The sequence below is a fragment of the Magnolia sinica genome, chromosome 12 (genome assembly GCF_029962835.1).
Source record: "Magnolia sinica isolate HGM2019 chromosome 12, MsV1, whole genome shotgun sequence".
Taxonomy (NCBI): Eukaryota; Viridiplantae; Streptophyta; class Magnoliopsida; order Magnoliales; family Magnoliaceae; genus Magnolia; species Magnolia sinica.
Window position 1 is genome coordinate 8,145,363 of NC_080584.1, and position 144,179 is coordinate 8,289,541.

The window sequence follows — 144,179 nt, forward strand, 5'->3', positions numbered from 1 at the left end:
CAAAACATATCTTTCCTACAAGTCCTTGAAGCCAAGTCACCTCCTTACAAGCTTCCGTTGCCACTATGTACTCAGCACGTCCATAGTTGACAATATTATTGTTCCTTGAAGATTTGACATCCAACTTATAAGACCATTTGCAAAACAAAATATGTATATTGTGGTTAATATTCACTTACCAAGATCACCAATAAAATTTACATTAACAGAACCATGCGTCACCTTTGCCCCTTTGTTAGATGTAACCACATGATTACTTGTGCATCTCAAGTATCGAAGTGTCCATTTTGCCACATTCCAATGTGGTTGTTGTATATTTACCATAAAATGACTAAGCACTCCAACCGCATAAGCTCTATTTAGCCTAGTACACACTATAGCAAACATCAAACTTTCACCACACTTGCATATAGAATCTTATCCATATATCATTTTTTCTCTTTTAACTTTGGACTTTGTTTGAAAGATAACATGAAATAAGCAGTCAATTGAACATTTACTGGCTTTGTCTTGCTCATGCCAAACTTGTCAAGCACCTTTTCAATGAACATTTTTTGAGAAAGTGACACGGTTCCACTTTGTCGACCCTATTTTATCTCCATCCTCGGGATTGGCGTGTCGCTCCTAAATCCCTCCTCTCAAATTTTTCATTTAATTGAGCCTTCAACTCATCAATTCTTCTCATATCTTTGCATACTAAAAGTATATCATCAACATACAAAACCAAGATTAAAAAAAAAAAATCATTACTAAAAAGTTTGAAATACAAGTGATGGCATAATTACTTTTTTTTTAATTCAAGACTTAACATAATTAAGGAGTCAAACTTTTTATACCATTGCTTTGATGTTTGATTGAGGCCTTATAATGATTTATTCAACTTGCATATAAGATTCTTCTTATCCTTCACAATAAACCCTTTCAATTGTCATATGTAGAATTCTTCTTCAAGATCCCCATGTACAAATGTTGTTTTTACATCCATTTACTCAAGTTTCAAGTCTAATGAAGCTATAAGTGCAAAAACAAACCAAATTGAAATAAGTTTCTCATTCGGTGCAAAAATTTTCATAAAATCAATACTTTCATTTTGTATAAAACACTTAGCAACTAGCATTCTCTTGTATCTTTCAAATTTTCCACCTACGCTCTCCTTGATTTTATGGAACCACTCACAACCAACCGCCTTATGACCCTTTGGCAATTCCACCAAAACCCATGTGTGATTATTTTTTTTCAAGCGCAGACATTTCTTCTTGCATGATCTTCTTTCAATTTTCTTAATCTTTATCTTACATAACTTCTTCAAGGGCGTTTGGTTCTTAATCTTCTGTGACTAGAGCCCTCAATGTCGTAAGATCCATATAATCTTTGAGATATGTCAGATAACGGATTTTACGAGATGAACAGTCTATCATAGGTAGTGTTTTTTGTTCACCATCTTCAATTCCTTCAGTTTTAACTTGATCATATTCTTGATCCATGGGATTTATAATATTTGAAATCGAACATTTCATTACATATTCAAAATGTTGAATATTATTTGTCGCGGACTTTCTTTCTCCTTATTTTGATATTTTGAACATCGCATAAGCACATAAGACTCATCAAAATAAATTTCATGACTAATGATAATTTTCTTAGCTATCGAATCCCACAAACGATAAGTCTTTTGCTTATTTGCATAACCAACAAAAATGTATTTTTTTTTATCTAGGTTCCAATTTGTTTCTTTGACAACTATGAATTAAAGTAAATGCAACATAACCAAATATCTCCAATTCATAATAATTACAATGAGTTCCAGACCATACCTCTTGATGTGTTTTCTCCTCTAGAGACATAAATGATGATCAATTAACGAGATAGTGAGCAATTAAAATAGCTTCCGCTGACATTTCTTATTCAAGCCCCATATTAGCTAACATACTTCTATCACACTCCCATTAGTGTGTGGTTCATTCTTTCAGCCACGTTATTTTATTGAGGAGTGTAAACAACTGTAAAGTGTCACTTGATTCCTTCATTCGTACAAAACTTGGAAAATTCATTTGAAGTAAATTTATTTTCGTAATCTGTCCTAAGAGTCTTGTAATATCATATTTGCTTCTCCACCTCAGCCTTAAAATGCTTGAAAGTTGTGAACATGTCACTCTTAGACCTTATGTTTTCACCCATACTTTTCTTAAGAAATCATCAATGAATGAAACGAAGTATAGAGCACCACCATATGAAGTAGCTGGTGGCAGGTCCCACACATATATGGGTATTTAATCAACCACACCTTTAGTTGTGTAACTACTTTTTGAAAACTTTTGCCTATATTATTTTCCATAGAGACAATGTTTACACGATTTCTTTTTACCAAACTTCATTGTGGGTATTAAAAATTATAAAAAAAAATAATAAAAAAAAAAAATTTGTCAATACTTCCATACCCTAGCCCTCTCACTCGTATGACCTAAGCTCTTAACCATGACTGCAATGGAAGTTCATCATTCTCCATAGTCGCATTTATCATGTCATTTGTCACTATACTTCTTAAAAGCTTGTATAATTTTTTAACTTGGATGCCTTTTATAATGACGTGTACTCCTTTGGAGATTTTGATTACTTCTGGTGGCCTTATAAATTTACAACAATACGAATCTAATTCTGAGTGTGTGTGTGTGTGTGTGTGTGTGTGTGTGTGAGAGAGAGAGAGAGAGAGAGAAGTTTTTTTCAATCCCGGCACATGCCTCATATTTTTAAGTCTAATAGTCATTTCATCAAATATTTTCAAAGCAACCAAACTACTCCTAACTGTTTTGCTAGTTGAGTAATTTCTCATCGAAACAATACCACCTTCTTGTGATTCATACGTGTTAAACCATAAATGATGAGTACACATATAATGATTGGCACTACTATCAAGTATCTAATTTCGATGTATAAAAAATGTCATATTAGAACCTGCCATTAACACCTAATCTTCAATTGATGCAGATGTTAACACTTCTACTTGATTAGATTCATTCTTGGATTCGAATAGTTTTTTATCATTGTTTGAATCAAATTCCTTCTTCTTCTTTTTTTTTCTTTTCCAACGATCTTTTTTCAAGTGATTAGTCTTGCCACATACGCAATAAGGGCCTTTATCACCCCTTGATTTTAAACGGCCCCAAGACTTGTTTCTTGAAGAATTCTTCAATTTGTTACCACGGTCATTCGACAATCCTCTTCTCAAAAGAGCTTTCACTTCTAAACAACTTGAACTTTCTAAATTTTGCCTTTTTTTAAGTTCATCGGCAAGAAATACACTACAAATTGTATTCTAATCGAGTGAGTCTTCATTGGTACAACTGAATGATGTAATTAAATTGTCATAAGACTCTAGTAACATACATAGAAATGTCACCACCTTGCCTTATGTTTCCATTCTCACGCCTATGCTTTCAAGCTTATAGATAATATTATTAAATATATTTAGATGGTCGGAAATTTTTGTACCATCCTTCATCCATAGGGTCTATAATTCTTTCTTAAAGAAAATCAGATTTATGTGGGAATTTATTTGATACAAGCTTTCTACCTTCTCCCATAAGCTCGCTGCGATCTTCTCATTAATTATTTGGTAATATAAAACATGATTCGCCAAACACAAGCAGATATTAGACAATGCCTTGAGATCCATTTTATCTCAATCATCATTGGTTATAGATTTTGATTTCTTTACCTTATCAAGCAATACCTTGTATTGCCCTTGTTGAACTAACAAATCTTAAACTTCTAATTCCTAAAGTTCAAAAAAAATAAAAATAAAAATTTTAAAAATTTTAAAAAAAAAAATTACTCATCAAATTTACTACTAGCCATCTCTTTCAATTTACTACACAAACTTAATGTAGAGTGGGTCGTGGACACTTTCATGTCCAAGATGGATTAGAGGAGGCCCGATCAAAGGTAAAAGTCATCAAGACCGTCAGAACTTTAAAACAAGCATATCTCGCAAACCGGAATGAGTTACTCGACGTACCATACATGATTTTTGGGGTATGACGAGCTAATTTATCTAACCAACCTGGCTATGCCAGGTTGCCCAAGCCGTATTTGCGAGATTCCATCATATCGACGGTCGAATTCCATGTTTATTTTCGTTTTACTATTTTTAGTAAGTTTTAGTTTGATTATAACTCTTCATCTGTTAGGCTTTAGGAGTTGTGTCCAACATGAAAAGTGTTTAGAAATATTAGGAGAATAACGTGGTTAAGCCATATAGGACATTTACTATAAATAGAAAATTTATAATTTATAGTAAGTTATGAATTTTAGGGAGTTTTAGTTATAGTTTAATTCATAAACTTATTCCAAGTTTTGATATCCTTATTTAAAAGATTATATACTCATTTATTGCATCTATCAACCATTCAAGAAGTTTCTTTCATATATCTTAAAATTATTTTTATTTCTTTTCATCATAGATTCGAAAAGTGTCTGTAAGGAATCCAGAGAAGCTCCATGGATTCGGAATAGTTATCCTTGAGGAAGACAATGATCGACTTCATCACGTTCATCCCTGCATCAAAACTTAAAAGTTCTGATACCACTTGAAGCAATTAAAATTACCGACCACTACTTTATGCAACTAGAACCACCACCTAAGTAACACACTACCAAAATTAAACACCAATTGATTCTAATGGCACACAGAATATGTAAGAATCATATGCAATAAATAGAAATGAGATAAAATCTTAACCATATAAGAACATAAGATATACGTGGTTTATAATTGAGTTACATTCATATACAATCCGGCAGAAAAAAAAAAAAAAAAAAAATCAACTATATCAAAGAGAGATTACAAAGAATATGAAATAGAATATATACCTTCTTCAAGAATACAACAAAACCTCCTTCAAACTAAGCTTAAAAAGAAAAACCCTCTACTATTTTAATGCTAGTAATATACTTTCTCATCTTGAATACCTTCATAAGAAATCCTTTAAATACCACTTGAAAAGTCTTGAAATCCTAAATATTGACTTCAAGAAAAGAAAAAAAAGAAAAAAAAAACCTCTCTTGAAACACTCCTTGTTCAAGAGAAAATTCATCTACTCTCTAAATTGTAACATCCATTTAGTCCCCACATCACCTGCCTAAAAGGCACTGTTTCACGTGTTAAAAATAATCTAAGTGTGCTATGTAAGGCATTGCGTGGAAATTAAAAATTCAAGATTTGCTACTTCACGAAGGTTGAGTTTGGGTTTGACATGACGTCACATGCAACGTCATTTGCCATAGATTCTCAAAATTCCCAGTGAAAAGAGGAGTTACTGGTTTTGTACATCACTGCAGAGTCCTGTGCATGCGGGGTCAATAGTTTTGAGATCCAAACCGTTGATTCGACTGATCTCAAAATAGATGGGCGTTTCTCCTAAAGTCTCTTACATTGGAAGATCCCCACCATCCAATTCATTGTTAAAAGATAAAAGACGGCATGGTCCATATTCAATGAAAGAAGAAACAAATATCCAATGTTTAAGATATACCAATCTGGGATAGTTACATGACATCCGTCATCCATTGTAGGGCCTGCCGTATGAGCGGTTTGGATTGCTGAACAACAGGGTCATGGGCAAGCCATGATCAAGTCCCTATGATTTATTAGGAGTAATGAGAGCGATTAAAATATTTATTTGGAATGAATAATGTGGTGTAATCAGTCGCAGCACATTTTCATGTGAGTTGTTCAAGAAACGCGTGATTCATGGATACTTGGTATGATTTTCATTTAATTTCTCAAGAATTGTGGGATTGATGGAATGGACAGTCAAGATTGTTTACTTGGACAGTGATTTGGACAAACAACAAACATAATGTTTGATTAGGTCCTATGATTTATCAGGAGGAATGAGAACCCTTAAAATAGTTATTTGGAGTGAATAATGTGATGTCATCAGTCGCAGCACATTTTGGTGTGAGTTGTTCAAGAAACACATGATTCAAAGATCCTTGGTACGAGTTTCATTTGGTTTCTCAAGAATTGTGTGATTGATGGAATGGACGGTAGAGATTGTTTAGTTGGACAGTGAATTGGACAAACAACAAACATAATGTTTGATCAGGTCCCTATGATTTATTAGAAGGAATGAGAGCCATTAAAATAGGTATTTGGAATGAATTATGCTATGTAATCAGTCGCAACACATTTTCGTGTGAGTTGTTCAAGAGGTGTGATTCATGGATCCTTGGTATTATTTTCACTTGGTTTCTCAAGAACTGTGTGATTAATGGAATGAACGGTGGAGATTGTTTAATTGGACTGTAAATGGGACAAACAACAAACATAATATTTGATCAGGTCTGTAAGATTTATTAGGAGGAATGAGAGTCATTAAAATAGGTATTTGGAATGAATATTGCGATGCAATCAGTCGCAAGACATTTTCGTGTGAGTTGCTCAAGGGACGTGTAATTCATGGATCCTTGATATGATTTTCACTTGGTTTCTTAAGAATTGTGTGATTGATGGAATGAACGGTGGAGATTGTTTAATTGGATAGTGAATTGGACAAACGACAAACATAATGTTTGATCAGGCCCGTATGATTTATTAGGAGGAATGAGGGCCATTAAAATAGGTATTTGGAATGAATAATGCGATTTAATCAGTCGCAGCACATTTTCATACATTTTCGTGTGAATTGTTCAAGAAACGTGTGATTCATGGATCCTTGGTATGATTTTCATTTGGTTTCTCAAGAATTGTGTCATTGACGGAATGGACGGTGGAGATTGTTTGATTAGACGGTGAATTGGACAAACAACAAACATAACGTTTGGTGAATAAGCCAAATAATCTCGGTAAAATGTGTAAATCAATTATTTAAATTGTACTCAAGGATACCTGTCGGAGGGAATGATGGCATACGTTGGAGCTGCATCGGGGCCCATTTGATGTGTGAGAGATATTCAACCCGTCCAGTGATGGGCCCCCATTTGTTTGGCCCAGATCCCAAAATCCTTTCTGATCAAGCTTTCCATGAGGTTGAGCTGTGTGGGCCCAACCGTGATCTATGTTGCACATCCACACTGTGCATTTGGTGGGTCCCCTTTAGGTTATGGAATATCTCAAAAATAAGCCGTATCCAAAACTCAAGTGGCTCGCACCATCTAAAACGGTGTGAAATCATGCCGGAAACATTTAAAAGAACTTGGTGGGACTCACTTGAGTTTTGGATATGACTGAAACTTGGTGTGATCCATCCTCTAAGTGAGATACACACAATGGTTGGGCTGGATGTATGTACCACATCTCAGTGGGCCCTATAAACAATCACGAAGGTTTCAAATGGTGGGTATCCACTCTCAACTGTTATCTGTGGTGTGCCCCACCTAATTCATGAATTGTCCTGATTTTTAGCCCATGGTAGGCCATGGAAGGGTGCATCTGATTGATTGGGGTGGATGTCCCTGTGATGTGTCCCAGATGAGCTATTGATAGAGATGATTCTTTTATATGGTGGCCATAAGGAGTACTATCACCCTATGGACGGTTTGGATTCTACATGCATATCACGGGTGGGCACCCACAGCTAGGACCTGTGGGAGGGATTTATTAGGAGAATTGTAGAGAACCCTTTTTACTTTTGGATATTTGAAGATACCTCCTCAATATTTTCATATTTGTATTTATCTTCGTTGAAGTTTTTTATTTTTTTGACAATTATAAATACAACCCTGCCGTCAATTCTTATCGTTAATGATAAGTAAAATGACCAGAATGCCCTCATTCAGCGAAAAAGACAAGATGCATCGTTGTTCCCTCTTCCGTGACTGTCGTGGGAGCGGATTAGGTGCCGCAATAACCGTGGGGCCCACCTTGATGTACGTACTCTACATCCACGCCGTCCATCCGTTTTTCCAGATCATTTTAGTATTAGGGCACGAAATCGAAGCAAATGCAAATCTCATGTGGATTATACTATAGGAAATAGTGATGATTGACCATTAAAAACTTACCATGGGCCACGAAATTTTTGAATCAAGCTGATATTTCGATTAATCTAGGTTTTTGTGACCTTACCAGTAGGTTGGATGGAAAATAAATATTATAAAAACATTACCAAGAGTGGGGCATTCAATCACCACTTTTTCCTATAATGGTATACCTGAGATTTGTATCTGCTTAATTTTTGGGTTTGTATCCTAAAATGATATGGAAAAACGGATGGACGGCGTGGATTTAGAATATATACATCAAGGTGGCCCCCAGGTAAGGGCCACCACCGGCTAGGGTGAGGCTGGGGCCGCACCTAAACGGCCATGGCACCCACGTCAGTCATCCGTCCATGTATACGGAGGACACGGATTGGGTCCTACCCAACCTGTCCCGAGATTTGCACAGGCACGGGGCTCTGAAGAGTCATCATGATGTATGGTTTTTATCCACACCGTTCATCCCGTTTGTCATATCATTTTAGTAATTAAGCCCAAAAATTAGGTAGATCCAAGGCTCAAGTCGACCACACAGTGGAGATTGAACACCCACACAGTTGAAAACTTAATAAGGCCATGGAAGTTCTCGATCAGGCTATTATCCGTGTTTTCACTTCTATGTGACCTTATGAACAAGTTAGATGGCAAATAAATATGGCAGTGGATGTGGGATCTGTATTGCGAAATTGACAGATCATCTATGCATCAGCAATGGAGATTTAAAACCATAAACTGAAAGCGTACCTGATTGGGAAGACATTCCGCTGATAGGAATCTTGATCTTCTGCACCTTATACCTTTAGAAGAACTTTCAATGGGACTAAGGTTTTCTCGCTTGTGTTGGTGAGGAGACCAAGACATCTATTTATAGAAAAAAGGTCAAAAGCTCACTCATCACACTTTTCCCTTTTAGGGTCTCCACACCATAGGTTTTCATATGTGGCTTAATAACCAAGTATAGGGACCGCAGTTCAAGTGTCCCACCCCAAACCTATATACAATTATCACAATTGTAGTGAGGCTCACTGAATCACTAAATCTGAATAATCCAACGGTTAGATTTGATGATCATGTATGGCCCACCTGATAGGAGTTTTACAGTAGACCCTAGAGAGGTTTCATGCTGGATGTCATTATCTCCGCTGCTTAGTATGGTGTGGTCCACTCGATTCTTAGATCCACCTCAATTTTAGGGCAATTTTGGTTTATAGACTACTAGTGTAAAACTCAGGTCATTACTTTTAATTTTGATTAGATATTGCCAACTATCAAATCATTGTTATCAATGAAAATCACACATGGCATAGACTGGCCAGGTGTATTAATGTGGCATAATTTCATATACCCCACTATAATGTATATGTTATATTCACATTGCCTAACCATCTTGTGTAATCATTTTATGAAATAAGACAAAAATAAGTAGATGTAAAAATGGACCACACCACAACTAGCAATGGAAATTGAACTCATACCACTGAAAACTTCGTGAGGTCCATGCATAAGTGTTGGATATTCCTCATTTTTGAGGAGACCCCAAATTGATGTTGCAAAATGGATAGATCATATGGATATAACACATATTGACTTTTTACATCCAAGTATATCTAACCAATGGGAGTACTTTACATGTTAGAAGTGGAGATGCAAGGAGAGAGTATCGTGACTAGTCACTCTTCTTACTACAATAATAATAGTAATTATTACTTTTTTACCACATATTACCACACATTTACTAATATAACCGTGCTAAACCAAACTGGCCATTAAGCTTATAAGCTAAAATGATATGGAAAAATGGATGGACGGTGTAGGCAAAACACATGCATCACTCCCTCGGGGCCCATACTTTGGCCGAGCTGTGGATTGGCAGGGTGATTCCCTATCTGCATATGAATATGAAACCTAGGTTAGGGGAGGTGAATTTCGTGCAGTACTTGTCTAAGTTCCTACAGTTAAAAGCTAAGTGAGGTCCACCATAATGTTTATGAGAAGTCCATCATGTCCATCCATTTTATCAACTCATGTTAGGACATATGCCAAAATTGAGGCAAATTCAAAACTACGTGGACCAAATGATAGGAAAAAGTGTTTGGAGAAATGACTATAATTGAAGCCTCCCTAGGTCCACCATGATGTTTATATGCCAACCAAATTGTTCATTAGGTCAATCTTAGTGAGATGAATTGAAAACACAAAAATGTTATCCTAAACTAATGTCTCCCCCACAAATGTTTCAATAGTGGACATCAATCCTCAATGTTTCCTTTTGTGCAGCCCACTTTTGAATCTATCTCATTTTTAGGCTCATAGCCTAACACGAATCCCTCCTAATCCCACCTAATCCCACATCCAACGCTCAGCCAAACACGCCCTAAGGATAGAAATTTAATGTGATATTGATAGGGTGTGGCGGGCAGTCCATTTACCGGATTTAGGTGTAACCGTACATCCAACCAAGTGGGTGCAACCCTCTCTGTGGAGCCCACCTTGATGTATGTGTTGTATTATCCACATCGTTCATCCATTTTCCCAGGTCCTTTTAGGGCATGGTTCCAAAAACGAAGCATATACAAATCTTAGGTGGCCCACACTATAGGAAACAATGATCATTGAACACCAATCATAAAAAACTTCCTAAGGTCCACCGTAATATTTATTTGTCATCCAACTTGTTGGTAAGGTCAAGGAAAACATAAATAGCAGCTTATTCCAAAGCTTTTGTGGCCCATAAGAAGTTTTTAATGGTGGGAGTTCAATCCTTACTAAATAGTCCATCTGCGATTTATATCTACTTCATTCTTTGAAAATGAGCTGATGAAACTGGCGAACGGTGTAGATATACAATGCATACATGGAGGTGGACCCCACGGTCAAGGTTGCATCCACTTAGTCAGATTTTGAGTCACTCCTCATCCACGTTTGTATATGCCGAAGGAAGCAATTGCATCGAGTAGGGCGTTGGACATACTCCATCTGGTACTAATGAAAACGCATCCCGTACATGCGTTCTGGCAAAAAACTTACACTAAAAAGTACAAAATGATCATGTGCACTTACTGTTTTCATCTATTTATGATACGTACATATGATACTTTTTCATTGGTGTCAGAGAATACATCTGTCTATTAAATGCTTTCTACATCCTATGTGAAACCGTATCCAAGATCTAGCCATCACATGGGGTCCACCACGAGCGTTCCTTGCATCAAAAGTAACATTCCTCATCTCATCGTACCAACAAAAGCAGTAATCGGTACGTGGGCAATTAAATAAAAAGGTCTAATAATCCATATTCAACTTACATGTGTGGCTCATTTGATATGCATAAAATCATCACCTTTAATATATGGCATGCTAAAAGTGGCCACTATTGATGAATGGCAAGGATCTCTAACACAGATGCCTTAAATCCTTTTAGTCCAAACATCTCTTGGAGGGGGGAAATGATTACAAAGGTTTTGAAAGCTGTGTGGAGCTTAGCAAGATGTTTGAGTGTCATCCAACCTGTCTATTAGATACATCTAAATAGGGAATAATTATTTATATAGTTTAATATTAGTTGCTTATATGATAAACGAAAATTTTAAGTAATTTCCAAGTGACTGTGTATCATCCACCACAATTTGCCAGAGTATCAAAGCTTTCCTTGAAAGAGAAAGAAGAACTACTTCTGACAAGTGTTAATCTGATACTCAGGCAGTGGGGAATGGTGCTTGATACACAGGCATTTAGGAATTGTATGAAAGGCATACAGTGGCTCAAATTAAACCATTAAAATTATTGGCCCATTATATCTAAGTTGCAATGTTAAAATTATATTACTTAAACAATCCTGAGCACTGATTTGTGGACATATATATGATTGTTGAAATGGGACCATTGAAAGTCTTTTCTTTTTTAACTGTCCATGAAATGTCCACCAATCTCATATTTAAATTATCAACTTATCATAAATTTTGGTCCATGATGCATTGAAAATAGTACCCATGGTTTGGACGACTAATTTGAATTTCGTATATGCAATTTCTAACTAACTTCTAAGCGCCTGTATATGATCAATCATACTCTGGCAGTGTATGAAGTTTTGGACTGATGTACTCGAAAACGCGGAGTTAATTGATGCTCTGGCTGGCATGATTCTTGGGACAGGCACTCTTAAATTGTATGTATGGCATGTAATACTCTGACTAAGCCAAACGTGGATTAGCTACAGTAGCTAAACTAGCTAATGAAATGATGTCACCACGATCTATGGGCCCTGCCATGATGTATGTGTTGCATCCACACCGTTCATTCATTCAGAGAGATCATTTTAAGGCATGATCCAAATAATGAGGTAGATCCAAATGCAAAGCTCAAGTAGGCTCACCACATAAAACTGTGGACAGTTAGGCCCATCATTGAAACCTTCCTAAGGCTCACCAAAATGTTTATTTGAGATCCAACCGGTTTATAAGTTAGCACTGGACATGAAATGAAGGAAAAGTACAAAAATATCAGCTTAATTGAAATCTTCTATGACCCTAAGAAGTTTTTTTGGTAGGCCTTTAAGACCCACTAATTTTTATGGTGGGGTCCACTTGAGCTTTGGATCTATTCATTCCTTAGCTCATGCCTTAAAATGATTTCTCTAAATGAATAAACGGTGTGGATACAACACATACATCATGGTGGAGCCCACAAAACATGGTAACATCACTTCAGGAGGGCGAGGCATAAAACGGAATTCATCTATTTTAATTAATAGTAACTTATGTATTAAAAATCTATCTTTTAGAGGGCCTTTTCCTATTGCATCACGAGTTAAATTACGTATGTATTAGATATCAAAATTTTTGTTATAAAGTTATTATTAGCTAAAATGAGATGAATTCATTTTTAAGCATCCACTAAACTGGCCTTAACTTTGTTTTAATAAAAGTAAAATTTTGATCATTAGGTTTTATTTTTTTTTTCAATCCCAACCTTTGGCCGGTGGTTGTTTATTTGGTGAAATTAATAAGAGTATTAGATCTTTTTAATATGAATATCCATTTAATGTCCCCCAATCCAGTAGGGTCACCTTAGATAAGACTATGCCCCATAAATTGGACAATTTAATTTAGACTAATAAGCGATTTCCGCAATTTCATAATATTTTTTAAGGAGCTGTTTGATTTTTTTTTAATTACACTGTAAATATTATATTTACAAATGATCCATCATTATTTTTTACCATTGTTTAATTGAGTGAGGAATCATCTATCCTGAGACAGGGAATTCAGAATATGAATAAAAATCACATGATCCAATCTGATGAATATTTCATATACATACCGTCCATTCTTTCCGTCAGTTCATTTTGGGGCATGAGCCCAAAAATAAGATAGATCCAAAGCTCAAGTGGACCACATCACATGCCATGGACCTCAACCATTGAAAGATAAAACCTTCATGGGCCCACATTGATATTTATTTGTCATCCAACCTATTCATAAGATCATAATGACATGGATAAAGATTATATGTACGGGCTATTACCATAAACATGCCATGTACAAAAAATGTAGGTGGCACAATCGTCCAAAGGGCTCCACATTTATTGTGATTTTGGACTATTGGATCTCCTTGATGGCACATCTCACCATCCAATTTTGACCTAGTTTATCAATGAGACCGACATTTTTTTGTTGGGGAGTTTTCTGTAGGCCGCCTATCTTTGGGTCTATGGACTAAAAAACTATTACTTTTAAATTATTTTTCTAAAACAGCCTTTTATTTACACCGTTAACCGTAGAACCGCTCTCCCTGAGTCCCTAGTGCACATGTGGTTCTCATGACCAGAGTATTATGGTATTGATGAAACTCCCCTTGTGAGCTTTTTTTAATTTCAGGTATTTCAAGAAATCCACAAAATGAGGTGGGGCCGACTTCCATCATACTTGTTGCGAATCTGAGCCATTCATCATTTTTACCTCCTCATTTAAGTATGTGGGCCCAAAATTCATGCAGATCTAGTGCACATGTGATTCTCATGACAAGAAAAAGTGAGTAGTGAATTGCTACCATTGAAACTATCAATGGTCTACTTTTAATCCTTTTAGGCCATTCAAACCGTTGAAAAGGCAATTCCAACGGTTCAAAAGGCCATTCCCAGTGACCTGAACATAACCACCGAATTCTACCCTGATTTAAAATTTTTGTGGCACCATGAAAGCTTGAAGAGCCTAGGTTCAACATGAACAGTTATCTTCTTTGTGGTCCACCTTAGCTTCGGATCTGTATAATTTTTTGGCCCAAATCATATATTCATATGAGGAAAATGATTGACGGCTCGGATTTTTTTGCAAAGAAACACAGTAAGGTATGACAATTTCACACCTACAACCGACATGTAAGTACTAACAGGTGAAATTTTCGTGCAACCACTATTAATTTTGATGGGCCCACCTTCATAATGCATGTCGTAAATCCAAACCATCCATCATTTTAGTCATTTCATTTTAGGGAGTGTGCCAAAACCCAGGCATATTCAATACAAAGGTGGGTCCAACAATAAGAAAATGATGGTCCAACAATTATACCACGTGTGCAACAATGACCCAAAGTTCAAAACCGCATGCAAACACATTGAAATGGCTTTTGGACATGAAAAATGAAACAGGATAAAGGCGTGATTAGTCACTTGTAAAGAGGACAAATTTGTCATTTTTTCACTTAATAGAACCCTCCTGTTAATCAAAAACTATCCAGGTAATAGAAAGTTTGCATATGAAAACAGTAGCTGTTATGGGAAAATAATTTAAAAGTAACATTTTTTCATTCCATAGAACAAAAGATAGGCAGCTTACCGGAAAAATCCCTTTTTTGTCCATGGCATTTTCCTAGTGGCCCCACCTGATGACTGGCATGAATTTAAAACATGTGTGGTTTCTGTAAGATTGATTCACAAGTGCTAGCAGTGCTAAGGGTATTTCCATCATTTTCCTTATAGAAAGAGATGGCATATAATTTAAACATCATAGCTGTTAATGAACTCACAGTGGTGTATTTCCAATTGTTAGAAAGGTGAGGGTATATTTAGATATATTCAAATTTTAAGGAGGTTAGATAGAAATTTCCCTATTTTTCTGAAGAAATCATCTGCTTAGCTGTAGGGGTACCAATGGGTGACCCAGCCCTGAAGGGCCAGGGTTAGGATCACTAAACCTGGCCAGGGCTTTATCTAGGCTCATTGTTTAGGACAAGCTAGGTCAAGGCCAATGATAGATATCTCCCTCTGTCCCAGCTGGTCCAGCCAGTTTCCTTACATGGTACATAAGAATTAGTAACGTAAGTTATAAATTTCATTTATAGTTAAAATATATAGTAATACGAAGAACTTTGGTATTATGGTAAAGTGCGATCAATGATATCTAGGCACTTACAAACCATCATATCATGAACTCCACTTTAAATAATGAATAATATCCATGATGCACTCATTTAAGTCCATGAATATAGCAAATAGCTAAATGAAACATATGTTTGGCTGAAAAATGATCTTATTTAACGTAGGTATGCCATAGAAAAACAATGATTCACGAGAGAGCATGACAATTCATAAGCACGCTTTCACCCTTCGCCCACCAATTTTATGCATAGCATACATTTAACTTGTAGGGTTGGCCCTGGTCCTAGCCCAGCCCAGCCCTAGGGCTAATTTGTTCACTAATTATACATGTGGCATATTTGTAACTTGTAGAGTTTGGTCCCAGTCCTGACCAATTTATCTACCAATTGTTCATCGTAGCATACATGTAACTTTTTATTATCTTGAGTCCTTACTCATGCCCTAGTAGTAGACACGAGAGTTTCAACACAAGGACATGGATTCAAGTACTCACTTTGGCGTGAGGGTGTAGGTGTGTGTAGAGCAAGTGCGTGTGTAAAAAAAAAAAACAACGTGTGTGTGTGTGTGTGTGTGTGTGTGTGTAGCCTATGTCCTGGCCCAGCCATAAGGCCAAGGCCCGGCTCTATTTTAGCCCATTATGGCTTGGGCGAGTGAGGCTCGAGGCTCAAGCCTTGAGCCTTGAGCCTTACTCACTGGATGGGGCTTAGGGCTATAGGGTTGGGTCAGGTCTAACTTTAAGAGCAACTTATATTAAAATTTTCCACGCACTTAGTTGCACGTAGACTTGTTGACATTCAAATCATATATCCAAACCATCCATTGGGTCAAAATTAATGTTCTATCCTTTACCATGAAAAGTAAAAGTAATCAAATGGTTCTAAACTTTCGTAGATGGGCCTATCTTCCTCAAAAGATCTCAGGCATCCATTTTTGGCAGGCCGGACTAGGTAAAAGTTTTGACCATCCGATTGGTATGATAATTTCAAAACAGCCTATGAAGAGTGGGTCGGGCAAAATTGATGGTTGAGATTGATGATATATATGTTTCATGTTTTCAAATAGAAGTAGGTGCATGGGAAGCTTTATGTGCAGTCTAACCAATGGATGATTTGTATTTGTCCCTAGTTATTAATGCAATGGAGTGTTTGGTAAGATATGGTGTGTGGACATGGGCATGACTGTTGTCGTAGAGTTTCAATAGAGTGACATAGCTTTCTATATAAAGTTCACAACACGCAGAGCAAAATAGGGAGAGACTCTGAGTGCATGTGTGTGTTTGTGAGAGAGGGAAAGGGAGAAAGATGGGAACAGGAAGAGCTCCATGCTGTGATAAGGCGGGCTTGAAGAAGGGGCCGTGGACGCCAGCAGAGGATATGAGGCTCGTGGCCTACATTCACAGGCATGGGCATGGGAATTGGCGTGCACTGCCCAAGCAAGCAGGTCTCTCTCTCTCTCTCTCTCTCTCTCTCTCTCTCTCTCTCTCTCTCTCTCATATGGATGCCCAACAACCATTTGTGAACTCTCCCTCTCTCTCTGATGCATGGATGCCCCCAATAACCATGCTCTCTCTCTCTCTCTCTCTCTCTCTCTCTCTCTCATGCATGGATACGCAAGAACCGTGTGTGATAATGTAACCATCACTTACATCTTACTCATCAACAACCTATCTCCGTACTTGTAGATCACGTGTGTGAGATCCGGACCGTTCATCTAGTGGGGCCTACCATGGATGGCCAAAAAAGATCTGATCAGAATGCATTCCATTTTTTTTCTCAGGTTTGTTGCGATGCGGAAAGAGCTGCCGATTGAGATGGATTAACTATCTCCGGCCAGACCTCAAGCGTGGGAACTTCACACGTGAGGAAGAGGAAACCATAATCAAGCTCCATGAATTGCTAGGAAACAAGTAAATATTATTTCTTTCTTTAGCTCCTCTGGGTTTACAAATGAACCTGGCCAAAACTTACATGGGCCCACCTTATATGGAAGGTGGTCCATCTACACTGCACCCTTGTTTTTTCTATCATCGTGGTAGATTGATTTCTTGTTTCATGTATTACGATGGGCCATGCAGATGGTCGAAGATCGCCGCTCGTCTGCCAGGGAGGACAGATAATGAAATTAAGAATGTGTGGAATACTCACTTAAAGAAGCGGGCCACACTGAAAGGGACCAATCCATCCATCGAATTTGATTGTGCCTCCGAAGCGAGTGATGTGGAATGTGGGGAGAGGAAGAAAGAGGTGTTGGAGGAGATGATAGAAACACCGATCGAACCTAATATGGATATATGGGACATGTTAGAAGACGACACTACGAAGTCACTAGATATGATCAATGGTAAAGATGAATCCACATGGCACGTGCATTTAAAGGAGCAGTTCGGATCAAAATATGATCTTAATGTGCCTACAGTTGAATTTAATGAATCACCAAGCTCCTCCATTTCAAATGGATCATGGCCCATTGATGTTGGTCGACTTGGGACCAAAGGAAAGGCACAACCACCGTTCAAATCAGAAAGTTTCAGTGATGAGATGGGACCCAAAGAGATGTCCCATGACCCCTATGAGGGACTTCCTGAAATCCCAAACTTGGATTTTTGGGACATTTTAGAGGATGGGCTGTCTTTCTTTCCTCCGATTGTGGGGCCCAACCATGCAGTGGAGGACTGTCACAGCATCAAGGACTCTGAGAAGGAAGAATCAAGAGGAGAAGGTGATGGAAAAAGGTGGATAGCAAACTTAGAGAAGGAATTGGAGCTGTGGACCCCAGATGGTGACCACCATTGGAGTTCGATGAATGGTGCGATCGAGCCATTGGCCCCATCTTGTCCCTACTATGATGCAAAACTGGCCGATGAAGTCGATCCGATCATGGCTTATTTTCAAATGCAGCCTCCATCACCACCAATCTTTAGTTCATGGATCTGATTATCAGATTACTACCTAATCCAAAAGTCAAAGAATTTTAAGTGTATGTTATACAAGTCGACCAATTTCGACCTTCGGTCCCACCTAACACTTAGAAAATCTCTCTCTCTCTCTCTCTCTCTCTCTCTCTCTCTCTCATATAGAAGATTAGGTAAAAATATAGAGACCAGGTGGACCACTGTTCAAAGTGTATCTACGATAAACATTACAAAAGTTTTTTTGTTTTTTTTTCCCTTTTTTTTTTTTCTACCAATAAGGTATGTTTTAACCAGATCTGGATTCGTCATTAATCCGGACCCTCTGCTTGCCAGGAATAGGAAAATTCTGTTTGTTGCACTATGATTGGGCAACATCATCACAGTCGGAATTTAATGTTGTAGTGCTGACAATGTTTCACAATACAAGAAAACAAGAAAAATCTGTTTGTAGCAGGCCGAGGACATGGATTCCTCATGTTTCTGACAGAGCAGATACGACCCCCAATGATGAAGGAACTAAGAATAGAAAATGCAAGTGGGGCCCACAATGATGTATTCATGACATCAGTCTGTCCATAAGACATGTTGTCTAACGTTACCCTCTGGTCCACAAAATAAAGTAGAAACAAAAACTTAAGTTTCCCATAGCACATCGAACAAGTTGAGAGGGGACATCCACCCTTGATTTTGCATGGGTCCCACAATGTTATGTATATGGAATCCATGCCATCCAGACCCTTCATCTATGGCAGATGATGGGTCAGAACAAAAGGCAGGCTGTTCTATGATTCAGGTGAGCCAGGAGAGAATGAACCATGGCCTCCCCTCAGACGTTTTAAATCTAGCTGATTTTCGGGCCCTGGGGGTAAAGTGAGGGGACACATCCAATGGATGGGTTAGATGTGAAACTTAGGTCTTTACCATCTGCATAGTATTACTGCAAGCTTAGGGGGTACCATACCAATGAATAGAGGTGTACATGAGTCAAACTGCGTCGAGCTTGGCATAGCTCGACTCGGATCAGCCACTAGCTGACCCCAGCTCAAACTCGGTTCCGCTTGGTCCTTGAGCCTGATTGGCCAGCTCGGCTCGGTTCAGTCAGCAGCTGGAGCCAGTTCGAGCCGAGTTCACCTGTGCCTCATTTTCATAAACACATGGACTGCACGTTCAAGATCCCACTGTATGTAAAACACTTGTGTGTGGAACAATAGGGATGGGATACTAATCATAGGTTTGTGTGTGGGGCCTCTATGGTATGTATCATTCATCAAACCCATTAATAAGTTGTAACTCATCAAGATGAAGTGAAAAAAAAAAAATTTCAACTTGATACAATATTAGGTGGGTCACACCATATTATAGACACTCTATCATAGGCTGATAAGCTAATTGAGTTTGAACCAACAAATAGCCAACCAAACTCTAATCCTAAACCCTAATCCTAGAAGCTTAAATCTTAGGAACTCCAATCATGAACCCTAAACTCGACCTAGTCAAATCACTAAGTCAACTCATCCGGCCAACGTACCCAGTCCAACAACCCAGTCAACTCACCTAATTAAGCCTAAAGTCAAGACCGAACCAAAGCCCAAAAGCAAGCCCAATCGGAGTACCATGCAAAACCTCACCGCAACGTCTCTCACAATGGAGCCTCCACACGAGTAACGGAAGCTACCTACCAAATCAGGGAGTTTAAGTGAAAACCGGCAGTAATCAGCTTGTTGATGGCTATGTAGCACTCTCCCTCTTTAGGGTGACGTTCCTTAAATATGTGGGATTTCTCTTTCCATACCCTAAGTGTGCAGCTAATATACGTTTACTCTAATGCCCATCTCATTGCCCAAAATAATTACTCTTTTACCACCTCATCCAACCCATGAAATAATACTACATGGTAATCTCCAATCCTACCCCTTCAACCATCTTTTGCCCTTGTACTTTGTGGAAATTATAAGAAAATTAGGGTTGGAAACTAAAAATAGCCACCTCCCTTTCTCATTTCAAACATCTAGAAAACATTAAACATCCAGAAAAGATCAAATATCCAGAAAAGATCAAGTATCTAGTAGATTCAGAAATCATCCCTCTACCAAGGAGAGAAAGAACGAGAGAGAAAGGGCGTCCAGATATGGTCTAGCCTAGCCTACCCAAAATTTAAGTCCCGTGAGATATTTAAGCCTAATCCGAGCTACTTGATCTAGCCTTTGTCATACTACCATTCATCTAATCATTCAAGTTTCAATCAGTTTTATCTAAACCTAAACATTAACGTCATTTAACACACATTCCTTTCTCAACCCCCCTGCTTCTCAAACACATCATCACTACATTGTATTTCATCGTTTTCTTGTATCTAACTGACAGACATATAATATGTGTCTTGCTAATATAATCAGATCATATCCATCAGAAATTTAAATCAATTAACCAGCATCATCATTGCATTACATTTCAATTATTTGTGTGTAAGAACTAACCATATTCCTCAAAATTTAGTTAAATCTTGTGAAGTAGCGACCGTACATCCGTACAGACAGAGTGTGTGCATAACACCTTCCTTCTTTATAATCAGTCCCTTACTCAGAAGCTCTAAAACGTAAATGCAAAAATTATCTTAAGGTTAGAGATTTTCGAGTTCTCAATCATAAATATTTCTATATAGTCTAATCAACTGTACAATTGAAATAATTACTTAGTGACGAATCCGGTCAAATATAACACCCTCTTAACTCCCATAAAAAACCTCGTGTAAGGCAATCCATGGAAAAGCAAGCTGAACCCGCCACCTAAGATTAGCGCAACGTCCGCACATGTGAACTTAGAGGTTTTAGAAACAGTTTCGGAGTGTTCCCATTCGTACGGCCCATCAGATTCATTATCAGGCAAATCTTTTGCATGTGCGGTTCAAAAGATGTTGATCACCTGATGAACGGAGTTGATTTATACACGAAACATAGTCGACCCCACACAGTTTTTTACACTGTTCAAAGGATTGCCCTCAAAATACCGGTCCGCCTCTATAAGCCTGTTTTTTGGTAGGGCCCCCAAACTCCGTGGGATCCACTATGTTGAAAATGTAAAATCCATTCATGCATCAGGTGCAAAACATTATCTGGACCGTACATACAGAAGATAATCCCCATTAACATCTCAAATGGTCCACAACAAAGAACAATGTAAAATTACTACTAAAACCACCAAGTTCATACGGTGTGGCCCACCTAAATTTTGTATCTTCTCTTCACCCTGGTGAGTTTCAATTGATTAACGGGTTTGATGAAAGATAAACATCATGCTAGCCCCACACAGAAACCTACGGCTGGCATTGAATCTCCATTGTTCCATATGTTGTGGCGCATCTGAGTAATGAATCTAGATGCCTTTTGGCTTTACATCTTAACATCGAGGATGAAACCTGATAGACGGAGTGGATTTCACGTGTACAACATGGTGGGCCACACATACTTGGTTATTTTACCCCATTTATAATAAAAAAATTAAATTAAAAAAAAAAATCAAATCCGTCCATCAGGTGTGTTTAGATTCCAAACTCAAGTGGGCCAGATCCATATCTTTTTAGAGTTTTCGGCATGATTTTACATCATGTGGCCAACCTGAGTTTTGGAATAGGCTAATTTTTTGGGGTGTCCATCTATCCCGGTCATTCTCTTTATCTTATCATGAATGAACAAGTGGCATACACATGCACAAAACTACGTTCACCCCACACAATATGCATAAGTTTTAATGATTGAACTACTCATCTAAAATGTGCCTTGTGGTGTGATCAAACTCTATTTTGGATTGAGATGATTTCTGCGTGAGGTTGAAAAGGTGCACCTTATGGACGGATTGGATCTGGTCCTGATGTCAAGGTGGGCCTTACACCGTGTCGTATGGACTCTAGATTAGGGCACTGCCTTCCCCTATCCAGCAAATACAAAGGCTATGTATTCAGATTATTTAATAAGATGTTGGGTTCGTGGCAGACATGTGACTATACAAAGTATGTTTTGAAAATATTACGTAATTACGTACCTTTCTCTACCAGTAGCATATGGGCTAATTAAATATTGTGTGTTGTGGCCCATCCATGCATGGAAAAAGAAAACAATCATGAAATAGGGCTATGTTACTTATGATGCTATGCGCATGGTTTCTCAAGGCACCAAACACAGTACTAAGTGTCCTTATAGTGGTATTTTTACACTATTACTATGGAAGTGGATTGCCTGGTGACCATATCCCCGATGACATGACTTGGCAGGATTTAATTGGGCCACATGCAAATATGAGCCACTTTCAAATATGCTTTCTATGGCTCATTTGTGACAACGGCACACGGGCCAATCAAATCCCGCCACATCAAATTAATAGAATATCCCAAGGATTCCATTCACTAAGGCAATCCATCGCCTATCACTAGGGGTGTACACGAGTCAATCCGAGTCAAGCTTGGCATAGCTCGACTCAGCTTGGCCACTAGCTGACCCCAGCTCAAACTCAGCTCGGCTCGGTCCTCAAGTATGACTGACTAGCTCAGCTCGGTTTGATCAGCAGCTCGGGCCAATTCGAGCCGAGATCGAGCCTCTACGGCATTTTCTCAAACACATGGAACGGACCTTCAATTTTTCACAGAATATAAAGCAGCAGGATTGGTTTACAAGTATTTCATCAAAACACTCAGCAGACAACATAAAAATCAAGATACAGGTATATTTGTTTCATATCCATACCTTCCTCACCATGTTGAGTCATTTCATCAAATACTTGTTGAGCAACATCAATATCAAAATAACCCAGTCATGCACTAAACTGGTTCAACCTGAGTTCAATTCAAGTTAGGGTTCACTTTGAGTCGAGTTGAGCTTGACCAAGCTCGAACTCAACTCGAAATTTTTTCGAGCTCAAAAAATCAGCTCGACTCGGCTCGAACTCAGTTTCAAACCGAGTTGAATCGAGCTTTTTCGAGTCAAGTCGAGTCGAGCAAGCTAACCGATGTAACTCGGTTCATGTACACCCCAACCTGTCACGGTCCTCGTAGTGCAATCGTTGATAGTGTTAAGATGTGCGCACTGCCCTTAAAAGAATTATCAATGGGCCAAGCTGGCCTGTTAGGCTTTTAGACAAACTTGAAATGTGATATTAGGCCAGGCCCGGGCTTAAAATTTAGGCATTGGACCGTGTATAAGACAACCAAAATCTGACTGGAACCCCCTTGTGACTAATTGTAAGGGAAATTTTGTAATACAAAAGAAACTGTCGAATACCTCGAGATTAGAAATTGGTGAGCGAAGGAAAAAAGTCTAAGTTCAGGTGGGGCCCACTGTGCCACTATGTTATTTATGTGAAATCTACCCTGAGTGCCAAGTGTGTCACCCTGTGTTAGGCTCAGGACCCAAAAATCAGCCCCATCGATTATTTGGGTGGACCACACAATTAGAATTAGCATAAAAGGCAACTTTCACCCTACCAGTTGTTTTCATTTTTTGGTCTATGATCTAAGTTTTGATGTGGCCTCTAATAGATGGAGTAGATTTTAAATCATTATCATGGTGAATTCTGTAAAAATCAAGGGTAGACATCTCTCATAACTATTTCTATTGTTGCGCCCCACCTTAATTAGACATCTAATGGTCGAAGTGGATCTCTCGTATACATCAGCGTAGCCCCGTAAAAAATGGAGGGTTGGTGGTGTCTGGTGAAATTACTTTTGAAGGTTTAAATGGAAGTTAGACCGCAGGTTAGTCCACCTAATGAATAACTTGTAATTTATTTCGTGCATTGGGACATCCGATCCGTTCAATAGATTGACCTCACCATGAATAACACGTTGTATAAAAATCATACCTATCCACTTATCAAGTGGCAACGTCCTTATTTTGTTATTTATCAATAGTTATACACTATTTTCTATGGTGTGGATTGGATTGGATTAAGTGACTTCAAAAACGAAAATGGATGGCTCAAAATGGCCAATCAAAGTTCAACTGACCATCCGTCCTCCCATAGAAGGATTAAATTGTCCAACCAGTATGACTTTAGGGCTGTGGCCTTCCCATGGGATAGCCCACCTTAGGCACCTCTAGTAAAGGTAGAGCTGGGCAGAATCTGACTCGATCCGGTGAATCCGACCTGATTTGGCTGATCCAACCTGATTCAAATCGAACCGAAGGCCTGGATCGGTGCAAATCGAGTAGGACAACTCAGATCCGATCGTACATTGGATCGAGTTTGGATCGTGGTCAATCTGAACCGATCCGATCCAAAATCCGATCCGAATGGATCTGATCCGAACCGATCTAACCCGATTCGATCTTATATATAAGTTTTTTACATATATTTTTTTATTTTTTACTACCCATCTCTCTATGCGTCCCGAACCAAACGAACCCTAACCCCACTTTCTCTACCAGAAGGAGGCACCACACCCACTCATCTCTCCTCCTTTCTCTTTTGATTTCCCTCCTCTCCTTCTTTCTCTCCTCCTTTCTCTCCTTCTTTCTCTCCCGGTTTCCCACATCTCTTTCTTTCTTTCCTCCTTTCTCTTCATCTCTCTCCCTATCTTTTTTCTTCTTCTTTTTTTTTCAAGCAAAGCCAATCTTCATTGAAAAGGAAAGGGGACTGTACAGCCATTCGGCGAGGGGCGACAAAAAGGAACGGCCCCGCCTATCATATGCGCAAAACGAAGATCAAAACAAAGACCCCCAACAAGCAAGCAGGAGGCTCAGGTTAGGGAGTTCTGATCGACCCTAGACCCACCTTGTCAAGGAAAGCTAACCCCCTAATCTCGTGGGGCAGAGACGAAAAGCCGGAAAAGAAATGGGAGGATTGGGAAGTGCTTCCTAGTTTTGCTAAGGCATCCACCGGCGCATTAGCTTCCCTAAACACGTGTTGAAAGTTGACTCTCCCCAGGTTCCCCAAATTACCAATCCTCGATCTCCAATAATGTCAGGACCAACCGTGGTATGACGTGGAGTGTAGAGTGTCCACCACGAGCTTGGAATCAGATTCCAGAATGATGTTGCGGAGACCCTTGGCAAAGCAGAGGAACGGGCCATCCCAGACCGCTCTGAACTCAGCAAGGAGCCTGACCCATAACCCGATGCAAATGCAAAAATCACATGCCCGGTCTCAGATTTGTAAATACCCCCACCACCCGAAGGGCCCGGATTGCCTCTCGAGGACCCATCTACATTTAGTTTGGCCCAACCAGACGGCGGCCGCACCCACTTGATAATTTGGGGCTGACGGCTTGGGGGGGAGGGGATTTCTAACCCCAACGTTTGGAGGGTCAGCCGGTCAGCGAGATTGGTGGGCGGGGGGATAGAGAGCGTGGCACCAATCTGAAGCAACCACCATCGAATTCTGCCCACCACAGCCACTATAGAAATGCTCCGGCCCTCAAATCTAGCATTATTTCTGGTCTTCCAAATTTCCCACAGTACTAAGCAGGGAGTAAAATTTTGTAAGGCCACGAGACCCCCACCAACTACATTCGAGAACCGCCACTGTTGCAATTTAACCTCAATCGACGAGGCCCGGAGCGAAGAAACGCCAAAGATTCTGCCAAAATGGGCCCAAATGCGATCCGCCAACACACTGTGTAAGAATAAATGGGACTGCGACTCCACTTGCGACTGGCATTACAGGTCAATGTCGCAGTAAAGGCATCTAGTGGCCAGCGTGACCCCCTTGGCCTGAATGCTCTCGTCGAGAGGAATGGCCCGCTGAAGGAGCCGCCATAGGAAAATAGAAATTTTAGGTGGCAGCTTACTGTGCCAGATCCTCTTCAGCCAGGGGCGCTGCATGGCGATAGCTCTGCACAAATCTCATGCCGACCTGACAAAGAAATGCCTCGAAGGGTCTAGAGGCCAGACAGGCGAATCCTCTCCCTCCGAGATGGCGAAGCCGCCTTGAAACACCGCGTCCACTACTTCGGGTGCAGAATCGAAAGGACCGAGGACGGCGGGAGGGGGCCTGCAGGCCCAAGAAAATCTTTGACCCGCAGCCCCTAAAGGTGGGTAGGGACGGGCTGAGAGATGAGCCGAGCCAGAGGACCGAGACCCGTCCAATTATCCTCCCAAAGGATGCATTTACTACGGCCCACCGCCCACTGAGTGTTGTCATCTAGAACTTGAAAAGAGCCCTTAATCTTCTTCTAAAAAGGGGAGGGAGGAGCGGCCGCACCGTGCCCACCAAGAGGAAAAATGTCGTTATCGTATTTAGCCCTCATTAAATCAACCCAAGGCGATTTATGATTACCATTTTTCACCAATCATGCGAGTTTCAGGTGGAAAGCACCCATCACCTCTCTTAGGGGCCGAATCCCTAGCCCCCCTTCCAACCGAGGTTTGGAGATCTTCAACCAACCGACCCAATGCAGCTTCTTGGCCCCATCAACCCACCCCCAAAGAAAATCAGCAAACAGCTTCTCAAGGGTCCCAATGACACTTTGCGGCACATGAGTCGCCGAGAGGACATGAATTGGAATGCTGGAGAGCACATGCCTAAGCAACATCACCCGGCCCACTTGGGCGAGCAGCCTCGATTTCCAACTGCTAATTCGACCCTTGACCTTGTTCAGGAGGAATCTGAAATCCGATGCCTTAATTCTGCCACTGTTAAGGGGAACTCTGAGGTAGGAAATCGGAAGGGAAGCCTTGGACATTCCCAGCCAGCGCTCAATGTTTCAAACCCTGTCGGGAGGGATTTTCTCCGAGCAAAGGAAGGAACTTTTAGATAAGTTGATTTTCAGCCCTAACCAAGATTGCAACAGAAGCAGGAAATTCTTGGTAGCCTGAAGCGATCCATGAGAGCCGTTGAGCAGCAAAAGGGTATCGTCCGCAAAAAGGAAGTGCGATGGGACCTGGCATCCCCTTTTAAGCTTGAAAGGATGATAAGACCCCGACAAGACGAGCACCCTGAATCCCCGACTAAGCACTTCAGCCGCAATCACAAAAAGCCCATGAGAGATCGGATCACCTTGCCGAAGGCCACTGGACGAAGGAAAATAGCCCACAGCCTCACCATTAATCAGAACAAAAAACCAATTGTTGGACTAACAGGATTCCAGAAGGGCGATGCTAGCTTCATCGAAGTCAAAGCACTTAAGCACCCCCTTAAGGAACGTCCAGTCAACACGATCATAAGCCTTTTCAAGGTCTAATTTCAGCATTAAGTTCCCGCCACGCACTTTCCTATTAAGGTTCCGAACCAATTCCTGGGCCAGCGCAATATTCTCGATAATAGGGCGCCCCGAAATGAAAGCCCCTTGTTCTAGTGATATGATGTTTGGAAGGAGCAGCCTGAGCCTTGTGGCAAGCATCTTAGAGAACAGCTTGTAGACAACATTACACAAACTGATTGGTCTAAAATCACCAAAAGACGCAGGAGCGGCCCCTTTGGGGATAAGGCAAATTAGGGATAAGCAGAAGGCCTTAGGCAGGGGCCCTCCTTGAAACCAGAAGGCGGCTGCCTTGACAAGATCCGGCCCCACAATTGTCCAACACGATGAAAAGAAGGCCGTCGTGAATCCATTCGGTCCCAGGGCCCCATCTTTTGGAATAGCCGAGAGAGCTTGCTGGACTTCCTGAATCGAAGGAGGGGCAACCAACGAAGCGTTATCATTGGCTGAGATAAGGCTCGGGATAATATGGGAGAGATCCGAGTGGCTGATAGACGGATCAGCCTGAAACGCTGATTGGAAGTGGGAAATAGCTGCTGATTTAATATCCAGGAGGTTCGTAATTTCCTGGCACTGATCATCCAAGATATGACTAATACCTGCTCTTCTGATTTTGTCCTTCGCCAGCACGTGGAAGAATTTTGTATTCCTATCTCCTTCCTGGAGCCAAGCGTTGCGAGATTTTTGCTTCTAAAACACTTCTTCCCGCAGCTCTACTTGGGCCAAATTGATGCGCGCCTGGTCCAGCTGGGGCCCCAGGTCGGCAGTTGGGTCGTTCTGCCATAGGACATCTAGAGCGTCAAGAGAAGAGGTCACTTGTTGAACTTTCTGAAAAACATTGCCGAATACATCCCAGTCCCAAGCTTTCAAGGCCTACTTAACTTGCCGGATTTTGAGCTGCGGACTGAGCATCGGCTGGTCCACAAAATTCTTCTCCCAAGAAAGCCTAACAACCTCCTAAAAGCCTTCATGGAGAGCCCACATTCTCTGGAATCTGAACGGTTTGGGACCCGTAGGATGGGAAGAAGGAAACAACAACTGCAGCGGAGCAATGTCGGAGCTCGCTCGAGGCAGGTGTTCCACATTAAAATGGCTGAATATGTCTAACCATTCAGAGTTGATGAGCCCCCTATCCAGCCTCGCCCATCTTCTAGCATTGCTGGCCTGGTTGTTGGACCAGGTGAACCTGTTCCCTGAAAAGCTCGCATCGGACAGGTTGGCCCGGTTGATAGCATCACTAAACTCGGAGGAACTTAGCTAATCTAGGAAACAGTACCCTCTCCGCTCCTGAGGGGATAACACTGCATTGAAGTCGCCGCAGACGGCCCACGGCCCACTGATACTACTGTTGGACTAGGCCAGCTCCTCCCAAAGCAATTTTCTAAGGATCCTGCTACATTTCGCATATACAACAGAAAAAACAATAGAAAAAGGGGGATTTTGGGAGCTGACCTGCATGGTAAACATCTGATAAGAAATGGAGAGGACCACGATGTTCAGCTGAGAATTGGCGAACACCCAGATTTTGTCACGTTCCCCTGAATTCGAGAATGAGGAATGGAAGCCTAGCTTGAGCCTAATTCCCGTTCTCCTAGAATCAGGTAACATTGGTTCTAAAATAGCCACTATCCAAGGATTTGAATTGTTGATCAGTCTGGAGAGGGTCCTGATCGCGGGATTTCTCACTCCCCGGCCATTCCACACAAGTATGTTATTCATCAGTTACACATCCCGAGTTAACGGCCCTCCGGTGAAGCTTCTGAAGTTTGTTAAACCTGCTGAACCATTCTCCCTCGTCCAAATACTTTTCTTTTCGAAAAATCTTCCTCTTGCGCCTCAGTTGGACCCAGTCTATTTTCTTGGAGGTGTTACTAAGCGGGATAGTAGGCTGCTGGCCAGGGGTGACTCTCGTAGGTATGTTTTCTTAATCTGCACTCAGCTGATCTTCAGGATGAGGACTGAGGGGTGACGGGTCGAAAAATTCTCCACCCCTCTTGTCTATAACACTGAGCACCGAGTCTCTGTCTGCAAAGGACAGCCTGTGTGGATTTACCGAACTGAGAGGGGCTGCATCCGTGATCTCTCTAATGTGGGCCACCTGCTCCGCTCTGGTTTCCTTACTCATGCATTAAGCGCCCCCAGCCAATGTGGATGGGTCATGAGATAGGGGTCCACTCTCCCTGGGCTAATCCTCCTCCTGAGGAACTGAGCAGACTTGTTCACCACAATTTGAGCTGAGGTTGAGGACCTTCCGTTCTTATCTGGCGAAACGAGACGATCGACGCTCCAGCTGGTCGTCTCACCCGCGCCATCTTGAGACCTCTGAAGAGGATGGGAGATCACATTGTTGGGGGCGCAGGCAAGACTGTTACACTAATCGACAATTTTGGACGTGTCGGGAGTTGAATGATCCCCTTGACTGGCCTCCCCAGAGAGCAGTAAATGGGGGGGATCACTATGGTGCACTTGGGTCGGAGGGCTTGGAGGAAAGATGATTATGGCATTTCGTCGAACAGGAGGTGGGCACGCCACTGTGGCTGGTGGCAGGGGCAATAGTAGGGCCTGATCCATCTGAACACCCGTATTAGGATCATGCGGAAAGGGCTGAGCCCCTGAATCAGATTCTTTGGCACAATTCTTCCCCCAATCTTCAGAAGGCTGATTTTGTTCTAGCTTAGCCGAGATCTCGTACACGTGGTCTTGGACATATAGTCTAATGGCCTTATTGATGTCCTGCTAGAGGTTTCTAATGATTTTAATTCGAGCAAACATCTGGAACAACCCAAGTTTGGCATTCGTATCAATCTGCAAGACGCTCCCGAAAGCATTCCCAAGAACCACTATGACGATTTCCAACCAAGCATGAGCGAGAATCCCATATAACCTTATCCAACAGCCTTTGCCACCTGCAGAGAAAGAGGGAGACCAGGGAGTTAGACTTACGAGACCCATCGCAGCAATCAGCTCCGCATCCGCTCAGAAGTTGGCAAGATCCTGTTTGGATTTAAACACTATTAGAAAATGCGCCCAAGACATCCTTGCAATGTCCACGGAAGAAGCAGCAAACTGCGATTTTCAGAGTTTCTCGGTAAGCTGGAGAATGGAGATTGAAGCGGATTTGACAGTGCCCACGAGCCTTAGCCGGAGATAATGATGTTTCTGAGCCACCACTCCATCATCCGCAATAGAGAGACGTGGGTCTGACGCTAGATAAACAGGGGGTCTGCAATGGCAATTAGGAGAAGGAGTCGCGGGTTTCTGCCATCCCCTAGGGCTAGGCCTCTCACCCCGACCCTGAGCAGACCCATCCACCCTCCTCTCTGCCTAGGGATGCGGACTATGAGCCGGGGTGGGTAGAGGGGTAGAATGCCACATAGGTCTAGGGTTAGCGATCTAGACCGAAGCGACTCTACCATTTATGCGCTGACCATCCAGAACCCCTATAGCCGCCCAGGCATCATCTTCATACCTATATCTTATAAACGCATAACCCCTGGACTTGCTGGTGCCTGGGAAATGGGAAAGAAAGACCTCTTCAATCCTGCAGTAGCGCTGGAAAATTTTGTAGAGATCCTCCATGGAGCAACTGAAGGGGAGATTCCCCACAAACAGAGTTTTACGGTTACCTGCTGCCGGCTGATGAGCCCTTCTCGAGGGGGCTCTACCCCTTGAGCGGCCTCTCATTGCTTCCCGAACTCGGAGAGGCATTTTCTCTATGGATGTTGCAGGCAAAATTTTTGTCTCTCTTCCTATCTTGATTTAGCCCTGTCTGAATCAACTGGACAGACTCAACTCGATCCGACTCGATTTGGTTTTCCAAACAGAGTCGGACTCGGTTTGGGTCAAGCCAGCAAGGATTCGGATTGGATCGATTCAGCCCTACTAGACTCGGTCCCGGGTCGAATCAAGTTTGGGTCAAGTTCTTGAAAAATCGGATCGAGTCGAGTTGGACCCAATCCGGTTCGACTTGACTCGATACCCACCTTTAAGTAGAGGTGGCAATGGGCAACATCTGCGCTAGGGAACATGGATTGAGTAGTGAGTAAACTTTGTGGGGCCCACTGTGTTGTATGTGTGTTATCCACACTATCCGTTCATCTGTTTTATCAGCTTATTTTAGGGTGTGGGTCCAAGATTGAAGCATATCCAAAACGCAAGTGGACTACACAATAGAAACAGTGGGGATAATGATGTCCACCGTTGAAACCTTCCTTGAACCTAGAGTAATGCTCATTTGTCATCCACCCCGTTGATAAGCTCAAAAAGACATGGATGAAGGGAAAATACAAATACCAGCTTGATCCAAAACTTCCGTGGCCCCCAAAAAGTTCTCAACGGTAGCCATTCAATTCCCATTGTTTCCTGTGGTGTGGTCCACTTGAAATTTGGATATGCTTCAATTCTAGGCTTATGCCCCTAAAATAAACGGGTAAAAAGGATGGACGAACTGAGTTAAGACACATACATCACAGTGGGCCCCACAGAATTTAACGAACTGAGTTACTCAACGAGCAATCCGCATCTATGGGCCGGGCCATGGTTGATCTAGGCTCGGCTCAATTTTTAATTGGTCCAAAACAGGCATAGCATGGACCCGACTGCTCTGTAATCGGGCCTTCAGTTTCATTATAAGCGGGCCTGATCTTGGGCTCCGACGGGCCTAATGGAAAAAAATTTCAGAACCTAAGTGTATTAGTCGGGCTTCGAATTCGGGCCCATACCCAATCCACAGGCCTTTCTTATAGACCCGAGTGTAAGGGGCATTGGGCTGGGCCTAAAATCCGAAGGTCGGCCCGCCCGACCGTTCCCACGCTTAAATGGTGCGAGCTAATCGGACTGGCACCGATGCCAACGTGCAAGATCCAGGCCACCCATCAGGTGGGTCCAATAGTGTTACATTCCCTGCTCCAACCCAATCCACTCATCAGGTGGGCCATGCTCGTGTGGGAAACTCGATGGTTTAACGTACACGTGTAGCCATCCTTTCTACTTGTGGATGGTTTAAAGTACACGTGGGCTGGGGCTACATGTCTAGTCCGTACACGTGTAGCACATCTGAAGGGTTGAAGATCCTGGATTTTGGAGTGGGGATGTTTATCAGATGGCCTGGATCTTGCACGAATGTTCGTGATTGGCACGTGTGTCCACCCTGGAATGGAGAGCGCAAACGTGGACTATAAACTCCCATGCTAGTTTAGCACCATTGACAAATGGTGCGAATCTCCAGCTGTGCAAGTGGCATTGTTCTGCATCCATCCAGACCGTCCAAATCGCTGTCACGGCTGAGGATGGAGCCTGCTTCACAAATCTTTTTTTTCGCTTCAACTTTAGACCACTCACTGTTTTACTTTTAACTATGCGTTTGATGGGCATCAATCGAATGGTTAGTATTGCTTGATCAGCGTTATTTTTGACATCTGGTCCATGCAATGTGTGACCAACAATTTGGATGGTCTGGATATATGTCAATCAGTGCCACGTGTGAGGAGGATCAATCACCACTATTTTCAATACGGTGGTAAACTATCACGAGAGTCTAGCGATTGCCGAGAGTAGAAAGGGACAGGTGCACCGTCAATTTCGGTGGGTGTAGAATTCAACTTGTGCTTATCCGATCAGAATCTTCTTTTCGGCCAGTGGCCCATCCATGGTAGGGCCCACCGGATGAGCGGCTCAGAAAGGTAAACGTAACAAACAACTTTAAGATTTTCTTTTAAAAAGGTACGGTGTCTATGTCACTGGTATATACCTAGGGGTGTACACGAACCGAGCTAGCTCGGTTATCTAGCTCAACTAGACTCAAAAAAGCTCAACTCAACTTAGCTCGAAGCTAAGTTCAATCCATGTTGAGCTGATTTTTTGAGCTCGAAAAAGAGTTCGAGCCGAGTTTGGTATGCCCCAGCTCGACTCGACTCGACTTGGATCGAACCCAGCTCGAATCAAACTCAAATCGAACCAGTTTAGTGACTCAGTTACTTTGATGGTTACTTTGATATTGATGTTACTTATCAAGGTTTGATGAAACGACTTAACAAAGTATGCCCGGTGGCAAGGAACGTATGTATATGGAACAAATACCGTTTTCATTGGAATCTTAAAAGTGCAATCTAAGTGTTTGTGAAAATGCCGCACAAGTGAACTCAGCTTGATCTTGGCTTGAACTGACCTAAGCTGCTGACCAAACTGAGCCGAGCTGGCCAGTCAGGCTCAAGGACCGAGCTGAGCCAAGTTTGAGCTGAGGCCAGCTAGTGGCCAAGCTGGGTTGAGCTGAGGCTAGCTTGACTCGTTTTGACTCGATGTACACCCCCGTGCATACCATCCGAGGCTCCGAGCTGTGCAAAAGGTGGGCCTCATCATAAAGAAAATCAGGATGGTCCATTTGTCAGGCAAGCTACACCCACGTTGTAATCAATGTACAGCCAATGGGCTGACTCAACCTATTTGTGTGGCCCACCGTATGAGTGGATAATTCCGGTCGCTCCACGATTTCTTTATGGTGCGTCCACCATTTTCACAGCTTAGATGTCCCCCGAGGTGAAACATATGCGGAAACTACAGTGGTCCATTACTTGTGTGTAACATCTGAGCAGTGAAAAAGGTGGGCCGCATCATAAAGATCGTTTGGGAAGAAAACCAGGATAATCCATCTGTCAGTAGGGCTACTCCATCGTTGAAAATTCAAACTGTTTGTGTGGCCCAGATTCAAAGTAGATTGTCCCATTTTCACTCCACATCATCTTCATGTTGTAGATCACGATTTTCGGAGCTCAGATGTCCAACCGAAATGATATATGAGAGGAAAATGGAATATGTTTTCATTTCTCAATGTTGGTTGCACCGTTTTATCACCAAAGGTCCAAAAGTGGTGTCATTATCAATTGGGTGGGTGTAGATATCAATTCGGAGAGAGAGAGAGAGAGAGAGAGAGAGAGAGTGCTCCTAATTATATTATTTCAATTTTATCATCCAATTAATTGATCTAAACCCATCCATTCATTCTTGAACACACTTGAAGGTTTACCTGTAAAAATTACACTATTGGATGTGTTGTGGTTCAATTTATAATTTCTATCATGTGACAAGTGTAGGCATATCGGAATTGAATTCGTGGCTCAATTGAAACCGAATAACTATGACTCCAAGCACCGAGATAGGCAGATACATAATATTTAATTGAGATTGAATGAGATCGATTGCCTATTTAACTACTCGCTCTATATGTAAAAAGTATCATTCATAAGGCATCATCTAATGATTGGTTATACATTTGACTGAGGTATAAAATGACTTTTCAATATAGGTAAAATAAATATGGGAAAGAAACCTTACTAATGGTCGCGAAGAGTAGTTGCAAAATATCTCCATGGATGGAGAACTATATCTAGCATATGAGCGCATATATAAATTATAGTTAAGATGATCAATTACTTGATTTATGCTACGGATTACGCTTTGAAATATAAATAACAGACAAAAAATAATTTATTACATTAAGAACTATAATTGATTGGAAAAAAAAAAAAAGTAAAGTGATTATACTAAATAATGTAAATGATAAGTAATTAAAAGGATAATTGACAAATATATTGAGTTTGATTAGGTTGGTATGAAACCGTTTTACTTTGTTAAAATCTTTTATTATTTATAGTTTTAATTTGGCCATTTAGATGCTTCTCACATTCTAATAGTTATAAATGTTTAGCATTGTTTGTCCTTTTGAATGTTTCACATATTTTGATAATTGCTATAATTGTTTTAGCACCACTAATCTTCTAAATGCTTTTTTCTAAACTCACCGTCTATCCTAGTAACCACTCCAGGATTTGTTACTGACTCTAATGCATTCGACTAGGCTGTTTAGTCGAGCTCCTCAATGACTATTGGCCGCTCAATCAACTTCCTACATGACTATCCGTGGCTGAAATTGTTTTTTTTAATTTCCTTTAACTATTCTATATCTTAATCAACCTCCTACATGACTATTTCATTTAAGTTGTTTTTTAATAACCGTTAGAGGCTTTCTTACTGATTCTACTGCATTCCACCAGGGTGTTCAATTGAGCTCCTAAATGACCATCGATCACTTGATTAACCTCCTATATAATTAAATTATTTTTTTAATTTCCTTTAATTATTATTGTCGTCCTATAAGATATGATTCTGTAAAAAGTAATTCAAGTGTATTTGAAAAATTTTAACATGCACATGTCCTTTTCAATTGAATTTTTAAAAAACGAACATAAATAAATTAAAAAGAAAATGATCCATTTAATCCTTGATTTTTCTTTATTATCTAAAGACATCCATTTTTCAATCCATGGAGAGAATGACTATGATTGTCTAACGAAAGTCATTTCTTAGAATCACAAGCAACCCAAGATGGAACCCAACAAATAGATTGGCCAAATTCCTGGCTGGACCTTATTTTAGGTGAATGATCTTGACCGTCTATATTAGAGGTCATTTCTCAAATGATTAATACTTGTAAGAACAGTGTGATTTTTGCATGGTTTCCCATGAAACAAGGGTGGGACATGATGAACATTCTAGATCAACCGTATCCCATTAAACAAGAGCACTGGATCATTTCTCAAAACAAAAAATCAAAAGAATCTTCTCTTTTTCAACAGCTACAGAAGCAGAACCTTTCCTCGCCACTTCTTTTCCTTTTTCTCCTCCTTTTTAACCAAATCAAAAGCAAAAAAATTTAAAAAATTAAAAAGAAAAAGAGAGAGAGAGAGAGAGAGAGAGAGAGGGGAATCACCTGATGCTCTGGCAGCGTATGATAGTTGATGCACTAGCACACGGAGACTGTACACGTGGCGTATAATAAACAGTCTAGATTGTGTAAGCCACTGTCGTTGAGTGGCTATCCCAAGACCAGATGGGTTGAACAATCCTAACCCTTGATCGGCGGACACTTGTCTGAGGAAACAGGGGCATTGGATTTATTTCGTTTTCAACCGTCCAGTAAGTTTTAACCAATCTAATGGTCAGATCATCAAATAAGCGTAATTTTTGGATCATGGTACATCTGAACTGAGAACCAGAGTTTGGACAGTTTAATTACTTGACTTACTTGTATGCCACGTATGCAAATCTAAGTGCCTGCGTATCATCCATCACACGCTGGTGTGGTTGTGGTATTAAAGTCTTTCTCAAGGAGGAATACCAAGCGCACTTGGAAAGTACACTGGCACGCTCACAATAGGAGAAAAGGATCACTTATGTAAAATCTGTACTGTTCATCCAGCAATTCTCTGTGGCTAGATGTCTTGTCTTAGAAATCAGGAAGAGAGGATAATTTCGAGCCACACATACAAAAAATAAATGAACGGTTAAAATAAATACATGAACGATCCAAATCCTATGTAAGTCCGCAGCCCATCCCGTTTCATATCAGCCTCAGTTTTCTAGCTAAGTAATTTGGTGACTTTTGATCAGCCAACGAGCGGGTCGGATTTTACGCACGTGTTTTCATTTGCACGTGTGAGGTGAGAGCACTTTCTGAGTGTGCACGTAGCATTTCTTGGTGGAAAAAGGTGGGAATCTCACTTTGAATGGCCCTCGTTCCTGCCCTCTTCCTTCCACCTTGCTCTCATTCTTTCTTATAGATTTCATACATCGTTTCCCAAAACACTCCTCTCTTCAAACCCATCCAATCCTCTGAATTCCTGCAATCCAATCTCCAATGTCGTTCCTCAGATCATCTGTAAGTGTCCATGATCTCATTTTGCATTGATTGAACTGACTTACGGTTTGGAAGGTTCTTTTCTTTTCATTGGCTGTTTATTTCAAGATTTGATGGTCTTGATTGCATCTGGACACTTGGACAGACCGATCGAGAAATCTGTACCGTCATTTGGATTCAGTGCATGTTTCATGGGATACCATCTAAAAATCACATCGATTAGGCAACTATATCCGTCTAATCAATTGGCTATAAAATGGATGGTTGAGATTGTCTATTGAGAAATAGGCTTAATTAACAATCTGCGCCATCCAATTGTTGGGACCCATCATTGGTTGCTATGCTTCTAAATGATCACATTTATCGGAGAATCCTGTCTCATCCATGAGTTGGAAACGGGTGTTTGAAGAAGACCAAGTGATGGATGGATCAGATTATCCGATCAGTGTGATTTTCACATGGTAGATCATGCAGTGTAGGATGAACCTAATAGACGGTCCGGATCCATCAAAAATTCCCCATGCAACTAGGAGCACTATTAGTTGTAGTGCTCTAAGAAATGGATCCTCTCCGTCGTTGATGCTAAAACTGGATTTTCTAGCATTTGGGTTTGATGAATTATGCCATATGATGGCAGCTTATGGAAGATCACACGTGTAGAATACATCCCGAGGTATCCGTTGGATCTGGGTCTTGTTCAATGATCCAAACCGTTTACAAGATGGGCCTCATCGTCGATGGAGGATTAAACGGGCCTCATTGTATTGAGTCAGATCAACAGTTTTGATCATTGAATATGACTTAGATCCAACGGCTATCATCATTCAAAGTATCCTCCAACAATACCTGGGGATGTGGTGCGGGCAAGCCTCTTTATTTTTCTGGGTTTGCTAAGTCCACACGTGTAGAACAATGCACGTCTACACGCAAGCACATGTGCCAATAGTACCTTTGATTTGGGTTTTCCATAAGGTTTGAAGTAATAATGCATGTATCTTCTTTCTTAGAAAATCAAATTATTTCACCGTTTGGGCGGGTGATCACAATCTACAAAATAAATTGATGATTAAAATTTTCCAACCATTCATTTGTTTTAATATGCTATGCTCCCTTAGGTGCGAAATAACTTGACTTTTATTCTAGAAAATTAAAAAACTAGCTCACATGGTGGAAAGTTTAGATCTCATATTTGTAGTGCTCGACCCGTTTCATTGGTTAGGAATATGAAAAGAATATTGATATTGCTGATAATATTGCTGATTATAAAAAAATGCAAAGAAACATTAAAAAATGGTAAAATTTTTCAGTAAAATTTTGAAACACTTTAAAATACACACACACACACACACACACACATATATATATTTAAGAATAAAAAAAATTACAAAAAGAGTGAATACATAATAAATTTTCATTTAATTGGGACCTAAAAACATATTTTGTTATAAGAAATCATTTCAACCATCTCATCAATCTTAACCATCCATCCAATCATCAATCTATCGATATTTCATAGCATCAACAATACAAAATTTCGCTGAAAAATTTTCAACACAACCGTGAAAGGAATAAAAAAAATATTGTGATCTTGATATCACCCGTGTTGCAATATTATCGTTATTGTCATCAACGATTCGAAAATTGCATACAATCATGTGCTAAAAAAATTGAAATGAATTTTTTTAATCAATAATTCTTTTGTGATATCAATACATTGACAACATTATTTGAATACCACTGATATATCATAATACAAGTGACATATGCAATTTATGCAATTCAAAAATATCAGCAATATCAATACATTAATAATGCTTAATGATACATTGCTAATATTTGAAAATTTTAATACCACCTTATCGATATCACTACCAATATTATTAGTATCAACTAGTTAAAAATATGAAAAATATTAAAGATATTTTAATCATATTAGGGATGGCCCAAACAATGCACACATGCAAAACATTATGAATGTGCGCCTTCAAATTAACAAACCTCTTGTTTAAGGCTTTGGGATATTAAAATTGTCACGAGAGTGTTGCGGGAGTAGAGCTAGCACTGTCTTTGGAGCTTTTTCTCCCTGGAGTGTTTGGGAGAGATTTTTAAAATCTTAATTTTTTTTCAACATGGTAGCAGAGCAAGAGAAATCTTATCTCCATCTTCTTTACTTGCTAAAGAGTCAGTGGAGTAACTGGCCTAGGTGGGCTCGGCCGAAGCCCAACTTTGGTCCACTTAGGGCTGAGCCCAAAGGCCCATGACTTAGATGTCTACCTAAGTTTTTGGCCATTGATTAATTCTTCTTACATCAAGTCAAGCAAAATTGAAATTTGAATAGGCCTGGCCGGAATAGTTGAAAATCCAGGCCAAAGCCAACCACAGCCTGACCGTTAACACTCCTACTAGACATGATCTAGCCTGGCCTGACCCAGTTGTAACTGTGCAACTCCACTTCTATATGCAATGTCCTTCTATGGTTTGTCTGAGTTGAACCTGACTCAACTGGAACCATACTAGCTCGACACCATGAGTTAGTCGGGTTGATTCACTTCTGACACGAGCTAGTCCCTTCTCGACTCGAGACTATATGAGTTGGTCTGAATTGCCAAGTTTGTTGACCACCGTCTGTTTGGATGCACTATCAAATTGGACTGATGGATTGGACTATATTGCAATTGCTTTCCATTCTTGAAATCACTGGCATGCAATCAGATGATACTTTCACATCAAGAATGAAAAATGGTTATTAGCTCTTGTTTAAATTGAATGTTTGCGATTTAGTTCACATGTGATCTAAACAAAGCCGAATGGAAAATCCTCTATTATTCTACTTGAATGGTTTTGTTTCTTTAAGAGTTCCATTTTCATCATGCTTAGTTTGATCCAAAACTAGTACGACTCGCTCTAACTGTCACTCCCCAAAATTTAGGTACTGAGTGTGCACCCTTAGACCTGAGTTACGGTCCATGACTCGTACACTTAGTGTACTTAAATCAGTGAGTCACATTATTTAATAGAGGCATAATATAATTTGAATTTTATGTTCTCATTAATATTCATCAATATATTCATATCAACTTAATACATTTACTAATATTCACCACCATACATCCATAATAATTAAGAATACAAGCTAAAATATTTTTGTTCACTAAATTGGAACTTTTATCAAGTCATTAGAATCATCAAGTTATTCAAAAATTATAAAAATTTTGATTTAAGTATACACTAAGTGTACAATTCATGGACCATAACTCAAGTCTGAGGGTGCACACTTGGTACTTGAATTTCGGAGTATGATACTAACTTGTCTGACTCGATTATAATTATTTTGACTCTATCTGAGTCATTAACATGAGCAATGCTACCGTTATTCACGTGTGGCCCTCTCCACTTTAATTGGATGGACCATTCCACTTTAATTGGATAGAGGCAATGCGTGCAACAAAAATCTTCATGGTGCCCACCATGATGCATGTAACATCTACTCTATTCATCATATGTGTGAGCTAATACTTACTCATATCATGTTAAAACCTTCGTGAGCCTGATAAAGTTTTGGATTTGGTTGAAATTTGGTTTTTCCATTCATTCATATTCCCACATTTTGCCTATGGTGTGGCCTGCTTGAGTTTTGTATCAACTTGATTTTTAGACTCATGTCCTAGTATAATCAACCGAGGCAAGGCATGGATCTTGACACACATACGATGGTCGGCCTCAAGGTGGTTTTTTTTGCACTCATCAATCGTGGTAGCATTACTCTATAAGCATTTCAGGCAAGTGACTCATTTCTTTCTTTGTCGGCACTAAGTTGACTCACTGAGTTGACTCAGTATCGAAGGATATTTTAAACCAAGAAGAAATTCTAAGCTCCCAAAAGTCTACAGGTGTACTTAATTTTAACTAATTCCTGATTATTTTCTACATTCTATGACTGGGTATTTTAGATATCTAACAAGGCTTTTGGATTTCAGTCGAATGCATCTTCGGGGATGGGTGTCGCCGACCAATGCAAGCATACATTTCTGGAGCTACAAAGGAAGAAGGTGCACCGCTATGTGATATTTAAGATCGACGAGAAGCGAAAAGAGGTCGTTGTGGAGAAGACAGGTGGCCCAGCCGAAAGCTACGATGACTTTGTGGCCTCTATGCCAGAAAACGATTGTCGATATGCCATCTACGATTTCGACTTTGTTACCCAAGAGAACTGCCAGAAGAGCAAGATTTTCTTCATTGCATGGTCAGTTCTTTCATACTTTATCACTACATGCATATGTGAGGATTTGCTAACCCTAGTTGGACATTTAACATCCAAGCCATGTATAAGATGGAGCCCACCATGAAGATAAAAATAATGTGGTCAAGTCGAGTTTTCTTGAGTTTTTCTTGAGTTTTCTCAAGTTCTTCCCTTCTACTATATTTTTTGGGCCAAGTCGAATTTTTCTTGAGTTTTGACCCAGTTATGACCAAATTGAGTTTTTCTCAAGCCTGGGCGAGTTTTGAAACTATAGTTAACATGTCTGAATTCAAAATTTCTCGAAGTTTGGGTGAAATCTCATTGTTAGATTGTTTTTTTTTTTTTTTTTTTTTGGAAATCACAATTAACATGATCAAATTGAGTTTTTGTCGAGTCTGGGTGAAATCACACCGTTCAAGTTTTTCTCAAGTTTTTAAACTATAGTTACCATGATCAAATTGAGTTTTTCTCAAATCTAGGTGAAATCACATCATTTGAGCTTTTTTGGAGTTTTGAAACTATAGTTAACATTATCAAATTTGAGTTTTTCTCAAGTTTGGGCGAAATCTCATTGTTGGAGTTTTTCTCAAGTTTTGAAACCAAAGTTAACATGAGCGAATTGAGTTTTTCTCAAGACTTGGTGAAATCACATTGTTTGAGTTTTTTGAGTTTTAAAACTATAGTTACCATTATCAAATTGAGTTTTTTCTTGAGTTTGGGTGAAATCACATCATTTGAGTTTTTCTGAAGTTTTGAAGCTATAGTTAACATGTTCAAATTGAGTTTTTCTCAAGTTTGGGTGAAATCTCATTGTTGGAGTTTTTCTCAAGTTTTGAAACCGTAGTTAACATGGCAAAATTGAGTTTTTCTCAAGTCCGAGTGAAATCACAACGTTCGAGTTTTTCTTGAGTTTTGAAACTATAGTTACCCTGATCAAATTGAGTTTTTCTCGAGTTTGGGTGAAATCACATCATTTGAGCTTTTCTAGAGTTTTGAAACTGTATAGTTAACATTATCAAATTGAGTTTTTCTCGAGGGTGGGCAAAATCTCATTGTTGGAGTTTTTCTCAAGTTTTAAAACCATAGTTAACATGACCAAATTGAGTTTTTCTCAAGTCTGGGTGAAATCACATCATTTGAGTTTTTCTTGAGTTTTGAGACTACAGTTACCATGATCAAATTGAATTTTTCTTGAGTTCGGGTGAAATCACATCGTTCAAGTTTTTCTTGAGTTTTGAAGCTATGGTTAACATGATCAAATGAGTTTTTCTCAAGTTTGGGTGAAATCTCATTGTTGGAGTTTTTCTTAAGTTTTGTAACCATAGTTTTCTTGACCAAATTGTGTCCGGGTGAAATTATACTGTTTGAGTTTTTCTCAAGTTTTGAAACTATAGTTACCATGATCAAATTAAGTTTTTCTCTAGTCTAGGTGAAATCACATCATTCGAATTATGAAACTCTCAGTGGGCCCCACCTAGCTTCCTACGAGAATCTGCATCCTGGGTCAGGTGAAGATTGAAAGTATACTATCTATGGCTTGGAAAACAAATTCCTATAAAAGATTAGGTCGACTTAGAGATGGATTGGATATTCTGGTTGGTGTCCTACTTTGTAGCCCATGAAATATATGCCGCATCTGATGGACGGTTCGGATTGAAAAATTGAGCTCTTCAACTAGTATAGTAATATAACTTACATTGCTCTTTAAAGTATTGAATCATCTCTCTAAGCTGTATGTATTTAAGGGGATGTGGAATGTTAAATACATGTACATATTTGAAGTTGATTTAACTGTGATTTTCTGCAACAGGTCACCGTCGGTGTCGCGAATCCGAGCCAAGATGCTGTATGCAACCTCAAAAGACCGTTTCAGGCGGGAGCTTGACGGAATTCACTATGAGATTCAGGCGACTGACCCATCTGAAATGGACCTTGAAGTGCTACGAGAACGTGCACATTAGAACTCGAAAATGAGGGGTGGGGCCCGTGAATCACATGGGCTGAAGCACGAAAGTGGCTTATTTAAGTAAATCTTATATTACTTTTATTGTAATAATCAAAATGCTTACTAATTCCTGCTTTTATATATATATATATATATATATATATATATATATATATATATATATATATATATATATATATATATATAAAAAGAGGAGAGATTGATTTCCTTGAGAAGGTGATGGAAATAGGTAAACTAATTGAATGTTTTAATGCATGAATCATACATGCATGGTTTGGTAGTATGTATTCACTTGTTTGGTAGGTTTTCTTCTCTTTTTCTTGTTTTGGCCCAAAAATCATGCAAGTTCACTCATAAGGTGGCCTAGTGGACATGGATTGCTTGTAAAACCCTTTCGCTTGAAGTTCTTGCATTCAGAAGGTAGGTGGGCCCCATCATCGTGATGAATGTGAGAAATCCATCATTATCATCCATTTTTCCGAATCATGTTAGGACATGAGCTCAAAAGTCTTAAGAAAAAAGTTGGTAAGAAAATGCCTACCATTGAAACTTCCCAAGGGTCCACCTGGTGTTTATATGTCATTTATATCATTCATTAGGTCATTCCTATCAAGATGAATGAAAAACACAAAAATATTAGCTTGATTCAAAACTTTTGTGGTCCCATGAATGTTTTAAAGGTGGAGGTTCAACCCTCACTTCTCTCTCTCTCTCTCTCTCTCTCTCTCTAATTTTTTTATTTTTTGTGCCGCCCATTTGAGTTTGGGATCCACTTTATTTTTGGGCTCATATCTTAACATGGCAAACCCCCACAATCAAAACTCAGGTCGGCCACGGCACATGGGCTTAGAGGGATAGATAAAATTCCCTCTGAAGTGGCTCACCTAAGCATTAAATCAGCCTGATTTTTGGAATCAATGACAGACAAAGGGTGTTATGCTTGATGGATGGGGTGGATCTTATACACGTAGTGGGGACACTGATTCAGTGGATCCAGAGAACCACTGGTGGTTGATGAATCCTAACAATGGGCCCACTACGATTTATTTTTATTTTTTATATCCATGCCGTCCATCCGTTCTTCCCCGCTCATTTTATGGCATGAGCCTAAAAATTTAGCAGATCCAAATCCCAGATGGACCACAATAAACAGTGGCGATTGAACGCCCACCGTTAAAAACTTCTTGGAGATAAAAGTTTTGAATCAAGCTGATATTTATGTTTTCCTTCATCTAGGTATGTGTGACCTTACTTACTGGTTGGATGGAAAATAAAATTATGGTGGGCCTTAAGAAATTTTTAACAGTGGGTGTTCAATCATCATTGTTTCCTGTGGTGTGGTCCACTTAAGATTTGAATCTGATTCATTTTTGGGCTTAACGCCCTAAAATGAGCTGGTAAAACGGATGGACGGAGTAGATATAAATAAAACACATCCATCATGGTGGGCCCCATATTCGTGGTTCAGATCCACCGAATCCGTGTCTCATGATAAGTCATTCATTTTCCTAACTGCTATGTGTGGCCCACCTAACGATTGGATCTGCTTAATTTTGGCTCGGGAATGTCTGAGCTTGTCCCCAACTGGTGACAGAACCGAACTTAATATCACACGCATGCACTGCTTTGGCACGTTTGATGAGGATCTTTCGGGCCGGGCCCACTATTTTTTGTTCTTGGTGCAGACCTAAGCCCAGACAATTGGCCCGAATAGGCCCGAGCCCAGATCATCAGAGCCTGGTGCCTGGGCATGAGCTTGGACTTTTCTTCGATTGAGGTTTGCTGACATGTCGTGACTAGAGCCATTGGATCTGCGGTGATCTTTGGTTAATCCAAACCGTCTACATGACGGGTCTCATGGTGGATGTGGGTACCCCGCAATCGAACTCGATTGGTATATTTTTACACTTTCATCGTTTTATGTGGACCGTCTATTAACTGTTCTTCCATGGGCCATCCATCGGAAGCTTAGGATCTTCCAATCTTGAACATTTTAAAGGCAGACACCCTCGGATGTGTATGTTGTCAAATCAACAGCTTGGATCATTGAGCATGACCCCAAATCCAACGGCTATGGTTGCGATGTATCCTAGAAATATCAATCGAACTTGGGGGTTCTGTTTAGGGATGATCAAGAAAATTCAGAGCAACGGTCAGAAAGAAAGTCGATAAGCCTATTACTGCAATTCTCTTATCACATGATCATCATCAAGGTGGCCTATTAATTAGACGGCCACGATAGATGATTGACAGATTGGAAGAACTTTTGAATGGTTGGGACTTGACCATTTAAATGGTACCCACAGTGCATTGAATCTTGTGTATTATACAGCAAGGCTGTTCACAGCCATTGATCTGGACCATCCAAACATTGATCTACCTCTTGGATGGTGGATTTGGTACAAGTGGATGGTAGAGATGGTATACAGAGCAGATATTGGTGGATAGATCATTTCTCAGGATCATCAGCATGTATGGTCTCATTGGGTCCCACATGAAAACATGGTCCAGTGATCAGAATAATCCACGTTCAGATGATCTTGACCATCGATAGGCAAGGGTCAGAAATTTACGCTGATCGTGACCATCGATGCCAAATGTCACGATGGGGAAATTTTTCAACGGCTTACATTCAGCTCCCCAAATAGATGATCAGGACCATCCTTCCTGTTCTACTTTTGGACCACGGCCCATCCAAGCTCAAGGTCAGTCTGAATGGTCCTGATCATTCAACCATCTCTCTCTGCAATCGGGCCCCATGGTGCAACGTATGCTGATGTGTATCCGAGTCGTGTGTCCAGAGATGCCATTAAATTGTTTATAGAACAAAGGCCAAAGAATGGATTCTAGGTCATGACCTATCCATGGTGGCCCTCATCAAACCAACGGCCCCGATCATTCAGTCATAGGCCCACTCCTTCAGACCCCACTATCCAGATCCAGGCCGTAGTTCGTATGGTACCCTTAGGCCCCGTTTTTCTATAAATGGGGCCCATGGTAGGTGGTCCACACCATTGAATTGACAAGCCCCACCTTAGATGAACGGTGTCTCATAATTCTACCCAGTGCAACAATCCTAATCCTTAGATCAATTGCCATCATATAGACATTCGAGAATGGCAAGACCAGGGTCTACACGAACCAAGCTAGCTCGGTTAGAATCCTAATCCTTAGATCAATTGCCATCATATAGACATTCGAGAATGGCAAGACTAGGGTCTACACGAACCAAGCTAGCTCGGTTAGCTCGCTAGACCCGGCTCGAAAGTGCTTAATTTGACACGGTTCAAGTTAAGTTGAATTGATTTTTTGAGCTCAAAAATGAGTTTGAGCAAGCCTACCTTGACTTGCCTCGGATCGAATCCAGCTCAAATCTGACTTGAATTGGACTAGAATCGAACCAATTCAATAACTCAATTATTTTACCATTGATGTTGCTCACCAAGTGTTTAATAAAATGATTGAATTGTAGTTGGTGGCAAGGTAGGTATATACATGAAATAAATATCATTTTTTTCTTGGTTTTTCTTGATGTTTTATATTGTCTAGGTGTTTGATAAAATACTTGTAAAATCATTGCTTCTGTTTTATATACAAAGGAATTTTAAAGGTGCAATTTAAGTACTCGTGAAAATGCCTCAATGGCAAACTTGGCTTGATCTTCATCTGAGCTGGCTCGAGTTGCTAACCAAGACGAGCTGAGTTGGCCAGCCAGGCTCACTTACTAAGCTGAGCCAAGTTCAAGTTGAGGTCAACTAGTGACCGAGCCGAGTCGCTCGGTTCGACTCGAAGTACACCCCTTCCGCAAGAGCACCGCAACGTTTCACTACCCTTTTCAAAATGGTGGTGACTCGTCCACCGTAGATTGAGGCAATGCATGTACGATAATCCAGACCGTTGAAATGGAAAGCTCTATTGGGGATGATTATTTTCTTAATATGACATTGATCTAACATGACTATCTGCCTGGATTTACTTACATGAATGCCACGCGCACAGCGGACTGCCATTCACGGAAAATGGTGTTGAACTATCACCGTGGTCTATCCTTCCTAAATTTCACCCTATCTCTGTGGGTCTCACCATGTTGCATGTATCAATCCAGTCCGTCCATCAGGTTAGAACGATTATTTTAACCGTAAACACGAGAATATAGGCACAGTATACAACTCTGATGGGCCACATTAATGTGAAAAATGTAAAATTGCTACTAAAATCACTAACTTCACACAGTGTGGCCCTCAAGAGTTTGAGATCAGTAGGATTTCTGTATATTCACTTCATCCTGGTGATTTACACCTGATTAAAGATACACACCATTGTAGCTCCACGCACAAACCGATGGTTGGCATCCCATCGCATTGTTCCTTGTGGTGTGACCCACATGAGTTTTAGATCTTGCTGATTTTTTCATATGGACCCTATAAACGAGGATAGAACCTGATGGACGGGGTGGATTTCAAATACACATGACACAGTCACACAGGAATACAGACCGTCCGAATCACTGAACCAGCTGTTGATGGAGAAGATAATATTAACCTTCTGAAATTCTCCATTGTATTTGGAACATTCATTTCTTAGATGTTGATTGGATGGTTAGGATTACTTGATCAGTAAATTTTAAAAATATCCTCCATCCACAGTGGGGCCCACACTTTAATTATGCTAAACTAACGTCGGAATCTAGACCCTCTTTCCAGGGAAGCGGATCAGGTGCGCTCGGCCTCACCGAAGACTATGCGGCCCTTAGCGCGTGACCTGCTTTGATCCATGTTCTCTATATCTAAGCCGTTCATCTGTTTTTTCAGATCATCTGATGGCATGATCCAAAAAATCAAGCACATCCAATTCTCAGGTGGGCCAAAAAAATGTTTTTAACGGTGGAGTGTTCAATCATCACTGTTTGCTATAGTTTGGTCCACCTGATATTTGGATGTGGTTATTTTTTGATTCATGCACTAAAACGATTGGCAAAACCGATGGACGGCATGGATGTAGAAAATATACGTGAAGGTGGGCCTCACGGTAAGGGCCGCACCTAATCCGCTACCATCTGGAACTGCCTGCGTATCAAGCGTCAGGCGCAGCCAGAGTATCTCCTTCCCTTAAACCCTAAAACCTCCTCCTCCTCCTCCTCCTCTCTCTCTCTCTCTCTCTCTCTCTCAGACAGAACCAAGGTATCTATTTCTCGCTTCTATTCCAATTTATTTTCTTCTCAAATATTTTAAGTCTCTCTTTTTGTGTGTGTGTAAAAACTCCAAGCTCTAAAATTCAGCTTCTGAATTACACATACTACACAACAAAATCTGATTTATTATTATTATTATTATTTTGCTTTATTTGATAACCCATGATTCAAAATTTTCTAAATTTATGCCATGAATTGTGTGTACTGCTTCTATAAATCTAGCGCATGTTTTCGAACTATCGATTGTGAAATCCGTGTAGCATTTTCCAAACCGAACGCGGTGGAGATTTATAATGTGAAGGAATTTGATTTGTGGGTTATAAAATTCATGAAAAAAATGAGTCCTTTTGTGGCCAATGATTCATTTTTTTTTTTTTTTTTGGTACTGTGTAGATTGTATTTGTTTGCTTCTGTGAATCAAATGCGGCTTTTCATACCATCGATCACAGTATTTGGGTTGTTGAGTTCAATTGGGATTTGGGTTTTGCGTATTTTTACAAACTGAATTTAGTGAATTTTATAAGAAGAATGAATCTATTACAAGGATTTTCAATAGGGAATTGCTAATCTATTGGGATTTTATCAACAGAAAATGAGTCTTTTTGTTGCTGATAATTCATTTGTTTTAAAATTTGTACAGTGTAGATTGTATGTGTTTGTTTCTGTACATCAAACCTGACTTCTCATACAGTTGATCCCAGTATGTTGAGTTCAATTAGGATTTGGATTTTGCATATTTTTACAAACTGAATTCTATGAGTTTTATAAGGAGAAGGAATCTATTAGAAGGATTTTCAATAGGGAACTGCTAATCTATTAGGATTTTATCGATAGAAAATGAGTCTTTTTGTGGCCAGTAATTAAAATTTTATAATTTTGTACAGTGTAGATTGTATGTGTTTGCTTCTGTAAATCAAACCTGACTTCTCACACTGTCGATCAAAGTATTTGGGTTGTTGAGTTCAATTGGGATTTGGGTTTGGTGTATTTTTACGAACTGAATTCTGTGAAATTTGTAAAGAGAAGGATCTGTAAGAAGAATTTTTGATAGGGAACTGCATGTGATGCACATTTGTGGGCATGTTAGCAACATCCCGAAAGCTTTTGATTGACATGTGGAATGGCCAATCGTCGATCCTGACAGTGCATTCATTCATACCACTAGGGGCAAGTCATGATGCAAAAATCATGCTGATTAGATAATCCTAATCCTTTGAATGTGGGCCATTTGGTTACAACCTTCCATTCCTTCTTGTGCAATAGATTAGATGGTTAGCATCATCAAACAATGTGCTTCTTTGGAATCATAAACAATCCATGGCAGGGGCCATTGAATTGATGTTTGAAGATGATAAATGGATGTATGTTGTCTCTCCATGCAATCTTGACTGTCTATTTTCATGCTATTTATTCGATGCTCAGAGTCATCCGATCGGCGTGATTGTCCCTTGTGGCGTCAATGAATGGACAATCCAGATCGGGCGATTAGCCACACCACTTGTCATTTAAAACCTTTGGTGACTTTCCTAACTGGTGAGACAACTTTTCAGTGGTCCACCCTAAATCTATTGGACTAGTTGGGTCTGGGCGTGCTCCAATCTCCTCCATTGGATGATCCTGTCTGATTGGTTGCTTGCTTATGTATGGTTCAAAAGGATACAGCTAGCTGTCTATATTTAACTGGGAAAAACCTAGCATCAGATGGCTAAGTTCATCTGATAGGGGAGATTTTTGGAGCATGGCCTATCTACAATGGACTCTCCAGACGAAAATCCCAGCTTTCCAAAAGGTGCACCCCTCCTGTGTGGTTCTTGGGCTTGAGCAAAAAAAGGTTTAGCTCAGTCAAGCATGGTATGTTCCCTCTTTAAACAAATTTGGATATTTCATCTCCAGACGAGAAGCCCATTTCAGTGCTAGTTTTGATCTTTGCTCACTGACAAGGGTGGAGTGTTTATAGTTGTGAAATGTAGTTTGATGCTACACACATAGAGAGACACAGACACATGCCTGCCCGCTCACCCACCCACCCTCACTTCATGTATATATTTTTGTGTATGAATAGGATTAATTTGTAGAGCTAGTTTTATTGATTATATGTCATACTGTCTGGACTGTTTGGAATATAAGTATTTCAACATGGGTGTTAGGTCTATTACTTCAATTTTCTCCTTTCCATAGATAAATTTGTAGGTGACATGTGAAATGACTATTCTGAGTCTACTTCTGAATTCAATGTTGAAAATTTCCTTGAAATATTTATGTTTTGATGTTTGCATCTTCTTGTGATTTTGGTTCAGATACCTAGAAATATCTAACATCTAACTTGAATACTGTTTCTTAGATCATTCTAGGAAATGGGGAAACTCGGGAAGAAGGCAAGGAAATTTGCCAAGAAGCATCTTCCATCTGTACTTAAGAATAGGCGCAAATTCAAATCTATTCGAGATTCTTTCAAAAGAAAAGGAGCTTCAAGTAAGGATTATTGTAAATGGGTTTTGATATTTTCTTAAAGTTGAATTCCATTAGATAGAAAAAGGCTTTTGGTCTGTGTCATGTCCAAACCATTTGCTGCTGAAATGGGTTCTTGTTCCCCACCATTTCATGGAGCCTAAATAGTGGAGGACAAAAGACGATGAAGCCCATTCTTGCTTAAACATTTTGTGTTCAAATCTGATACCGGTATAGAATGCGTTGCTCATTCCATCCCTAATTTCATATCTCAGATTGACTATTTGAGCTCTAAAAATGGCATTCCAAGAAGCTAAAAAAATAAATATCGTATTATATATGCATGCAGATGTACATGTGTATGTGATCGTTGCTTCAGTACTTTGAGCTTGTTAGCTCTAAGCCCTTTTTACGTACTCCTTAGCTTCTTGTGCAAACAACTCAGATTTTGGGTTTTATTCATATCAATTTCATACTGCTCCCCCTTGGTCGACTTCACTTGAGAGCAGAAAATAATAATAATTTCCATCACATATTGTTTGAATTCTTGTATGTTTGTTGGAGCTGGGCATGCTATTTTAGTATTATCCTGGGCCATGTTTGAGGTATATGGAGTTGTAGATATATTCTAGAAGTGGACACTGGACAGTTGCTTCTCTATAGTGTCGTATTCCCTCTCAAGCACTTGATCAATGTTACCTAGATCATGAGAACCCCCCTATGTTCTCTGTTCTGGATTCTGCAATCTGAGTTATGGGTCATTTGCAATCAGCATTGCTATTCTTACTGATGCAAAATTATGGTTCTACACTCCTAGTGTAGATTAACTTGTAATGTCAATGTTTATTCATAACGTCTATACTCTGATTCATGCAACAGCATGCATATATATAATATTATGCACACTGGACCTATAATAATATATTGGTCATTTCATATTTAAGTTGCAATATCAAATTGTATATAAAACTGTACTGTATACCTAATGTATGTACTGGACTGACCCACATGGTCCTACCCCCAGCATACCACATGTTGGAGGAAGTAGCATACTATGTACCATTGCCATACCATGTACTGACGCAATCCGATCTAGGCACCTTGTACTTGATACCTATTTAAAGATAGCTTCTATATGTTTGGTGCGAGAATTTTGTAATTGGTTAGAATTTGAAGAAATGTCACTTCTTCTATTGGAGAACTTATGGTCACCCTCTCCTGGACTTCTCTCTTCTAATGACCGACCCTCTTTATTTAAATACGTACTTTTGAATGACCCTCTTTATTTAAATACATACCTTTATATTGATATGTATACAAACACATGTATGTACAGTCCTGCTAAAATACCTTGTTCATTCATCTAAATGCTACTTGGTTGCAGCGTTTTTCCATGTGCGATGGTTGGTCTTTATTTATTTTGTTCAGCCTGGTAATTGTTCAGTAATAAGTGTATTGGATGAGAGTGCTTATCTCACTATGTATGGTATTCTGGGTTTGTGCCATTGACTTGCTTCTTTGGTAATATTTTTCGATTTACCTTTTTTTTTTTTTTTCCTGAACTTTTGTTTCTGAGTTTGGATTACTCTTCTAGCTTCATCATCATCATTGTTGCCATTCTCATCATCGTCATTGTTGTCATTGCCATCATCATCGTCATCATCATTTTTAGTTTTTTGATTGAATGTCATTTTCAAATGCTGCTATAGGAAATGAAGGGGACGCTGATGAAGACCATGTGAGTGCTGCGATGGATGCAGGGTAAGAATGTGCTCAAAGCATTGGTTTCCATGACATTGCCATGTGAAAATGATACTTGCTGATGTAGAGAGATGTGTTTATGTTTATGTATAGTCCTGCGGAGTACCTTACTATAGCATGTTAATAAGATAGCGTTAGTCATTTGAGACCAACACAACATTATGCCGTAATTCCTCTGTCTCTCCTTCTTCTCTCTTCCGTCTTCTTTCTCTACCCAAACTTTCTCATCCTTGCTTCTCTTTCTATTTGGTATCAGAGCAACGGTCTTTGCTGATTGCCATTACAATCAAGGGGGACCATTGCTGACATCAGTAACCTGTATGTCTGATGTCAGCACTGTATGGTCAGAAGTCCTCTTCATGGAAGACAATCACATGGCTTGGTAAATCTCAGTTTTAGATGAATTGCCATTTTGAGTTAAATGGATTTTTATTTTTTTATTTTTTATAAATAATGTGTGTGTGAGTTAAATGTCTTGCATCTATATTGTTTGTGTGGAAGATTACGAAACCCCAGAAGTGGAATTGTTGAGAACCAATGTGTCTTGAAGGTGCGGTGTGGATTCTTCTGGCATAGTTTTACCACCCACCCCTATGTTGGGTATTTTTGTATTCTTCCACAATCTGAATTTTAGATTTTCCATGCGAGCTTCTGTGGGAATTAATCTATGAGGTTTTTGGGATTTCTTTTAATTCATAGAAGTGCATGTTTATTTGTTTGAGAAGGGCTGTTTATTTTAAATTGAGATCGCCTTGGGGAGGTGATCTTGTATGCGTATTTGGTAATTTGGCGGGTTGATCATTGTGATTAAAGGAGCATCGTGTCTGTGTATTTCTGGGCATTGTTTGACTGGGATATTTTGATATTCTTATCAAATTGTGTGAGTACCATCTTATGGAATATATTTTTTAATAATATACGATACTTCATTACAAGTCTTCATAAGATATAACTAAGTGCAATGAGAGAAGTCATCTACTAAAAAAAAAATGAAATATCGATAACTATCTACGGATACAACGGGATCTAGTCCCCACACATATGAGTGAATCTGAAAGGAAATAGACTTTTATTTAAACTTAATGGAAAAGTTGATCTACAATATTCAGACAATTTACAAACTTAACGTAGCAGATTGTGACTCACAACCAACTTAAATGAGTATGCAAATAACAATTTTAGTGATTGAAAGACAAATGTCCTAAATGACTATGCCAGAATTTAATATGGGCAACACTATTTGCTTTACTAAGACTATTGAAGCGTAAAGCTAAATGAGAACTAGAGACATCTAGAAAGTAGAGACCATCCGCCTCATGACCACTCCCAATCGTTTTCCTCATCACCAAGTCCTGGAAAACTTAGTAGGTGGAAAAGAAAGTTACACAACAATTCAAACCTTTGGTAAGACTACTAACACACAGTAAATTTGTGGATAAATTTGGAACATGAAGCACAAAGGACGGAGATGAGTGATCGTTAAGATTGATATCACCATTTTCAAAAATGGAAGATAGGGATCTATCAACAACTCTCACATTATCCCTTTCATATGATAGACTATATGAAGAAAAAATTGATGACAAACCTATCATGTAATCGGATGCACCTGAATCAATGATCCAAGATGGATTGGATGAAGGGTGACTGGCAAGGTTAGTAAAGCATGTGTACCTAATCTTGCAAATGAAGTAGAAGCAGATAGATATTCTAGATTGGAGAGTAGATTGCGGAGGCATTCGAAGTCCATAAAGATAAAGTAAACTATCTAATGTTGATGAAGATTGTCTAGAGGGAGGTGCAAATATGGTAGAGTAAGCAGTATCCGAGGAATGAGAAACAGAAGTAGTAACAAAACCACTAGATGAAGACGTAGAGCAGTTGGACTTCATTGGTTGACCATGGAGATCCCAACAGGTCTCCCACGTATGCCAGATTTTTCCACAATGGTCACATTTCAACTTGTCCTTCTCATCAGGCGCCCATTCTTCCAATTGGGTCCTTTTCCAACCCTAGAGGGCCAAAAAAAGATTGCGAGAGCTAAATGGTCATTGTTAGAAGGAATTGATTGCATGGTCTTCTACCATCTTTCCTTACTTTGTATCAAAGAATAATCTTAGTCCTATGATGGAAGTTCGTCTTTCCTAAAAGACTACCCACGGTTCAATTCGGGTCAACTCATATTCAGAATTGAACCTAAGCCAAAATTCAAATGTTCGGTTTTTTTCGACCTTCAAAAAAAAATAAAAAATGTTTCTCCTTATCAACATTAGCATACATTGAAATGACTGATAGTGATCTAACTCTTCCCGTAGGCCTTGAAGAGCGGAGTAATATATAGCCAAAATTTTCTCTCTCCAACGAATAGTAACAATCTCCTGACACAACCGATAGACATAAGCAATAGTCTATCACTGAGAATAAATTCTGGTAACTTTATCCTAGATTTCTTTGGCTATTCGTAGGAACAGAAAACCTCTACTGATCTGTGGTTGCATAGAATTAAGTAACCGAGACATCGCCGTCAAAATTTATTGTTTCCACTTATTATACGAGGAATCATTCGTAGCTGGTTCTTTAATCTGACCATTCACATACCCTAGTTTTCCTTGCCTGCTGATATACGTCTTGACAGATTGAGACTATTCAAGGAAATTTGTGATATCCAACTTCACAGTTGTGATTTGCACACTAGGGTTGTCACCATAGATACCTATGTGTGGCCTACCTGATTAGCAGATTGGCTTGTTGTTTAGGCCAGGAAACATTGGTTGTCAGTTCCACTTGATGATTGGCCTCTTGTGCTTGTTTGCTATGAAGAGATTTCTCAGTAAGCTTCATCTGGATATCCTTAGCAGCAGTGCTCATGGATATAAACTGTGGACTTCCATGTGTTCATGCACTCTCAGTTTTCTTATTTATATTGATGTGGTTCTTAATATGCTCATCTTTGCTGTCAGAAATTCAGAAGGTTTGCTTGCAAATGGAGCTGTTGGTGATACTTCTCTCGATACTTTATTCTGTGATGATGACAATGATTCATTCGAGGATGCCTCAGACAGTGATGGGTTTCTTTCCGAGGTATGGAAGAAAGACCCATTTATCTAATTATATCCATTTATCAGTTTTCTGTATTTCCTCTATTAGGCATGCTGATTTTTTTTAATCATTATTAATTGATACTCAGGATTCAAACTGTCCGCAAACTGCTAACAATGCAAGCGATAATGATTCGGAAGGTTAGAATGACAATTTCAAAAAAAGAAAAAAAAAGGAAAAAAAGAAAAAGAAAAAGAAAAATATAGTGGATGCTTCAATGGTATGCTTGATTTTTGGAGTTTCATGAAGTTAGCACCAAAATGTCTATTTTACACATTGCGCTTATGTTTGGTTATTAAGTGTCCTGGTTTGTTGGGCTCTCATGTGGATAGCCCATGTCCCCAAAAGCAAGGTGGTTAGACTGCTATGGCCATCCTAACCAAGAATGTTAACTCACAAAATAAGAGTTGACATTCAAAGGTTAAGAGTCATCCAATCACTACCACTTTTGGCCTATAGCCTATTTGCATGGTGGTCCACCAAATTCACACCGATCACCATAAAAGTATCCACGTGTACAGTGGTAATGGAACTTCATAGAACTTTTATGAAGTGCTCATCAAAATGGCATTTCTCTTTTGTGGTATTTCAATTCTTTTATGACATAAATTGACGGGAGTGTTGCAGATGAGTTTGAAGGTGGCACTTTATCGGGACATAACAGGGAAATTCATTTAGAGCTTGCCAAGCAAAAGAGGAAATTGGACAAGCTGAAGGAAAAGGTGATGATTTCACTGTGTGGTTCTACAAAATTGTGGTTTCATATGTGAAGCATGTATTCCCATTTCTCATTAGCGCATGTATCGGTGTATGCGTATTATAGGTGTTTCGGTGCCCTTACCCAGATATTTTTTTTTTGGCTTTTGGGAAAAATGTCTCATGAATACACATTTCGGTACCCTTACCGATTGCGATATTTTTATTTTAAATAGTAGGAAAAATGTCTCAAGGATGAGCATTTCATTGCTCGTAAGGAGATTTTTAGCCTCCCAAGTGGGAAAAATCCTTCTAGGATATTGGCATTTCAGTGCTCGTGCTGAGATTTTTAACTATAAAAGTGCGCAAAATGACTCAAGGATAGGCATTTTGGTGCCCTTATCGAGATTTTTAGCTTGAGAAGTGGGCTGAAATGTCTATAGGATAGGCATTTTGATGTGCTTACGTAGATTTTCAACTTAAAAGGGGGGGAAATTGCCTTAAGAATGTGCATCTAGGTGCCCTTGCCAAGAATTTTAACCAAATGCAAAGCATAGGCATTTAGATGCCTTAACAGAGATTTTTAGCTTGTAAAATGTCCAAAATGCGCTGAAGATAAGTATTAAGGTGCCTTTAATGAGATTTTTTAAGCCTGAAAAGTGGGCAAAATGCGTCAGGGGTAGGTATTTACATGACCTCACTGAGATTTATTACTTGAAAAGTGAAAAAAAGTGCTTATTGATGTTTTTTGTTTTAAAAAATAGCTCTTCTCCCTAGTCCACTCCCTGGGCTAGGGAGGAGCCCACACCCAGGGCTAGGCAGAGCCCACGCCCTGGGCCAAGGACACATGCCCACACCCCAGGCTAGGGAGGAAAGTGGGAAGAAAAAGGAGGAATAGAGAGGGGAGCCCACACCTTGGGGTAGGATAGGAACCCACAAACTGGGCAAGAGTAAGAAAAGAGATGCTAGGTCACTTGAAGGGATTAAGCAACTTCCAGAGGAGCCCAAAGGAGCATCATTGGCTAGCTTTTGAAGGAGATCTTTGTGATACCTTGAAATGATACTGGATTGACATCCAAAGCTAGAGACAAAGGCATGAATCCTACCATCATAGAGGCGCATCTCTTACGAGGAAGAGTGATGGTCAGATATAGCAGCAAAGCTCCCTTCATTTTGGACTTCAATACTGACACCTGCAATATAGGCTGAATTAAGTCTAGAAGTGCCCTAAAAGAGGTTTGGAAGACTTTTATCCCCATGCCCATGCACCCCCCCAGATGGCTCTAGAGGAACTGAGAAAGTAAAGGAGGCCAACTTTCTGATCATTAATTTTCTGCACAGGCCAGAGTCCAACATGGCCCAGTGCCCTATGAGGGCTTTTCAAAAGAGTTGGAGGACGGACATATGAGTAAGAGGTTGGGAGGTCCCATGCCACAAAGAGAGAGGTTGGGTCTTTGGAAGCAATTGCCAACCCAAAAAGGAAGATGACTTTAGTTCTCAAGTAAAAAAAAAGGGCAAATTGCAAGTATAGGCATTTTATTGCATTTACCAAGATTTTTAGCTCAGGAAGTTGGAAAAATGCCTCAAGGATAGGCATGTATGTGCTCTTATCTAGATTGGTTGCTTGAAAGGTGGGCAAAATGCCTCAATTATAGGCATTTTGTCGCCCCTTCACAGATTTTTAGCATGATAAGTGGGTAAAATGCCTCACAGATGGCCATTTAGGTGCCTCTTCCAAGATTTTTATCTAGAAAAATGGACCATATGCCTCAAGCATGTGCATTTAGGTGCCTTTATTGAGATCTTATGGATAAACATTTAGGTGCCTGTATTGAATCTTTTTTTTTTTGCTTCGAAGGTTCGCAAAATGAATCCAGGATAGGCATTTTGGTGGAGATTTTTATCCTGAAAGGTGGACAAAATGCCTTAAGAATTGACATTTTTTGGAGCCCTCCCAGAGGTTTATAGCTTGAAAAGTTGGCAAAATGCCTCAAGGATAGGCATTGAGGTGTTTACTGAGATTGTAGCTTTTTTTTTTTTTTTTTGGGTTAGCTTGTTAGTACACACCCACGTCAGTACACACACTCCATGTTAGTCACCCCCACTGAGATTCTAGCTTGAAAAGTGGTAAAAAGCCTCAATGATTGGCATTTAGGTGCCTTTATCTAGTTTTTAACCTGAAAAGTGGGTGAATTGCTTTGAGGAGGGCATTTAGGTGCCGTTAGGTGTCTTTACCTAATTTTTAAATAAAAAAGTGTACATGTATCACGTGTTTAGGCATTTAGCTTCCTATATGTAGATATTCAACTTGAAAAGTGGGCAAAATGTCTCATGGATATGTATTGGGGTGCCTTTTACGGGTTTTTGTATTGGGGTGTCTCATTTTTTTTTTTCGCATTATACATAGCAAAATGCCTCGAGGATGGGCATTGATGTGCCTTTATTGAGATTTTTAGCTTGAAAAGTGGGCAAAATGCTTCAGTTATTGGCATTTAGGTGTCTTATCAAGGTCTTTAGCTTGGAAAGTGGGCAAAGTGCCTCAATGATGGGAATTTAGGTGCCTATAACCAGATTTTGGCTTGAAAAGTAGGCAAAATGCCTCAAGGATTGGCATGTAGGTGTCATTTCGAAGATTTTTAGCTTGAAAAGTGGGCATAATGTGTTGAGGATAAGTATTCGGGGCCCTTAGTAAGATTTTAACTTCAAAAGTTGGCAAAATGCCTCAAGGAGAGGCATTTTGGTGCTCATACAAAGTTTTTTAGCTTGAGATGTGGGTTAAAATGCCTATTGGAGAGGGATTTTGGTGCCCTGATGGATAATTGTAGATGTAATAGTGGTTAAAATGCCTCAAGGATAGGCACTTTTGTGTCCTTACTAGAGTTTGAAAAGTGGGCATAATGTGTTGAGGATAGGCATTTTGATGCCCTTGTCGAGATTCTTAGCATGAAAAGTGGACAAACTGTCTCAAGGATAGACATTTCAATGTCCTTACTACGGTCCTAATCTTCAAAATTGGGCAAAATGCCTCAAGTACAGGCATTTCAGTGGCCTGTACTAAGATTTTTAGCTTCAAAAGTCAGCAAAATTCTTTTAGGATAGGCATTTGCTTGTAATTACCCTATGTAATAGACTATTATATAGCGCTTGATTATAATAAACATCTATAATAGTCTATTACATTGCATCTGTTGGTGTTTTGTGTTCTCATTGTTGGTCCCCAACATAGATGGAGGGTTGCGTCAGGTTGGCGGCTGATGTCAAACTTATGCCGTAACTTCATCATAAATTCTAACACTATGACATTCCAAACTCAGTCTAGGGAGTTCCTTGTAAGTGATACACTGCAGTATTAGAATTGGGTGTAATGGGAAATGGACAAAGATTGGCTATGGAGTTCCCTAAAAGCGACGTCGTAATAATGCCCTTTGTTGTAAGTAGGCAAGGTTTCTGCGCCATTTTGGACGGGCGAGTAAAGAAGCTAGTCTAGGAGAATAGGATTCATATTGCTACATGGAATATAGAACATTGATAGATAAGAGTATGGGGCTCGTAGATACGATGAAACAAAGGAGAGTTAACATATCTTGCATTTAGTAGACCAAGTTGAAAGGGGCCAAAACTTAATAATGCCCTTTGCTGTAAGTAGGCAAGGTTTCTGCGCCATGTTGGACGGGCGAGTAAAGAAGCTAGGCCAGGAGAATAGGATTCATATTGCCACATGGAATATAGAACATTGATAGATAAGAGTATGGGGTTAGTAGATACGATGAAACAAAGGAGAGTTAATATATCTTGCATTTAGGAGACCAAGTTGAAAGGGGCCAAAACTTTTGGTAGATAGGAAAGAACAATAACATCCGCAGGGAATAGTATTGCCTTAAAGGGGGTGGGGACACCCTGTCGTCATAAAAAAAAACCAATAATATAAATGGGGTAGAGAGAGTTGCAGATAATGATTTAAAGGATAAAGTTGTAGATGTTAGGAGAGTAAGTTATTTATTAGTAAAACTTGTATTAGGAGGAAATAAGCAATGTTATTAGTGCATATGCACCATACGTAGGGTTAGAGGATAGAATCAAGAGACAATTCTGAGAAGATATGATTGACTAATTCAAGGGTTTTGAATGGAGAGAGGATATTTGTAGGAGGAGACTTGATGGTCATGTCGAAAAGGAAATAGAGGATATGAGAGCATATATGGAGGATATGATTTTGTAAGAAGAAATGAGATGGAGGATGCTATCCTTGATTTTGCTATGGCATACAATCTAATTTTAGCAAACACATACTTTAAAATAGAGATGAATATTTAATAACTTTCAAAAGTGGATCCATTGTTGTCAAATAGCAGAAGTGATTGTATGCAACCCAAGGGGCTATGTGCATATGTGATCGCACAACAGCATATGCCATTGCACATCCCTATATATATATATATATATATATAGAGAGAGAGAGAGAGAGAGAGAGAGAGAGAGAGAGAGACGCTCAGCTACGCACTGGTTCGTACGTCATAACATGTGAACCTTGCTATCAACCGTCAAATAAGGTAGAGGGTCTGGATGAAGGCGCTTTTAGCGCGAATTTAAAAGAGCGAGTTTCCTTCGCTGGCACGCCTCTTCATCCTATTCTCTAACTCTCCGAAGGATGTGGTGGAAGCCTTTCACATTAAGTTCTTTCACTGGAAACCTAAGTGAGACCCACCGTGATGTTTTTGATAAATCCAATCCGTCCATCGGTTTTGTGAGATCATTTTAGGATATGAGGCCAAAAATGAGTAGGATACAATACTCAAGTGGGCCGAAAACATAAGGAATGAACACACAGAGTTGAAATATTCCTGGGGCTCAGAAGCTTTGAATCAGGCTAATATTTGTGTTTTCAGTTCATCTTAGTGGTAATGACATTACGAACGGTATGGATGGCATGTAAACTTCACTGTTGACCCCACAGAGGTTTCAACGGTAGAAAATTCCCTACCCCCCTTTTACTTTAGTTTGGTCCACTTGAGTCTTGCATCCTGCTAATTTTTGGTCTCAGGTCCTAAAATGAGCTTAAAAAACGGATGGACGGGGTAGATTTCTCAAAAACATCATGGTGGGCCCTACCTAGGTTTCCAGCAAAAGGCTTTCATAGAAAATCCACATCCGAAAAAACCGCGCTATGGATTTTGCTGCGAAAGCCTTTTGGAGGAAGTTCCTACGCCGGAAACCTAAGTGGGACCCATCGTGATGTTTTTGAGAAATCCAATCTGTCCATCTGTTTTGTGAGATCATTTTAGGACATAAGGCCAAAAATGAGCAGGGTGCAATACTCAAGTAAACCGAAAACGTAAGGAATGAACACACACAGTTGAAATATTCCTGGGGCTAAGAAGCTTTGAATTAGGCTAATATTTGTGTTTTCAGTTCATCTCAATGGTAATGATATTACGAATGGTATGGATGGCATGTAAACATCACTGTCGACCCCAGGGAGGTTTCAACGGTAGAAAATTCCCTACCCACCTTTTCCTTTAGTTCGGCCCACTTGAGTCTTACATCGTGCTAATTTTTGGTCTCAGGTCCTAAAATGAGCACAAAAAACGGATGGACGGGGTAGATTTCTCAAAAAAATCATGGTGGGCCCCACTTAGGTTTCCGGTGCGTGAAAGGCTTTTGCGGGAAATCCGCGTCCGAAAAAACTGCGCTACGGATTTCCTGCGACAGCCTTTCACAGGAAGTTCTTGCGTTGGAAACCAAAGTGGGACCCACCGTGATGTTTTTGAGAAATCCAATCCGTCCCTCCGTTTTGTGAGATCATTTTAGGACATGAGACCAAAAATGAGCAGGATAAAAAAACTTAAGTAGGTTGTACTAAAGGAAAAGGTGGGTAGGGAATTTTCTACCGTTGAAACCTCCCTAGGGTCGACAATGATGTTTACATGCCATCCATACCGTTCGTAATGACATTACCATTGAGATGAACTAAAAATACAAATATCAGCCTGATTCAAAGCTTCTTAGCCCTAGGAATATTTCAACTATGTTTGTTCATTCCTTACGTTTTCGGCCCACTTGAGTATCATATCCTGCTCATTTTTGGCCTCATGTTCTAAAATGATCTCACAAAACGGATGGACGGATTGGATTTCTCAAAAAAATCACGGTGGGTCCCACTTAGGTTTCTAGCGTAGGAACTTCCTCCGAAAGCCTTTCACGCGCTGAAAACCTAGGTAGGGCCCACCATGATGTTTTTGAGAAATGTACCCCGTCCATCCATTTTTTGAGCTCATTTAAGGACCTGAGACAAAAAATTAGCAGGATGCAAGACTTAAGTGGGCCAAACTATAGGAAAAGGTGGGTAGGGAATTTTCTACCGTTGAAACCTCCCTAGGGTCGACAGTGATGTTTACATGCCATCCATAATGTCATTACCATTAAGATGAACTGAAAACACAAATATTATCCTGATTCAAAGCTTTTGAGCCCCAAGAATATTTCAACTGTGTATGTTCATTCCTTGCGTTTTTGGCCCACTTGAGTATTGTATCCTGCTCATTTTTGGCCTCATGTCCTAAAATGATCTCACAAAATGGATGGACGGATTTGATTTTAAAAAAACATCACGGTGGGTCTCACTTAGGTTTCTAGCGGAAGAACTTCATGTGAAAGGCTTCCGCCGCATCATTCAGAGAGTTAGAAAATAGGGTAAAGAGGCATGCCCGAGAAGGAAACTCGCTCTTTTAAACTCGCGCTAAGAGCGCCTTCATCCAGACCGTCTGCCTTATCCGACGGTTGATAGCAAGGTTTGCATGTAATGATGTGCGAACTGTTGCGTAGCTGAGCCTCTCTCTCTCTCTCTCTATATATATATATATGTGATTGCATAAGTGCTTATGCGATTTCATATGACAACACAGTGGATCATATACTAGCCAGATCGATTTCTTTCTACTTTGGTAAGCAAAATAATCAATATGTAAGGATTCCAAAGTTATACCAGGGGAGTCTGATTGTGTAGCACTTAACCTCACAAACAGTTGCAAGATTCTAGTTGTCATTGCCGTTGATTTTCAATTCAGTTTGGCGTAAATCCTCAAGAATCGAAATGTATTGTTCCAAGATGGTGCTGAAATGTATTGATCATAATACCTGTTTGTACGTTCCTATCCCTTTTGGCTGCTTTGGTACATTTTGGCCAGAAAGTCCTTGGAAGTAGTTTTATTTATTTATTTAATTTATTGCAATTTGAAGCCATTTTTTTTTCCCTAGTATTCCTTGATGAGTTACCACCTATTTTCAAGCATCTTTTCCAAAATGAACACCAAATGATTTGTTGTTGGAATGTGTTTACCTTCCTCGTTCTCACTTTAGGTATGCACTACACGTCAAATACCTAAGTTGGCCATTTTTTACTGAAGTAGTTTGGATGTGTTGGTTTCAGGATCCAGATTTTGCAAAATACTTGGAAAACCATAGTGCGGACCTTGAGCAATTCAGAAGCGAAGAGACTGTAAGCTTTTTGGTTATTAAACACCATGTTTCATGACAAGAGAAGCTATCTTTGTCTTCTTTACATTCAAGTCCTTTGATGTCTTTGCCTAGAATTGAATGTGTAATTCTTTTCAATTGGTATCTAACTAGTAATTGGAATCTGTGCATGCACACAAAATCAAGGATGTTGATGGTCTGTTGGTTTCATTATCTTGTCTTCTTTGCAATCAATTGGGATTTGTAAAGTCGTGCTTGACTGCTTGTGCATGTATTGCATGCCTTTGTAAATCTACAACTAACTTCAAAAGTATTGTTTTATATGTTAAAAATGTTAGTCCTTCGAACTTGAGGAGTTCTTTTTTTTTTTTTAGTCCTTGCCTTGTATGGTTCACCTATCCTCCATGTCACTTTTTGACAGGTTAAAGTAGCTGGGCTAACAGTGCCTTTTCTTTTCTTTTTTGAAGAATATGGTGTGTGTGTGTGTGTTTCAGATAGACCACTATGTAAGCATACAATATATGGGGCATACATACGTCTCTAGACCTCCCAAGTTGTTAGTGCAGTCGTGGATGGAGCACGTCCCAAAAGTTATAGACCATCAAATATTGACGGTTGACCTTAATTCTTGATTGTCGAGTTTATGGCCACCAATTGGATGCGTGCGTGTGTGTGATCATACAATATATGGGGCATACATGTCTCTAGACCTCCCAAGTTGTTAGTGCAGTCATGGATGGAGCACATCCCAAAAGTTATAGACCATCAAATATTGACGGTTGACGGTTGACCTTAATTCTTGATTGTCGAGTTTGTGGCCACCAATTGGATGGTTAGAAATGTCAGAACTCAAGTGATTTCCAGCTGATGCTAGCTCATTGTGTGTGGGGCAAGTACATATAAAATGGCATCTCAAAATCGAGCAGTGGTTATACTTTTGGTCAACTCATTTTCTCAGAAGCATAAATTAAGTAGAAAACAAATAATTGGTTTAAACAAAAGCTGCCATGCTCCGGGACTAGTCATTTTGAAAGTATTGATTTCCACAACCATGCTGTCCTTAGTATAAATATGCAATGTGCAATCAACACTTGCATGCTTGGTATATGATTGGCATTCTTTGGAACTAATCCGATAGTTATGCTAATGTAGTGATTCAGAGAAAGGAAGCAACTTGTTGGCTTTCTCTCTCCTTCATAAAAATAAAGCAATACAGCGCCTTGTTTTGCGACTTGTGGGCTTTTGTTTTCAAGAAAGACATGTAACCATTTGTTTTCGATGAGTACTTACAAATTGAGTTAATATTTGAAGAACTCATGTTTGTATTTTTAAAATAAATTTCCCGAAGAAAACGACATCTTTGAAAAAATTGCATCATATTCGGAGTTGCAAATCATTCGTGAGTTACTCCTGAACTATTCAGAAATTGGAAAGAAAAGTTAAAAAAAGAAGAAAATATTTTTCATTTCCCCCATCCACTATGGGGATACTCTCGTTTTCCCTGCTTTCTTATGAGAATTTCTGAAATTGTGAATAATTGCCTACACAAAATTTCCCGAAATCTGAATTTTGTAACATTGGCTAGAAGTCCTTATCTTTCTCATGAAGTGTTTACAGTAGTTTCTAAATTTTCTTTTATTGGTAAAAAAATTTATTATAAATTCTAAGCTTGATAAGAAAGATAAGGACATCCATAAGGTCCACAAGAGAAAGATAAGGACCTCCATAAGGACCAGTTGTTCATGTCCTTTTTCAAGAATAGATGGTCTTCCCATCCAAATGGGGGTGCTTTTTTATTTTTTCTGATGAACATGCAATATTATCTTGCAATATTGTTCACTGTTTATGATTACTGATATAAAAAGCATTCTTGTTCTAAATGCCTTTTTTTTTTTAATCAAGTTAATTCTCTGGCTTTCTTCTTTTATGAATTATCCTGTTATAGCATTTTTTGACTAATGTCCAATTTGATGCTTGTCACGTTGACTCACATGGCAGTATTCTGATGAAGAAGTAGAGCCAAATGAGCAGGGCAGACCCACTGGGAGCGATAACTTAAACTTGCATGATGCCAAAGTTCTCACGAGCTCTGCTATTAATGCTTGGTGTCAATTGGGTATGGATCAACAAAGCATATCTGTGCTCCCTAATCTATTGAATGCATTCCGTGCTGCATGCCATTATGGAGCCGATGACCCAGATGTAATTTCAAGCTGGAGAATTCAAAAACAAGAAGTTTTCTGTAAGATATTGATGTTTGTACTTCGTGAGGCGGACGGTATATTTCGAAGGCTACTGGGAATTTCGAGTACTGGTTGCAAGAAAGAGACCATTTTGGAGCTGAGAAATACAACCAAGTGGAAAACCGTGAAGCCTCTGTTGAAGTCTTATTTACGGAATGCATTATATCTTCTGAATCAAGTTACTGACCACCAAATACTCGACTTCACCTTATCTCGACTCAGAACTTCTATTATATTCTTTATTGCTTTCCCATCATTACGGCAAAGACTTATCAAGGTACTTCCCACCCCATATCAATGATTCCAAACCACAAGAAATGTCTATGTTTATCGGTGGATGGTGATAACATCTGATATGTAGTACATATATTGTTATCAATAGAAAGAGGGGCATGCTCATGGTTGTTTATGATATTTCACTAGTTAGTTTTCCATGGACTTCCAAATTATTGTGATTTTAAATGTACACAAAATGCCTGGCTTGGATCATAACTTGGCCTTCTATGCCCCTTCCCTATGCTTCTTCTTTTGTCAAATAAAGTTGCATTTATTTCTCAAAAATATATTTGATGTAAAATTGCATCAATATTGTGAGACTCCGTGATAACATGGACATCTGTCTTGCTACCAGACTTGGATACAAGCAAGTTGACCTTGGCAAAATGGAACCCTTCTGGATATAACCAGGTCCATGTTGACTCCCACCAGTTTGCCTAAGACCTTTTGAGGAGAAGCCTTTACATACGGCTATGTACAACCTAAATAGGGTCCCAACTAAAGCTGTAGAACTTACTCATGATTGTGGACAGGTAGAAAATCTTATCTAACCCTCGAAAGTGGCGCTTAGTAGCACATATATTGTTTCCATATCAGCTTAGAAATAAGTTGGAACAAGAAACTGATAGGCATAATTTCGTAGGTCACCTTAGTGAATCAAAAGGGTGGAGCTTCTACCATAAAAAGAAGGGTTTAATAGAAAATAGAGATTTGGGTTTCTAGAAGAACTCAATAAAAGCGATAAAGTAGATGATTCTGAACCTCGAAAGGTGATAGGTGAGGATGATCAACCATAGTGAATCGATAAGTGAGATGTCAATAGCTGTTCAGGCACCAATCCATCCTATCTTGAGGGGTCAAAAGAGACCATGAGCTCCCCTATTATATTTAGATAATTTCTATGTTCACTTGAGTCAAAAAAGAAGTTACTCTTGTGATTATACAAAAATTGTTAGTTCACAAGGGTCTAATGAATGGTAAAAGCCATTAATGAAAAAATTCATTCGCCAGAAAAGAAGTTTGGTAATTCAGTGAGAGCTATCCAAGGATGGAAAAGCCATATGTTGTAAATGGTTGCTACAAAAGAGGCCTAAGTTAGATAGTTTTGTGGACAAGTTCAAAGCTAGACTATTAGCTAAGGGCTTCACCTAGAAGGAGAGGCTAGATTATGTGGACACGCATTCCCATGTTGCCAAGTTTATATCCATTAGGATCATTCTTGCTATAGTTGCTCACTTAGATTTAGAGCTTTTTCAAATGGATGAAAAATACTACCTTTTTAAATGATGAACTAAAAAAAAAACCTATATATATATGTGTATATATGATGCAACTTGAAGGCGTTGTTATAAATGGGCAAGAACAAGTATATAAGTTGAATATAGTCTCGTATGGTTGAAAACAATCCTCACAACAATGATGTTTGATGTTCCACCAGGCAATCCTTGAATTAGGTTATATAGTGAACAAGTTAAATCTACACTCTAAACAGTTGGAATGGATTTAATATTCTATCCTTTACACTTACTCTTAGGAATGGGGTTGACGCTTCTTGGGCTGTGGGTCTTTTTTGAGTTTTGTTGATCCTTTGCGGTTTGGTTTTGTTGGGGCTTTGTTGTTTGTTGTGAATGGATAAGAAAAAGTTTGTAGGTTGAATATATTCTTGTATGGTTGAGAACAATCCTCATATCATTGATATCTGACGTTCCACCAAGAAATCCTCGAATTAGGTTATATAGTGAACCGGTTAAATCACTGTGTATACACTGGAAAGTTTGTAATGGATTTGCTACTCAATCCTTGTATGTGGATGCCATGTTATTGCCAGAAATGACATAGAAATTATTCAAAAGACAATCATGATGCAGGACATGGAAATTAAATATAATATGCAAGATTTCAGGCTTTAGATAACACTAATTTTAAAACAATCATAAAAAATTTTCACATCCCACATAAAAGTCAAGAATTCAACAAGGGGAATCTATGCGGGTCCAAGCCTACACATGTTAGGGCCGGATCAATTAAAAATTAGAGAGTAAACAATGCCCAAAGGAGAGTAAATTTATCCACACATGCAAATGATTACTTCCCAATCCAAAGGATTCACATGTTTCAAATCGGGAAAACCTAGGGTTTGCAAAAGTAGAATAAGACTTGGGATTTAGGATTATTTAGAGTTAGGGTTAGGGAAATAAGGCGAGAGAGGAGTGAAATAGAAGAGAGAAATGAACCCAAGATGATCCACACATGTGGACAGCGGCTCGGGCTTGACGCACGTACGTGGGATCCTGCCCGCACGTGTGTAGGGTGCATGAATATGAAATCAGCCAACTAGGTGCTGGTCAGCTAAGGGAGGTCCACCTTCATGCCAAGTTTCACGCCGATCGAATGTCTGATTTGTGCACGGTGCTCCGTCGAAGTTTCAGCCCTTCTGCAGGGCCAAATTCTGGAAATCTGCTGTAGAGGAAAGATTAGCTACAAACGTGAGTGGTTTTGACGAGGGGATGGCTGTTGGAGATGAGGAATATGGATGGTAGGAGATGGGGCCGATTTGGGATGGATGTGGCTTCGCACCACGGTAGTTAGCCCTTCGAAGAAGGGAGAATTTCGCACCTAGGCTTCACAACTCAGAGAGGAGCAGGAAAACGCAGAATTTTTTTTTCAATCTTCAATGGGGAAAAAGACTACAAGGGGTGCTTATTTATAATAAAATCCTGTACCCCAAAACTCGCGCCATGTGCGCAACCTATTACTTAGAGACAAAGTAACCACAATTAACAACTAATCAAAATAATCTAAACCGTCTATGATGTTCCTAATAATAATAATAACCAAAACTCAAAGTACTAGATCGTTTTGAATAGTGGGCCACGATCATGAGAACCCATGGTGGATTCACATGACGATGGGGTTCACTTCAAGGAACCAAAACACAATCCTCTAACTAGGGGGTCCTCCCTGGACGTTGTCATCGATCCAGATCGATGGTGGGGCCCTCCTCCTTTTGTGGGGGGGGGGGGGAGGGGGTTGCATGTGCGCGAGATGTCCCTATCAAATCGTGATGAAGTTCTAGTACTAAAGGATATGGGAGGAGCATCTTATGTTCTAGGTATTAAATCACTAGAGATAGAAACTCTCGGATATTATGCTTGAATTAAGAAGGATACTTGGACAGTATTAAAAAATTTAGAATGGAAAATTTTAAACCAGTATCTATTCTGATGTAAAAAAGGATTGAAGTTATCTAAAAATGATTGTCCAATGGAATGGCAAGAAAAAAGTTAGATGTTCCCTCTACCAAAGTAGTGGGCACCTTGATGTATACTATGTTATGTACGAGACTGGATCTCAGTCATGCAGTAGGTCTTTGAGTTGTTATCAATGCAATCCTGATTTAAAAACTGGTAAGCGGTGAAAAGAATGAATGAGGAATCTAAAATTATGTTTTCAAGTGGTTAAGGTTGAGGTTTCAGGATATTCAGATGCGGATTTTGCTGATGATAAAGATAATATCAAATCCACTTCAATTCATGTTTTCCTTTTCGTAGGGATTGTTGTTGCCTGGTCTAACAAAAACTAAGGATGTAAGCTAGTACATTGCTTATATGGACACTTAATGGGACTCGGAGACGCTTAAGCGGGGTAATTCCAAAGTCATTGCTACAGTTAGAATCAGTGACTACTTCTCATGATTGGTTTCAGTCCTTTGATTATACAAGGACTATGGTGATCGTCCATATTCAAAGCAAAAGATTAAGGGTTGAAATTATCCAATCGAGAGCTTTTGTTTTGTGTCTATCCACCAAACAAAGTGAGAAACATCATATAAATGGTTTGGATCATCGGAATATGACCCGGATTCAAAGGCTAAGGTCCTGTTGTATCTTTTTGCAATATGTCGATATGTATTCTAGCAAATCTTGTAAAAGAAAAGGATAAGTTGCATCATCGTTGTCATTATCATCATTATTGTCTAAGCATTATCCCTTCTAATTGGGATTGGCTACACGAATCATTTTCCACCATTCCATTCTATCTAGGGCCAAAACTTCAGTTAGACCATAGGCCATCAATTCTTTTCTTACTACCTCCACTCATGTCCTTTTGGGCCTTCCCCTTGTCCTTTTAAAGCCTTTAACTTGTACCAACTCACTCCTAACCAATGGAGTTCTTGGTCTCTGTTGCACATGACCAAACCATCTAAGTCTACTTTCTCTTATTTTATTACCTATTGGTGTTACTCCTAAATTCCTCGAATGGATACATTTCTAATTTTATCCTTCCTTGTCTTGCCACTCATCCATCTCAACATCCTCATTTCAGCTACATTCATCCTATGAACATGTTTTTTTCTTAACTGCCCAACATGCTGTCCCATAAAGCATGGCTGGTCCTATAGCCTTCCTATAAAATTTCCCTTTCAATTTGAGTGGTAAGCAACAAGCACATCAAACTCTAGAGGCACACTCCACCTTGCTTGAATTCTATGGGTAACATCCTTCTCAATCTCTCCACCCTCGTGAATTATCAATCCAAGATATCGGAAGTGGTCATTTCAGAAAACTTTTTGATCAACAAGCTTAACTAATTCCTCGTTCCCACTCCTATTGTTACTCTATATACTCTGGTTTAGTCCGACTAATTTTAAATCCTTTAGATTTTAAAGTACCCCTTCATAAATCTACCTTTGTTTACTACCTTCCTTGTCTTGTTAATCAAAACTATGTCATCTGCAAACAACATACACTATGGATCTTTTCCTGCAAATGCCTCGTCAACCGTCCATAATCTGCATGAAAGGGTTTTCTTTATATAGAATTGTGTACTTCTCCATGTTTTATGTTTTTGCAGGCCTAAAGTGGCCTTTTATTCACTATGGAACATGAATGCCTGAATTTTAGTGAATAAAAGGGATACCCTGCACTGTGAAATTTTTTTTTTTTTGGTAGTTTTAAGAATGTTAAAGGCTTGATGCTTTTACCATTCTGAAATGATCCTATGTGACTGATTTGCACCATTACAGTGAAAATTAGGTCTACTAAGTGTGAGAAGTCATTAGATTGAGGCCACCCATATGGTGGGCCCTACTGGTGGTGGGCTGCCATGCAAGAACACACCCACTTTAACAACCCTCAAGTCTGAACAGTGGCCCACAAAATGGATGGTTAAAGATTAAAAGAAGCCCTGCTCATTGTAACCATCTATTTCCAGGCCACTGATCCAATTGTTAGGATTGTTTAGCCCGTGTGACTTTTGAATCATAGCCATAGGCAATCAAAGGTGGGGCCCCTCCAGATGGATACTCCAGATAGATGCTTGCACGCTTGAACTGCACCCAATACACCCCATTTGATCCGTAATACAACGCAAGTGATTATGCATAGGATCATTCCACTTACAAGCATTCGAGGGATCATTTTTTTTTTTTTTCTGCAATTGCTGATTAATTAAAAAATTCTGGATGCAGGTTTCTGTTCATTTGTGGGCAACAGGTGGAGGTTCTCTGTCTTTATCGTCATTCTTCATCATACGAGACATGGTCGTCCAATTGAATTCGGACTGCATCGACACCTGCATGAAGAAGACATATAAAGCTTTCATTGCACACTGCAAATTTGTTGAGCCTGCTAATCTAAAACACATACGGTTTCTTGGGGATTCTGTTGTCGAGCTTTATTCTCTAGATATGCAAAAATCATATGGCATTGCACTCGCTTCCATCCAACTGTTGGCTAAGATTCTGCAGCAGGCTCTTAGAATGAAGAATAAGGTGTGTGGTTGATTCTGACCATATCTGCTGTTGTCTGAGATCATATCTTCTGAATTTTTGTAAAAATCCATCTTTCAAAGTATCAAAAGCATCCATATTATTTTAGTGGATTTAAGTAATTCGTCGTCCTCTTCCTTTCAAGAAAGAAAAAAAGGGATCAGATTTCTCTTGTAAAAATTATGAGCACTTCCTGTTTGCAAAGCGCACATTTGTGTAGACATCCCAGCATGCCTGCATATAGGACATGTGCCAATGTGGCACACGTGCAAGATCCTAACTCTTTGGGTTTTGCTAAGTCCATATGCCTGTCCATTCCAGTGTATCCACACATGGCCTACCAATGTGGCATGTGCGAGATTGTTGTCGTTCAACTGGAAGTCTGGTTGACTCATCAGGTGGACTAGTACAAAAAAAAAAAGGACAGTTAAAAGTTGGCCAATGGTCTAAATTCACTGTATATTGCTGACTTGATGGGTAGATAGGCTTGATAGTTTGGACCAGGATACATACAAGATGGGACGCACATGAATGGATGGCTTGGAATTTTCATACTTTTGCTATGTGGCAAGCGTGGCCATGTGTGCTCTTCAATCTAAACGCGTGTGGGCTTGCCATAAGTCTTGCAAAATACTGTAAATGTGAGGTAGCGAATGAATTAATAAATGGATTATTAGGGTAAATTAAAATATAAAATATTGCCAATCTATCACAAATCTAAAGAAATCAAGTAGTCAATTATGCTCAAATTCAAGGCCACATCACAATCCTGCATATGGATCTTAAGATTAGTGATCGGAAACGGCCCAATGGAACGTAGAACTTCCATTTGGCATAGGATTCGATCTAAACATGAGGATTCACTGGCGCTTTGTTAGGGTAAGAAAGAATTGTGGTTTGGAATTCTAGGTTTTAGGGTTAGGGTTTTTAAGTTTTAGGTTTAGAGTTATGGGATTTTATAGGAGAAGGATCAAGGACCAAAAAGAGGGAAAGAAGGGGGGAATGGGGCTGGCCGTGTGTGTGTGTGTGTGTGTGTGTGTAGGGTTTTGGGAATGAGATTTGGGAGGAAACAAAAGAAAAAGAAAGAAAATAGAGAGATGGAAGAAGAGAAGAGAAAAGAATACTTTGAAGAGAAGAAAATAGAAAGATGGAAGAAGAGAAAAGAAAATAGAATACCTTGAAGAGAAGAAAAAAGAGAGAGAGAAGATAGTTGGAATCACTCAATAGCTTTACACCAAACTCCAATCACGGGAGACTTTTTCTTTGCTTAATACAACAAAGAAGAAAATTTTATTTTTCAATCTCTCCTAGGGCTTTACATGCTTTAATAGTCTTTTTGGGGTGTTATTACAAAAATGCCCATGGTGCATATAAAATATCTAAAACACCGTTCAACTAAATTATAAAATAAACCAAAATACCTAAAATAAATAAACAAAAATAATTATGCCATCCCAATGGCTCCATCGTGTCCAATGGTTCTACGATCAAGATGATTCACAGTCACGATCTAACGGTCCATGAGTGAAATCTAACGGTCCATGAGTGAAATCTAATGGTCTAACACTCATAACTAAGCAACTCACATGCATCTTCCTAGTGTAGGGTCTTCAAAGATGCACGATCATACGCATGTGGGATCTTCAATGGGCTAGGAACTTAAATTGGGCCCACTAGGCCCCATGTAATGATCATCCAGTCATAACGAAACTGGGTAGCTCCCCTCCATCTCGGATGCACTCATCAAAATGCCAGAGTAGTAAGCGTTGCTTTATTACTCTGTCTTCCATGACACAACTGTCGTTGTCAACTGCCCTAAGTACTCCTTATGTAATCCTTGAGTTTCTGCTAAACCTACATATAACCACATGTGCCAATCCGAAACATGTGGAACATCTGAGTCATGCATCAACACATGCCAATCCGACACTAGTGAGACATTTGAGCTATACATCTGTTGGGCCCTTTGTGTAGGTGTCCAACGCAACAATCAGGTCAACTCATCATGTGGGTCACATGCATATTACGTGTGGACCATTGAAAAGTTTCAAACTATGCACTTCTTTCACACATGTGCCCATATGAGGAGTTGATTGATTGGTTAAGAACTTTCCAACTTGGACCAACTCATCCGCTCCTCAATCAGAGTTGGGACTCATCCAAGTTGGGGATATTTGAGGGGGTTTACTCATGTTACCGAACAGGATCATACTTGACCAAACCCTGGTCAACTCGGACGAGTTGGCAGTCTGTGAGATTATCATGTTGATTTTTGGATAGGTCATCAATGCAGTGGGGCGCACCTGACGCACAGCTTGGATGTCCGATAAATGTGGTAGGTTGCCATGTGTGTACTCAATGACTCTAATTGACTTGTTCGGTCTTGAGTCAGAGTCAGGACTTGGTCGAGTTGGAGGGTGACTCTCATCCCAGTCAAGCATATTTGAGGTGGGTGACTCATGGTACCAAACCGGATTAGACTTTACTGAACCCTAGTCGACTCCGACAAGTCGCATCCAACTCAAACAATTTGGCAATCCATAAGATGATTGAGTTGGTTTTGGTATAGGTCATCAATGTTGTGGGGCCCAACTGATGCATGGCTTGGATGTCCTAAAAATGTGGTAGGTTGGCATGTTTAGCCACTTATTTGGAGGTGCCCGTGGTCTTACCCAATCTCATATTCCTTTATTTATTTATTTTATTATTATTTTTTTAATTTTTAAGAGCTACCATCAGCATTGCATGGAGTGCTCCTCTTTTTATTATTTGTTTGTTGTTGGTGCAGGAAGCACTCAAGGAGATCTACAATTGGCAGTATACCAACTGTATCGATCTTTGGGTAAAGTACATATCTGCAAACATTAGGGACCACGATCTCCAACCGTTGCTTTACTTGGTTATTCAGCTTATAAATGGAGTGGCCCACTTATTTCCTGGGCCCCGCTACTTGCCTTTGAGGCTCAAATGCATACAGATGCTCAATCAGCTTTCCAATTCTAGCAGAGTTTTCATTCCCATAGCATCCGTGGCGCTCAGCTCTTTGGAATATAGAGAAAGCAGCAAGGCGGATGCGAGACCCAGAAAGACATTCAATATCTCCTCTTTATTAAAGGTTTGGAGACACAAGTTGGAATTTTCCCCCCTGATTCATTGACCATTCTTTGATTTATGCCCCCTTATCCCCCCCCCCCCTTCTGCGGTGAGATCTTCAGCAGGTTGCATGTTCACATGCAACAAAGATTACATGCCCATCTATCATTTGTAGGACATCCAAACCATGATGCATAAGGTGGCTCCATCACGAATTTCAACTGGCAAAATAATCAGGCTGGTCCACTCATCAGGTGGTACAATGAGTCAGGCTGTTGCCAGGTTTGATTAAGACCATCAATTGTTTCTGTTTAGGTAGCCTGCCTGATGAGTGGACTGCCCTGACTTTTGTGGCCGGTGATCTTCATCACTGGGCACCTAGTGCATTTGAGCCAGTTTGCATATGAAGTTGTGCTATTGGTTATTTCTCATCACTCATTTTTATGTATTTTTAGTTGTGCTTTTGACTCTCAAAGGTTGTGAACTCAAACTCGCATCCTGACTCACTCGACTTGGATAACTAAACAAGTCAACTCCGTCAAGTACTTTCAAATTTAGAAGAAAACAGGAAGCTGCCGAGACTTGGCTGAGTCTATGGAAACTCAGCTGAATTGGGTGTTGGGATGCAACCGAGTCACAAGCGAGTGATTCACGATTCATTAGTTGAGTCCATGACTCCATGTTGGGTCTTAGTGCTTAGAAGCTGAGCTAAGCCAACTCAATCAAGTCCTAAGCCGGGTCGTGGATTTCTAGAATGAGATTACAATGTTCGATCTAGCATTTGTTTGGCCCAAATGAATTGTCTGTTGGGCCTACATTTTGGTGATTCAAATTGTTGGATCCCATGCTGGATGTCAGATACATGAGGCTCTCACTCTAGATGATTCTCACCATTCAGGTCCTGTTAAATGTGGACCATTGGTTATGATTGTCCATTCATCAGATGCTTGGGATCATTTGATGTGACAAGGGACATATTAGCGCATGGCCTGCCAGATGCGGGCTTAGGTAACTGAAGGCAAGGTTTTAAGACTTGGTGACTCTGACCGACTTGTTCAGTCTCGAGTCTAGTTGTGAATCGGCCTAGTTGGGGGCGGCTGGATGGATCGGACTGAGTCACCACCTCTTTTGAATTTTGAATCACAATATAGAACCGGATCAGGTCAGTCGTGTCCTTGTCGACTTGGATGAGTCTCAAGGGACTCTTCAAGTCAAAACCTTGCCAGAAGGTGAACCCAGCATGTACCATGATTGGGTCCAAAAACAAAAATAAAAATATCATCTCCTTCAATCGGGCATCATATAAGCAGAATTGTGATTAGGGTTAGATCATTATTCTTATACAGGTGCCAAAACAGTTGTTGAAATCACGAGACTTCCAAGAGGAGTGTGTTCTTTCCGTAATCGAGCTGCTTTCAGTGCACTTTGCTCAATGGAGTTACCATATATCTTTCCCTGAACTTGCAACTATTCCTCTCATTCACTTGCGAAAATTCCATGAGAAAACAACCGTTGAGAGTCTCCGACGTCTGGTGAAACGTTTGATAGATCAGGTATTTGCTTTTCTCCAGGGTATTCTAATGTCTACAGTATAGATCATGTTATTATTGGAAAATCTTCCCTTCTCCATTACCTGTGTTTGGATTGAAAATCCAAATTATCTGAAAACAGAAGTTTGTTGAGCACACATGCGTGTGCAATAAAGCTCATGTACACGCCACAGATGCATGATAGGTTTGAGATCCAATCCAGCCATCAGAAAGGAATCAGTAGATGATGTCCTAGTCCAATAATCAGGTTGATTGACTGTCAGATGGGCCACAGTTTGTAAAAGAAATGCATGGCTGTGAAAAACTTGGCTGAAGTTTTCTAATCCATCCACCTTTTTCCAATGTTGGGGCACACATGCTGAGTGGACCAGATTTATTTTTTTGGAAAACATGTAGAAGGTCAGACCAACCTGATGGATGGATTGGATCTCGTACCTATGTGCCATGCTAGCATGTGTGGCATGTACATGAGCTTATTGCACATGCATCTGCACTTAGCTAAGCTCTTGGAAACAATATAAATCATGATGTCTATTTCGACTCAATACTAGAACGTGGGAAATGCCAAAGGGGAAGTGCTGTAGAGTTTGAAGAGGCGATTGGTAACATGTGTGCCAATGTGGTGCATGCTTGTGAGATGCGGGCCTCTCATCAGGTGGGAATCGCTGCAAACATGCATGGCCAAAATTCAGGCTGGTCCACTGATCAGTTGGGTCAATGCGTATGAGAAAAATCAACAGTTTGGAGAATATATGACCGATGGTCATGGATGGACCAGCTTGATTTTTGAGCCAGGGTGTGTCCATAATAGGACACACCAGATGAATGGCTAGGATCTTACGCAAGTACATGCCATTGTCATGTGTTCTGTCAATGCATCTGCATTTCACTGTACACTAACCACATCTAGACTGCCAAGGTTTGAAAAATGCGGCATTCATCGAGCCCACCAAGGTAAAACTTGGAAACTTCAGATCATATAGCCCAAACAAAGTTCTTCTAGAATCATATACTCCGTTCGTCTGATCCAGGTTGAGCAGAATGTTGAATTTGTGCAAAAGAAAAGGGACGAGGTTGCATTTTCACCAAAAGATGAGGCGTCTGTCGATTCATTTCTTCAGGTCAGTTCTCCTCTCATGCTTTCAATCCATGTGTGGGATTTACTGAATGCTGCTTGTCTTAGTTCTGAGATGGTTTTCTCTGCAGCTTGAAAAGAGCGGTCGCATTGCTCCTTTCACTCAGTACTATGCCAGTGTCCTCCAAAACTCAATCTCCAGAAATGCAGTCTTGAATGAAAAGATAAGGTACGAACTGAACTAGATGATAAAAGAAAAAGCAGAGCGACAGTACTCCAGGGTGAATTTGCTAGACCTTAAGGGATTTTTCTGTACATGACTTGCATGTATGTTAACCCATACTGTCCAAATTGTGGGCTCTACTATGGATGGTCAATCTCATTTCACCCAACAACGTTGGATAGTTTTGATGGCCACCAATTGGATGGTGAAGATTTTCTGATTAGTATTATTTTCTCAGGCTGTCCTCCATCCACAATGGGGTCCAGGATTTCGGCAGATCTGTTTGCCATACATGTGTGAGGCATTTCTGATGTGGATGCTCCATTGGGTGTTCCAAAGGGATTTTTTTTTGGTTCTATTTTTTTAATGGTCTCTTGATATTTTTGGTTGTGAATGATATTTTTACATGGACTTCCAACTATTGAAATGCATTAACACATACAGATTTTGTGTAATGGCCCCATTGTTTGAACTATTGAATTTTTTACGAGCGGGAATCTTTTTCAATGATCCAAACCGTTGTTATCTGGGGGCCCATCCATGAGTAGTCCATGTACCAATATCATCCCATATGGAAAAAATCATAAGCCTCTAAATGGGCGGCCAACAAAGAGAAACAGTCAAGAAGTAAAGGACAACAATGGCATCCATTCAACCAGTAGAACGCCAAATCTATCGTTCTTCTGATAATCGTTTGAAAACTTAAAGAAAAAAAAACAGAGAGATCTACTCGATCAGCTTTCATCAGTACTTGGGGAAAAAATTGACTCAAAAACTGAGAAGAACCAAAAAATAAAAATAAATCAGAAATACTCATTGAGACTCAACTCGCCAAGACTCCAATATTCAGAGCTTTGCTAAGCCCTCATCCATGTACAACGCAGCTCATGTACACACCATCCGCCAACATGGAAATTTTGGTATGAGATCTAATCCATTCATCGAAGGGCTACCGCTCCGTAGAGGCTCTTGCCGAAGAATCAAGTTGGTTTGCTACTCAGTTGGGCCACATCTTATGAAACAGATGTAGAGGTGAAAAGAACCTGGCTGAAGTTTTTTTACCCATCCAACTGCTTCTAAAGCCATGGCCCACCTGCTGAATGGACCGGATTCCTTTCTGTGCAAGAACATCTACACAGTCAGATCCACCTCACGGACAGTTTGATGCTGATGTTTAGGCCTCTCTGGCACATGTACATGAGCTGCCTTGTACACAGGGCTTAGCAGGGCTCCAATGTGTACATACTATTGTATTTTAAATATGAAATATTATAATGCTTGACCGACTTACTTAACAGATCTTTGAGTTGAGTTCGAGGTTTTTAAACCTTGGTAGAGTTCCAATCTGGGGATTTTTGGTGCCTGGGCCATTCACATTTAGTCCCGGCATACTACCAATTTGGATTACTGGATAATGGACTTCACTTCCAGGAACTGAAATCCTACTGTACCCAGAGCATGAGCATTGTATTGTAAGTCATCCTACTCGGGGCTTTTAGACTCCACGACTCGGATTGACTCATTTGGTCTCAAGTTGAGTCGCCACTTACCCAAATCGGGGGGGCGTATCAGCCCGACTCAGCCAAGTCCGAGGCGACTCGGGAGGGAGACTCATGGTATCGAACCAGATCAGGTAGTGCTGAATCCGAATCAACTTGTCCCCAGTCGCACCCGACTCGGATGTGTCTTAAAACCATGATCCCACTTCCTTTTGTTTTCTTCAACTTTACATGCGATTTGGTAGAATCATAGCATGTCTTCTTTCTAGGGGAGTTATTGGATACTCCGGCAGGGTATGATCCTTGAGATACAGGCACTCAGAAGTTGTACAGGTGACATATTAACTCAAATTAAACTGTCTAAATTGTGGAAGCCACTGTTACTAAGTCCCAAAATCAGATTGGTTGCAGAATCCTAACCACTGGTTCATGGACACTTGTTTGCTGAAATAGGTCTGTTGGATTGTTTTTCCGTTTTAACTGTCCAATAAAAAATCCACCAATCTAATAGTTGGGTAAATAGTTGTAATTTTTGTTTATGATACTTATAAACTGGGGCACAAAATATGGACAATTTATGTTGAATTCCTCATATGCCACCTGTACAACTCCTTGCCCGCATATCAACCATCACACTGCAAGAGTATCAAAGTCTCTCTTTCTCGGACTTGTTATCAAGCAGTTGAGTCTCCTGATGCATCGGAGTGGGAAGTTTCCTGACAGCCTCAGTCCGTATCGGTGGGGCCCTTCCTCAATGGTCTTGACCTTGTCTGCTGGGCCCTGCCATGATGGGGCTGCCTAAACATTTTGCCTACAGATTAAGAAAACATATAGTAATGATTGGTAAAGTGGACCACAGTATTTTTGAGCAACCACCCATCCATGACATGGTTATAACTCGATGACTTGAGTTGAATCTCGGGCAAGTCGACTCGATTTGACAAGTTCTCAAGCCATCAACTTGGTACTTGAAAGTCAGAGTGACTCGGTCTCAACTTGATGACTCAGTCAACTCAATGCAACTCACGACAACTCGAAACAAGCCAAACACTGGAGAATTGTGTTGTTATAAAAGTGGCCAGAATTGAATCCAAGACCTCTTTGAGTGATCTGACATATCTAACGAGTGCACCTAGAACCGGCGGTTTTGATTTATTTAATTTTTTACTTGTGTGTGTGTGTGTGTGTGTGTGTGTGTGTGTAAAATATCTATGAGTATTATTATTAAATTAATTATTGTCTGAGTGTTCAAGTCAACCCAACCTGGTTGAACATCGAGTCAACTTGAGTTTTCGAGTTTTTAAACTATGATCCATGATGGAACCCATCATGTCGCATTCTGAGCTGCAGAACTGTGAGCCCTCTTAAATGGACTGCAGACATTGGCACTATATAATAGGTTGGTATATTGAGGTTGGACCCACAAAGCCTTGCCACATGGTCCTGATATGGATGGTTGTGATTTTGTTGGTGGTGCAGTATGCTGGAGCAGAAGGAATCCAGAAGAAGGCGGCGGCCGGTTTGTGCTAGCAGCAAAGATGGTGAAAGAATATTGGAGAATGGAATGGCAAATTCAATGGTTGAAAAGAGCAGAAGAAATATCAAGCGAAGAAAGCAAAGAACTTGAAGAGGGTGTTCTTGAATGTGAGATCTACACCATTGATTGTATGACTAGTCATGTTTATGGGTCATGTACCAAGTATCCCAACCCGACCTAACCTGGACCCAATCCAATTTGAAAGCAGGTTGGGCATTTACCGACCCAAACCTGACCGGAGGACTTAAAACAACCCAGCCCAATCTGTGTTGGTCTGGGCTCCATATCGTCCCGCTTGACCAAGATGCACTAGTGCAAAAATCACAGCCATCGGACTGTTCGTAATCCTCCTTTCAATGCGCTGATTGTATAAATTCTATTATCCAATGAATATGATTTTTTTTTTTTTTTCTAGGCAGCCTACAAAAGAGTGGACAGTCCACATCTAAAAATGCATCCAATTGCTTGGGAAGATTTCCATACACTTAGCCCACTAAGATCATTTGTCAGCCAAAAATAGATATAATTTCTTCAGGTTATCAGTTTCTTTGAGTGGGCCAAATGGTTCGGTGATCAGAATCAAATCAATACGATGGTTCCAATCAAGAATGGCCCATTGTACCAAAAATTTCCAAAATTGGAATGATAGCGAATCATCGGCCTTTCTTCAATTGAAGGGTTATGATTTTGCCATATCAGCTGTCTGCAGTGAGCCCCATCACATCAACAGTTAGAATTATAAAATCATGGGCGCCATTTATACAAAGTGAAAATTGCTTGTATACCATGCAATCCCCTGAGAATACATCCTTGCTCATATATTATAGAAGGCAAAGCCAAACAAGCTGCCTTTTTTTTTTTTTTTTTTCTGTTAGGCCTGAATTGTTAGTGGGCCAACTTTTCAGCTGTCCAGATTTAATCTTGCGGATGGGACCTGCAGGCCAAAAAAAAATAAAAAATCACTATGGGGTCGCTCAATTCCACACGCATGTAGAACCTCCTAATATCAAATGATGGAACGGATGGATAGAGTGGATAACACAAACATCATGGTGGGCCCCACAGTTACAGGCAAGTCGGCCCTTAAAAATTTGGAGTTTAGGTTGTACATTATGGCCCACCTGAGGAGTGGAAATGGCTTTTGAGGTAGAAGATCTAAGCACTTAATTCCCTAATCAGATTGAAAGCTCAGATCTCACATGCGTGTTTCTGGATTGGGGTATTCTAGGAAGAGGAATTCTATGATATTTGGTCCACATCTTGTACCATATATCATCGTCTGGTGCACCATACAGGTTTTCAATTCTGATAAGTGGAGTCTATGATTTGGTCATCTAGATCATCGTCTGGTGGGTTCTGTTGTGGTTTGATTTATAGTTTCAATCAAGTGATAAATGTCCGTGTGTTATAATTGAATCTGCCGCTCAATTTAAACTGAACAATTATGACCCCAAGTGTCAAGATAGGCAAATACAAAGTATGTGACCGAGATAGAATAAGATCGGTCGCCTATTCAGCCAGTATGTTTAAATGATCAGGCGATAGTTAGGCAAATGTGAAGTATGTGATCGAGATTGAATAAGATCGCTTATTCAGCCAATATGTTAAAAATGATCAGGCCATAGTTAGGGAGTAGGACTTTTCAATACATATAAAAGAACAGTAAGAAATGAATTCTTACAGTCAGTCGTTGAGAACAACTGTAAAACACCTTCCTAAATGAAGAACTATGCTTGATGCATTAAGTGAATCTAGCTCATAGCGTATGAGCGTATATTCAAATTATAGCTAAAGTTAACAACGACTTAATTACTGCTACGGATTACACTAATGAATGTAAATAACATGTAAAAGTATAGGATTGCACTAATGAATATAAATGATTGACAAAAAATAAAGAATTACACTAATGAATGTAAATGACGGATAATCAAAAGATAATTGAAAGATGCATTTGATTTGATTGGGTTGGTACGAGACAATTTGCTTTGTTAAATTCTTTTGCTATTTATAACATTAACTTAACCATCTTAATACTTCCCACGACTTAACCCTCTCTACTTCTAAACTTGTCATCTGTAATCGCTTCAACACGATCATCCTTCACTCGACTACTTAGTGGATGATGTGGCGTTGCTCGATGTACATTGTGCAAATTCATCCTAAGTGCACACAACCCATTTTGATTGGCCTTTGGCTAGAATTGGCGACAATAGGGATGAACGGGATCTACCAAGGATGAAATATATGCCTTAAAATTCATCTGTCTTGAGCAATCTCAACCCTTCTTACATATTAAGAAGAGATGTATCAAGGGCTCACATTCATCCGGTAAAAAAAACAACAACTTGATATTGGCGTTTGTGATCACTCAATGTTAATGTATATATTTGTAAGCAGATCATGTGATGTGCAACGCAGTTGGTGGTGTGTTGACGCCACCAAGTTCAGTGGACCCATCATGATGTATGTCTTATATCCACACCGTCCATCCATTTTGCAAAATCATTTTAGGGCATGGCCCCAAAAATAGGAAGATTCAAAGCCCAAGTAAACACACCACCTAAAGCAGTGAGAATTGAACACCTACCATTGAAAACAAGGGCCACACAAGTTTTGGATCAAACTAATATATCTTTAAAAAAAAAAATTTCCCTTCATCTAGGCCTGTGTGACCCTATGAACAGGTTGGATGGCAAATAAACATCATGGTGGGCCCTAGGAAGGTTTCAGCCGTGAGCGCCATTATCCCTGCTACTTTCTCTGATGTGGTCCACTTGAGCTTTGGATCTGCCTTATTTTTGGGCCATGCCCTTAAATGATCTGTCAAAATGGATGAACGATGTGGATATAACAGATTCATTAATTTGAGGCCCACGGTATAAAGTTTAAGGTGGTCCGCAGGAGCACACAAATACATACACTAACACGCAATCAAGAAAGTTGTGTATGCTCCATCCACCCTTAGACCATTCGCTACAGCCCTTTGATCCTAATTACTTCCGAAAATGCAATAAAAATCAATTGCATCTGCTGCCAAACACTCAAAAATAAAAATAAAAATAAATAAATAAATCGAATAATGAGGTACGGAGTGATTATATCACCAGATGCATCCAAACGGTATGCAAATAGATGTATTGATTGAGACTCTTTTTACTTTAAAAAAAAAAAAAAGAAAAAAAAAGAAAAAAAAAAAAAACATTCACAAATGTTGTAGAAATCAAAACAAACACAACAATATCAGGTTTTCAATTCTAACAAGTGTGGCCCATGGTTCGGTCATCCAGACAATTCCATCTGCTGCGTCGGACGGTGGATGGACCATGCCCCAAAAATCTTCCCTATTCGAACTGATCATCAGGATCTTCCAATAGGGGAGATTTTTGGGGGATGGCCCGTCCAAAGTGGACCCAGCAGATTGAATTGTCTGGATCACTCAACCATGGGCCCCACTTGTTATAAATGAAAACCAGACACCATGCAAAGGTGTGGGCCCAGAAGGTATGGATATTAGTTTAAATAGAACTGGGCCTGGAGATAATCCACTGTTTTCTTGTCTACTTGGAAGGCCTTAGTAAGAACATCAGCTGTTATGGGCCCACTTGAGCCAAACACGGCATTTGCGACCGTGATCACACCTGGGCTTGGGCTGCTGAGGGCGGAGAGCGTAACGGCATTCCCAGGCCCAACATTGCGTTGGAAATGGACCAGGCCTTGTGGAAAGACGAACACATCGCCCTTTTGAAGGGTCTTGGAAATGAGTCGGTTTTCGGGGTTGGATGTGATGAAGCCCATGTCGATGGCTCCGTCTAGAACTGTTATGATCTCGGAAGCCCGCGGGTGAATATGGGGAGGAATGACGCCCCACGGGGCGTAGTCAACGCGGCCCATGGAGATGCCCAGAGTGTTGAGGCCAGGTAGCTGGTCCACGAAGACGGGTGCGACTGCAGTCCCGAACGGGTTCGATGTGTTGCCGGGCTTGTGGAGCCCCATGAAGAAGAAATCTTGGGCCTGGGCCAGTTTTGGGTCCTCGCAGGCTAACCCGTTCACCAACACTAGCACAGAATCATAATCTCAGTTAGTGAAATTCTATAATTAACTAAACGGCTAGGATTGGTAATGGGCCAGGCAAATCAGATCAAAATCTGGGCCTGAAGAAACCCAGGCCCACTAGAAACAGCCCTTTAAAAAAACAGAAGAAAATGGGACGGTTCCTCTACTAGTCCTGCTGGTGGGTCCCACAACCCATTTCTATGACATCTAAGCTGTCCAGCAGGGTTAGCTACATGAAATTTGGACACCCAAAAGATCATCCGGATCCAGCATCACCTGAATCTTAAGATTTTTGGATGGCTGACTATTGGTTTTCTTTGGTGTGGCCCACCTAATGGTCCTATAGGCCTAAATTTTGGGTAATCCCATCATCATGCTGGGGTTCAAGTAATGTACGGACTGGATGTCATACATACAGCATGGTAGGCTTCACCAGAGACAGCAATGTGCAACCATCCAAAAACCTCTAAATTCAAATGGTCCCTTACATAATGGTTGGATCAACCTGATTTTAGGAGCGTCCAAATTTTATAGCGGAGTCCTTTTCAAAAAGTTGATGTGATGCACACAACCTGGTGGGCCCACACACAGAACTTGTTGAATAAGCTTATTCTACAAAGCCTTGTAGAGGAACCGGCTAATAAATAAATAAAATAAAGCAAGAATTCAAAAGCTCAATGGGCCGATTATATGGGCCTAAAAGCAGGCCCATACAAGACATGGGCCTATAATTGAGACCCTCCACCGGACCCTGACAGTGATTAATGGGCCAAAAATGGGCTCCACGGGACTTGAATAGAAGATATTGTTAATCTTAGCCCGAATGTGGCTCATTTTATCTTTCGGACCCAAAAATGGACCCGAATCAGCCAATGGGCCTATAGCCCAATACACAATAGGTTAGCCCACTCATGCCAAGAGCACTAGATTTTGGGAAATTACCCTGGCTATTGGGTTTGGCCACACAAAAATCCTGCAGAGGGCTTGGATTGGAGGCCAAGACAAGAGAGCAAGTGAGAGAAAAGAAGCCCAATAAGAAAATATGGTGGGCCATCTCCAAAACTCCCTCTATCTTTTCTACTGCTCAAATAGATCCAACGGCTAGGAACTTTTGAACTTTTTTTTAGTTGTAAAAGACTCATGGTTTGAGGCTCATATATATAGACAAATGCAGGTGTATCATAAGACCATGTATGTCTGTGGAAGGACGGTTCAAACGCATCCAATCTTCTGCCGTCCATTGAAAGGGTCTTCAATCCAATCTGAGTGGATGGATTAAATAAATGGTGATGATTTAGCTGCTTTGGAGGTTTGCTAATCTGACATTTGTGCACTCGAGGAAAAGCTCTGAATGGTCCAATAGATGGGCCCCACAATGGATGTGACGTGTTAAAAAAAGGTTGACAAGATAATCAAAACAGATGAATAGGTGGGCCCCACTGTCAGGGTCGTATCCACCTGGCTGTATCCGGGTCCCAGCTAATCTAGGTCAAATATTCTGAGGGAGTCATTTGATACTTTGGCTGCATGTGGCACTTGATACTCGGGTACTAAAAAATGGTACACGTGGCATTTATTAGCTCAAATTAAGCAGACTAAATTGTGGAACCGATGGTGGATAAGTTATAATCCAAAAATTCGGATTGGTTGAAGAATTTTAACCTTTGATTCGTAGACATTTGTTTGTTGCAATATGATTATTGGATTTTTTTTCATTCTAACCGTTCAATAAATGTCCACCAATCTCGTAGTCAGATAATCAAATAACTGTAATTTTTTATTAATGGTATATCTAAACCGGTATCCATAATTTGAACGGTTTATTTTAATTAATTGTATTCCTCTCATGTAATTTATAAGTGCCTGCGTAGCAACTATCATACTCTGCCAGAGTATGAAAGTTATTATACATATACGGCCAGACGGACGCGGATTGCGTCCTACCCTACTCCCGCCCGTCTCCAGCTGGGAACGGGCAGGAGCTTTGAGTGGCCGCCGTGATGTGTGAGTCTTATCCACACCGTCCATCCATTTTTTAGTATCATTTTGGATTATAATCCAAAAAACTAAGCAGATCAAAGTCTCAAGTGGACCACACCACAGGAAGCAGCGGTGATAATGATTCTCACCGTTGAAACTTTTCTAGGGCCCAAAGTGATGTTTATTTACCATCCAACCTATTAATAAAGTTACATGGACCTGGATGAAGAGAAAAAATCCACGTCCGTGCGTGTGGGCTGTTCCAGCGCAAGGGCGGGAGCTCATCTAATTCCTCGGAAGGCGCCGGAGTTACATGCAGTTGCATCGTTCTACCATCACGTGGATGTTTAGAAGAGATCCAGACCGTTAATCACCCAGGACGTACCGTGTTTAACTACAGATCGAAAGTTTGCCTTGATTGGACAATTCTAACCATCCAATAAGCGAACTTTTTATTGTCACTGTGATTTTTTATTTTTTATTTGTTTCATAATCATACCCCAGTAAATAAAAGGTCAGGATCATCTAATTAAATAAGAAATCCTTTACCTTCCATCCATTTTTGAAAATTCTGAATTAACGGTCTAGATGTCATCCACGTGACGATGGTGAGCCACAATTGATGTCATATACTGAGACGAAAAAGCTGGGTGCATCTCAACCATGTAACGTGTAGGTGTGTGTGAGCATGTCTTAAAAAAAAAATGAAAAGGATCTTATCACTAAAAGGTGGGGCCCACATTATCAACGTTTCAGTGATCCGGACCATAGATATGATGTGGCCCAACATACATGGATAGTGCCCATAAAGCTGTAACATTGATTGATCTTATCCATCCATCTATAACTGTTTTCTTTAACCGTTCATTCTTTGGCTGCTGATCGAAGGGTTAGAATTTTCTGATCAGGGAATGGTCGACCATGATCTTAAGTGGGCCATAAGGATCCAATTTCATGGGCCTTCTTTTGGCCCACTGCCCCTCTAGTAAAGACTCCGTGTTGTCCATGTGGCTTTACGCAGGATCACCACAATGGGCCCTAATATACTCCCCCGCTTACCATACTCGTTCCCCAACCTCCTCCTTTGGGTCATGACTCATGGATCATTGACTCTAGGTAAACTGAGCACATGATAAGTCTGGAACGTAACTTCGTATCATTAACATTATTTTCTCATTATCTTAAACTAATCGAGGGTCATGTTTCATAATTTCTGAAAATAAGAAAATCCCACTAATTAAATCCTTTAATAAAATTATCTTCAATATATATATATATATATATTGTTTACTACCAATAAGTTCCCATATTAAATAGTTTAATTATTATATTATATTATTTTCTCGTTATGTTATCTAGTATGTATAGATCGGTTAGTTGATTGGTGGTTGATGTTATAGGTAAAATTGGACTGACCTAACCACCAAAGAGAGATGGATAGAAGACAAGTGGTTCGGAAAATGAGATCAGATAAGAGCTCGGTCTAGACTATCGAGCACGACCTCCACAAATAATTCAGGCACCAACCACAAGCAGTGACCTCGGCTCTGGTTGGGGTCTCATCGTTGTGACCAACGAATGATTATAAGTACCGACCCGGCCTCAAAGATAGGCATCAACTACAATTAATGTACAGTTCAGTTCAGTCTACAGGACCTTGGCCGACCCGATTTAGAAGTCGATATCGGCTGTCCACCATAACCTATTCAGAAGCTGACCATCGGGAGATCCTTCGTGTACAAGGAGGATTGATTCCCTGAGATCTTCGCTAAGGATTGTGTCGAAGATAACGCCTTATATCTTGATGACGATTCTTTGCATGATACACGACTTTATGATAGATTCATTGTTGTATACATAACTAGCACAAAAGGACTATAAATATTAACCCTACCCACAGTAGAAGGTATGCACAAAAATCCTAGTTCCACTAGACTTAGAGTGTTTGTTTTAACTTCGGCATCGGAGGATCTTCTATTACAGTCAGGGTCTCCATTGTTGTTTGATTTTGCAAGTACACGACAGCTTAGTAGGAACAACCAGATATCAACATCAACAGTAGACATGAGACGCAAGAACTTTATTTCGTAGACTTGAAAAATTCTTTTGCTTCCATTATTGAATTCAAAATCACTAAAGAGGACTTGCAAGGGGTATGTGTCCATCAAGTCACATTATCTTTTATTTCTTTAAAATATCCAAATAAACTTTGGAACGTTGCGAACTTTTGATGCATTATTAAACAATTTACTCAAGTAGTGAATCCAAATTTGGTACTTTTGAATTAATTCATTCAGATATACATGAAAGCCTAACATAACTTTATCTTTATTAGAATATCACTATTTTATTTCTTTTTATTGATGGTGTTTTTGATTTACGAAGATCATTTTTATAAAAATTCAAATGAAGTCCTTGCAATTGTCAATACATTGATGGAATTAATAAAAATTCAATTTGATATTTATTTTTGCTTGTATAATGCAACGGTGTACATAAGTCATGACTTAAAGCACTTTTTTAATCAACAAGGAAATCATTTTTCTAACCTCATGTTTATATACTCTGCAGCAAAATGGATCACATATCTTTTTTGTCATATGCTAATGTAGCCAATTTTGAAGCGCCTAAGTATAACAAACTGGTAATGATAAATATGTTCTACACAAATTAACTATGTCATGTAAAATAGTTTAGGGAGCAATTAAATATTGATTTTAATTTAGGCCTTTATAACAATACCAAGCTACGATCCACATCGCCTCAAATCATATCTTCCACAAGCATATCAAGCATATGTAAGATGACAGTCAATTTATCCGTGAAAAAATTGTTGGTAGTCATATCTCATTTTCTCATTTATATTCCTTCTTTGCATCAGTTAACAGATGTACTTACGAAACTTGTATCGTCTTCTCAACTTCATAATGCTATTCAAGTTGGGCATGCATGATATTAATGTTTTAGTTTGAGGGAGAATGTTAATGTAATCGTCTTGTATTATATTGAGCCTTTGCCAGACCTATTTAGGTTAGCATTTTTTGGAGTCTACCTTTTCTCAATGAATTAATACAATGATGTGCAGAGAGATCTAGACTATTTTCTTTTTCGAACATAGTTTTGGTCCTTGTTCTTGCTCCGGTGGTAGACTCTCAAGAGTTTCAACACCTGGTTAAGGGTTGAGTACCCATAGGTGGTGAAATCCCACTATGGCGTGAGTGTGTGGTGGGGTGTGTGCGCGTGTTTAAAAAAATTTAAAAAAATCCTCTTAATCAAATAATTCTTAAAATTGATAGTAAACCAAGGTGGGTCCAACTAGAGGGATGCCGGAGTGAACAATGAGCCTTCTCTCCCATGATAGATCTAAGCCATTTTAATTTTAATTTTTTATTGTTGCTTAGTTCTGGCCCAGATGGTTAAGATTGTCCAATTGAATTAATTATTTATGGATGGCACAACTGAAGGTGGAGCACAGGATCGACTGTGCCCAGATCTATCCAAAATGCACTTTAAAGCGATCAACAGCCAAACAGGCATTAAACAACTACCGGTTAAAGTGTGGCTAGCCAAACACCAATAATAATAATAAAAAAAAAATAAATAATAAATAAATAAAAAAAATCAATTCACAATCACAGTCACAAATATCCAAGCTCGACAAGGCCCACGATGGTATATTTTGGTGAAATCCATTCCGTTCATCAGTTGATCCACCTCATGCTCACCGTACATAGAAAAAATCAGATCGATCCAAAACTCATTAGAACCACAGCGAGGGAACAGTGTAAACTCACAACTAAAGCCTCTAAACCCACATGTAGTCCATCCAAGTTTGGACCAGGTTATTTTTGGAATTTATCTTCATCGCCAATGGTTTCACCTGATGAATGGCTTGGATGGCATATACACCACACGGTGGGCCCCGAAGGTCTCTATGGTGGGCGTCCCCATCCAAAATCTTTCCTATGATATGGCCCACTTGAATTTTGGATCGGCCTGATTACTGGGCTCAAGTGCTAAAATGAGGTTTCTCAACTGATGAACTGAGTAGATGTCATGCAATATATTGCAGTGGGCCCACGTAACACTGATGTTGCACGCTTTTTCTACAACAGGTGTTGTGGAGGCTTTCTCAATGTCTAACACAACTCTCATGTAAATGAGATAGACTCTTATTATAGTTTACCACCACTTTTAAGATACTGATAACTCTTCCCCCATTACAAATTACATAGTTAAACAGCAATCCAACCCGTCCAAATCACCAAACAAATTGCGGAAAGAGCATAACCCAAAAATTACACTGAGAATGTGATAGAAACCATTTAATTTGCCATTCGAATTTGGACCACTTGCTGTTTTGATGATGTGCTACATTCACATTATAACCCATAACTTGGATGGTTTGGATAGGTATAAAATATAAATGAGTGTGGCATGCAGGTGAGAAGGATGAGTCACCACCATTCTCAAAATGGTGATAAGATAATGTAGAACACAATCCCACCCACATTAGGTCACTTTGGCAAGGTTTTTAACAGCAAAAGAACACAATCCCACTCATATTAGGACTCTTAGAGAACTAATAGGAGACAATCATACTCACATTAGGACTCTTCTCAATGCTTTGTTAGGACTCCTCCCAAGGTTTCAAGGCAAACACAAAAAAAAAAATTTAAAATAAAATAAAATAAAATCAAACTCATGCTAGGACTCTTCTCAAGGCTTTCAATACCAAACACAAATTAAAATAATACAATCACATTCATATTAGGACTCTTCTCATGACTTTCAATGGCTAAAACAAATTAAAATAACAAAATCCCACTCATATTAGGCATCTTCTCAAATCTTTCAATGGCTTTTACAAATTAAAAGAATACAATCACACATATATTAGGACTCTTCTTAAGTCTTCCAATATCTAAAACAACACTCATTGAACTCCAAACAACACCAAAGTAAGAGAAACCAATGCTACAACAAATGAGAAATGTAAGTTTTTAGAACTTGGACTGGAGATAATCCACTGCAGCCTTGTCCAGCTGGAAGGCCGTGGTAAGAACCTCAGTCGAAATGGGTCCCTTCGATCCGAAGATGGAATTAGCGATGGTGATTACACCTGGGTTTTCGCTGCTGAGGGCCGCAATCGCAACAGCACTCCCATACCCTACGTTACGTTGGAAGTGAATGAGTCCCTCTGGGAAGACGAACACATCACCCTTCTGGAGGACCTTCGTGATCAGACGGTTGTCAGGGTTAGATGTGACAAAGCCGGCGTAGAGAGTGCCTTCCACGACTGTTAGGATCTCAGTGGCTCGCGGGTGGATGTGGGGAGAAATGACGCCCCATGGTGCGTAGTCTATGCGAACCATCGAGATGCCGAGCGTGTTGAGTCCAGGTAAATGGGCTGCGAAGACAGGAGTAACTGCCGATCGAAGGAAGTTCGATGTGTTGCCTGGTTTATGGAGCCCGGCGAAGAAGAAATCGTTGGCTTGAGCGAGCTTCGGGTCCTTACAGGCTAATCCATTAACCAACACTGCCAAGATTCATAATCCAAATTAGTAAAATGAAATGTGTTACTAAAATGTTAATACTATCTCATTTTTAGCACATTGACCGAGTGGACTCGGACCCAGTCAAGATCAAACCCAAATTTAGAATGTGGGTTAACTCTACTTGACTCAACCGAGTTGCAATTCAACTCAGGATCGCATAAGTTGTTCCGAGTCACCGAGTTTTGAAACCTTGATTTCTGCACAATGATAGAGTGACTGTTGTTGTAGTCGTAGTGATGGGGAAGTACCTGGACTATTGGGCTTGGCTACACAGAAATCCTGCAAAGGGCTTGGATATGAGGCTGAGGCAATAGAGCAAGTGAGAGCTAAAAAACCCAAGAAGAGAATGTGGTGGGCCATCTCAAAAACTCCCTCTCTTCTCTCTAGTAATCAAGGAAAGAAGATTCAACGGCTAGAAAGCTTTGAAAGTTTTCGGAGTTATGAAATAGGGATGGTTTGGAGTTGATATATATAGGGAGAGATGTAGATGTAACATGCATCCACGTGGTAGTAAGTTACAAATGCATCGTCCAATCTGTTGCCGTCTATTCCATTGAAATGGTCTTCTTTCTTCAATCCAATCCACTTATCCATGAGAAACGCTACTAGCACATGCGCTCGTGGTACTGTACACGTAGCAAACATGTGTGGTGATGTAGACCGTTGATCTGATTGGCCACAGCTTGCATGGTCCATATAAAAATAGATAGTAGTGATTGAGCAACTTTGACCGTCTGATAGCCGCGAGTTTCTACTGTTGAATGTAGACCGATTGTTTATTTCTTTTCATCTAACTTTCACAGTGTAGTCTCCTTGATTTTTGTGATATAACGCATCCATTTGCTGGCCCACCAAACCAACAGCTACGATCAGAACATCGAAGTGCTACGTGTACAATAGAGACAATGCAGATAAATCGTGGAACACCGTGAAGCGTGTGGACCATAGTATCTTATTATAGTATTCCCACTGAAATGGAGTGATAGGGATTATTATGGTAATTAAACATAATCAGATTGATTTGGTCCTCTCATTCAGTGTCCCGTTCATCATTGTATCTACTGCGTAGTTTCTTACTTCTGGAGATCCAAACCGTCTATAGGGTGGGCCCCACCGTGGATATGGGACACACAAAAGATCTGGAAGATTGAAGTATTTCAACACTTCCATCCTTCAATTACTTTCCTTCGCCTTCTTAACCATCTTTTTGAATATTTTCAAGGCAGCCTCCATTTTTTGAAAGATAGTACGATATGTCAAGGGGAAAAAGATTACAAAAGGAAAGAGAAACTGCTGAGAGGGCAGAAACTCCTTAAAGACCAATAAAACATAGATGGTAGCCCTTTAACAAATCAACTTGGGACGCCCATTCGATCAGGAGACGTTTAATTTGCTATAGAAATAACGACGTGAACAGATATTAGAAACATCCGAGAAGCATTTCCCATTTCTTTCCTCCCAGACTGACCACCAGACCGCAAGAATTCCCATCTGCATAATTTGGTTTTGAGCTTGCCTATATTGACCCCGTGCCAAGCTTGAAGAAACAGATCTGCCGCTCTTGGGGTGCACCAGCTGATATTAAACCTCGAGCAGAACTCTGCCCAGATTAGAGAAGAGAAAGGACAGTGTGGGAGGAGATGATCAACCGACTCTTCGTTACGCATGCAGTGCATCTCATCAGATTGACGGCTCAGATCAACGAACCATGGCCCAGCATGTAAAGGGTCATATGCATAAGCAAGCCGTACACTTTCTACTGATGATAAGGAGACTATTCCTGTGGACACGGATTGGGTAGTGAAACACGAGTATATACTCGAAAAAAAGGCCTAAAAAATGCTGGCCCACCTGCAAGCTATCCAATCAAATCTCACCGTGTCATTTCCCATCAGCTGGAGCTGTGAGGATTTTACTACCCGATCGGTGTTGAAAATCAGTGGTTTAAAAAAAATAATAAAAATGAAAATTCAAAAATTTCAAAATTTCGGGATTTTCCGGCCAAAATACCTTTTTGAATTTTTAAATTAAAAAGTGCGGTGTGTGTGCTTTGTCCCACATCGGAAATGCAAAGAAAAGTTTTGTGGTTTATATGAGATATTGAGAAGGGTATTCTTACTTGGAGCTTTTTGGAGGAAATGAGCGCGCGCGCACGCTCAAGCTCGGGCTCGGGCACGGGCACGAGCAAGGGCGAGGGCGAGGGTGTGGGTAGTGAGGCAGTGTGGCTGTAGTGGCGCTAGATGGCGCACTTCGCGCATCATGTCGCAGAGTGGTCGCTCTCTCGCGACTTTACACGAGACGGCGCGATCGCGGTGCGATGGGTTTGGTCAGAGCCTTAGGGCGATGTGGATCTGAAATGTTGGAAATGATCCTGGGTTTTATAGGTGACTGAGAACGGTCGGATCTTAAATCCGAAACGTCCAGCCGTTTCTTAAATGGATAGCTACCTTAAAAGCCACAACGATCCGAAAACGGACGGGCCAGGATGATCCAACGGTCAGATCTACAGATCTAATGACCAGAAACGTCTGGGATTAATGGACAACGGCCAGAAACGTTTTTCAAACGTTCTGGACCATTGAATACCACACAGCAACGGTCTAAACCTGAGGCCTATATAAATTGGACCATTCCAGTCCGATTTCATCATCTCAACACACCATCTCTCCCATCAAATCAGATACAGTCCATAGCTTCAATTTAGAATATTGTTATCATCTCCATCGTCTAAGTCTGCCAGAATAAATCTACTGCGTTAAATTGTTCCATAGTGGACCTATCGTGATTGCTGCACGCTGGATCCAGATAAGGCTTGTCTTATCCTGGAAGCAATTCACCTGTAACCCATCAGCAGTTGATAAGGTGGCGAATCACGCTTTAAGGACAGCGTATTTTATACATGATTCAGCCTAGTGATAATTTTTATTTTTCTATCTTTTATTTTCGGTGTATCCAAAAGAAACTTTTCTAACAATCTTAAAGCGTGATTATGGACACCGAAAGTGTCGCATTAATCAAACTGATGAACCAGGATCTGATCCGATTGGATCGATTCGATGGTTCAAATTTTACTAGATGTCAGGACAAGCTGAAATTGCTGTTGACCGCGCTGAAGATCTTCTACATCTTGGACCCGACTCTCCAGCCTCTGCCTGAAGCAAAGGACACTGACACTTCAGAACAGATCGCTGTTAGGATCAAGCGACAAGAAGATGAACTGCTGTGTCGTGGCCACATCCTCAATGCTCTCTCTGATCGATTGTATGATTTGTACACAGGAACCACATCAGCGAACGAAATTTGGAGCGCACTAAAATACAAATACAAGGCTGAAGAGGAAGGTACACAGAAATTTCTAATTGCCAGGTATTTCGACTTCACGATAGTAGACAATCTACCGCTGCTTGCCTAAATCCCAGAACTGCAGCTTATTGTAAATAAAATAAAAGCTATAAAAATCGATCTTCCTGAATCCTTTCAAGTCGGAGCTATAATTGCAAAGTTGCCTCCAAGCTGGAAACACTACAGGAAGAAACTAATGCATAAATCCGAAGAGTTCACCCTATAACAAATCCAGAAGCATCTTCGTATTGAAGAAGAATCTCGTAACCGAGGCAAAAAGGATGACGCTAATGGTGCATCCTCATCCAAGGTGAACGCAGTAGAAAAGACATCCCAAAATAATACCTATGAGAAAGTTGATTCCCTTAAACCTAACAAAGATCAAGGGAAATTCAAGAAAATCCAAAAGAAGAAAAACGGCAAACGTAAGGGAGCTTGCTATGTCTGCGGCAAGACTGGGCATTTCGCCATAGTCTGTAGGGACCGAAAAAAGCCTAAGAAAGAGGCTAATGCAGTAGACGATGAAATCGTAGCCATGGTCACAGAAGTGAACCTAGTTCAAGTGAAAATCACTGGTTGGTGGTATGATACAGGTGCTACAGTCCATGTATGTAATGATCGATTTGCTTTCAAAACCTATGAAAATGAGACCAATGGTTAAGAGGTTCAAATGGGAAATGAAGGACGATCGAAAGTTGTAGGCAAATGAACCGTGGAATTACTCTTTACCTCTGGAAAGAAGGTAATCCTGATCAACGTACTGCATGTCCCAGACATAAGAAGGAATCTTGTCTTAGGGGATCTCTTAAGCAAGCCTGGGATTAGGGTTGTGTTTGAATCAGGCAAGCTGATCTTGTCTAAGAATGAGAACTTTGTGGGTAAGGGATACGCTTGTAATGGGATGATCAAACTCTCTTTAAATGAAAAGAGTTCTTTTGCTTACATGATTGAGTCTGTAACGCTATGACATGGTAGACTAGTCGATATCGGCTACAGTACCATAAAACTCATGGCTAAGAACGGCCTAATATCATACAATGATAGTGACAAAGATAAATGTGAAGTATGCATACGGTCTAAAATAATAAAGAAACCATTCCCTAGTGTTGAGAGATCGTCTCAAATATTAGACCTAGTGCATATTGACATATGTGAACTAAATGGCGTTCTTACCCGTGGAGGTAAAAGGTACTTTATAATATTTATAGATGATTGTTCGAGATATGTATATATATATATCTGTTAAAATCAAAAGATGAAGCATTTAATGCATTCAAGATGTATAAAGTTGAAGTAGAAAATCAATTAGATAAAAATATTAAAATCCTTCGTAGTGACCGAGGAGGAGAATATTTCTCTAATGAATTTTCTAACTATTGTGAAGAACACGGCATAATACATCAGTGCACAGCACCTTATACACCACAACAAAATGGTGTAGCAGAGAGAAAAAATAGGACGTTAGTAGAAATGGTCAACTCATGCTAATACAAGCACAGTTGCTATTAAACCTATGGAGAGAAGCACTGTTAGCTGCATGTCATGTTTTAAACCGAATTCCATCTAAGAAAACCAAGACCTCTCCATACGAAATATGGAAAGGAAGAAAACCAAATATAGGGTATCATAGAGTGTGGGGGTGTCTTGCATATTGCAGAACTCCGGAACCTAAAAGAACTAAATTAGGACCAAAAGCTATTAAGTGCATCCTTGTACGATATGCATAATATAGTAAGGCCTATAGACTTCTAGACTTAGACTTCAATGTAATCATAGAGTCCAGAGATGTAGAATTCTTTGAGAATTCTGTATTCAAGGAGAAAAAAATGCTGAGATTCAATTTCCTAATAAAAATATAAAAGAAATACAAATAGAAGAAAAAACTCCTAGTGAACCTCGTAGGAGTCAAAGAGCAAGAGTAGAAAAGAGTCTTAATTCTGATCAAATAGACTCTCAACGACTCTCTTTTCATCTAGTTGAGGGTGATAGAGAGAAGGTGATTAGAAAAATACCTATGGTTTTGACTATAGAAGATGAACCTAAAATCTTTAGTGAAGCTATGTCTTTAAGAGACTCCGCTTTTTGGAAAGAAGCCATTAATGATGAAATGGATTCTTTAATGTTTAGCCAAACATGGAAATTAGTAGATCTACCTCCAAGTTCTAAACCAATAGGTTGTAAGTGGGTATTTAAGAAAAAATATCACACAGATGGTACAATTCAAACTTTTAAAGCAAGATTAGTTGCTAAGGGTTTTCGACAGAAAGAAGGAATTGATTATTTTGACACTTATTCACCAGTAGCTCGAATAACATCGATTAAGATCTTATTCGCTTTTGCATCTATACATCATCTTCATATCCATCAAATGGACGTGAAGACAGCATTCCTGAATGGTGATCTCGATGAGGAGGTATATATGGAGCAACCAGAAGGGTTTGTTCTACCAGGAAATGAAAGAAAAGTATGTAAACTTGTTAAGTCTTTGTATGAATTAAAGCAAGCACCAAAACAGTGGCATGATAAATTTGATTCTAAAGTTCTGTCTTATGGTTTTGAACACAATATTGCTGATAAATGCATATATTCAAAGGCTTGTAATGATTATGTTGTAATCATATGCTTGTATGTAGATGATATGTTAATAATCAGTAATAAAATGGAAGGTGTAACTGAAACCAAAAAGTTTCTCTCTTCAGTTTTCAAAATGAAAGATCTTGGACAAGTGGATACCATATTAGGTATCAAAGTTAAAAAACATAGTGGGAGTTTTGCATTATGCCAGTCTCATTATATTGAGAAAATAATAAACAAGTTTACTCACTTGAAAATTAAAGAAGCAAAAACCCCGTTTGGTCCAAGTATCAAGTTAAAAGAAAATAGTGGAAGAGTAGTTGTACAACTAGAGTATGCTAGTGCTATAGGTAGTCTTATGTATGCAATGCAATGCACAAGACCGGATATAGCATACGCTGTGAGTAAACTAAGTAGGTTTACAAGTAATCCAAGTGTTGAACACTGGAAAGCAATTAGTAGAGTTCTAGGTTATCTTAAAGAAACCAAAGAACTAGGGCTATTTTACTCAGAATTTTCAGCAGTGTTGGAAGGATATACCGATGCAAGTTGGATATCGAGGGCGGGGGACAACAAGTCCACTACAGGGTGGATATTCACCCTAGGAGGTGCAGCTGTATCTTAGGGATCCAAGAAACAAACTTGTATAACGCACTCAACTATGGAATCTGAGTTCATAGCTTTAGCTGCTACAGGCAAAGAGGCTGAGTGGTTAAGGGATCTTCTTTTAGAAATTTCATTTTATGCGAAGCCTATACCGGCTGTTTCACTTCATTGTGATAGTGAAGCTAATCTAGCAAGAGCCTATAGTGGTACCTATAATGGGAAGTCCAGGCACATAAGTTTGCGACATGACTATGTAAGACAATTGATTTAAGCTGGAATCATTGCGATCTCATATGTAAAATCAAGTAATAACTCGGCTGATCCTTTTACTAAACCTCTAACGAGAGAGGTAGTAAGGACAACATCTAGAGGGATGGGGTTGAAACTCTTTACTTAAAGTTTCACCAGTGAAAAAAACTCAACCCTAAATTAGAAAATCTCTAAATATTGAGTTTAATGGGTAACAACAATTCACTGATAAGTGAAAAGTTTCAGCACTAAATAAATTGATAACCTCATCCAGGATGATAGTGCTGGCCGTTATAAAGAGGGATGAGTATTGAATTCTTAATGAAATCCAGTCAAACAGGATAAGTGTTTTAAACAGAAACACTGGAAGGATTTCACCTATGTGAACGTAGAAGTGGTGCCGCTTCTCATGAGACTTAGAGTTATCTCAGGATCGTTCATAAAACAGGATAAACACATGGTCATTAAAAGTGCTAAGCGAGATTATAAAGGAACACCTAACCCATAAGCTATTATGTGTGTATTATTTTTGGTTATATCATAAAGGAATAACTAGTTCATTGCTGCGGCAACCAGAAATTTTGAAATAACTTTAAAATGCTTACACTAAGGAAAGATTCAAATCGCAAGATATCTTTCTTTATGCATAATAACTATTATTATTCTGGGAGATTTTTCATTATTTTAAAAAAACCAGTTGGACATTGTTGAAAATCAGTGGTTTAAAAAAATAATAAAAATGAAAATTTAATTTTTTCAAAATTTCAGGATTTTACTGCCAAAATACCTTTTTGAATTTTTAAATTAAAAAGTACAGTGTGTGATGCTTTGTCCCACATCGGAAATGCAAAGAAAAGTTTTGTGGTTTATATGAGATGTTGAGAAGGGTATTCTTACTTGGAGCTTTTTGGAGGAGATGAAACACGGGTTTCGCACTGGAACGCGCTCGGGTATGGGCACGGGCACAGGCACGGGCATGGGCGTGGGCGAGGGCAAGGGCGTGGGCAGTGAGGCAATGTGGCTGTAGTGGCGCTAGATGACGCACTTTGCACTTCGCACGTGCGCATCATGTCGCAGAGTGGTCGCTCCCTCACGACCTTACGCGAACCGGCGCGAGACGGTGCGACCTCGGTGCGATGGGTCTGCTCAGAGTCTTAGGGTGGTGTGGATCTGAAATGTTGAAAATGAGCCTGGGTTTTATAGGTGATTGAGAATGGTTGGATCTTAAATCCGAAACGTCCAGCTATTTCTTAAACGGATAGCTACCTTAAAAGCCACAACGGTTCGAAAACGGACGAGCAAGAATGATCCAACGGTCAGATCTACAGATCTAATAATCAGAAACGTCTGGGATTAATGGACAACGGCCAGAAATATTTTTCAAACGTTCTGGACCATTGAATACCACACAGCAACGGGTCTAAACCTGAGGCCTATATAAACTGGACCATTCCAGTCCGATTTCATCATCTCAACACACCATCTCTCCCATCAAATCAGATACAGTCCATAACTTCAATTTAGAATACTGTTATCATCTCCATCGTCTAAGTCTGCCAGAATAAATCTACTGCATTAAATTGTTCCATAGTGGACCTATTGTGATTGTTGCACGCTGGATCCAGATAAGGCTTGTCTTATCCTGGAAGCAATTCGCGTATAACCCATCAACAGTTGATAAGGGGGCAAATCACGCTTTAAGGACAACGTATTTTATACGTGATTCAGCCTAGTGATAATTTTTATTTTTCTATCTTTTATTTTCGGTGTATCCAAAAGAAACTTTTCTAACAATCGGGGTCTTATTTTTGTGCATTTATTCATTTGGAATTAGTGAAAATGGGATGCAGATTGGCTGCTACCCGCGTTTATGTGGTTGGAAGCTAGGTGGGGCCACCATGATATATGTCATGAGACATCCATTTTTCTAGACATGTTAAAACATGACCCTAAAAATGAGGTAATCCAAACTCAAGTGGACCATGAGAAAAAGTTGAGAGGGAAATGTCTACCATTACTCAATTAAGAAATTGATGCAAATAGGAATGTATGTTATTAAGTACAAGCCCAACATCTTAAGTACACAACATAAGGCTTGATTGATTGTCAAAGGGTTTACTTAGCAGAATGGTGTTGACCATCATAAGACATTGGCTCCTATTGCAAAGCTAAATTCTATGCATGATTTTCTCTCAAATATTACTCATATTCTTACAACTACTTCATCAATTACACATAAAAAAATAATGCCTTCTCTATGGTGATTAGGGCTGGACTTCGTTATATATAGATATATGAACTCGTTCTATACAGATATATGAACATGTCGGCGAACATCTCTGTATGTCCGAGCTGGTGCTATAAGATATATGTCCAGAGCAGAGCTCTCCAGGCATTTGGGATGATTTGTCCTTGGGCTAACCTCAGGCGGTGAGTAACCTCCCGTACAATAGAATGCACGGGAAGTTAGAGGCCGCACTGGAGAGCGACCAAATATATAGCCACCTCACCATCTCGGGGATGGCCATGAACTTCACTAAGCTTAGGAGCTCGGAGTACCACCGATTCTAGGATCTGGTACTCTTCCCTAATCCGAATTAGGTTAGTGCTCTGCAACTGTGACCCAAAAGGGTTGATGTCCAAGGGCTGCTTCGTAGTAGGCTAAGCTACCACCCTTTCAACCGGGGCAAACTCCGCTACGTCATCCCGACCTAACGGCATCAAAGATTGTGGCTCAGAAGGGGCACCCAACCGAGAGTCCATACTTTCTAGTACGAACTCACCGAAGAAAAGATTTTTGTCATCCCGACTAATGAGGAGAGAAGGAATGAAAAGGAAAAGGGAATGGAAGTAGAGAATCGGAGAAGAAGAAAAAGAGCACTGAAGAAAAGATTTTTGACTTACCAAAAATCGCTTAGTCCAGCAGTTTGGAAGAGCAACAGGAGCAGAGGGAGCAAATGAAAGTAGTTTTCGGGCTACCTCTCCCCTTTTATAAGCTCATCGGTTGCAGGCATTAATTCTCCTCATTTAATGCCATAGCCCAAAGAGGCATTACAGCTCACGCCATCGTCCACGTGGCAACCCCATGTTGGTCTGATCCGGTTTCCGAGGAAGAGCTACGTGCCTTCACCCTATGCACCAAAAACCGAACAAGTGTCGTATCAAGCACACCCCTCTCATACTACACGTCGCAAACATTAGAGGAACTACCTCGATTCTCGTGCTCACCTCCTCAAATTTTACGCTTGCCGCCTTTCTCCCTTTTGCCATAATGACAAGCGTTCCCGATATGTTGACCACTTGCCTGCGAGCTCCTACACTCAAACGTCAGTCCATACTAACTTACTTCCTGAACTCTCGAAGAGCACTTGGAAGTAAGGGGTTACTATTATGGGCAAAAATGAATTGACCAAGTTAACCAACATGAGAGAGAACACAGCATGGAAGAGGAGATTAGCTCGGCCGCTGTTGTCGAGCACTACTTCCATGACCAGCCCGAGGACCGACCACAAGGCGTGACCTCGACTCTAGCTAACACCCCATTATCATGGCCAATGAACGGTTGAGTACCAACTCAGCCTTGAGGTGGATGCAGTCCACAATCAATGATTCTACTTAGTTCGTAAGACCTCAACCAACTCAACCTTGAGGTCAGCCTCCGTCATTCAAGACCGATCACAGACCTCGACCGCCTCGCTTATGAGGTCGGACTCAGTCATCGACCACGGGACCCTCGGGGGCTGACCACTTGGAGATGTTGTTATTAAGATAAGATTTCCCCTGAATCCCCGTCGAAGATCTTGGAAAGATAAGGGTGACATGACTGGAAGGAGATCCCTTCCATGATATGCGCCTACCAAGTAGGGAAGATATCATTTACTAATTAAATGGTACCATGCAACTATAAATTAAAAAAAAAAAAAAAAACTCACCCACGGTGAGAGGTATGCATGGAAAAACCCTAACCCTACTAGACCTAAAGTGCCTAATCTAACTTCGGCATCGGAGTATCCCTTCTTTCAACCTAGGGTCCCTATTGTCATTCGGTTTTTACAGGTATACAACGGGTCTGAAAGGGACAACAAAAAAACATCATCAACAGCTTGGATGGCATATAAACTACACGGTGGGCCCCGAAGGTCTCTATGATGTGCGCTCCCATACAAATTTTTTCCTATGATATGGCCCACTTGAAATTTGGATCGGCCTAGTTACTGGGCTCAAGTGCTAAACTGAGGTGTCTCAACTGATGAACGGTGTAGATGTCATGAAATATTACAGTAGGCCAACATAACACTGATGTTGCACGCTTTTCCAACAACAGGTCTAGTGGAGGCTTTCTCATTGTCTAACACATCTCTCAACTAATAGTTCACTGCCACTGTAAAATAGTGGTAACTCATCCACCATTACACATGACATGGTTGAACAGCAATCCAACCCGTCCAAATCACCAAACCAATTACAGATAGAGCATAACCCAAAAATTACACTGACAATGTGATAGAAACCATTTGATTTGCATTGGAATTTGGACCACTCCCTATTTTAATGATGTGCTACATTCATGTTATACACCATGACTTAGAAGGTTTGGACAGTTATAAATACAAATGAGTGTGGTATGTGAGAAGGATGAGTCACCACCATTCTCAAAATGGCTGATGCTCTGGCTAGGATGGCCAGTGAAGGGTGTGGGAACAAGCTCTATAGATCCGGTTCCGAATTGCCAAGAACTGTAAGGGGCTCCTTGGTTCTCGACCAAGCGGGCCTGGGTATCCTGCGCGTTTAATCCCCTTGGCTTGGGTGGGTAGGGGCCGGCAGCTTCACGGGGGCCTCTTCCCCTAGTTTTTCTTGGTCCGCTCCTGGGGATGGCTTGTTCTTAGGTCTGAGGGTGTCCTTGTATACGATAGGCGAGGCCCAAATCTTTTTGTTGGGGCCCGCGGCTTGGATGTACATCTTTTTCATTTTATAAAATTTGGTGGAGCTGTTCCACCTTTAAAAAATAAAAATAAAAAAATCCCACCCACATTAGGACACTTTGGTAAGGCTTGCAGGAGCAAAATAACACAATCCCAATCATATTAGGACTCTTAAAGAACTCAAAGGACACGATCATGCTCTCATTAGTACTCTTCTCAAGGCTTTCAATGGCAAACACAAATCAAAAGAACAAAATCACACTCATATTATGACTCTTACTCAAGACCTTCAATGGCTAACACAAATTAAAATAACACAATCCCACTCATATTAGGACTCTTCTCAAGACTTTCAATGGCTTTTACAAATTAAAAGCATACAATCACACACATATTAGGATTCTTCTTAAGTCTTCCAATATCTAAAACAACACTCATTGAAGTACTCCAAACAACACCAAAGTAAGAAATACCAATGCTACAACAAATGAGAAATATAGGTTTTTAGAACTTGGACTGGAGATAATCCACTGCAACCTTGTCTAGCTGGAAGGCCGTGGTAAGAACCTCAGTCGAAATGGGCCCTTTCGATCCGAAGACGGAATTAGCGATGGTGATCACACCTGGGTTTTGGCTACTAAGGGCCGCGATCGTAATGGCATTCCCATACCCAACGTTACGTTGGAAGTGAATGAGTCCCTCTGGGAAGACGAACACATCACCCTTCTGGAGGACCTTCGCAATCAGACGGTTGTCGGGGTTGGATGTGACAAAGCCAGCGTAGAGAGTGCCTTCCATGACCGTTAGGATCTCGGTAGCTCGCGGGTGGATGTGGGGAGAAATGAGGCCCCATGGCGCGTAGTCTACGCGGACCATCGAGATGCCGAGTGTGTTGAGTCCAGGTAAATGGGTCGCGAAGACAGGAGTGACTGCAGATCCAAGGAAGTTCGAGGTGTTGCCTGGTTTATGGAGCCCGGTGAAGAAGAAATCGTTGGCTTGAGCGAGCTTCGGATCCTCACAGGCTAATCCATTAACCAACACTGCCAAGATTTATAATCTATATTAGTGAAATGAAATGTTTTACTAAAATGTTAATACTATGGCCCGGTTGAGTCAGGTGTGGCTTGACTGAGTCGACTCATAACTAGTTGAGTCTGGTCCAGTTCCATACTGCCATTCAGCATTGAGAATAATGGGTGAGTCGACCCAACTAGATGAGTCATGACTCAAGTTAGGAGTGAAGGAAACTTTGATTTTTTCCCAAATATAATGCCTTGTAGGACTGTTAATAAGCCAGCCTCAAGCTAAACCAAGGTCAGCACGTTTGGACCCAATTCTCCAATGAGATTCTTTCCCACAACTTCTGTATACAAAATTGGTCTACTTGTATAAAATTAATTGAAACAGATGGGGTTTGAGAAAATGCATCGAAATACACAGCACAAACTAGGGGTGCACATGGAATTGGTAGAACCGGTAAACCCGACCAGAACTGACCAGAACGCATGGTTTGGTCCAGTTCTGAAGTGCAACGTTCCAGTTCCAGTTTTGAAAAAAAAAAAAAAAAAACCGGTTGGTTCGGTTCCATTTTCGATTTAGGGTTCCGTAGAATCAAATTGGACCGTAGAACTGAACCCTAGAACCGAATGTGAAACTGGACCCTTGATTAATAAATATTTAAATTTTATTCTTTTAAATATAAAAAACTATTACATTCATCAAATAAATCACAACACAAATAGACACTGGTAGTAAAATCATTTTGGGAACATGAAAAGGTCATGAAAACAAACCATGACAAGATTACTATCTTTGAAAACTTTCAGTAGAGGAACTTGTGCTGAATTGTAATTTTTTTTTTTTAAAAAAAAAAACATGCAATTGGGCTGGATTATAAAAAGCTCATAACTGTAAAACTGAACCGGATCCATTTACGGTCCGATTCCAATTCAGTTCTAAGGTGCAAATGGTCCGTTGTGGTTTTAGTTTTCTTGGAACCGTTGGGAACGATTCAAGTTCAATTTCATGCTAGAATTGGACCGAACCGAACTGTGTGCACCCCTAGCACAAACTGAGGTTGAGCTCAAAATAGTCTTTAGACACTTTTTGGAGTGTGTCCATCTGAGCCTTACATTTTGGGCCTGATCCGTGTGCTTGAAAGACCCATGCTTAGACCCATGGTAGTTATAAATGGGCTTCGAATTGGGCTTGAATAGAAATTATAAATTCAAGCCCAAGATAAGTCTGTTTATTTCGATGACGGAAAAACCAGGCTCTCAGGGCTTGCTCATGGGTCTAATGACTAAATCCAAGCCAGCCATTGCTGGCTTGGCCCAATAGACCGTGATCTGGCCCAGCTTATTGACGGCCTTGATATAATGATTGTAGTTGCAGTAGTGATGGAGGAAGTACCTTGACTATTGGGCTTGGCTACACAGAAATCCTGCAAAGGGCTTGGATATGAAGCTAAGGCAAGAGAGCAAGTGAGAGCTAAAAAAGCCAAGAAGAGAATACGGTGGGCCATCTCAAAAACTCCCTCTTCCCTCTACTAATCAAGCAAAGGAGATTCAACGGCTAAAAACCTTTGAAATTTTTCGAGTTATGAAACAGGGATGGTTTGGGGTTGATATATATAGAGAGAGATGTAGATGTACCATGCATCCACGTGGAAGTATGTTACAAATGCAACGTCCAATGTATTGCCGTCTATGCCATTGAAATGGTCTTCTTTCTTCAATCCAATCCACTCATCCATGAGAAACGCCGCTAGTACACGCGCTTCGTGGTAATGTACACGTGGCAAACATATGTGGTGATGTAGACCGTTGATCTGATCGCCACCGCCTTCATGGGTCCATATAAAAATAAATAGTAGTGATTAAGCAACTTTGACCGCCTGATAGCCGTGAGTTTCTCCTGTTGAATGAGGACCAATTACTGATTTCTATTCGTCTAATTTTCACAGTCTAGTCTCCTTGATTTTTGTGATATAACACATCCACGTGCTGGCCCACCAAATCAACAGCTAGGATTAGAATATCGAAGTGTCACTTGTAACATTGAGATGATGCAGGCATCTCGTTGAACACCGTGAAGCGTGTGGACCATAGTATCATGTTATAGTATTTCCTCTGAAAAGGAGTGATGGGGATTATTATGGTAATTAAACATAATCAGATTGATTTGTTCCTCTCATTCAGTGTCCCACTCATCATTGCATGTACTGAGTAGTTGCTTACTTCTGGAGATCCAAACCGTCCATAAGGTGGGCCCCACCGTGGATATGGGACACACAAAAGATCTCCAAGATTGAAGTATTGAAACACTTTCATCCTTGAATTGCTTTCTTTTGCCTTCTTAACCATCTTGGTGTTTGCCATAAATGGTACAGCTAGGATTTTCCCATCTTGAGTATTTTCAAGGCAGCCCCCATTAACTGTGCATCTCATCAGATTGACGGTTCGGATCAGCGAACCATGGCCCGGCTTGTAAAGGGTCATATGCATAAGCAAGCCCTACACTTGCTAATGATCAGGAGACTATTTCTGTGGACGCGGATTGGGTAGTGAAACCGAGCATGTACTTGGCCAAAAGGCCGAACAAAGCTGTAAATAATTCAATAATAGAAACAGCTTAACTAAAATGTTCAAACCAAGCATATATAAGGAGATTGTCTGAGCCTGTATAATAGTTTCCACAATTTATACACCTTACCGTAGGAATTTGGAGTGGCAACAAAAGTTTTTGGTGCAAGGAGGGGCGTGATGAGGTCGATCAGTGTTTTTCTTAGAGAATAACTTTTTTGAATCCAGGGAGCTCTCTAGACTCCTCACAAAGCTTCCTCCAATTCATGAGAAATAAAAGCATGCATAATTTCTAACAAATTTATTAATGATAAAAATAAAATAAAATTATAACTCTTTAAATAAAGAACTCAAACCTAAAGAGTTTTAGAATCAGAATCCTACTCAAACACCCTAAAAACGGGACTTACTATAAATACTAAATTTATTATTTTATAGACTATCTTTATTCCTATTAGACTTTATAGTTTTCAGCCAAAAATAATAAGTATCTCAACCACATTATTCTCTTAACTTTTTAAAGCCATTTTCATATTGGTCCCGACTTTGACAACTCAAAGGATAAAAATTATAATTGAACTAAAATTTACTATTTTGATGGGGACATCACACGCACACGCGCACTCACGCCGCCCCCCCCTACGCACGTACGTATGTAGAAGGAGGACCCCACCATCGATCTGGCTCGATGACAACGTCCAGGGAGGGCCTCCTAGCTAGAAGTCAAGTTTTGGTGTATCCCGATAGTTAAGAAAAGCCCACCATGGGATCTCATGATCGTGGTCCACTCGTCGGATTGATTTTATATTTTAAGTTTTGCTTATTGTTATTATTTAGAACATTGTAAACGCTTCAGATTTCCTTGTTTGGTTTTTATTTTAGCTTACTTCATCGCCAAGTAATAGGTATCGTACATGGTGCGAGTTTTTGGGTATATGGTTCTCCTTATAAATAGGCACCCCTGTAGTTCTTTTCATTCATTGAAGTTAATAAAAAATTTCTTCTTAATTTTTCTTCTCTCTTCGTGAGTTATGGAAGAATTCAAAAGTGGGTGCGAAGCCTTCCCTTTTCGAAGGGCTAACTACCGTGGTGCGAAGCCACATCGATCCCAATTTACCCCTATCTTTCATCATCTTTTTTTCATCTTCCTCCACCATCCGTACGTTGAATTTATCCTTTTGTTGCATCAGATTTCTTCATTACAGCAGGTTTCCAGATTTCAGCCCGCAGGCGAGCTGAAACTTCGATGGAGCACCACGCACAAATCGTACATCGGATCGAGCTGAGATTTGGGAGTTTTGGAGTCCATCCCTATCCGACCAGGGCCAAGGTGGCCTTTTTCTTAATAGTGGGCCCCACACACATGCGGCTGGGATCACACGCATGTCCGTTTGGGCCATTACTGCTGTTCACACGCAAGATCATCTTTTGGCTCAGGTTTTTATCCTCTTTTATCCTCTCATAACCGTTTTTCATGAATCCTAACCCTATACTACATGATCCCTAATTGATTTGCCCCTTTTTATCACCTTAGGGTTCCTTGAATTGAAATTAGGGAATCCATTGGATTAGGGACTGGTTTTTATGCATGAGTAGTTGATTTTATTTCCCTTTGACATCATTTGGTTTATAATTTTTATTGGTCCAATTCTAGCTTGTGACGGCTTGGACTCGCATAGATTCTCCTTTTTAATTGAATGTTTGGATTTTTCATATAGGACGTGAAATTTGTGTGATTGTTTCTGAATTGGTAGGATCTAAGCCTGAAAACTTGCATATCATATTTAATTTTCCATGTCCTGCATCAAATTTGGTATCAAAGCCTAGGGTTTTTGTAAGAGAATTCATTACATGTTTAGGGTTTGGTTGTTTATGTCCATTACGCATCAATTCTCATCATATATGGTTGTTTAGAGGTCCATAAACCCTGAAAAAAGCTGCTGAAATTTTCTGTTATCCCTTTATTTGAATTATTTTAGAAATTAACTTAGTTTTCTATTTCCAGGTTTAGAAACTTTCCTTTTCTGTTTTTTTATAAACTAATTGTTTAGAAACTTTCTTATTCTGTTTTTAGAAACTAATTTCCTTTCCTTTTTCTTTTTTAAAAACTAATTTACTTTCCTTTTTCTTTTTAGAAACTAACTTACTTTCTATTTTTATCAACTTTCCTTTTTTCTTTTTCTTTAGCAACAAGGTTGTTTTTTTAGAAACTTTTCTAATTTGTTTTTTTTTTTTTTTTCCTAATTTGTTTCTTTAGAAACTTTCCTTTTTCGTTTTTTAGAAACTAGGTTGATTCTTTAAATAAAAAAAAATCTCTTATATTTTGACAATTATATTGCTGAATTTTGGTTGGCACCCTACATTAAACATGGAACAATTGCAAGAGTCACTAAATAAGTTGTCCCAGAAGTTGGAGTTTATAATTAGGCGCTTGGAAATATACCAATGCTTTGAGCAGCTTGATGAACGCATTGCCCGACTAAAGACCATCGCCAGGACAAACTCCACCATTGGGGTAGATGTCCAATCTCAGGCAGGTGGCCTGAAGGATAGACCAATGAATGGAATTGGCCAAGGAATCAGTTATAGGCGTGCACCCGTGTACCCACCCCATGAGGGACATCAAGACCACTATTTTGAGAGGTACAACATGTGCAGCCTTGTAGAGAGAGTGCACCAGATGTTAGTGTAGAGTTACCCACTGAGGTCATTCCGGTAGTGGATGAGTTTCGTGATGTTTGTCCTGATGATCTACCGGATGAGTCCCCTAGGAGGGATATAGAGCACACCAAAACATGGGATACCGTAATACCTACAACCGAGTTTATGTTGAATAATTTTGTCGATAGGTCCACAGGTCTAAGTCCTCGTGAAGTCGTTACTGATTATAAACCTAGGAAACTTATTGATCTTGTCCCTATGTCACTGTCTCATAGGCCGTCAGAGTCTGCAGAGTCTTTTGCGCATCACATTTATTCATGGCATCAAGAAATCTGGTAGAAGATCATGACTAATAATGAACATTGCACATTTTCTACAGACCAATATAAATGTTTCAGAGGATTCAATATTGGGGACTCTGTGATGGTCTGCATCAGGCCCGAGCGGTATCCTTCGAGGGCCGTTCGTAAGTTACACGCGTGTAGCGCTAGACTTGTCAAAATTATAAAATGAAACGGTCTTAATGTGTATGAGGTAGATCTTCCACCTTCCATAGGAATTAGTTTCACATCCAATGTGGAAGATTTAGTTACTTTTCAGGGGACCACTGATACTTTGTTCGGCCCTTCGCCCACCTATCCTGATTCTCCAAATTTATCCCTTGAACCATGGCCCCCTTCCCAACCCATTTTTTCAGCCTCTACCTTGCATATCTACTTTTCCTAACCTTTCTTCCCAGCCTCTACCTCCCATACCTACCCTTCCCGACCCATTTTTTCAGCCTCTACGTCTCATACCTATCTGTCCTGACCCATTTTTTCAGCCTCTAGCTCCTATAGCTACCCTTCCCAATCCATTTTTTCAGCCTCTACGTCCCATACCTACCCGTCCCGACCCATGTTCCCAGCCTCTACCTCTCATACTACCTGTCCCGACCTATCTTCCCAGCCTCTACCTCCCATACATAACCTTCCCGACTCATTTTCTCAGCCTCTATCTCCCATACCTAACCTTCACACACCCAAAAAGGAAATAGAGGATATCCTGGACCATTAGATAGTTTCAACGTCGGACGACAGATTTCAGAAGTACGTGGTTAAATGGAAGTCATGCCCAGCTTCAGACAGCACGTGGCTCACTGAGGAGGAGCTTTAGAGACTTGATCCTATCATCCTGAAGCGGTTCAGGAGTTTTATTTCGCCAGTGGTGAAATCTTTGTAGCCGGGGAGAATTGATGGGGACATCACTCGCACATGCGCACTCACGCCGCCCCCCCTACGCACGTACGTACGTAGAAGGAGGACCTCACCATCGATCTGGCTCGATGACGACGACTAGGGAGGGCCTCCTAGCTAAATTCAAGTTTCGGTTTAGAAAAGTAGTCCGATAGTCAAGAAAAGCCCACCATGGGATCTCATGATCGCCCACTCGTCGAATTGGTTTTATTTTTTAGGTTTTGCTTATTGTTATTATTTAGAACATCGTGAACGCTTTAGATTTTCTTATTTGGTTTTTATTTTAGTTTACTTCATCGCAAGTAATAGGTGTCGCACATGGTGCGAGTTTTTGGGTATAAGGTTCTCCTTATAAATAGGCACCCCTTATAGTTCTTTTCATTCATTGAAGTTAATAAAAATTTTCTACTTTATTTTTCTGCTCTCTTCGTGAGTTGTGGAAGAATTTAAAAGTGTGTGAGAAGCCCTCCCTTTTCGAAGGGCTAACTACCGTGGTGCGAAGCCACATCGATTCCAATTTACCCCCATTTTTCATCATTTTTTTTCTATCTTCCCCCACCATCCGTACTTCGAATTTATCCTTTTGTTGCATCAGATTTCTTCATTACAGTAGGTTTCCAGATTTCGGCCCACAGGCGAGCTGAAACTTCGGCGGAGCACTACGCACAAACCGTACATCAGATCGAGCTGAGATTTGGGAGTTTTGGAGTTCATCCCTGGCCGACCAGGGCCAAGGTGGCCTTTTTTTGAATAGTGGGCCCCACACACGTGCGGCTGGGATCACAAGCACGTCCGTCTGGACTATTGCTGCTGTCCACACGCGGGATCATCTTTTGGCTCAGGTTTTTATCCTCTTTTATCCTCTCATAGCCGTTTTTCATGAATCCTAACCCTAGATTACATGATCCCTAATTGATTTACCCCTTTTTATCACCTTAGGATTCCTTGAATTGAAATTAGGGAATCCCTTGAATTAGGGACTGATTTTTATGCATGAGTAGTTGATTTTATTTCCTTTTGACATCGTTTGGTTTATAATTTTTATTGGTCCAGTCCTAGCCTGTGTCAGCTTAGACCTGCATAGATTCCCCTTTTTAATTGAATGTTTGGATTTTTCATGTGGGACGTGGAATTTGTGTGATTGTTTCTGAATTGGTAGGATCTAAGCCTGAAAACTTGCATATCATATTTATTTTTTCATGTCCTGCATCAAATTTATAGTAAAAATGATAATAAATGGGACTTTTGACCATTGATCTAATGGAATCTCACAAATCGGGCGTGGGCAACCCGGCATAATAAGGTTGGTTGGCTTAAGTTTGTTCTCCAACCTAAAATCATATATAATATGTCCAAAAACTCATCTCTTTTTAACGGTCCGGATCATTTCCACCTCTGATTGGAGCCTTCTTTGGTCTATCTTTGCCATTAAAGTGCCTATGACTAGCTTTACATCACCTTTGTAGACATTATCTCCTTCGCTTTCGGAGGCCATGTTTTATATTAGGATTGCTGCATTTCTGCTTGTCATGGATCATGTGCTGCGACTGCATCTTCAGTTCAGTCACAAATGATGGGGCCTCGTCACTGGTCTCAGAGGATTCTTGACCACTGCTTTCTTCATTATGGGCTTCAAGATTTTCTCTCCCCTCATGGATGTGCATGTTGCTTATGTTGGTTTTTTAGTATGGTTTTTTAAAACAAAAGAGAAGGGAAAAAGTTGTAGGAAATAGTTTTGGACCTCTTGGGCTTTTTGCCTATGGAATAGTTCCACATTGGAGAAAAATAAAAAAAAATTTCTCCTTTATATATAGGAGCATGTGGTAAGTTTGTGTTGAGTTCTTGAGAATGCTATGTCATAGACCACATATGCTCACTCGTGCCCGCCCGCCACGTCGCGCCGTATCGTGCGGGCAGGCTATAAATAACAATTGCGAAAAAACTAGAATAGAAGGCAAAGATTCCAAGCATCAATCATTTTGGACTGAGAAGTGGTTGTCTTCCAAAGACATTCATTATAGGAAATCATCCAATGGGTGCGAATAATCTTCAGGAAAGCGACATGGATCCGCGCCTCTACTAATTTGGCCACAGTTGATGTTATTTAAGCATTTAACATTTTCCAGATTTTCGATCAGGGCTTTTCTTTCACCTTATTCCGTGAATTTCATGTGGTATTATCTGAGTTTAAATTTATATTTATGTGTTTAGCATATTGATTTCTGTGCACCAAGCTAACAGCTTAGCCTATGATTGGCCTTCCAGCTGTGGTTGCAGTGAGTCCTTTTTTACTTGGATGTGCTGCTCAATCGTTGTTCGTGGGTACCCTTTCAGTCTCCGGGAAGGTGTTCCTACAGCTGTTTCTCATGGCCTCTGGCTCAACATCCCTGACTATGATGCCCCAACACAGCTAGTCAAGCCTCTCGAGAGAAATACCAGGTTTGTTGATGCGGTTCTAACGATCCCTAAGGGGACTTTGTTCCCAATGTGCCGGATGAATTTGGCATTCAACCGTGAGCTGATTGGCCCTGCAATGTACTTTGGACTGATGGGTGATGGTCAACCAATTGGACGCTACGATGATATGTGGGCAGGCTGGTGCACAAAGCTGATTGTGACCACTTGGGTTGGGGGATCAAGACGGGCCTTCCGTAAATCTGGCATAGCAAAGCGAGCAACCCGTTTGTTAACCTCAAGAAGGAATACAATGGGATCTACTGGCAGGAAGAGCTCATCGCATTCTTCCAGCAAGTGACCCTCCCTAAGGAATGCACCACCGTTCAGAAATGTTACATCGAGCTATCCAAACAGGTGAAAGCCAAACTTGGGAAGGTGGACCCGTACTTCGTCAAGCTTGCTGATGCCATGCTTACGTGGATCGAAGCTTGGGACGAGCTCAACCCATCTGGAAAGGCGGCTGCTGAGCTACCAAATGGGCCCCCTCCTGTCAAGACAAAATAGAGAACTTTGATGAACTATTCTACCCCTTTTAATTTAAATCTTTTTGTTAGTTTGGGACTGGTTATTTTTTAGCTGTATTTTCTACAATTTCTGGGATAGAAATTTGAGGTATTTTTGCAGATGGGTGGGATGTAATCTTATTTGTAGCTCTTCTTTTTTCTTTCATCTTGTACTAGTAATAAGTGGTCTTTTGGGGGATCTTTATAGTACTCTTGTTGTGGTAATTGATGTAGTGTTGGATTTGATTTCTGAGGGTGTGTTTGGGTGGCCATCAGCTAATTTATTTTCAACCAAAAAAATAAAAATAAATAAATAAATAATCGTTGTTTGAAGCCTATCTCGACAAGCGTGGTTCATCGTATTTGCCACTGGTGCATATTATCTTCGAGTTACATGGCCATGATCCCAATCTCAACCTTGCATACGGTAATTGAAATCAAGAAATGCTAAAGGCAATTTGGGATAATTGAAGAGGTTCACGTGGCACATGTCAACGTGGCATGTGTGCAAGATCAAGGCCATTAACTAGTTGGGGCTCACCATGAACATACGCTGGCTTAAAAATTAAGATGGTCTATTCATACATCGCATGCCCACTTATCCAATCCACTTGTGGCCAGGGAATTCTCATGATGGGCTCCATCAGATGAATATGGCCTGATCTCATGCGAGTGTGTTGCAAGTTCCCTCTCTGGCCTTTCATTCAAAATTTTTCTTTGTTATGATTCTTTGAATTATTTGACATGTTCAAAGACTATCAGTAGTTAAGCAAAGCAGCACATTTTAAATTTGATACTTGGATTTATACATTTAATGGACTTTTTCATATTTGAAATTCTAACTAGGTACTGAACTAGATTACGGAGATGTGGAATGTAAAGACGATCAACCTAACAATGGCATCTATATTCCTATAAAAGCTGATGCACGAAGTGACTCAATCAGAGGACAACTATTCAGTCATCTACATTTGGTTCGACAGTGTAGTTAGGCTATGAGTCGACCAAATGAAAGATTTTTATTTTATTTTTTTATATATTCAACTATTTTGAACTTATTATTGTGTGTGTGTGTGTGTGTATTGTAAAGTAATATAATTTTTGTTTAATATTTATGTTTAATTTTATTGTAACATTTTTTAGGTTTCAAATATTAAAAAAATACAATTTCCAATAAAATAAAAAATAAAAATTTACTGACCTACGCGGCACGACTTAACCAATGCGTCTCAAACCTTCACCGCACTTCAGAAGACATTTACCAGTGCTTGAACAGGCTTGCAATCACTTTTTCATCTTTCCTAGGCACTTTTTCATGATTACCGGTGGCCAACAACTGTGCTTCAAAAGACTTTTACCAGCACCTGGATTAAACTTTTGCTAAGGCTTTTTGTTTCCCCGAGCACGTTTCTAGTGATTGTCATTGGCTAGTAGAAGCATCGGAAAAAGGAAAATGAATACTAAAAAAGTCTACTCAATCATGCCGAACAGAAAAAGTGCTAGTAAAAGATGATAAGCGTCGGTGAACCATTTGCTGACACACTCCTTTTTCTTTTGTGACCTTTACCGGCACTTCTGACTGCCGGTAAAGGTCATTTTTCTTGTAATGTGAATGTTCACCTTATATAGCAAAAATCAGATCAATCCAAAACTCATGAAAGCCACAACGTAGGAACAGTGTAAACTCACAACTAAAGCTCCTAAACTTACATGTAATCCATCCAAATTTGGACCAGGTTATTTATGGAATTTATCTTCACTGCCAATGGTTTCATCCGATGAATGGCTTGGATGGCATGTAAACCACACGATGGCCTGAAGGTCTCTATGGTGGGCGTCCCCATCCAAAAATTTTCCTATGATATGGCTCACTTGAACTTTGGATCAGCTTGATTATTGGGATCAGGTCCTAAAATGAGGTATCTCAATCTGATGAACAGAGTAGATGTCAGACAAATATTACAGTGGGCCCACATTCCACTGATATTCAACGGCTTTCCTATAATGTTTTGCAGGCTTTCATTGGATAACACAACTCTCAGAGAAATGAGACAGATTCTTATGATAGTTCACCACCACTTTAAAATGGTGGTAACTGTTCCACCATAACGCATGGCATGGTTGAACCGCAACCCATGTCTAAATCATTAAACCAATTACGGATAGAACATAACCCAAAAATTATACTGAGAATGTGATAGAAACCATTTGATTTGCCATTAGAATTTGGACCACTCACTATTTTGATGATGTGCTACATTACACCATGAGTGTGGCATGTGAGAAGGATGAGTCACCACCATTCTCAAAATGGTGATAAGATATCATAGAACACAGTCCCACCCATATTAGGACACTTTGGTAAGGCTTTCAACAGCAAAAGAACACAATCCCACTCATATTAGGATTCTTATAGAACTCAAAAAAGGATACAATCATACTCACATTAGGACTCTTCTCAAGGCTTTCAAAACAAGCATACTCATGTTAGGACTCTTGTCAAGGTTTCAAGGCAAACACAAATCAAAAGAACAAAATCACACTCATATTAGGACTCCTCAAGGCTTTCAATACCAAACACAATTAAAATAATACAATCACACTCATATTAGGACTCTTCTCAAGACTTTTAATGGCAAACACAAATTAAAATAACACAATATCCCACTCATATTAGGACTCTTCTCAAGACTTTGAATGGCTTTTACAAATTAAGAGAATACAATCACACACATATTAGGATTCTTCTCAAGTCTTCCAAGATCTAAAACAACACTCATTGAACTCCAAACAACACCAAAGCAAAAGGAACCAATGATACAACAAATGAGAACTGTAGGTTTTTAGAACTTGGACTGGAGGTAATCCACTGCATCCTTGTCCAGCTGGAAGGCCTTGGTAAGGACCTCAGTCGAAATGGGCCCATTCGATCCGAAGACAGAATTAGCGATGGTGATCACACCTGGGTTTTCGCTGCTGAGGGCCGCGATCGCAACGGCACTCCCATACCCGATGTTACGCTGGAAGTGAATGAGTCCCTCTGGGAAGACAAACACATCACCCTTTTGGAGGACCTTCGCAATCAGACGGTTGTCGGGGTTGGACGTGACGAAGCCGGCATAGATGGTGCCCTCCACAACCGTTAGGATCTCGGTGGCCCGCGGGTGAGTGTGGGGCGAAATGAGGCCCCATGGTGCATAGTCTATGCGAACCATTGAGATGCCGAGCGTGTTAAGTCCAGGTAAATGGGCTGCGAAGACGGGAGTGACTGCCGATCCAAGGAAGTTTGATGTGTTGCCTGGTTTGTGGAGCCCAGTGAAGAAGAAATCGTCGGCTTGAGCGAGCTTTGGGTCCTCACAGGCTAATCCATTAACCAACACTGCCATGATTCATAATCTAAATTAGTGAAATGAAATGTTTTGCTAAAATGTTAATACTATATCCCTTTTACTAAGGATTGAGGACCTGTTCGAGTTAGGTGTGGCTTGACTGGGTTGACTCAGAACTAGTTGAGTCCAGTCTAGTTTCAGCTTTGTGAATAATGGGCGAGTCTACCCAACTAGAGCGAGTCATGACTCAAGTAAGGAGTGAAGGAAACTTTGATTTTTACCCAAATATAATGACGCGTAGGACTGTTAATAAGCCAGGCTCAGGCTAGACCAAGGTCAGCCTGAGCCATATAAGTACCTGTTTGGACCCAATTCTCCAATTGAAGCAAATGGGTTTTGAGAAAGTGCATCGAAATACTTAGCACAAACTAGGGTTTGGCTCAAAATAGTATTTAGATGCACCATTTAGAGTGGGTCCATCTAAGCCTTAAAATTTGGGCCTGACCCGTGTGCTTGAAAGACCTAAGCTTAGGCCCATGGAAGTTATGAATGGGCTGAGATTTGGGCTTGAATAGAAATTATAAATTTAAGCCCAAGAAAAGCTTGTCTACTTCGATGATGAAAAACCAGGCTCAGGGCTGGCGCGCCCACCGGTCTAATGACTAAACCCAAGCCCAGAAATGGCTGGCTTGACCCAATAGACCGTGATCTGGCCTAGCCCATTGACGGCCTTGATAGAGTGATTGTGGTAATTGTAGTAGTGATGAGGGAAGTACCTTGACTGTTGGGCTTGGCCACACAGAAATCCTGCAAAGGGCTTGAGGCTAAGGCAAGAGAGCAACTGAGAGCTAAAAAACCCAAGAAGAGAATGTGGTGGGCCATCTCTAAAACTCCCCCTCTTCTCAATACTAATCAAGGAAAGGAGATCCAATGGTTAGAAACCTTTGAAATTTTTCGAGTTATGAAACAGGGATGGTTTGGGGTTGATATATATAGGGAGAGATGAAGATGTAGCATGCATCCACGTGGAAATAAGTTAAAAATGCATCGTCCAATCTGTTACCGTCTATTGAAATGGTCTTCTGGCTTCAATCCAATCCACTTATCCATGATAAGCGCCACCAGCACATGCGCTTCGTGGTACAGTACATGTAGCAAACACGTGTGGTGATGCAGACCGTTGATCTGATTGGCCACAGCCTGCATGGTCCATATAAAAATAGATAGTAGTGATTGAGCAACCTTGACCGTCTGATAGCCATGAGTTTCTCCGGTTGAATGTAGACCAATTGCTTATTTCTTTTCATCTAACTTTCATAGTCTACTCGCCTTGATTTTTGTGATACAGTGCATCCATGTGCTGGCCCCCCAAACCAACGGCTAGGATCAGAATATCAAAGTGCCATGTGTACGATGGAGATGAAGCAGCCATATCGTTGAACACCGTGAAGCGTGTGGACCAAAGTATCATATTATAGTATTCCCTCCCTCTGAAATGTAGTCATAGGGATTATTATGCTAAAACATAATCAGATTGATTTGGTCCTTTCATTCAGTGTCCCGCTCATCGTTGCATTTACTGCGTAGTTGCTTACTTCTAGAGATTTAAACCGTCCATAAGGTGGGCCCCACCGTGGATATGGGACACACACAAAAAACTACAAGATTGAAGTATTTCAACACTTACATCCTTGAATTACTTTCCTTTGCCTTCTTAACCATCTTTTTTATACCATTAATAGTACGGCTAGAATTTTCTGATCTTAAAGATTTCAAGGCAGCCCAATTAACCGTGCATCTCATCAGATTGACGGTTCAGATCATCCAAACATGACCCACCATGTAAATGGTGTGCATGAGAAAGCCCTAAACTTGTTAATGGAAGTTAGGTGGGCCCAACGTGATGTTTGTGATATATCCACCCTGTCCATCCGTTATGTGAGCTCATTTTAGGACATGCGACCAGCATCTAGGTAGATCCAAAACTCAAGTGGGCCAGGCTAGAGGAAACGGTGGGGATTCAAGGAACACCGTTGAAACTTCTATATGGCCACAAAAGTCCTGTATCATGCTAAGTTTTCTGTATATTTACTTCATCCCAGTGGGACCGACCTTATAAACAGTTTGGATGGCATATAAACATCAAGGTGGAGCTCAGGAAGGTTTCAACGATAAGTATTTTTCCAAAATTTTCCCTATTGTGTAGCCCACTTAAGTTTTCGATCCACCTCAATTTTGACATATTGTTCTAAAATGAGCTTTTAAAACTGATGAGCAAGTTGGATCCACATCATGTATGATAGGTTCTCAAAAAAATTCATATGTAGTACGTGCAAACTGGTTCGCAGGTGAGTGTTTCTGTGTGTGTGTATATATATCATCTATTTATTTTTTCAGATTAATTTATACTATGATTTTATATTCAAATCTCAAATAGACCTCATCACAATAAACAATGTTGATTGAATGCCCATCTATAAAATCTTATTCAGGCCACAAAAGTTTTGGATGAACCTAATATTTATTATTATTATTATTTTTGCTCCTCCATTGATCCAGTTATGTATGACCTAATCAACAGTTGGATGTCAAATAAACATTGCAGTGGGCTTAGGAGGTTTTTAATGGTAGACATTCAATCACTACTATTGTTTTCCTATGGTGTGGTCCACCTGAGATTTAGATCTGCTTCATCTTTTGGGATCACGCCCTGAAATGATCTAGATGAGTGGATAGACGGCATGGACAAAAAACATACATCATGGTGGGCCCCACGGAGCACCGACTACCTGGCTAAACCTTTAAAAAAAAAAAAAAAAACAAAGAAAAAAAAAAAAAAAAGGTATGAAGAAGTCAATAAAATTTCACCACGTCATTTCACTACAGCTGGAGGCGCGTGAATTTACTGCCCAATCATTTGGAGTTATTCGTGGGACTGCGTCCTTTTTCTGCGCACATATTCATTTGGAGTTACTGAAAATGGAACGCGGATTGGCTGCCACCCGCTTGCCGGAAGTTCCTGCGGCTGGAAGTTATGTGGGCCCACTGTGAGAAATCCAATCCATCCATCCGTTTTTAAAGTTCATGTTAGGACATGAACCCAAAAATGAGACAAATCCAAAACTCGAGTGAGACACACGACAGGAAAAAGTGAGGAGGAAATGCCTACCATTAAAACCTTCCCAGGGTCTGCCGTGATGTTTATATGCCATCCAAACCACTCATAAGGCCATTCCCACTGTGATTAACTGAAAACACCAAAACATTAGCATGAAGAAAAACCTCTGTGCCCCACGAATGTTTCAATGGCACTATTTCCTGTGGTGTGGCCCACTTGAGTTTTGGTCTACATAATTTTTGGGTGATGTCCTAATACAGCTCACAGAACGGATGGAAGGGGTAGATTCTCACAGATATAACGGTGGGCCCCACCTAGCTTCTTATCGGCTGTCCCTGTGGCAAAACGCGTCCTTGAAAATGGGCTTAGATTATACCATTTGGAGCCTCTCCATGCCTCACAATCACGCAATGTCGTGTACTTAAGTAGAGCTACTTTAAGAACTCCAAAACATTAATAAAAAACAAAACAAAACAAAACAAAACAAAAAAAAAAAACTCGAGTTGACTCACTCAAGTCGAGTCGACTGACTCAATGATGACTTGGTCAAAATTCAAGAAAACTCGACTCCACTCAGCAAAACTCGACATAATTTATAGATAAAGGCTCCAACCCTTGACGTTATAGTGCTTCTTAGTTGCATCAGCCTACTTGTATATCCAATCGTTCAATCTGACCCGTCTATTAAATTAAGAACACATTTTATGTGGTAAAATGCAAAAACCATAATGCTCAGATGAGCTACTCCATCCCTGATTTGTCCTCGTTTTTGTAGCCATCTCTTTTTTGAGCCATGTATGGGATGATTTGGATTGTCTGCCAAAAGTGATTCTTTAGAATTATGAAATCGGAGTGCCTAAGTACGCTTTTTATTGAACTGAGTAAACTCGGTTGAGCCCACTGTGAATATATGTCGTTTATCCACTCCGTCCCATGATTTTTTCAGCTCACTTTATGGGTTGAGTGTAAAATTGAAGTATATTCAAAGTTAAGTAAATCACACCTCAGTAAACAGTAGGAAAAATGATTTTTACCTTCGAAACTTTCCTAACGCCCACAGTGATGTTTATTTGTCATACGACATGTTTATAAGATCACAGGGACATGAATGAAGGGAAAACACAAATATTGATTTAATCCAAAACTTTCATGACGCTCAAATAATTTTTCAATGATAGACGTTCAATTCAAACTGCTTTCTATGTGGTCCACTTGATCTTTGGATATGCTTCATTTTTTAGGTCAAGTTCTAATATTACAAACAGAGTGGATAAAATTAGAGTTTTATATGAACTAAGTCTAGCATGGCACGGCTCAGCTCGGCCCGGCTCAGCCAGTAGCTAATCTTAGCTTGAGCTTAGCTTGGCTCGATCCTCAAGCTTGTTTGGCCAACTTGGCTTGGTTCGGTCAACGACTCAGGCCAATTCGAGCCAAATTCAAGCCTGTGAAACAAACACATAGAATTCATTTTCAATTTCTCATATAATGCAAAACAATAACAGCACTCTACAAGTATTTTATCAAAAACTCGACTACTAATATCAAAATCAAGATATGAGGGCAGTTTTATAATGTATTTTTTAATTATAATTTGTTTCGTATCCATTCCTTCCTTGCTTCCGGCTAATCTTGCAGAGAATGTACGCACTCGAAACAATACTTCATTGAGTCATTTCATCAAACACTCAGCAAGCAACATCAATATCAAAATAACCAAGTCACCAAACTAATTTGATCTGAGTTGATTGGAATTAAGGTTTGATCCAAGTTGAGTCGAGCTCAAACAAGCTTAAACTCGGAATGAAAAATTTTTCAAGTTCCAAAAAAAAAAAAAAAAAAACTCAACTCAATCCAAATCCAATTTCAAGCCAAGATAAGTTGAGATTTCAACTCACCAAGCTCAACTCATGTACAACTCAATACGCTGTCCGTTTCCTAAATTCATATAGTAATCTACTATGGTCCCAACAAATAGGTTGATCAAATTGCTGATTGGACCTACTCTTGTGTGAATGATCTTGACCGCCCATTTTTCAAAGGCTAAGTGATAAATTGTTACATATTCAAACTGGTGTGATACATAACATGCATGCTACATCCCGTGAAATCTGTGTTGGACCGAATGGACAGTTCAGATCATTCAATTGGACTGTCAAAGTGACCGATGATCGATCTAAACCCTCTATTAATTTCAAAACACATTGCATGGACTCCCATGTAAAAACCACACTGATCAGATGATCGGATCCATCCTTGATTTGGTCTTATCTTCTACAGCCAACCTTTTTTCCAATTTATAGAGGGGATAGCTATAATTGCCTAACGAAAAACCATGATGGTCCCCAGCAAATAACAAATAGATGGAATGGTTGACTGCGCCTATTTTGTGTAAACAATCGTGACCGTCCATATTTGTCCACTGGACCTAATGAACAGTCTGGATCAATGAATTGAACTAAGTGTCCCACTGCCATTAGGAGCACTATAAGTCAGGAGTACAGGTTGGATGTAAAATAAACATTACAGTGGGCCATAGGAGGTTTTTAACGGTGGACATTCAATCACTGCTGTTTTCCTGTGGTGTGGCCCACCTGAGATTTAGATCCCCTCGTTTTTTGGTTCAACACCGAAAATGATATGGAAAAATAGATGGACGGCATGGATGAAACACATATCGAAGTGGGGCCAAGTCAGAAAGTGTTGGAAATTATACAGATTAATGTATTTCTGTATAATGTGGAAACCGAAAATTGCAAAATAATCAGAAATCAGGACAGGCTGAAGCACGTCTGAAATGTTGTCCTTAAAGCTTTATTTGCCCATACCCAAGTGAATTGAGTATCTTTGGTAGGTTACTGAGGCAAATAGCTTCAGGATATGACGAGCACGGCGTGGAGTGCGTTCGGAAACACGAAGGCCCACCAAATGGAACTCAATTACACACTTCCTGGCAGTATTACGGTATAAAGGAAAAAATCTCAAAAGAAAAAGAAAAGAAGAGAAAAACTTATGCATTGGTCAGTTAAATCTTCAGCCACTGGTTCGGTTGAACCGTTCTACACCATCTGCTCTGTTCTTCAAGCTAAGGTTTAAGCCTTGCTATGTTCCTTGAAACACTAGAATATATGAGTGGAGAGGGGTTGGGTCTCGGTTCGTATGGGTTTGTTGAAGTGAGTTGAGATGGTTTGAAAACCCATCCAGTCCTCTTTTATAGGCTATGGTGGCTAGGGGTTATGGTCTAGAGACTTAAATTCTATTAAGCCATTTCGCTATTGGAAAACTAGTCGTTTTATGTCTTCTTTCATGTTGTGCATGGATCATTAAGGCTGCTGCATCTTTGTTGTTGTGAGACAACTAGCCGTTTTTAGTCGTTGGGCTAGCCATGCGGCGATTCTGGTGGACTCTACACTAATGGCTCAGCTGTTACAGTTTCTGCTGCAACAGCTCTTTCAGTCCCTCTATTTATACTGAGAGATTTCTCTCCCAGTCTTTTAGTCTCTCTGCTAACCAGCCACCCGCCATAGCCACTTAGTCGCACCGCGACTCGCACACGTCTCGCTCCGGTTCGCTCAAGGTCGCGAAGGAGCGACCCTCTGAGACACGATGCGGACGTGCGCAGAGGGTCGCTCACATGCGTCTCTACAACCACACTGCCTCACATGCCCATGCCCATGCCCTCGCACCGAGCCCGAGCCCATGACCGAGACCGAGACCGAGACCAAGACCGAGCCCGAGCTCGTGCCCGAGCCCGAACACGCAAGGTCCATAGTCCACGGACTAGGTAGGTAAATATTATAATACTCCACATCCTTCATATAAACCACAGATTTTTCTCTTCTCTTTTCCATGTGGGACTATTCCCAAAAAACCCGCAGAAAAGTGTTTTTTCAAAATAACTTTTTATATTATATATTATTTTATTATTAAAATATTTTTTATTAAAATCAATATTTTTGCAACAATCCCCCACTTGATTTTTATAAAAATATTTTCTCGGTTAAACAATACTGCCAGAATAATTTGCTTATATGCATAAAGAAAGATATCTTTCGATTTTAATCTTTCCTTAGTGTAAGTATTTCAAAACTCTGTCGAAATGACTGGTAGCCGCAGCTTTGAACCAGTTATTCCTAGATAACAGAATTGGAAATACCACACACATATTCGCTATGTGTTTGTTAGAGTTCCCACAATCTTGCTCAGCACAATTAATGGCCATGTGCTTATCCTAATTCATGAACGATCCCGAGAGAAAAACTCCTAACTCTCATGAGAGACGGCACCATCTCTACGTTCATATAGGTGAAATCCTTCCAGTATCTCCGTTACTATAAGATATTTGTCCTTATAGACTGGATTTCATTAAGAGTTCTAAGACTCAACCCTCTATCGTAACGCTCAGCACTTATCTATTATGGATGAGGTTTTATAATTTTAGTGCTGAAAAACTTTCCACATATCAGTGACTTGTTCTTACCCATTAAATCCAAAATTAGAGATTTTCTGACTTTAGGTTGGGTTACCATCACTGGTGGAACTTTGGTTGAAGAGTTTCAACCCCATCCCTCTAGATGTAGCCTTTACTACCTCTCTCGGTAGAGGTTTAGTGAAAGGATCTGTCAGGTTATTGCTTGATTTCACATAAGAAATAGCAATGATTCCATCTCGAATCAATTGTCTGACATAATCATGTCGAAGACTAATATGTCTAGACTTACCATTATAAGTCCCGCTATAGGCTCTAGCTAATGTGGCTTCACTATCACAATGTAGTGACACAGCCGATATAGGCTTTACACAAAAAGAAATTTCTAATAGAAGATCCTTTAGCCACTCGGCCTCTTTGCCTATTGCAGCCAGGGCTATAAATTCAGACTCCATAGTTGAATGCGTTATGCAAGTCTGTTTCTTGGATCCCCAAGATACAGCTGCACCTCCTAGGGTGAATACCCACCCTGTAGTAGACTTGTTGTCCCCTGCACTCGATATCCAGCTCGCATCGGTATATCCTTCCAATACGGCAGGAAACTCTGAATAGAATAGTCCTAAGTCTTTGGTTGCTTTTAAGTAACCAAGGACTCTACTTATTGCATTCCAGTGTTCAGTACTGGGGTTACTAGTAAACCTACTAAGTTTACTCACAGCATATGCGATATCAAGTCTAGTGTATTGTATAGCATATATAAGACTCCCTATAGCACTCGCATATTCTAATTGTGCAACTATTCTTCCAGTATTTTCTTTTAGTTTAATACTTGGATCAAATGAGGTTTTTGCTTCCTTTATATTTAGATGGTTAAACTTGTTTAGTATCTTCTCAATATAATGATATTGATACAAAGTATAACCCCCACAATGTTTTTTAACTTTGATACCAAGAATGGTATCAACTTGTCCAAGATCCTTCATTTTAAATACGGAAGATAGAAATCTTTTTGTTTCAGTTACACCTTCCATTTTATTACTTATTATTAACATGTCATCAATATACAGACAAATAATAACGATGTAACTACCATCTACTTTAGAATATATGCATTTGTCAGCTACATTATGCATGAAACCATGAGAAAGTATTTTGGAATCAAACTTCTCATGCCACTGTTTTGGTGCTTGTTTTAATCCATACAATGATTTGACTAATCTACATACTTTGTTTTCATTTCCTGGTAGAACGAATCCTTCAGGTTGTTCCATGTATACCTCCTCGTTGAGGTCACCATTCAGGAATGCAGTCTTTACATCCATTTGGTGGATGTGAAGATGATGTATGGAAGCTAGCGCAAATAATATCCTAATGGATGTTATCCTAGCTACAGGAGAGTATGTGTCAAAGTAATCTATTCCTTCTTTTTGTCAGAAACCCTTAACTACTAGTCGAGCTTTAAAGGTTTGGATAGTCCCATCAGTGTGATATTTCTTCCTAAATACCCACTTACAACCTATGGGTCTAGAACCTGGAGGTAAGTTAACTAGTTCTCATGTTTGATTTGATAGTATAGATTCCATTTCATCGTTTATAGCTTCTTTCCAGAAAGCTGAGTCTCTAGAGGATATGGCCTCTTTATATGTTTTAGGATCATCTTCTATAGTCATTACTATAGGTATTTTTCTTATAACATTTTCTCTATCTCCTTCTACAAGATAGAAAAAGACACGTTGTGAGTCTATATAGTCATCTCCTAGACTCTTCTCTATTCTTGTCCTTTGACTCCTACGAGGCTCAATAGGAGCTTCCACTATCTGTGGAGCTGTGCTATCTGGTTCTCTATTAGGAGTTTGGATTTCATTATCCTTTGACTTCAAGGATAGTGAGTTCTCAAAGAACTCAACATCTCTTGATTCTATTATTGTATTAGACTCTATATCTAGAAGTCTATAAGCTTTACTATTTTGTGCATACCCTACGAAGGCGCACTTAATAGCTCTTGGTCCTAACTTAGTTCTTTTTGGATTAGGAGTTCTGTAGTATGCAAGAGACCCTCACACTTTAAGATTTCCTAGGTTAGGTTTTCTACCCCTCCATGTTTCATATTGAGATATTTTATATTTTTTAGATGAAATTTTGTTTAGTATATGGCATACTGCAAGCAGTGCCTCACCCCATAGACTCAGTGGCAACTTTGCTCTTATTAACATTGAGTTGACCATTTTTATTAATCTCCTATTCTTCCTTTTAACTATTCTGTTTTGTTGAGGTATGTATGGCGCAGTACATTGATGTATTATTTCATTTCACAGAAGTTATCGAATTCATTGGAGGAGTATTCTCCTCTTCTATCGCTATGGAGAATTTTTATCTTCTTATTTAGTTGATTCTTTACTTCTGCTTTGTATATTTTAAACAAGTTCAATGCTTCATCTTTACTCTTTAATAGGTACACATACATATATTTAAAGCAATCGTCAATAAAGATTATGAAATACCTTTTACCTCCACGAGTAAGAATGTCGTTTAATTCATAGATATCCCTGTGCACAAGATCTAATTTCTGAGACGATCTTTTAACACTTGGAAAAAGTTTTTCATCATTTTAGATCGTATGCACACTTCATATTTATCGGTTTCATTATCTGTATATGAGATTAAACCATTATTAGCCATGAACTTCAAGGTATTATACCCTATATGGGCTAGTCTATCATGCCACAGTCCAAAGGATTTAACCATATACGTAGAAGTGCTACTTTCATTCAGAGAAAACTTGACCATATCGTTGCAAGCATATCCCTTTTCGAAAAAGTTTCTATTTTTAAACAAAATCAGTTTTCCTGACTCGTACACCACCTTTATTCCTGGTCTACCCAGAAGGTCCCCATAAACTAAGTTTCACCTCATGTCTGGGACGTGCAGTACATTAGTTAGAATCACTTTCTTTCCAGAGGTGAATATCAGTTCGATAGTTCCTTTACCGACGACCTTCAATCGGACTTCATTACCCATTTGGACTTCTTGGCCATCGGTCAATTCCTCATAGGTTTTGAAGGTTGATTTATCGTAGCAAACATATACAGTAGCGGCAGTATCATACCACCAGCCTGGAACTTTGCCTTGGTTGGTATTCACCTCAGTGATCATAGCCACGATATCGCATTCTTCTACTGCACTTGCCTCTTTTTTAGATTTGCGATAGCGGCATACTCGAGCATAGTGCCCGATTTTTTCACAGACATGGCATGGGCCCTTGAACTTTCCGTTCTTCTTTTGGGTGTTCTTCTTGAATTTCCCTTTATTAGGTTTCAGGGAATCGTCCTTCTCGGGATGTTTGTTATTAGTGTTTTCTACAGCATGTACCTTGGACGAGGTATTCCCGTTATCATTTTTTCTATCGCGGTTACGGGATTCTTCCTCAATCCTGAGGTGTTTCTGGATTTGTTCCAGTGTGTAGTCCTCGGTTTTATGCAGCAACTTCTTTCTATAGTCTTTCCACATCGGTGGCAATTTGGCGATTATAGCCCCGACTTGGAATGATTCGGGAAGATCGATTTTTATTGCTTTGATTTTGTTTACTATTAGCTGCAATTCTTGGATTTGGGGCAGCAGCGGTTTATTATCTACCATGCTGAAGTCAAAATACCTAGCGATGAGAAACTTGTTGGTACCTTCTTCTTCAGCCTTGTATTTGAATTCCAGAGCGGCCCAGATCTCCTTTGCTGATGACGTCTGTTGGTACAGATCGTATAGGCGGTCGGAGAGAGCGTTCAGAATGTGTCCTCGACACAAGAGTTCGTCTTCGACTCGTTTGGTGCGGGCAGCCACCTATTCAGGTATGTCTGTGTCAGATGCTTCAGGTAGCGCTTGTAGATTTGGATCTAATATGTAATAGATCTTCAGCGCCGTCAGGAGAAATTTCAGCTTGTCTTGCCATCTTGTAAAATTGGTTCCATCGAACCGATCAAGACGTATCAAGTCTTGATTCATCAACTTGATGGATGAAACACTATCGGCTTCCATCAGTAAAATAACGCTTTAAGATTGTTAAAAATTATACAGATTAATGTATTTCTGTATAATGTGAAAACCAAAAAGTGCAAAATAATCAGAAATCAGGACCTCTACTCAAGTGAATTGAGTATGCTGATAGGTTACAGGCAAATAGCTTCTAGGATACGACGAGCCTGGTGTGGGTCTGCGTTCAGCAAACACGAAGGCCCACCAAATGGAACTCAATTACACACTTTCTGGCAGTATTACAGTATAAAGGAAAAAATCCCAAAAGAAGAAGAAAAGAAGAGAAAAACTTCTGCACAGGTCAGTTCAAATCTTCAGCTACTGGTTCAGTTGAACCGTTCTAGACCACACCGCTGGTCTGTTCTTCAAGCTAAGGTTTAAGCCTTATTATGTTGCTGTTGGAAACACTAGAATATATGAGTGGAGAGGGGTTTGTCTCGGTTCGTATGGGTTTGCGCTGAAATGAGTTGAGATGGTTTGGAAACCCATCCAGTCCTCCTTTTATAGGCTATGGGGCTAGGGGTTATGGTCCAGAGACTTAAATTCTATTAAGCCATTTCTCGTTGGAAAACTAATGTTTTACGAATGTTGTGCATAGACCATTAGCTGCTGCATCCGACTATTGTGAGACAACAACTAGCCGTTTTCTAGGCTTAGGCTAGCCATGCAGCGATTACAGTGGACCTGTAAGCCCCGTATCTCGAGCCGTCACGTTGCCCATAGGCTTCGCGGTCGAATTCGCAACCTTCGACCCTTAACCGGTATTTGCGCGACACTGGATTCTCGTGTCGTCAACCCGAGTCGACTCAACCAGGGCTTGTACCTTAGCGACCGCGTTGTCGTCGCGGTTCCGATGCCGCGACTCACGCGTCGATGCGATACTCGGTAGGGAGTTGTGGGCCAGCGTTCGGTGCGAGAAAACGTCTCGCATGCGAATTTCGAGAGAATCTCTACAAGGTGTTATATCAATCAATCAATCTCATCAATCCCATCATGTCAAGTACACATCACCTTTCACCCTTTCCCAAGCAAGCCCCAAAAGTCAAAAAGTTTCTTACAACCCATAACTCCTCTTACAACTTTTGCCAAAAAAGTCAAAAAGTTGTTACACTCCCATCCCTCTCTCCCATCCATCACTCCACCACCCATCTCTCTCTCTCTCTCTCTCTCCCTTACAAGTCTCTCTCATTTCCAACTTTCCCAAGCAACAAAAATTCATACGTATGAGCCTCTCCCATTTCCTCCCAAGCTACATGTGTGGCCCACCTTTCCATCCTTAGATCTCTCATCTCAACCATCCATTTCTCATCTTCCTCCATCAAAGAGGAGCACAAGGAACTAAGGAAGCCTAGGGAGCAAGAAGATCAAGCGGTGGGTGTTTGGATAGGGTAGATTTTGATATTTTTAGATGGACCAAGTGAGGCCAACCGATCAATGGTTTGGATCTCACTTTGGACCCTAAGATGTGGCCGATGGCCCACTTGGATCATCATGATCATTCCATGATGGGGCCATTCTCCATGGACCCCATCATGATGTTTATTTCTTTGCATGCTTAGGGTCATCTAGACCGTCTAATTTAGTGGAGAAGGGATCTCCACCGTTGGATTTAATTTTAATGGGCCCACATGTAATGGGACCCACTTGATGTATGATTTAGTGCAAGGGAGGGCCCATAGTGCCGGGGTCCCTCCATCACGCGGGTCTCACTCTCTATTATTTATTTTTTTTATTTATTTTTATGTTAATGAGGTTATGTGGCCCACTTGAATGGACCCCACCATGAGGTAGGTATTTTATCCAAACTATTTATAAGTGGGGCCCACCTTATATGTGTAGTACCCTCACCATTCATCAGTGGTGGCCCACCTGAGCAGGCCCACCTTGTATGGCAGACCGTCCAGCGTCCCTGGACGCTGGACGTTTATTTGGGAAAACACAAATACTAGCTTGGTTTGAGGCTTTGGGTGGCCCACTCATGTAGGCCCCACCTTGATGTATGTATTAAATCCATGCCATCCATTCCTTTTCCAAGATTGTTTTAGGCGTTGAGCCAGAAGATGGGACCAATCAGACTTCCAGGCGGGCCATATCATGGCAAACAGTGAGCATACCATTGAAACATCTCCTATTACTTCTATACACTGAAACAGGCCCAATATTGGGCTTGTTTTGACTGTCGTGAGGCATGGAGAACCACTGGACGGTGTGGATTGTCAAAATATGGACCCCACCTGTAAAATCCTCAAAAAAAATAGAAATCAAAAATAAAAATAAAAGATAACACAGCAGCTGCTGCTGCTGTGTCAGACGCAGCAGCGCTGCCTGCGCATGCCAGCGCCCGGACGGACGCACGTACAGCCACTCACGGCTGTAGCCGTGGACCCCACCTTGATGTTTATTTACCATCTAATCCGTTCATAGGGTGGGCCCTAACGTCAGTGGATCACCCTCCAAAAATCAGCCTGATCCAAGACTCAGGCGGCCCACACCGTAGGAATCAGTGGGATTGAACCTCTACCTTTGAAACCTTTTTTTGGGCCCACAGAAGTTTTGGATCAGGGTGAAATTTGTTTTCACCCTTCATCTAGGCCCACTTGGCCTTATCAACGGGTTGGATGGCATAACAACATTTTGGTGGGCCCCACATGGAGCCCACATAGATGTATGTGTTTCATTCCCACCGTCCGCCTGGACGGTGGACGTGGAGCCCACTGTGATGTGTGTGCGTGCGTGTGTGTGCGTGCGTGCGTGTGTGGTGTGTGTGTATATATATTATATATAATATTATATGTTATATGTATATATACAATATTATATTATATATAATATTATATGTTACATATATATATATATGCATATATATTATATTATATATAATTTATTGATGGTGGGAGGCCCATTTCAGTTCACTTGTGGGCCATGGTTGAGGCCCACTTTGATGTATATGCAGGGCCCACTTTGATGTATATGCAAGGCCCACTTTGATGTATATATATAAGGCCCATTTAATGCATTAGGGGCCCATGGGTCGAGGCCCATTAAGATGTAATGGGGCCAATGGGTTGAGGCCCACTTGATGTACCTATGGGGCCCAATTGGTGTGGCCCATTTGATACTCATAAGGCCCATGAGATTAGGCCCATTTAATGCATTCTAAGGCCCATGGGTTATGGCCCATTGCAATGCACATAAGGCCCATTGGTGTGGCCATTAATGCGGCTCACTTGATGAATATAGGCCCATATGATACGGCCCATTTGATGTATTGAAGGCCCAATGGGATATACCAAAGGTCCATTGCAATGCATGATTTCTCCATGGTTTGTGGCAAGCTCTGCCTTGGGAGCAATGGCGGTTTGACGTCCCCATTGCTAGTATAATATTGGTTAAATGTCCGCATTATGCCTTTCCCTAGGGCCCATTGTTGGGCCCATGCTTGTAATGTGTAGGCCGTCTAGGCCCATCTTCGTTATGAATATCATCTATCCCATATAACATGTTTAGTTCCACGATTCATGATCATATGCATCATACGTATGCTTGATATGAGAAATGACTGATCATAGCATATGCCTTTGGGCAGATTGTTTAGGGGCTCCCGTATAGGGGTGTTGCCCTACATGAGCACACGATACGCGCGGGGTTGCTGTATAACTGGATAGTGTGATTTATGCATTCGCATTGTGTGATATGGTTCCTGTACGCCCTAGCGACATCGGGGCCATAGCCTCCCAGATGCATCGTGGTTGGCGGGATTGGAACAGAAATCTGTTCTACATGGGGTGCAATAGATATCCTGGGTGAAAGTCCCTAAACCCTTATGGTACCGGGAGGTTGCTCCAACGTCTAGGCCGAGTGGGTGCATGAGCGCCGAGTGCCGATTACTCAGGAGGCTACGTCTCCCACGTGTCGTGGTCGGTTGGAAGGGGGTGCGGCCTTACCGCCGGAGAGTAGGGGGCAATGCTAGGTTGGTTCGACCGGCTCGAGGAATGGGTCCGCTATTGACGAGCCGAGCCCGATATTGGCAGGCGGATAGTGAGGTCTTTTTCACTCACCTTATTGCGCGCGATGGGGCGGCAATCTGGCTTGGAGTGTACTAGACCCCGGTGATATTCCAGATTTTGAGCTGTATTGATATGTGGACTTAGATGAGGATTTGTATGCTTGAGTTGCATTTCGCATTGTATGGCCTTGGTATGGTCGACATCATCCTTTGCACCGTATGGCCTTGATACGGCTAATGGTATTCTTGTCATTCATCAGCAGCTTCCGCATTACTCTGATACTGCATAGCTACATTACCACCTTAAGCATACACTTTCACCACCCTCTAAGCTTTATAAGCTTATGCACGATTGCTGCGTGCATCGCAGCAGCGCTGAGGTTTAGGCGCGTGGCCAGATCATTTTTGGAGTTTTGTTCATCTTTATTGTATTTCCTTATGCTCATTGTACTTGTAAAGTTTTTATTATAGTGAAAATGTGATGGAGTTTTGGTTGTTGTTGTGGGTTATGCTTTTGGTTATGTTTATTACGAATCAAGCGATGTTGAAAATCCTCCTTGTAGCATCACAGGATCGGAACCTGGCGAATGGCGCGAGAGCCGAGAATGGGGTTCTACGGAGGTCGCGCCGGATTCGGCGATCGGGAATTTTGTGAGCCCGGTTTGAGTTTGGGCGTGAGGACCACTGCACTAATGGCTCAATTACGATTTACTGCATGACTCTTTTGATCCCTCTATTTATACTAAGAGATCTCTCTCCCTGTCCTTTAGTCTCTCTGCTAACTAGCCACTCGTATTGCCTCTTACTCGCACCGCGACTCGCACACATCTCGCTCAGGTTCGCTCAAGGTCGCGAAGGAGCGACCATCTGCGACACGATGCGGACGTGCGAAGTGCAAAGTACGCCACTAGCGCCTCTACCGACCACACTACCTCACATGCCCACGCCCTCGCACCTAGCCGTGACCGAGTCCGAGACCGAGATCGAGCTCGAGCCCGAGCCCGAGCGTTCCAGTGCTACCCACTGAAACACGCAAGGTCCATAGTCCACGGACTAGGTAGGTAAATATTATAATACTCACATCCTTCATATAAGCTACAGATTTTTCTCTTCTCTTTTTCACGTGGGACTATTCTCAAAAACCCACAAAAAAGTATTTTTCAAAAATGATCTGGAAAAATAGATGGACGGCATGGATGAAACATATACATCACGGTGGAGCCAACAGAGCACCGACAACTAGCCAAACCAAGGAGGAAGCTCCAATTGTTCTAATCAGACCGAGTCAGGGGTGCCGGATCAACGGTCCGATTGCTTCATGGTGCACAACCATATTCACAAACCAAACTCACGACAATCAAACGGTCAAAGTTGTCGGTTCTCTGTTGGCTCCACCGGGATGTATATGTTTCATCCATGCCGTCCATCTATTTTTCCAGATCATTTTAGGTGTAGATCTAAAAAATGAGCGGATCTAAATCTCGGGGGGACCACACCACAGGAAAACAGCAGTGATTGAATGTCCACCGTTAAAAAAAGTGAGCAATCGGTTCATATTCACAAACCAAACTCACGACAATCAAACGGTCAAAGTTTCTCAATCACTCTTTTTCATAATGAGTCATAAAGACGGTGTCCTATCAGATCAACGGTCCACATTGCACACATGTTTGCCACGTGTAAAGTACCACGAAGTGCATGTCCAAGTAGCATTTCTCATGGATAACTAACTGAATTGGACGGAGGAAAGAAGACCCTTTCAATGGAATGGACGGCAACAGATTCAACGTTGCATCTTCTACTTCCACATGGATGTATGATACATTTACCTCTCTCCCTATATATATCAACCCCAAACCATTCTCCTTTCACAACTGGAAAAGTTTCCAAGGTTCCTAGCCGTTGGATCTCCTTTCCTTGATTAGTAGAGAGAAGAGAGGGAGTTTTTGAGATGGCCCACCACATTCTCTTCTTGAGTTTTTTAGTTCTCAGTTGCTCTATTGCCTTAGCCTCATATCCAAGTCCTTTACAGGATTTCTGTGTAGCCAAGCCCAATAGTCCAGGTATTTCCCCATCACTACTACTACAACAACGGTCACTCTATCATTGGCCAGAAATCAAGGTTTCAAAACTCGGTGACTCGGAACGACTCATGCGATCTTGAGTTGAATTGCAACTCGGTTGAGTCAGGCCGAATTAACCCACATTCTAAATGTCGAATCATGAGTTCAAACTTGACTGGGTCCGAGTCGACTCGGTCGATGTGCTAAAAATGAGATAGTATTTACATTTTAGTAACATATTTCATTTCACTAATTTAGATTATGAATCTTGGCAGTGTTGGTTAATGGATTAGCCTGCGAGGACCCGAAGCTCGCTCAAGCCGGACGATTTCTTCTTCGCTGGGCTCCACAAACCAGGCAACACATCAAACTTCCTTGGATCGGCGGTCACTCCTGTCTTCGCAGCCCATTTACCTGGACTTAACACGCTCGGCATCTCGATGGTTCGCGTAGACTATGCACCATGGGGCCTCATTTCTCCCCACACTCACCCACGGGCCACCGAGATCCTAACGGTTGTGGAGGGCACCATCTACGCTGGCTTTGTCACATCCAACCCTGACAACCGTCTGATCGCAAAGGTCCTCCAGAAGGGCGATGTGTTCGTCTTCCCAGAGGGACTCATTCACTTCCAACGTAACGTCGGGTATGGGTGTGCCGTTGCGATCTCGGCCCTCAGCAGCGAAAACCCAGGCAAGATCACCATCGCTAATTCTGTCTTTGGATCGAACGGGCCCATTCCAGCCGAGGTCCTTACCAAGGCCTTCCAGCTGGACAAGGCTGCAGTAGATAATCTCCAGTCCAAATTCTAAAAACCTATCTTTCTAGCTCATTTGTTGTAGCATTGGTTTTTCTTACTTTGATGTTGATTGGAGTTCAATGTTAGTTGTTTTAGCTGCTGGAAGACTCCATCAGAGTCCTATATAAGTGTGATTGCATTCTTACATGAGTTGTGTTAGCCATTGAAAGCCTCAAGTAGTATCCTAATACAAAGGGTGGTTGTGTTCTTTCGAATCTTATATGAGTGTTGTTAGCCATTGAAAGCCTTCAGTAGTATCCTTCTAATGAGTGTGAATTCAAAAGAGTTCTACATTAGTAGTGTTAGCCATTTAAAAGTCTTGACTGGTATCCTTCTATGAGCGAGTGTGATTGTGTTAGTAGTGTTAGCCATTAAAAGTCTTGAGTGGTATCCTTCTATAAGTGTGATCGTGTCCTTTTTAGTTTCATAAGAGTTGTGTTGGCACATTGAAAGCCTATATTAGTGTCCTAATATGAGTGTGATTGTATTCTTTTTATTCCCATGAGTTTATGAGTAGCTGATGGTTTAACCCAATTCTAAAATGTTCGGGTTCTATGGACCCGTTTAGAAATCCCAGCAGGTTCGGGTCCATGTTCCCAGCCAAACAAGCACATATGAAAATACGACACACATGTGCAATATCCAAGCTTTCCATCAGCTAACGACTCTTTTTAGATCCGAGCTTTTCATCAGGTGGACCAATGTACAAAATCAACAAATGGTAAACAAAACTTTATTCGTTATTTGTTCTTTCTTTTCTTTCTAGGTTGTCGGTCTAGTACATTAAATGGCTGATTTTGAGATGAAAAGATATGATATGGCCCACCTGATGAGAAGCTAAGATCTTGCACCTGTTATGTTGGCAAATGATACAACTAATCACACGGTAGAAACGAAATTAACATGAAAGCATACCAGATAAAAGAGATGTAAAATTTAAAATGGTTCATATTTTCGTTGTCTATCTGAAATTTGTAACGTCTATAAATAATGTAGAATAGATTAGGCTACTAACACCGGGCTAGCTAGCTGTTTGGGAAGGGCCTGATGGCCGGGCATTTTGAACTGTTTGGGCAAGGCCCATTGGCCCAACGGTCCGGCCTATTCGAAAATTTGATTTTTCCTGACTTGAAGCCAGGCCCATTGATCGCCAGCAAGAGTTTCCTGTCTCAATACTAAAGGAAAAAAAAAGAAGTTCTGCAAGCTGATCAGAAGTACAAGGTAAGAAGTCCTGATAAATTTAAATTGTATATTTTCACAAATTAGATGAAAATCTAATTTATGTGTGCTTTGTCCATTCCTCGAATACAGAATTAGCAGTAATATATAATACTGCTTCGTTGTTTAAATTTTTTTTTTTATAAAAAAAACAGAGAGAGTAATTTGTTATGTGCAATACCAAGATCCGAAAGAAGGTACTCGGTTATGAGAAGAAAGGGAAGAGGGAATTTGAATTTATTATTATTATTTTTTTTTCAGAAAGCCAGTGGTAAATTGATACCATGTAAAATTCGAAACGTTCACGTCCTCTCTATCTGTCTATGAATCTCTATATAAATGATGTACAATAAAGAATGAAGATATTAAGTAATTTTAGATGATGTGACGCAGTGATGAATGTGATGAGGTCGATCACCGTCTTCCTTAAGGATAATTACTCCGAATCCACGGAGCTTCTCTGGACTCCTCACAAAGACTTTTTGAGTTCACGAGGAAAGACAGTAAGAAAATAGAAATAAATTTGAAATTTAATTGACAAATGACTAATGTGTCTCCTTACATCATTAATAAAGAAAAAAATAAACCAAAATTCGTAATTACCAAAAATAGTAAAATTCTAACTCTAATAAAAATCTTAATTCTAATAGAACTCTTCTAAATCCTAATTTCTAAAAATAAAAAATTCCAAACAAACTTTTCCTAGAAGAGTCCTAGCATAATTTCAAGTTATTTCTAAAAGGAAAGAAAATCTAAAACTCTAAAAATAGAAAAAATAGGAATTACTAAAAATAGTAAATTTTTCCTAAAAATTCGTTTTTGAGCTGAAAGCATGCGTTTTCTGACAAAATGAATAGATGCAACCTATGTTATGGGTCGGTTCATCTCGGAAGAATCGTTTCAGTAAAGATTGATAGGTTGTGCGCCCCGTAACGATACGCAGATTAAAAGTTACGATCAATTTATGATCCACCTTCTTTTGGACCAACCATGCTAGGAGCGTATTTATGATGCATTCTACATCAAACCCCTCCACTTAAAAAAAAACTCGTCCTCGAGTTACTCAAGGGACTTGGCTCATGATTCAAAGATAACTTTTGATGACAATGTTTATTAGCCATTTTCTTGTACTTGGCATTAGGCTCTTGAGTTGACACATTACATGTACTCATGCTCTCCTTAACTTGGCTAGTATAGATCAGTTCCTTCACTTCTACCTTCAAGATCTCATATTCCTTCTGATAATGTGGATAATTAGGCAAACTTATTTCTGTGACAAGATCAATATAGTTTTGTATATCTCATATGGGTGGCAATTTATTAGGGAGTTCATCGAGCACAATTGCCTTGAACTCCTACAACACTGGTTTCAAATCCCCTGAAATGTTCACAGGCTTCATATATTCTTTCTTTTCAATTAATGCGTATATATCTCTTGTTTTCTCAGATTGTTTAACAAAAATATATTCAATTGTGAGAGATTGATTCTCACCTTTAGAAGTCTTGGATTGGTTCTTCGTTCCCATAGAGATGAGGCTAGTCTTTCTACCGTCTTTTGTAAATATAAATGCGTTATCCCGACCTTTATGCGTAGCAATAGCATCAATATTATTTTTCCATGGTCGACCAATTAACATATGACAAACTTCCGTGTCGACTGTGTCACAAAGTACTTGATCCTTATAATTTTTACTAATGAAAAATAAGACAATGCATTGTTCAATTACCTCTATTTTATTGACCTCCTTGATCCATCCAATCGTGTAAAGAGATGGATGCTTTTTTATTTTCAGTTGCAGCTTTTCCACCATTATTTTCGACACGAGATTCTCACTGCTCCTAACATCGATGATTACATTACAGACTTTTTAGCTTACAGCGTACCTCGTTCAAAAGATGTTGTCTTATTGTAATTTTATTTCTGCCTTTGGCATGTATAACCGCTTCCTCACGATCAAAGTGGTGGCCTGCGATTTACCATTATCTGATGATGCTTTGTAGAAATTGGGGTTATATTATACAGTGACTACGGGCGGTTGAGCATCATTTTGAGCTCGGGGCGGAATTAGCGCATCTGCAATACGGTTGAAGGTTGCCCGCAGCCCTTGCATGGTCAACTGACACTCCCGGTGGAAAGCTTCCATTCTTTCCAAATGATAACAAATCCTTATATCACCGTCCACAAGATTTTTATTCATACCTTTATTGTTTGCCATCAGCTCGAGGGGAGTCCTCGCTCTAATACCAAATGACGTAGGGATGAACGTGATGAGGTCGATCACTGTCTTCCTCAAGGATAACTACTCCGAATCCACGGAGCTTGTCTAGACTCCTCATAGAGACTTCTCGAATCCATGAGGAAAGAGAGCAAGAAAATAGAAATAAATTCCAATAAATTCGAAATTTAATTAATGAATGACTAATGTGTCTCTTAACACCATTAATAAAGAAAAAAATAAAACAAAATTCGTAATTACCAAAAATAGTAAAATTCTAACTCAAATAAAAATCCAAATTCTAATAGAATCTTCTAAAGCCTAATTTCTAAAAATAAAAAATTCTAAATAAACTTTTGCTAGAAGAGTCCTAACATAATTACAAGTTATTTCTAAAAGGGAAGAAAATCTAAAACTCTAAAAATAGAAAAAATATTAAAAAAAATTAGAATTACTAAAAATAGTAATTTTTCCTAAAAGTTTGTTTTTGAGCTGAAAGTGCGTTTTCTGACTATACCAAGATTGATAGGTTGTGCGCCCCGTAACGATACCCAGATCAAAAGTTACGATCAATTTATGGTCCACCTTCTTTTGGCCCAACCACCCTAGGTGTAAGCCCCGTATCCTAGACCTTACCGTTCCGTAGACTTCCGCGGTCTTCTCAGTCGAATTTCGGCAACCTTCGATCCTTAACTGGCATTTGCGCACGACTCTGATTCACATGCCGTCAACCCGAGTCAACTCGACCCGAGACTTATACCATTGCGACCGTGCCGATGCCGCGATTCCAACGCCGTGTCTCGTGCGTCAATGCGACGCTTAGATCATGAGATGTAACTCGCGCATTGTAATAGCTATGGACCACACATTTGCGGGGCCCACATATCATAATGGCACCATTTCCTAGGTTATCATGGGGTGATGTCATCACCCCATGCCAAGTAATAAATGCTTACAAGCAATTATGGCATTTATTCTCCCCATGGGTCAACCCTAGCATTTATGGCCTTACATGAATTAATTACTCTCTCTCTCTCTCTCTCTCTCTCTCTTCTTCTTCTTCTTCATTTTTCTCCCTTAGCAAGAGAAAAGATGAAAACGTCCATGGTAGCCCTCCCATTTCTAGCGACATCCACCTTAGATCCCCTTCAATCCAACCATTGGAAGTCCATCTCCACCGTTGAAGGAGCCTCATTGGAGCTTTGGAGCACTACGGAGGAAAAAGAAGGAATGTGGGTGCATCTTTAGGGTAGATTTCTCCATTTTTATGATGTGGGTGCTTCTCTCTCTCTCTCTTTTTCATTTGTTTTGTGTGTGAAGGTGTGATTGTGTGGCCCACTTAATGTGTTGTGAGATGTCCAAACCGTTCATCAAATGGACCTCACCTTGATGTGTGTCTTATGCACACCATCCAAACATTTGGTGGCCCACCCTGATAGCACGTTTATGGGTGGGGCCCACCTTAAGTGTGTTATATTCAGCCGTCCAGCGTCCTTGGATGCTGGATGGGCTTCACGGTAAAGTGTGAGCTGACGGTGTATGCACTAACGCCAGTGGAAAAAAAGAAGATTTGGGTGGGCCACTTGTGTAGGCCTCCCTTAATATATATTTTCAATCCAAGCCGTCCATCCCCTTTCCTACCTCATTCTAGGCATTGAGCCAAAAAATGGAGCCAATCGGAGGTTCTGATGGGCCATAGCATATTAAATGGTGGTTTTTACTGTTGAAACCTACCCCGATGGTCTTATACACTGAAATACTTTGAATGTTGGACTTGTTTAGTCCGCATCAGGCCATGGAATGCAATGAGCGGTGTGGATCTACCTGATGTTGGCCGTATATATGAAAAACCGTAAGAAAACGGTTTTAAAATAAAAAATAAAAATTATAAGCAACAGCTGCTGCTGCTGCTATTGTCAGAACTAAGGACGAGCGCAGGACACCTGCGCTATGTGCGGACGGGCAGGATAGGGTCCCACTCGTGGGCCCCACCATGATGTGTGTATGTCATTCCAATCGTTCATTATGTGGGCCCCTGCTTGAAGTGGGTCCCCTCCAAAAATCTGCCTCATCCGGATCTCAGATGGCCCACACGGCAGGAAATAATGGGATTGAGCATCTGCCATTGAAACCCTTTCTGGTTCTCACAGAGGCCTTGGATCTTTATGAAATTGGTTTTTTCCCTTCAATCCAGGTCTGTGTGAAGTTATCAACGGATTGGATGGAAAAATAAACATTTTGGTGGGCCCCACGTGGGACCCAATGATGTACGTGTTTCTATCCACACCGTCCACTCTCCCTGGACGGTGGGACCCAGCCCCACATGTGGGGCTACCATGGTGTATGTGTATGTCAAGGCCGTCCAGGGCCTGGATGTGGTATATAATGTAAATAATTTTAATATATTATAATATATTATATTAATATATATCATATGATATATATATATATATATATTATATTATAATATAATATTACATGTATATATTACATATATACATGAGGGTGGGCCCTACGTGGGACCCACCTCTGCCCTTCTTGTGCAGCAAGCTGCACGTACAGGAGGTATATCGCTACTGCCCCTTTGACGGCAGTAAACCTGCAAGGCCCCACATTGATGTATGTATCTTTACACCGTCCACTGTTTGGACGGTGGGGCCTACCATGATGAACATGATATATCCTTACCATCCAAACATTTTGAGATACCATTTTAGGGCATGAGTATAAGGATGAGTCAGATCTAAAGTTCAAGTGGACCCCACCATTTAAATAGTGGACAGTGACATTCACCATTCAAACTCTTAAGGGCCATAGTAGTTTTAAATTAAACTGATATTTATTTTCACTTAATTTATCACTATGTAAACTTATGAATAGGTTGGATTTCAAATACATCACGACGGGCCACACCATGATGTGATCAATTCTTGATCAGGTGGACCACACCACAAAAAAATTAGTGGAGGATTGAACGTCTATCATTGAAACCCATTTGGGTCACGAAAGTTCTGGATCAATGGGGAATTGTTTTCCCTCTTAATTCAGGTCTTTATGACCTTATGACTAGGTTGGTTGGAAAATAAACTCTATAGTGGGCCTTATGAATTATTTACCCGTGAAAATTATTACCTCCATTGCTATTTACGGTATGGTCCAAATGATCCTTCATTATGATCCTTTTTGAGATGTGATTAGACTCATTTGATGTATTTGTGGCCCGTTGTTGAGGCCCACCTTGATATATATGAGGCCCATGTGATGCGGCCCATTTGATGTATTTAGGGCCCTTAGGTCGAGGCCCAATAGGATGTACATAAGGCCCATTGCAATGTGTGATTCCACCATAGTTTGTGTAATAATATTTATGGCGGGCCGTGCCTTGGGAGCAATGATGGTTTGACATCCATATTGTAAGATTAATGTCAGTTAAATATCCACATTGTCACTCTCCCTAGGGCCCATTGATAGGCCCAACTTGTTGTATATGAGACTCATGAGCAGGGCACACCTGTGATGTATATTAGGCCCATGTGTAGGGCCCGCCCATCGTGTATTAAGGCCAATGGGTTGTGTCCCATTGTGATGTATTTCCGGCCCAGATGACAAGGCCCGATGTGGTGTATCCGAGGCCCATGTGATGTGGCCATTATAATATGTTCGGGGGCCCATGGGATATGGTTCATTGTAATGTACATGCGGCTCGTATATGGGGACCATTATGATGTTGCATATGGCCTTGTGTGAGGACTAATGTGATTGTATGTGAGGCTTATGTGTATGAGGCCCATTGATGCAACCCACTTGATGTATATTGGTCCATTAGTGCGGCCCATTGATGCAACCCACTTGATGTATATTGGCCCATTGTGTAGACCAGGAGCTGCAGCCCACCGTGACGGGTATTAGGACCATGTGATGCGGTCCGTAGTGATGTATATGTAGCCTTGTATGAGGCCCAAGTAAT

The 144,179-nt window shown here is 40.3% G+C and overlaps 8 protein-coding genes and 2 pseudogenes across 11 annotated transcripts; 5 read left to right on the forward strand and 5 right to left on the reverse strand.

Moving 5' to 3' along the window:
* Positions 1–16,642: 16,642 nt before the first annotated feature.
* Positions 16,643–18,407, forward strand: LOC131220360 (transcription factor MYB58-like). Its single transcript, XM_058215302.1, has 3 exons — positions 16,643–16,795; positions 17,132–17,261; positions 17,430–18,407. The coding sequence occupies exons 1-3, from the start codon at positions 16,657–16,659 to the stop codon at positions 18,286–18,288; spliced, it is 1,128 nt and encodes a 375-aa protein (XP_058071285.1). The 5' UTR covers positions 16,643–16,656; the 3' UTR covers positions 18,289–18,407.
* Positions 18,408–27,327: 8,920 nt separating this feature from the next.
* On the reverse strand, positions 27,328–31,161 carry LOC131221988 (uncharacterized). Its single transcript, XM_058217290.1, has 4 exons — positions 30,882–31,161; positions 30,224–30,359; positions 28,906–29,044; positions 27,328–28,113 (listed from the first exon to the last, which is right to left on the reverse strand). Exons 1-4 carry the CDS (start codon positions 31,159–31,161, stop codon positions 27,328–27,330), a joined length of 1,341 nt encoding a protein of 446 aa, XP_058073273.1.
* Positions 31,162–37,007: 5,846 nt separating this feature from the next.
* Positions 37,008–43,474, forward strand: LOC131220877 (actin-depolymerizing factor). Of its 3 annotated transcripts, XM_058215748.1 has the most exons (4): positions 37,050–37,165; positions 40,800–40,923; positions 41,122–41,387; positions 43,195–43,474. In XM_058215748.1, exons 3-4 carry the CDS (start codon positions 41,140–41,142, stop codon positions 43,343–43,345), a joined length of 399 nt encoding a protein of 132 aa, XP_058071731.1. In that variant the 5' UTR covers positions 37,050–37,165; positions 40,800–40,923; positions 41,122–41,139; the 3' UTR covers positions 43,346–43,474. The 3 variants fall into 3 exon arrangements, with proteins under 3 accessions (XP_058071730.1, XP_058071729.1, XP_058071731.1); XM_058215747.1 differs by lacking the exon at positions 40,800–40,923 and having other exon boundaries at positions 37,008–37,165; XM_058215746.1 differs by lacking the exon at positions 40,800–40,923 and having other exon boundaries at positions 37,040–37,165; positions 41,095–41,387.
* A 5,033-nt stretch (positions 43,475–48,507) lies between these two features.
* Positions 48,508–81,693, forward strand: LOC131220879 (protein REBELOTE). Of its 2 annotated transcripts, XM_058215749.1 has the most exons (14): positions 48,508–48,530; positions 50,883–51,013; positions 52,699–52,750; positions 55,711–55,831; positions 55,938–55,989; positions 56,477–56,571; positions 63,972–64,040; positions 66,017–66,538; positions 72,008–72,310; positions 75,096–75,422; positions 76,747–76,953; positions 77,982–78,071; positions 78,157–78,254; positions 81,227–81,693. In XM_058215749.1, exons 2-14 carry the CDS (start codon positions 50,896–50,898, stop codon positions 81,372–81,374), a joined length of 2,202 nt encoding a protein of 733 aa, XP_058071732.1. In that variant the 5' UTR covers positions 48,508–48,530; positions 50,883–50,895; the 3' UTR covers positions 81,375–81,693. The 2 variants fall into 2 exon arrangements, with proteins under 2 accessions (XP_058071732.1, XP_058071733.1); XM_058215750.1 differs by lacking the exon at positions 48,508–48,530 and having other exon boundaries at positions 50,937–51,013; positions 55,719–55,831.
* A 3,104-nt stretch (positions 81,694–84,797) lies between these two features.
* LOC131221989 (putative germin-like protein 2-1) lies at positions 84,798–86,394 on the reverse strand. The gene is made up of 2 exons (XM_058217291.1): positions 86,283–86,394; positions 84,798–85,342 (listed from the first exon to the last, which is right to left on the reverse strand). Exons 1-2 carry the CDS (start codon positions 86,392–86,394, stop codon positions 84,798–84,800), a joined length of 657 nt encoding a protein of 218 aa, XP_058073274.1.
* A 5,929-nt stretch (positions 86,395–92,323) lies between these two features.
* Positions 92,324–93,244, reverse strand: LOC131220361 (putative germin-like protein 2-1). Its single transcript, XM_058215303.1, has 2 exons — positions 93,127–93,244; positions 92,324–92,859 (listed from the first exon to the last, which is right to left on the reverse strand). Exons 1-2 carry the CDS (start codon positions 93,236–93,238, stop codon positions 92,324–92,326), a joined length of 648 nt encoding a protein of 215 aa, XP_058071286.1. The 5' UTR covers positions 93,239–93,244.
* Positions 93,245–105,075: 11,831 nt separating this feature from the next.
* Positions 105,076–107,095, reverse strand: LOC131220362 (putative germin-like protein 2-1). The gene is made up of 2 exons (XM_058215305.1): positions 106,984–107,095; positions 105,076–105,611 (listed from the first exon to the last, which is right to left on the reverse strand). Exons 1-2 carry the CDS (start codon positions 107,093–107,095, stop codon positions 105,076–105,078), a joined length of 648 nt encoding a protein of 215 aa, XP_058071288.1.
* Positions 107,096–114,347: 7,252 nt separating this feature from the next.
* LOC131221991 (probable UDP-arabinopyranose mutase 2) lies at positions 114,348–115,261 on the forward strand (annotated as a pseudogene).
* A 2,443-nt stretch (positions 115,262–117,704) lies between these two features.
* Positions 117,705–119,262, reverse strand: LOC131220363 (putative germin-like protein 2-1). The gene is made up of 2 exons (XM_058215306.1): positions 119,117–119,262; positions 117,705–118,390 (listed from the first exon to the last, which is right to left on the reverse strand). The coding sequence occupies exons 1-2, from the start codon at positions 119,220–119,222 to the stop codon at positions 117,855–117,857; spliced, it is 642 nt and encodes a 213-aa protein (XP_058071289.1). The 5' UTR covers positions 119,223–119,262; the 3' UTR covers positions 117,705–117,854.
* Positions 119,263–135,493: 16,231 nt separating this feature from the next.
* On the forward strand, positions 135,494–136,942 carry LOC131220364 (putative germin-like protein 2-1; annotated as a pseudogene).
* The last annotated feature ends 7,237 nt before the right edge of the window (positions 136,943–144,179 follow it).

Coding starts and splice junctions, on each gene's coding strand:
- LOC131220360 (XM_058215302.1), top strand. CDS start 16,657: ATGGGAACAGGAAGAGCTCCATGCTGTGATAAGGCGGGCTTGAAGAAG. Junction 16,796..17,131: donor TGCACTGCCCAAGCAAGCAG/GTCTCTCTCTCT, acceptor TTTTTTTCTCAG/GTTTGTTGCGATGCGGAAAG. Junction 17,262..17,429: donor CATGAATTGCTAGGAAACAA/GTAAATATTATT, acceptor TGGGCCATGCAG/ATGGTCGAAGATCGCCGCTC.
- LOC131221988 (XM_058217290.1), bottom strand. CDS start 31,161: ATGCCTCTCCGAGTTCGGGAAGCAATGAGAGGCCGCTCAAGGGGTAGA. Junction 30,360..30,881: donor GGCTATAGGGGTTCTGGATG/GTCAGCGCATAA, acceptor CTTTCTCTGCAG/GTGGCAAAGGCTGTTGGATA. Junction 29,045..30,223: donor AAACTTGGGTTGTTCCAGAT/GTTTGCTCGAAT, acceptor ACCTGATTCTAG/GAGAACGGGAATTAGGCTCA.
- LOC131220877 (XM_058215746.1), top strand. CDS start 37,145: ATGTCGTTCCTCAGATCATCT. Junction 37,166..41,094: donor TGTCGTTCCTCAGATCATCT/GTAAGTGTCCAT, acceptor TGGGTATTTTAG/ATATCTAACAAGGCTTTTGG. Junction 41,388..43,194: donor AAGATTTTCTTCATTGCATG/GTCAGTTCTTTC, acceptor TTTCTGCAACAG/GTCACCGTCGGTGTCGCGAA.
- LOC131220879 (XM_058215749.1), top strand. CDS start 50,896: ATGGGGAAACTCGGGAAGAAGGCAAGGAAATTTGCCAAGAAGCATCTT. Junction 52,751..55,710: donor AGTGCTGCGATGGATGCAGG/GTAAGAATGTGC, acceptor CTTTGCTGTCAG/AAATTCAGAAGGTTTGCTTG. Junction 55,832..55,937: donor GTGATGGGTTTCTTTCCGAG/GTATGGAAGAAA, acceptor ATTGATACTCAG/GATTCAAACTGTCCGCAAAC.
- LOC131221989 (XM_058217291.1), bottom strand. CDS start 86,394: ATGGCCCACCATATTTTCTTATTGGGCTTCTTTTCTCTCACTTGCTCT. Junction 85,343..86,282: donor GGCCAAACCCAATAGCCAGG/GTAATTTCCCAA, acceptor ATTCTGTGCTAG/TGTTGGTGAACGGGTTAGCC.
- LOC131220361 (XM_058215303.1), bottom strand. CDS start 93,238: ATGGCCCACCACATTCTCTTCTTGGGTTTTTTAGCTCTCACTTGCTCT. Junction 92,860..93,126: donor AGCCAAGCCCAATAGTCCAG/GTACTTCCCCAT, acceptor GAATCTTGGCAG/TGTTGGTTAATGGATTAGCC.
- LOC131220362 (XM_058215305.1), bottom strand. CDS start 107,095: ATGGCCCACCGTATTCTCTTCTTGGCTTTTTTAGCTCTCACTTGCTCT. Junction 105,612..106,983: donor AGCCAAGCCCAATAGTCAAG/GTACTTCCTCCA, acceptor AAATCTTGGCAG/TGTTGGTTAATGGATTAGCC.
- LOC131220363 (XM_058215306.1), bottom strand. CDS start 119,222: ATGGCCCACCACATTCTCTTCTTGGGTTTTTTAGCTCTCAGTTGCTCT. Junction 118,391..119,116: donor GGCCAAGCCCAACAGTCAAG/GTACTTCCCTCA, acceptor GAATCATGGCAG/TGTTGGTTAATGGATTAGCC.